The sequence below is a fragment of the Ctenopharyngodon idella genome, chromosome 18 (assembly GCF_019924925.1).
Source record: "Ctenopharyngodon idella isolate HZGC_01 chromosome 18, HZGC01, whole genome shotgun sequence".
NCBI classification, from domain to species: domain Eukaryota; kingdom Metazoa; phylum Chordata; class Actinopteri; order Cypriniformes; family Xenocyprididae; genus Ctenopharyngodon; species Ctenopharyngodon idella.
The window spans coordinates 19,542,719-19,686,897 of NC_067237.1; the positions used below are offsets into that span (position 1 = coordinate 19,542,719).

General features: G+C 36.5%; 3 protein-coding genes and 1 long non-coding RNA gene across 4 annotated transcripts in view; 1 reads left to right on the plus strand and 3 right to left on the minus strand.

The window, feature by feature from the left end:
• The window catches only part of fkbp16 (FKBP prolyl isomerase 16), a 55,861-nt gene extending 15,021 nt beyond the window's left edge, over nt 1–40,840 (minus strand). The window contains exons 1-3 of the mRNA XM_051871336.1: nt 39,857–40,840; nt 37,786–37,955; nt 37,311–37,399 (exon numbers count right to left, since the gene is read on the minus strand). Coding sequence (XP_051727296.1) covers nt 37,311–37,399; nt 37,786–37,955; nt 39,857–40,436 — 839 coding nt within the window. The 5' untranslated portion in view covers nt 40,437–40,840. The remainder of the gene's footprint in view (nt 1–37,310; nt 37,400–37,785; nt 37,956–39,856) is intronic.
• A 4,679-nt stretch (nt 40,841–45,519) lies between these two features.
• LOC127499334 (RNA polymerase II elongation factor ELL2) lies at nt 45,520–95,478 on the plus strand. Its single transcript, XM_051869521.1, has 12 exons — nt 45,520–45,717; nt 50,475–50,522; nt 72,530–72,654; nt 74,221–74,384; nt 81,042–81,283; nt 83,647–83,771; nt 88,268–88,388; nt 88,749–89,190; nt 91,077–91,140; nt 91,465–91,636; nt 92,306–92,350; nt 93,706–95,478. The coding sequence occupies exons 1-12, from the start codon at nt 45,535–45,537 to the stop codon at nt 93,814–93,816; spliced, it is 1,842 nt and encodes a 613-aa protein (XP_051725481.1). The 5' UTR covers nt 45,520–45,534; the 3' UTR covers nt 93,817–95,478.
• LOC127499340 (uncharacterized) lies at nt 63,101–121,325 on the minus strand. The gene is made up of 3 exons (XR_007926100.1): nt 121,219–121,325; nt 111,184–111,302; nt 63,101–64,619 (listed from the first exon to the last, which is right to left on the minus strand). It is a non-coding gene; the product is annotated as an uncharacterized LOC127499340 (long non-coding RNA).
• Nucleotides 96,986–102,440, minus strand: pex11a (peroxisomal biogenesis factor 11 alpha). Its single transcript, XM_051869526.1, has 3 exons — nt 102,018–102,440; nt 101,787–101,902; nt 96,986–98,283 (listed from the first exon to the last, which is right to left on the minus strand). The coding sequence occupies exons 1-3, from the start codon at nt 102,071–102,073 to the stop codon at nt 97,715–97,717; spliced, it is 741 nt and encodes a 246-aa protein (XP_051725486.1). The 5' UTR covers nt 102,074–102,440; the 3' UTR covers nt 96,986–97,714.
• Nucleotides 121,326–144,179: the final 22,854 nt, after the last annotated feature.

The following is a 144,179-nucleotide window of genomic DNA, read 5'->3' on the forward strand; positions in this document are numbered from 1 at the left end:
AAAACACTTTAAGATATGTAGGTCAGGCGAGTTAAACATTTCAAGACAGAGGACAGTAAAACTATTCTAGAGAGCCACAAATGACCTCAAGAAAGATCATGAGACAGTGTGAAAGTCTTTTAAGGTCTTTTTTTTTTTTTTAACTCAACAGGTCAAAAGGCTTCAAAAGTGATTCTACAACTGAAAATCACGGATCTGTCCTCAAATCATAATCTCAAATCTGTAAAAAGCCCCACGGTGCTAAATGAGATATTGCATAATTCCCCTGGTCCGTTGCACATATCTGTTTTCCAGCCAGCATTAATGGGAAATGCGAGTATTTGATGAAGCCCTGAGGACTTGAAACTGGAGAAATTTAGGTGGCAGGAAAGGGAGGTAGTTGTAAAGGGCCTGTGTATAAACCCTCAGGGCTGATTGGTCCTCAGGGGCTGATTTGAGCACAGAGGAGCCTAAAATGAGAAAGAGGTCCTGAAACTCTCCTCACCCATTCACAACAAAAGCCTACAAATAAAACTGTAGCCTGTCGTCAGAAACTTACAATGGTCTGTACTTTTAGCAAAGTGTGGGACCCACAAACAAGTCCTGATTGTTCAGCTCCTTTCAAAAGATCTAAATATTTGTTATAAAAAAATATAAAATAGCCTATTGTTTATTTGCAGCTTGCTGCCTTTATTTAATTAGATTGCTAATACAGCACTGTTATCAGTATTTTGCATGAAATCCATTTAAATGAGTAAAACTGAAGTTTACATAATCAATTTGCATTGGGGCTACATGAATAATATTCTTTGGCGTTAACATAAAATTGCTGAAACTGGGCAGGGGATTTCTAGTCCCCAACATGCTTTGAATGTGACAGGATAGGGAGAGCAAATGTTGAAATAGCATATTTTATGTTTTTTTTTTTTAGCAAGATGAGAAAAGAAGAGACTTGTTATTGTTTAATGGTCTGTTATGTTGGGATTTATAGGAGTTTTTTTTTTTGTTATGTTGGAGTTTTAAAGGGTTAGTTCACCCAAAAATGAAAATCTGTCATTAATTACTCACCCTCATGTCGTTCCAAACCAGTAAGACATTTGTTATTTTTCGGAACACAAATTAAGATATTTTTAATGAAATCTGAGAGCTTTCTGTCCCTCCACACAGCTACCTAACTACCGTTTTCATGCCCCAGAAAGGTAGTGAAGACATCATTAAAGGGGACCTATAATGCCCCTTTTACAAGATGTAATATAAGTCTCTGGTGTCCCCAGAATATGTCTGTGAAGTTTCAGCTCAAAATACCCCACAGATCATTTCTTACAGCTTGTCGAATTTGCCCCTATTTGGGTGTGAGCAAAAACACGCCGTTTTTGTGTCCCTTTAAATGCAAATGAGCTGCTGCTCCCGGCCACTTTCCAGAAGAGGGTGGAGCTTTAACAGCTCGTGCTTCGGTTGCTCAACAACAACAAAGCAGGAGAATTTCACGCAGCCAAAATGAGGATTGTCAGTAACGGTGTTCAGCCTTACATTGTTCAAACCGGAGTTGGACACTGATGGAGAGACTCAGGAAGTTTTAGGGTTAGTGATGTCACTAGCAACATGAGGGTAGATTAATTAATGCGATTAATCGTTTGCAAAATAAAACACACACATATGTTACATAAACACAGGCTTTTATTTTGCAAATGATTAATCGCAATTAATTGTTGTGCAGCCCTACATGAGGGTGAGTAATTAATGACATAATTTTTGGGTGAACTAACCCTTTAAAGGGTTTTGGTAAAAAGTGAAACACTCTATTTATCCTTGAACTTCCTGCCAACACCAAATGTTGCATATGGTAAAAGACATTACATTTAGCAGGCTAATGTGGATTATTCCTAGCTATACTGTTCTTTAAAAGTAATACTTTTATTCAGCATGGGTGCATTAATTGATCAAAAGTGGCAGTAAAGACATTAATAATGTTACAAAGATTTCTATTTTAAATAAATACTGTTCTTTTGAACTTTCCATTCATCAAAGAATCCCAAAAAAATCAGCTTTTACTAAAAATAAGCAGCACAACTCTTTTCAACATTGATAATAATAAGAAATGTCTCTTGAGCACTAAATCAGCATATTAGAATGAGGATCATGTGACTGAATTTTTATTATTTTATATTGTAAAAATATTTTACAATTTTACTAGAATAATACTTTCAATAATAATATTATTAATACATTTCATTATGTTTGCACAAAAGAGTCATGTGGACTACACTATGCTCTTTTAGGTCCGTATCCTCATTGTATGGAAAAGAGCAGCATGAACATTCTACAAAATTTGTCCTTTTATGTTCCACTGCAGACAGAAAGTCTCACAGGTTTGGATCGACATGGGGGTGAGTAAATTATGACACTGCTCCTTTAAGTTCAGCCAAAGAATAATTGTTGTTCACAAGTGAGCTTAAATGACTGTTTTGGGTTATGCTGGAGCCACAACGTATCACCGCTCATCAGGAGGACGGAGACTCCAGTATGGCGGCATTCCTGCTCTGATTCCAGTCAAGGCATTTACTGGACCTTATTTTGGATGTGTCTAGGCCAGTCTGGGTAAAAACAGCCATTGTGGTTTTGTGATGGCAGCACATTGGATGGCGTGGAGTTTTCAGAGAAGGGTTTGGTTAGACACTCTGATAGTTACTCAAACAAGGAGGGGTCAGAGCTTTGGCAGTTGCTATAGAGACGAGACAGAGAGCAGCGTGGGAGACTGTATACTGTGGGAGAACAGATGAGCGTTTCAGGTGACGCTCACTAACATCAGGAGGGCTATTAAAGGTGGCAGGATTCAGGTCATATTCGTACATTCAAGCTACGTGTGACACACAAAGTCAGGTTAAGTCAGGAATGAATCTAGACAGTCTCTAATAGAAAATGTTATAGCTGCTGCTCAAGTAAAGTCGAAATGATGTATACATACAGTACTGCTCAAAAGTTTGGAATAATATATATATATATATATATTTATAAAACGGTTAGTTCCTGTCCTTGATTGTGATTGGTCAATAGCTGTGTTTTATTCACGATGATCCAACAGTTCTGTGCATCACTGCACAACACCCTTAGCAACCACTCTTATCAACATAAACTGTATGTTCTCAATTGATATTGTTCATTGAAGCTTACTGTATTATGTAGAAGAGTATTGAGAGAAAGAGATCGAGCATTTCAGATTTAGCATTTTCCTTCAGGTCAGTCCTATGTTCATAATAAAAAATCTGTTTAAATGTTCAATGTATTATCTCGTCCTTTTAACAGTTAAGGGGTTTTCCCGTGACTGACAGCGCTAGTCAAAGCATTTGTCAGTTGCCTCTTGTTCCGTGTTCACAACAATTCAGTCTTTTTTTTTTAATGTAAAAGTCTTCGTTACTGACTGACACACTCATAAAGACAGTCTTTGCCGCCATCTAATGGTGTAATAATGTAACTTCTGTTGCTGTTCACGGTCAGGGACTATTTTTTCCGGCGGAAGGAAGGCTTTTAGTAAGAGTTTACTTCATGAAAGTTGCATTGTTACATATTCTTGCCTTTAATATTCGTATTGTGTGGTAAACGTTATATAAAAGCAATAAGGTACTCGAGGCTAGTGCTGTATCGTGAATAAGTCACGGCTGAAGGGGTTGCAGGAACTCCGTGTCGCGTCATGCCTAACAACGCCCTTCAGCCGTGACTTATTCATGATACAGCACAGCCTCTTACACCTTATTGCTTATATATATATATAGCTCAAAAGTTTGGACACATTACTATTTTTAATGTTTTTGAAAGAAGTAAATATAATTATAAATTTAAAATATAATTTATTTCTGTGATGCAAAGCTGAATTTGCAGCATCATTACTCCAGTCTTCAGTGTCACATGATCCTTCAGAAATCATTCTAATATGCTGATTTATTTATTTAACTTTTTTATAATCTGTGATACTTTTTTTCAGGACTCTTTGATGAATAAAAAGTAACATTAAATTATCTATTTATTTAAAATAGAAATCTTTTGTAACAATATACATTACCGTTCAAAAGTTTGGGTAATTAGTAATTTTTTTTCCTTCTTTTTTTTGAAAGAAATTAATATTTTTATTAAGCAAGGATGTGTTAAATTGATCAAAAGTGATAGTAAAGACTTATATTGTTAGAAAAGATTCCTATTTTGAATAAATGCTGTTCATTTGAACTTTTTATTCATTAATGAATCCTGAAAAAAGTATAACAGATTCCAAAAAAATACTAAGCAGCGCAGCTGTTTCCAACATTGATAATAAGTATCAAATCAGCATATTAGAATGATTTCTGAAGGATCATGTGACACTGAAGTCTGGAGTAATGATGCTGAAAAATTCAGCTTTACATCCCAGGAATAAATTATATTTTAAAGTATATTAAAATAGAAAACCATTATTTTAAAAAGTAATAAAATTTCACAATATTGCTGTTTTTTCTGTATTTTTGATCAAATAAATGCAGGCTTAAGAGACTTCTTTCAAAACATATATATATATATATATATATATTTATACAGACAGATGCAAAATTATTTCGAAGTATGCATTCTGACATCAGACTTGTTTATTAAATGGAACTTAATTAAATGGAACTGCGAGTCCCCAGATGCCACAATTATTTCTTAGACTTTTCTTTTACATAATTGATTCCAAAAATAGTTATGTGCTCACTCGGGGTACAAATCAATGTTTTAGCGTCATCTCTTTGGGACAAATCCGATGCGCTCGCCGGTTGGGGCAGCAAACACTCGCTGACTCATTGTGCAATCTGTCAGCAAGTCACCTTGTCAGTCTAAATGAGCAGAGTAAAAACTAATAGAGGAAGGAGGAGGAGGAAGGAAGAAAAAAAAAAGATAAACAGTCGGGCCTCTGACGTCAGATGCTTTTTTCATGTGAGTCTGTAAATGATGGAAATGCCCTGCAAGTGTCTCTGAGTGGTTTCCATGGCAATAACCTATCGCTGTACATGCTGGCAATAAAAATGCTTTGTAGTATGACATATGTTTGCTATAGTACCAATAGGGTTTTCTTTGTGGAGCTTTATGAATCAAATGTCACTGTTTTTTCTTCTACCGTCGAGACATGAGTGGGTACGCCGCACAGTCCAGACAGGACTTTATTCCTCAATTTAGTGGCGTGTCACAGATGTTTTTCCGTTTTATTGTTCTTCTATTATACATTGACAACAAAAGACACAGCCTATTATCTAAGAATGGATCCTATTATCTATTTTACACCACACTATATCTGAATGGAAATTTTGCTTGCCAAATGCTTACAGTATTGTTTGTTTTTATTTCCTCCTCCTGTCCGGGCAGTGAGGATGTAAACAGCAGGGATCAAGGCGGCAAAGTGTGCAGTGCCTCGGGAGATCTCTTCTGAAGTGCTCATAATGCGGAGCAGGCTTCTTTAGCCCTTTAAAACGAACCCAATCTCAGCCCTGCGGCCACCGGCGCCAGCTCCACTGCCTGTTTTATAGGCCTTTACTGCTGTATTTGTGCGTGCGTGTGTGTATGCCGCCACTCATAAAGGTTCTTTGAGGGCTGATTACATAGTAATCATAGATGCGGGACATGGATGTATGATGGAGGCTTTAAATATATAGCTGTCAGATTTCATGGTGAAGTGTGACCAAATGGAGTTTAAACCACAACAGAAGAACGACAACAAACCAGCCTTTAACTGGTCTGTTGTACATTGCTACAAAGCTGCTTTTCACAGCTGAGCTTCTGCAATGTGATTTTCTTCCATACAGAAAAATATGCAGAGAGACATCTTTAAGAAAGCTATTCAAAGGTTGAAAGTGTAAACACTGTGGCTCTGTGGTGCTATCAAAACATTGCTCTGTTTGTTTGACCAGACTGACACAGCAACAGCTTAACCAATGAGGTGTGTTTGGGCGGGGCTGTCTGTTTAACTGACCAATGGCAGAATGGGGGAGTGTTCAGAGAAACCTGTTTGAAAACAGTCTTATTCTATGCAGCAGGATTGTCAAAAGTACCGACTTTGGTACCAAGTCGGTACTGAAATTTAAAAAATGTGACGATACCAGCATTTCCCCCTAGTGTTTTGAGCGCTGTTGAGTGAATTCTTAAACACCTCTGATTGGCCATTGTGTTCATGTGCTCAACAGATATGTTTGTAATTGGCTACAATGATCAATGCTTAAAAAAAACATGTTGTGTCGGAGCCGATAGCCTAGTGGGCAGCGCGTCGACACATAGCGCGGTTGCGCTTCGGTATCTGGTATCGCCACATTTTTAATATTTCAGTACCGACTTGGTACCAAAGTTGGTACTTTTGACAACACTACTATGTTATTTTAGTATTATTCAGTATTTATCAATATTTTTATCAAATTTTATTTTAATATTTTCGGTTTTCATTTTAATTTTAGCTTTAGTTTTAGTTATTTTAGTCATATTTATTACAATTTTTTTATTTTTTATTTTTTATTTTTTTTTAAATATTTCTATTTAGCATTATTTTCTTTTTATTTAGTTTCAGTTAGCTGCCAAGGCAACATTTCTTATTTTTATTTATGTTTTTTAAGTTTAAGTTTTTTATCTGATATTTATATTTTATTTTTTTCAACTTTGTTTTAGTTAACAAAAAATGATTTTTAATTGTTTCAGTTTTAGTTAACAATAACAACACTGATTCTGCATCTGAATATGCCTACTTCCTAATAAATGGTATGTGAAAAGCAGTGTGCTAAATGAGTAGTATGCCCAAATATGCAGTATTCATAAAATGCCAAAAAAAAAAAAAACCTCAGACTACTTCTGCTAAGATTCTAAAGTGTGCATCCAACAGGCACCTTACTATCCCATAAGGCCATGGGAGAGAAGTTGCCGTATTCATAAATGGCAAGGAATGGTTGTCTTCAGGGTTGCCAGATTATCACAACAAAACCCACCCAATTGCTCCTCAAAACTAACCCAAAACTAGGCCCAATCACGTTTCGGGGGGGGTCCCACGGTAAAAATCACATCCCGGGGGGTAAAATCCGCGTTTTTGGCGGGGTTCCCCTGGTAAAATTAGCATTCCAGGGGCTAAATATGACGCTATTTGGGGTCGCTTCAACCCGCAGACATGGAAAACAACCCGTGGCAACAGTGTAAAAGTAGCCAACACTGGTTGTCTTATGACATTGTGGGTTACATGACAACATGGCAGACGCAGTATGTAGTAAATCCGTATTGTATGTATACTTCAAGAGCTCTTGATCAATCTTGACTGTATGGGATTTTGGACACAGCTATTACATTTGGTTTCACTAATGGCACAGAAATGACCCACTTCACCTTTACAGACATTATCTGAAACTATCATAATCTAAGATTCACACTGTAAGCAGTGTTCTGTGAGATTTGATTACAGGTCATTACTGTATATACCCTTCAATTATGTTACACAGTAAACGTGGAATGTGTTTGGTAATGTGAATATGGTAATTGGTCCTAAGAGTTTATGTATACATAAAGTAATTTTTTGTAACTCATAATGCTTTGCTTAGTTAAATAATGATGCCTTAATGACAGACTTAATATAGTATGCATGCTAGAAGCAATAGTGATTGTTTTAGTCAGCATTAACCCTGGAGAGTTTCTTAGCAGCAGTATAAATATTAACTTTTATATTTGGCTTGCCTGGAATACAATTCTACACAAAGGTTGTATTGTGTTCGATCGCTCATAGGAATGTTTAATATTTAAACGAATGTGCATTTTTGACTCATTATGATTATTAAGATTCAGAACAATGTGACGTTCAATCAGATCTGATAGATTTCCACTTTGTTCCCAGATTGTTTCCAGACTTCTTCAGAAAATGAACATTTGAGAAGGGGACATTCTGTGCAATGATGTTCAAATTGGGGGAAAAAATGTTAAAAAATCAGACAGATGAGTATTACGGCTCTAAATGAAATGAATCATCCTTTCTTCAGACATAGTCTGTCTCACAGTAACACTACAACCTGTCCCTCGTCTTCTGTCAACTGTTTCTTTGTCTGTCTCTGTTCCTCTCGCTCAGTGTCTGGGGAAAAAGACTTTTCGGTTATTTCTCATTCCGACAAAAGAGGATTGAAAATCCTTGTGACAGTAAAGCGCAGCTTGCTTCCACAAGATCTGCCTTTAATGTATGATACTCTGACAAGAAAATGCATGTCATCGAAACCGATATTCATCAAAAATTAATTTCCTTTCTTTTAAAAAGCCAAACCACTTGCTTCGTTGCTGCGACTTATGAAATCTAATGAAAAGATAAGAAACATATCAGAAAAATGACGATCAAAGAACTATCACCCATATCATTATGAAAAATAATTAAACCAGTGGGAATAGTACATCTTGCTCCTGAACCATCCCCTGTAAAAAAACATCTAAAGTTTTCTACCTATCTTTAGACTTAATAAAAACGAAGAAGAAAGGTCATTTTGGTCAAATGTGTTGTCAGACTTATGGAATTTCTAACACATTTAACGTTACAAAAACTGTCGTGCACCCAACCATTGGATAGCTCATAAATAGCTCTTATTTGAGGTTGAGTGTGTTCTCCCTCTCACCCATGTGGCCCGGTCCGTCTGTGGTCTGCATGCCCAGATCTGCACACTTTTGCTGCTAATGAGGGGGATGTGTCAGGGGTTGTCAAGGAGGAACTCTCCACATCTGGGAGGCTAATTATAGCAGCCTTATTAGCTTGACCCTCACATTCTTCCTCCTCTGATCGCTGTAGGAAGGATGAGACCAGCGGGGCCCGATTTTTAAGAGCTCATGGTTTCCAATAGCCAGGATCTGACTGAACTTGACAGCTGGTCACTCACAAGTTGGCAGCATGCGTTTATTGCCAAGGTCTCCAGAGAGCACTTTCACTAGCAAGCAAGCACGCGAGGCTTTTGAGATTGTGAAAGATCCTGTTGACCAGGATACTATGTTGTGATTTTGTCGGGGGTAACGCATTACAAGTAACTTGGGTTATGTAATCAGATTACTTTTTCAAGTAACTAGTAAAGTAATGAATTACTTTTTCAATTTATAGCAAAATATCTAAGTTACTTTTTCAAAAAAGTTACTATTTCACATTAATTGACTGACAGCTCTCCTGTCCCCATGTTGAGAGAAATAAAGTGCAGAGGTGTTGTGTGTGCTGCATGTGTGAACATGATGATTATTGTAGTTCTTAACTAAATGTGAGCATACATTAACTCATCTCGCTTGCACAAAAACATTCAGTATTCCTCAAAATGAATAAAAACAGTGAAATGCAAACTTAGAATGTTACGCAAACCTGTAATAATTAACTATATTAAATTACACAAATACTTTATGTATTTAATCTCACTTTATTAACCAATGTCTTTCCTGCTGACCTTCAATGATCTAATTCAACCATACGAATAAGCAAAAATTACTTTAGATTAGATTTAGAAATAAAAGTGTTGAACTTTCTTCTCCTGTATCCTGTTCTTCTTTAATCCAGAATGGCAGCACAGCTGAAAGGTTTGTTTGAGCTGCGCCCTCTACTGTACAGGGGTAATTATGCATTTCCTTCAGCCTGAGGCTTATTCATTTCTCTTTTGGTGTCAAAGGGCCTTTACATTTGCCAAAAATACAACTTTTTTGTTGTTATTAGAAACACACGCAAGCCCAGCCCAGGAGAGAAAAAGTAACGCAAAAGTAATGTAACGCATTACTTTTCATAAAAAGTAATTATGTAACGCAATTAGTTACTTTTTTAGGGAGTAACGCAATTTTGTAATGTATTACTTTTAAAAGTAACTTTCCCCAACACTGATGCTTCTAAACTAGTATAACTTGCACATACAAATATACAAATTATAAATGTCTTTAGTGTCACTTTTGATTAGTTTAATGCGACCTTACTCACTAAGGGGCTGTTTACATTACACCGTTTTCAACTAAAACTTTTTATGCGTTTTGGCCGTTCATTTACACGACAACTTGAGAACGGGTTTCAAAGTGCAAGTTTTTGAAAACGATACAGTTATCATCGCCGTGTAAACTGCAAAAATGTGAATCTGTGAAAACAGTTACGGCATGCACATGCGTATTATGTGTTTAGTCTATCCACCTTATTTTTCAATGCAGAATAAGGCGTTTTTTTGTGAATGTGCGAGACTTCCGATTTATTAGTCAGTATAGGAAAATAACAAGAAGAATATCAAAGTGCAGTAAACTGTAAAAATAAGATGGAAAGGCATGCGCAAAGCGAGTGCTCTGTAAAAGAATGCGTATATGCGCAGGCGCTAGAGCTGCACGATTAATCGTAAAAAGATCGCGATCTCGATTCAAGCACCCACGTGATCCTACTTTATTAATGACAACGATTCTCCCGCGTCTATTAAACCAAAAATCATACCGGAACGTTCAAATCTGTGTTCGTGCTGCCAAAGCCAGAGAGAGCCGTTTTGACATTAGTTATTTCTGTGTTACAAATATTAACATTATCACAGAAGTACTGAGATATAAGTTTTAAGTTAGTATTTAAACACCGATGTCTACGATAGCGATCAAAATAGAGCAAACTACCTTTTGAAACGAATTTGGCACGTCAAATAACGGTTAATATCAATTACATCTAATTCCACTAGGTGGCGACAACTGACTGTTAAAAAATGTATTTGATATTGAATCGTTCATTCAAAAGATTCGTTCAAAAACACTGATTCATCCAGCAATGAAACAAGCATTTATTAATGAGTCATTGAATTCATTCAAAACCATTTTTTAAATAATTCATTCAAACATTTTCCAACAATTAGAGTCAGCAATTTATATTTTGTCAGAACCTCTAGTAAATTACATGTTATTTTGTTTGGTTGTATATTCAGAATCGTGGGAGAATCGTGATCTCTATTTGAAACCAAAAAATCGTGATTCTCATTTTATCCAGAATCGTGCAGGCGCGTAGTCTCTCTTTACAAAGTGACATCGCCAACTACTTGTCTGGCATGCATAATAGAGCATTTTGCACGGATCCGTGTGAACGGGGATAGTTTTGATAACTTAGTTATCTGTACAAAGAAAAACTTTTCCGTTTTTAGTACAGCGTTATCATGTAAACGTACCCTAAGTGTATGATTTAAAAAAAATCTGACCCCCAAACTTTTGGAAGTGTATATAAGCTGTTCTTTTGAACTTTTTATTTGTTAAAGAATTCTGGAAAAAAAAAAATGCATAAATGAACATAGAAAACAGTTATTTTAAATTGTAATAAAATTTTACAATTTTATCATTTTACTATATTTTTGATCAAATAAATGCAGACTTGGTGAGAAGGACTTCTTTTAAAAACAATAAAAAATGTACATGTGTGCTTGCATGTATGCAATTAATATGACTAATTAATCAGTGTGTCATGTAATTAATTTTACATTTAATTTGTAAAAGACTTGGTGAAAGACTTGTTCGAAATGTTGCCTGGCCAATGAACAGAAATAAAATAAGTTTAAAGGCACACTATGTAAACTTTCGCTGCTAGAGGTCGCTCATTCAAAACAAAGGCGTAGCTTGATGACGCCTTGATTTCGTGGAATCGAGAGCAGCAGAACTTTTATTATGCAGCAGACGAGTGCTTATGCTTCTTCCGGTCATGCGTATGTGGGGTAAAGCAGCGCTGTATATCATATTAGTAACATTTGTGTGTTGAAAGTTGTTATCGCGCTACTCTGCGTTCGCTCAGCGGCTGCTATGAGACACTTGTTGCACACTGCAGTAAGCTAGATTGATATTAGTCATGGTAAAACACGGTACTCGCGGTAAATCAAGAAAACAAGATTTAAACCAAGACTTGCCGTGTTGAGCTATATAACATGATTAGTTTTCTGTCGATGAATGTATCCAAACAGTTGCGCACCTGTCTAATAAAACACATAATATATTAAAGCGTCTTTGGTGTTTCCATGGTTTCTACAAAATAAAACCGGAAACTGAGGGTAACGCGGGTATGACGTCATCGCACATCATGTGACACACAGACATGGTCCGTGTCCTGGTTAAAATGGCTTATTTCTCTGGATTTAAACATTCTTGGAAACGTTTGGGATAATGTAAGTACACAAATCAACAAAATATATAACATTGTTAAGTGGTTTTTGGATATTTTAATCCAAAAATCTTACATATTGTGCCTTTAAGTACTAAACTTACTAAAACTAAGAAATGATATAGAAATAAATGGAAGTTAATTAGAAGAAAAACTAATAAAAATGACAAAAGCACTTATAAAAATTAATAAAACAAACTAAAATTACAATGAAATCTCAAAATCTAAATATAAAAGTTAATTAAAATTTTAGAAGTGTTTAATTGGTCAGTAGTGAGCATTTAATAAAATCTAACTTAACAGAAAATGAATATGCAGAACTTTAGGATTCCAGTGGTGTGTGTGTGTGTGTGTGTATTAATCAGAGATTTTCTTGTGATGGATGTGTGCTGATGCTGAAGGCCAGTGACGGTGATCTGACGTCTCAGTCTGACTCACTGCCGTCGAGTGTGTCTGTGCATGTGAGCGTGAAAGAGGGGGGATGCGCCGCGTGGCATTATGCATTCTGCCCTGAGTCCGCTCTCTCATCCCAGTGCCTTCAGACGATCCACCAGACTGCTGTGCTCTCAGAGGAAGACAGCTGTGTGACGCACTCGCCAGACTGGCCGTCACACACATTCACACAAGGGAGCGGGGACAAGCTACGGCTTCTCTCGTGGCCGTTTCTGTGTGCTCTCAGAGATCGATAAGTGCACTTGCGTGTGCATGTTTGAATATCAGTGTCACTAATAGGATCTGGTCAAACAGGTTGCTTATTTCCTGCTTTTGTTTTGGAGCTGCATATAATTATGCATAAGAAATAGTGAGCTGGGTGGCCTTGAGACGGTGAGCCTTAGTCAAACAAAGCTTGCACATGTGAAACACAAGAAAGTATTGAGACCAGCTATGAAAACACACGCCAGGACAACTTTCTCTTTCTGTCCTGGAGCACACACTTTTGCTCGATTTGAAGCCTGAGAAAAATGTTCTCACTAAAAATGTTGGCCACTAATTTCACTAGGTGGTCCATGTTTCTTTGAATATGCATGAAGAAAAAATAATGCAATGAGTTTGGCCATGTTTATCATGCAGACGTGCATTTGGAGAACCAGGGCACTATTATGTTGTGTGCTAGAAACTGAACAATTGGTTATTTAACAAGACATCCTCAAATGCATCACGACCAAAGACATCCATCTACACACGTGTACATACAGATGTTCCTATTCTGATCTATTTAGATTATGATTCACAAGCTACTGATTCGATTTGATTCAAATCTGACGGAATATTTCCATTAATGTACATCCTAAAGAAATTCTTTATTTGCTAATGCTGTAAATTATAGAGGGCAGAGTTTTAGACCAATTCAAACCAGTAACTCGCCTTTTTGAAGATTAATTTGTGTTGGGAATGAGTCTTCCCTTTCTGATTGACTAAAAATAACCGGCTCATAAGTGTCATTTATTTGTGAATCAGAGTACACTGGCTGAGCTGACTGTTTTTGATTTACTAAAAATAACCTGTTCATAAGCAGTGTTATTTTAGTATTACTTAGTTATTAATTTTAAGTTTTAGTAATTTTATGTGCATTTTTATTATTTTTTTAATATTTCTATTTAGTTTTAATTTATTTTTATTTCAGTTTTAGATTTAGTAATTTTAGTACTTCAACTTAAATTTATTTCATTTAGTTTTTTTATTTTATTTTATTTTAGCTTCATTTAAATTACCAAAAATGATTTTTTATAGTTTTAATTAACACTTCTCATAAGAGTCATTTGCCGGTGAATTGCTCGCAATAATTTATTTTTATTTCCGTTTTACATTTAGTAATTGTATTACTTCAACTTAAATTTATTTCATTTAGTTGTAAAGGCAACACTTCTAATTTTTGTTTAAGCTTTTTTTCAGTTAGTTTTTTTTTTTAACTAATTATTATTATTTTTTTGTTTTATTTTATTTTACTACTTTATTTTATTTTATTCTATTTATTTTAGCTTTTTTCAGTTAGTTTATCTAATTATTTTATATCTAATTATTTTACTTTTTATTTTTCATTTTTTATTTTATTTTGTTTTATTTTATTTTAGCTTCATTTCAATTACAGAAAATGATTTTTATAGTTTTAATTAACATTTCTAATAAGAGTTATTTTGCTTGTGAATTGCTCTCAATAATTTATTTTTATTTTAGTTTTAGATTTTGTAATTTTAGTACTTCAACTTAAATTTATTTCATTTAGTTGCAAAGGCAAAATTTCTAATTTTCATTTAAGCTTTTTTTCAGTTAGTTTTTTTTTTTATCTAATTATTTTGTTTTATTTTATTTTACTATTTTATTTTATTTTACTATTTATTTTATTTTATTCTATTTATTTTAGCTTTTTTTCAGTTAGTTTTTTTATCTAATTATTTTATATCTAATTATTTTACTTTTTATTTTGTTTTATTTTATTTTTAAGCTTCATTTCAATTACCAAAAATTCTTTTTTATAGTTTTAATTAACATTTCTCATAAGAGTCATTTTGCTTGTGAATTGCTCTCAATAATGTATTTTTATTTTAGTTTTAGATTTAGTAATTTTAGTACTTCAACTTAAATTTATTTCATTTAGTTGCAAAGGCAACATTTCTAATTTTCATTTAAGCTTTTTTCATTTAGTTTTTTATCTAATTATTTTATTTTGTTTTGAAGCTTCATTTCAATTACCGAAAATTATTTTTTATAGTTTTATTTAATACTTCTCATAAGAGTCATTTGCTCGTGAATTGCTCTCTTTCTTTACACTAGGTACATATTCAAAAAATTTTTCATAATGAACATTTTTACTCAATATCAGAATCATTCAAATAAAAATGGCGATTCATGACAATAAAAAAAGAAGAAGATTGCAGCCAGCATGCAGAAACGCCTTGTGTGTGCATGGCCCTTAAGAACTATATTTCCTTTCAGTAAAGTGTTGTTTGCATGTGTCTGTATGCATATACAGTATATGCACAGAACAGCCATTTATTAGCTATAGACCTGCTTAAACCTGTAATCTCTGTAAGTCGTTTAGCCCTGAGAGAGAGAGAGAGCAGAGAGAGTTCTGCTGGGCAGAGATGATTCTCTCTGTTGCCTTGACAGAGTTGAATCCAGGCCCAGCACACGCGCCTCATCAGTCCTCGCCTTTCTGTTTTTCTGCTCTATTCTCTTTATCTTTTGTAAGCAGGGCCAGGAAGTGGTGAGGGGTCAGGGGCTCTGACGTTTACTCTGACGTGTATTGTTCTTACGCATATCATGCCATGCTGAAGATGTTATCTCACATCTCACTTCACAAAGACCATTCTCTCCTGAGCCTTCTGATAGCATACTTTACATCCGCTTAACCAAGGCTAATTTCACCAACACCTAGTCTTACATAGCCAGGCTTTTGACTGGGTCCAGTCGACTTTGTAGTGTATTTTGGCCAGTTAGGCAGGAATAAAGCATTTGACTGATATGGAAAGCAACTGAGTGCATTTTTCATTGTTATGTGACATTTACAGTATCTGAAATAATTGGTTTATAATTAAAAAAAAAAAAACATCTTGAAATTTTAAAAACACAGGAAAGTTTGCATATATAACACAAATAAAAATATCTATATATACTAAAATACTTTAAATAAATAATCTTATTTTATATTATATTTTATTTTATTTATTTTTTATTTTATTTTATTGGTCAGGTGTTTTTTTGTTTGTTTGTTTGTTTGTTTTAGAAACATATATAAATATTAAAAATATTTATATATACTAAAATACTTTTCTAAATAATTTTATTTTATTTTTTATTTTATTTATTTTTTTATTTTATTTTATTGGTCAGGTGTTTTTTTTTTTTTGCAGAAACATATAAAACACAAATATTAAAAATATTTATATATATACAAAAATACTATACTAAATTATTTCATTTTATTTTATTTTTTGGCCAGGTTTTTTTTTTTTTTTCAGAAACATATATAACACAAATATTAAAAAATATTTATATATACCAAAATAATACTAAATTATTTTATTTTATTTTTTTGGCCAGGTGTTATTATTATTATTATTGTTATTATTATTTATTATTTATTTTTTTTTTTTTTTTTTGGAGTTTGAGTTTGCCTTTTTAGCCTCCAGATGGCCTAAATAAAATACAGAGGAAAATCATGAAAGAAGACCTGAATTGGTCATGAATATTTAAATATTTAAAGCTAAAGCAATTTTTTTTTTCTCCAGATAATATCACAGAATATTATATATTTCATATAGCTTTGTGTGTCTACATGGTTCTATGTATACAGGTTGGCATTACTTACATGAATAACATTTTAGCTTTTAAAGACTTACTGTAGGTCCCTGAAACAGTGATTATGAACATGATAAATGAATTTAAATGAATGCTGTCTTACTGAGCATCAGTCTCTCAGTCTATCTTCTTCCTGCCATCACACACTGCATGCAAATACTGTTACAGTAAGTACTCTGCAAATACTGTGACTTAGATTAGAGATAGCCATTATTCAGTCAACAGACCATTTAAATACACTTATCACTCCTCTAAATGCTTAATCCCATTCTGTACATGCAAAGTTTAGTTAAAGTGCCTCTATTATGCTATTTTAAAGGTTCCTGTTTTTTTATGGCGGTCTCTAGATTTACATGCAGCAAATGTAAAAAAAAAAAAAAAAAAACACTTTAATTTTTTCATAATATACATTGCACATCACCTTATTTCTCAAATTTGTTACATTGTTACTTATATAACAGGAAGTAAGGCTTGAGGAAGACTCTTGGAATTGTTGCCGACTAGTTTTGTCAGTTCAAAATCAGTTATTTCGTTTAGGAGGCAACTTTATTTGACGTACACTTTGCTTTGCTTTTACAAACAGCTATATTACACACTGCATGAAAGGTAATATTCAAAAAAGCATAATAGAGGCACAAAAGCGCTTTTAAACTAAACCACATTTAAACTAAATTCACTCACAAAAAATTTGGGTTAATGACAACCGTATTTTCTTTACTCACTCATGGTCGTCACTCCCAAAGGTTTAAAGTGTGTACATGACCAATTTTGAACCACAGAAATAATAAATCATTAAATAAGGTTAGGCTTATGGAATAGGTTTGTTGGTTCTCCATCAGTGTCAAAGGGTTAATACCCTTGCATAACTATTAGAAGATACAGAACAACAAAAAAAAACAAAAAAAAAAAGAAGAGTTTAAGCTGTGTCATGTTACTGTGAATGTCTAGTTGATGTGGATGATAACGCTGAGGTTTCCAGGAACAAGTCAAGCACAAGCAAATAACAGACAAAAGGGCTGCACATGCACAGGTCAAACAGAAGGCAAACTGCTCAAGATTATTCTAACCAAATGTTTAGTCTCGCATGGAGTGAAAAAGAATGTTATGCAGAACATTCACAGTCAAACTGCAGCCAATCATCAGCTGGTCCCGAGTCTGTTTTTGAAATGAGGTTTTACACAATGTGAAGGGTTAAACAGGTCTCTGTTATCAGCAGTGAGATTGTATCTGCGTGTGGGTGTCTGTCTCTGTGCGTGTGCATGCAGTCCGGTTCACGTGTGCACCATTTTTTTTTTTTTTTTTTTTTTGGGAACGCAGGTGGAGATTTGGGTGGGGAGTGAGTTGTCATGATCTCACAAGTCATCAAAGTGATGTTGAACTTTTAACGATTGCCAGTCAAAGGGGTAATAGTTCAGAGCAATTTTCTGAAATTAACATGAATCATTAATAAAGTTGTGTTTATTTTCACTTGTTATTGTTGAAGTTGTTGTCAAGTTGTTTTGTGATTGAGTTCATTTTCTACTCAAAACAATTTGTTTGTACCACGTTATTGTGGTGTAGGCACCATTTGTTACGGTCTGATAAGTGCGGCTGTGTTTTGTGTGTGTATATATATATATATATATATATATATACACACACATACATATAGTTAATTTAAATGTTACTAGATTATGTCTACAAAGTGTCTTTGTATCAGATTTTGAAGGTTTTAAGTTAGATTTAATCTCTCAGTTTGACATCAAGTAGATTTTATTTCAAAATTTACTCAAAAGATTCAATGCATAAACTAATCTGAAAAAGATATAAAAAATAAAATTAATAACATAATACTGACTTGCGGAAGTGTATGTGCAGAATTTTATGTTCTGCTTTGTTTTTGAGTTACTCTACGTTTTTTTTTATATATCTGAAAGGATGCATTAAATTGATCAATATTGACAGTAAAGACGAATAAATAAAACATTTCTATTTCAAATAAATGCTGTTCTTTTGAACTTTCTATTTCTCAAAGTATTCTGAAAAAAAATTATCACGATTTCCACAAAAATATTAAGCAGAACGACTGTTTTCAACATTGATAATAATAAAAATCAACATATTAGAATGATTAGAATGATTTCTGAAGGATCATGTGACACTGAAGACTGGAGTAATGATGCTGAAAATTCACAGGAATAAATTACATTTTAAAATATATTTAAATACAAAACAATTATTTTAAATTGTGCTATTTTACTGTATTTTTGATCAAATAAATGCAGCATAAAAAGCTTTTGAATGGTGGTGTAAGTAAAATAATCTGTACATATTACATTAGAGTGGACAGAAATTTTGATTACAAAGTATATACTAATTTCTGCTAATTTTCCCTGTGTTTTCTATGCAGTGTGTCACATACAGATGTTGCTGTGCGAGTGTTTGAGTATAATCAACCCTGGCATGTTAAAACTAAACTAACTGTGAGTGTTCACTTTTCATGTCAACAAGCTTTCCCAGTCTAGATGGGCAATTATAGACCAGAATAAGCTGCAAGCTAGAACAAAATTTATGCTGATAGTCAAAATGCATGCATGACTCTGCTCCTAGTCACAAACTAGTCAGTTCACACCGGAACGCATATTAATGTGCTGCTCTACGATTGCACCATTATTGAAGAATTACATTTTTTTTTTTTTTTGCAAAAATATTAGTTTTAGTTGGAAAGATTGTTCTAATTAAAATACTTTTTAATTTTAAGGTGTTTTACTTTTAATTTTAAATGTAATGACCTTAGTAGTGACTCAATGACCATCTGAGTTCCAAGGAAACCGATGTCATTGTTTGTGGGTGTGTTTTCAGACATGCATGAACATTTCTACCTGAATTTTGGCTTGTGTGTGTCTGATCTAACTGCAGCATGACTGCTGGGAGTGGCTCTGATTCACAGGAGTTCCAGCTAGTCTTAATCTCTGAAATCACATGACTGCTACAGCCCTCATCATGAATCTGCTGTGGGAATGTTTCCAAAACTACACATGACACTGAGTGACAATGTTTCCTCCGATATTTGCACACATTTTAACCATACCATATACAGTATGTAGTAGTCTCTCTGTGACATATAGGGCCCTATTTTAACGATCTAAGTGCATGGTCTGAAGTGTACGGCGCAGGTGCACTTAGGGCGTGTCCAAATCCACTTTTGCTAGTTTAATGATGGAAAAAATGGTCGGCGTGCCAGGCGCATGGTCACAAAGGGTTGTATCTAGTCTCTTAATGAGTAATGGGTGTGTTTTGGGTGTAACGTGCAGTAAATCAATCAGAGTCTCATCTCACATTCCCTTTAAAAGCCAGTTGCGCTTGCACCATGGCGGATTCGCTATTTACATGGCGGAATTTGCAAGCGGAAAGACTGAATGCTTCTCCAGAGAGGAATCCTTTTATTTTTAATATTTGGCATGTTTTTGTGCTCCTGCACGTCTCTGTGTGTGTAACAAGCAGAGTGTACACGCGTTGTGCCATTGCCTATAGGCGCATATTACTAACACAAAAAAAAATACTGCACCATTGACTTTAGACCAGGTTGGTCAATGGCACACTCATTTTCAGTTGCCTCAAAATAGCAACACGCCAACAACGCACCTGAACACACCTCGTTTTCAGACCAGCACGCCCGTGGCTGAACAGATGGGCGTGAGTGCATTTGCTATTTAAACAGCGTGGCACAGGATGTGAAAATGATAACTGCGTCTGACTGAAACTAGCAAAAAACGCTTGCGTCGCACCTGTTGTCGCATTGCGCCAGGTGTATGAAGCCTTGTTTATACTTTCTCCTGGCTCCGCAGCGCAAGCCTCTGCTGACTGTGCGCACTCCACCCCAAACAGATGAGGTGTTTATACTCGACACACTCGCCATTGTACTATTCTTTGAACCAAAAGGGGACGACTCAGAGTAATTGTTCTCTAAACCATCAGGAAGCAGTGGTGAGAAGGGGCCTCATTTATAAAATGTTGCGCAGAAACCGTCCTAAATTTGATCTTACGATCATTTCTCAGATGTGCGTATGTGTGATTCATAGAATGAACATACACACAGAAAACGAGTGTACGCCTCTCTTTCAGTGTGAAATCTGTAAATCGCAAATGATCTTAAACTTGCACCCAGCTGAATGGTTTCAGTTCTCCGCATTGTAAACGACACCTAATTAATGTCATTTACATATAAAAGATCACCAGTCATCGTCCAAATTGTTTAATTTAGTATGGTGAGCTGCAAGAATAACTTAGATTTCCAAAAACCTGCAGTAATATGACAGGGTCTGATCAGACCTTGACGTGGCGCTAAGCACTTTTCCACGTCAAAGACCATTTTTATAAATATGAGCATTGCCGTGGATTTAAGCGTACACACTCTAAGATCAAATCTGTGCGTACGCACAGTTTATAAATGAGGCCCCAGAAGTAAGGTACACATGTGACGATGTTTGTTTTTTACGATACACTTCAACAAACTCGCACTACAAAATAATCAAAGAATTGTGTAAAATCCAGTAAACCTTAAGATTATTACTTGTGACAATAGAGCGATATATATGGATATGAGAACATATGTATAAAACTAAATTAAACAACAATCTCTTTTAAAATAAAAAATTTTCATTTAATTTCATGACATTTTTATTAAACATGGACCTTTATTTTAATTAAGAAGGTTTATTTCTGCTATTGCAGGCTCATTTTGTAAATGTAAGCAATTAATTTGGACAAGCGCAAACTGGACAAGCGCAAAATGACGTGCACACATCCAGGCGAAATGGGCCCTGTCCCAAATGGCACCCTAAACCCTCACGGTCCGCACTTTCATGACGTAATGCCGCTTTGACTGCCGGGTAAAGTCCTCTGCGTAGCTCACAGTCTTGCGGGCTCAGCAGAAGTGCGCATCGAGGGCACATAGCAGCCGCAAAGGAGGCGCTCACGAGCACCCTTCTTTAAGCTTAAATGACAAATGGGACACTCTACGGTCTTGTGGACTTAACGGACACGCGCATGCAGCGGCCATTGTAAGTCCACAAGACCGAAAGTGCACATGAAGTGTGCCATTTGGGACAGGGCCATGAGGTCTGCTACCGAAAACTGTCTTCGGAGGACACAGTTCAAGGCATCAAGGCACATCTGAATCCAATCTTAGCTTCACTTCCTGTCTCCTGAGATATCTACATCTGATCGATTTTTGAAGGCAGCACAGATGTATCCTTTGCTGCCTTTGATATTCCACAATCCTGTGCGTCCATTCTGTGACAGTTGAGCTAGAAAAAAAAAGATGGCGTCCGAAAGTTGCGTTTGCTGGTCAGTTTGTGTGTAAATATAAGTTTTTGACCAACATTTTCCACTTTTAATGTCATTTCTAGCGAGAAATTACTACTGTAGTAATTAAATATTTGTTTAGTTCTTACCAAAGCTTGCGCTATTTTGCTGTAGATCATTAAACTGTTACACTGCCTCAGAAGTCTGTCCGAAATCAGTTTCGTGAGTTGTCTTCATGCACAAACGCTGCCGTACAAGCCATTGCCTGACAAGGCAGCGAGGCAACAAGTCAGCTGCCTAGGTTTTCGGATGCAGCCGAGGTCTCACGCACTCAACGCGCACGACTGCGCACACCGCGATGACGTCATTTTCACCGCGCGCCCCTTCGCGCTCGTGCGGACGTGGCGAGTATAAACCAAGCTTGATGGGGCCCATTCTGTGGCGTGCAGGAAAATATTGACCAGCTAAAGTATCGCATGCAAACCATAAAAGCTAAACCACACACATGCACTTTCATGTTTTATCAAGTACAGGTCTCTGCAGGACATTAATGATTGATGGGCAAGGCCATAAGCAGAGGGGCGTTTTTGAGAGCGTTACCGGGTTTGCCCACGTCAGAATGTGGGTAGGGTTTAGGGGTTGGGGGTTCATTTTCATTGCATGATATATAAACACGGTAACACTTTAGTATAGGGAACATGTATTCACTATTAACTACGACTTTTCCCTCAATAAACTCCTAATTTACTGCTTATTAATAGTTAGCAAGTTAGTTGTTAAGTTTAGGTATTGGGTAGGATTAAAAATGTAGAATAAGGTCATGCAGAATAAGGCATTAATATGTTCTTATTAATTACTAATAAGCAGCTAATATTCTAGTAATATGCATGCTAATAAGCAACTAGTTAAAATACCCTAAAATAAAGTGTTACCATAAACACCCACCAGTTTGGAAACACCCACAAATACAGAAACGCCCACTTTTGTTCCGCAGAGACCTCATACTCTGTTTTATGGGGACTTTCCATAGACATAATGACTTTTATACTTTATCACCAAAACCTAACCATCACAGAAAACTTAACATTTTCAAAAAAAAAAAAACATCACTTAGAATGATTTATATGCTGCTTTCCTCGTGGGGACCAAAAAATGTCCCCACAAAGACAAGGATTTGGATATTGCCATTGTTTATGGGGACATTTTCTCCCCATGTTGCTTGCAAACCATAAAAGCTAAAACACACACACACAAAGAGACATTTGCATGTCAAAGTTGAGCCAATAGGCTTCCTGACAGTATTCTCCTGTTAAAAAGCTCTTCATAATAACAATACAGTGTAGCTCCCGGGTTGCACGTCAGCAGTGATTGGTCACTCACCGTGAGTCATGCCATTTCTCAAGTTCTCTCTCTGAGACACACACACACACACACATAAACTCATACACTGATGCATGAGTGAAATAGTGTCACATTTCCACAGCCCACTTATGAACAACTTAAACACACATCTATACGGTCACCGTGATTTTGCCATGTTCCTGTGTCAACATATTTTGTTGATCTTGGAACAACATTCCTGTCCATAAATGTAGTCCTAACCCCTAAACCTAACCCTACCCATAACTTGTTCCTAAAATCAGAGGGAAATGATAACACTGATATAGAAGCACCTAACCCTGGTTGTAAGCCTAAACTTGACATAGACTGTAAACTTGTCCTTCAAATCTGATTGGTTGATTGGAATGTTGTTCCAGGAGGAGGGAGGGGGAATTCTCTATTATGAATTATGTATGCCTGAAAAAAAGTATAGGCAAACTTTCTCATTATGCCAATGTATTATTGTATATATATATTGTCTTTCTGTGTGGAGCACAAGATTGGTTTTTGCTAAAACAGATGTTTGATACTTGCAGATTTTTGTCCATTTGAATTGCTGAGTCATTTTTCTGAGTGAGCTACTGCCAGTTCTTTTCTTCTGCTCTTTCTCAAGGCTTGGCCCACAAACAGTCACCAGAACCTAGAACTGTGAGTGGTGATTTAAAAGCCATGCTGTGAACAGACTCATCACTTGGCTGCGCGAGTATGAGTGCGTGCGATTGCGAGCATGTGCATGTGTGCGAGAATGTGTCATATGTCAGTGCAGCCGGAAGATTTTTATCAATGGCACATACAGTACACTCACAAAATCCTCATCACACAATTTGACATTCAGATGAGAGGAGAGACGTCTCTTCATTTCACACACCTACACAGATCACACCATGTTTGCTTAAAGGCTCAATCTGTTCGCACCTCTTCTTTCATTCTGAGAGTGTATGAATTTGAGTAAACAAAGACAAGTTTAGTTTTACAAAGACATTAGAAAGAACTTGATTAATGATGATATTACAGCTTTGTCAGAGATTGACAGAGCTGAATACAATCCAAATCGTTAGCATACGCTAACAGCTAAATTAAAAAAATCAAGGAGGGTCAATGCTTTGATTTCATCATTATTAATCAGATTTGTTCAGGTCAAAGTCAATAAACTTCTGTCAGTAAGGCAATAAACTGAAAACAATAAAAATAAATATTTATAATTAAAGTAAAATTTCAGGTTCAGTACAAGTTAAGCTCAATCGACAGCATCATTTGTGGTAGGCTATGTTGATTACCACAAAAACATATTTTTGACTCACCCCGCCTTTTCTTTAAAAAATATCAAGGTGATGGTGAGGCACTTGCACTGAAAAATAAATGAGGCACTTTTTTTAGGATTTAAAAGCAGAAATGTGAAGCTTATTATTTTATAAAAGCACTTACATTATTTCTTCTGTGAAAAAAAGTGTATATTTGAGCTGTACAAATGGTCATTTTAGCATTTAGGCATTACGTTTTCATGGAAACACAATACAAATTGATATACAGTAACTAGAAAAGAAAAGGTTATTAAAGGGTTAGTTCACCCAAAAATAAAAAAAATCTGTCATTAATTACTCACCTTTATGTCGTTCCAAACCCGTAAGACTTTCATTCATCTTCAGAACACAAATGAAGATCTTTTTGATAAAATCTGAGAGATTTCTGTCCCTTCATAGACAACTATTCAACTACTACTTTGACACTTCAAAAAGTTCATAAATAGATTGTAAAACTAATCCATATGAATTGAGCGGTTTAGCAGTGGTGTAATGTAACGAAGTAATAATACTTCGTTACAGTACTTGAGTATTTTTTTGGGAGAATCTGTGCTTTACTTGAGTTTTTATATTTCTGTCAACTTTTACTTTTACTCCACTACATTTCCTAAATAAAATGTATACTTTTACTCCGATATATTTTCTCAAAGCATTTTCGTTACTTACTACAAAATAGAGTCGGAAGAACACAAACTGCAAGCAAGTATGTCCAAACAAGTACTCGCACAACCGCAATTGATTTCATTTTCCGGGTTGCGTCCGTTGCTGGAGCGGCTGAGAAGAGCGCGCTGTACAGCACGAGAGCGGCCTCTAGAGGCGACATAAAAACCATCACTGATGCCTCGCAGAGTTTGTTTTGACACGTGACGTGAGACTGAGCGGGACACTTCAAAAACGGATTTAAAACATAGACAATAAAACGGTATGTTATACAGTGTACACTACAGTACATGTTTTCATATCACTATAAAGTAATTAGTTTGTTGACTAGATGCTGCATTAGTGGAGAACCGTAGTAAGTTTGCCGTCGAACATTAGTAGGCCTACCTCAAGCGGTTAAAACAATGTGACAAAAACGCCGTTTAATGCCACGATTGTTACCATTCATTTGCATTAGTTTATATCCATTTGTTCGCTGTTATGCATTTGTTATTCAGCGAAGTTGCATATTTAAACTGTATTCTCAGCATGCAGCGACAGAAACATAACAAATCTGAAATGTATTCGATTTCAGTTCTTTCTTTCTTTTTTTTTTATCGGCACTGTAACACATTTTGATTAGAAAATCATCAAGTTTTCTAAAATAGAGGCAAAAAATGTATGAAAGTATACATTTAATAGACCTATGCTATGCCTTTGTGTGTAAAGATGGCAAGTTTTAAGCATGACTGTTTGGATTTATATGAAATGGTAACACTTTGATAAGAGTCCATTTGTAACATTAAATAAGGTTAATAAAAGTATTGTTCACTGTTAATTTCAACATTTACATTTTAACATTTTAAAGTTGTCTTTTACATTAGTTATAATGCACTATGAATTACCATGAATGATCAATGTATAATTAATATATAATTAATATATTAGTATGTTTTATATTTAAAACTTACAATAAACATTTAGCCTTTTTTTAATTAAAAGAAAACAAAATGTAAGAAAGAACAATTTTTCATATTTTTTTGCTCCTTTTGTATTTTACATTTACTTGTAAGCCTACTTTTACTCTCAATACTTAAGTACATTTCATATAAAAATATACTTTTCATACTTAAGTACAAAAAATATCACATACTTTAAAACTTTTACTCAAGTAATATTCTAAACAGTGACTTTAACTTCTACCAAAGTCATTTTCTGGTAAGATATCTATACTTTTACTCAAGTATGACTTTCAAGTACTTTATACACCACTACGGTTTAGTCTAAATTTTCTAAAGAGACTTGATTGCTTTATATAGCTGTGTTTCCAGCGAAATTACCCGGAACAATTTGTCCCAAGAACTTTTTTCCCAGGAACTTTTTTTCTGCCCAGACCTATTGCTGGCTGCGTTTCCATAGCGGTCTAAAGTACTGTGAAGATAGCAGAGATTGTATATTATAGGGAGATGAGAGGGTCTGTATCTCTTACCATTGGAGAAAGCGTAACGGCTAACTTAATCACGTGCGGCTCCTCTCAGCCTATCGTGTAATGGCAGTGACATCAGTCACAACATTCCCTAGTCTGCCTTCTCTTAAAAAAAAATAAATTTTTATCAAGCTAAAATCTACATATAGTTCCCAACGAAAGTATTCTTTAGTGTAAAACTTGCTGAAGATTAGCAAACAGGCTGTCGATTAATTAAATGATTAGCTATTTCCCCACAAAAGCTGTTTAATCAGCATAGCGAAGCCTCTCATCCATTGACATCCATTCAAAAAACAGCCTCTGGTCTCCTTCCCTGCGTACCGCCAGAGGCGGAGCGTTAACATTAGCCGTTGCGCTTTTTTGGCTAAAGGTTGCAGGCCTGCCTTCCAGTGGCTTTGAAGATAGTCCGGTAACGTAGGACTGCGCGCAACTTTTTAGTTCCCGCTGGATTTCATCCTCTGCATATAAGCTTAATAAAGCCTGAACCTCATTGTCAGTCCATCGGTCGTATTTTTTAAACTCCATTGTTGATTCGAATAGCAAACAACTCTTACTGCACAAACCGCAACAAACTTAAAAAAAAACATGGTTGAAATAAAATGCTGCGTGGAGTCAACCAAACAAAATGTTGCGTGAACTCAACCAATCAGCATGTTCAGCGCCCAAGTCCCACCCCCGAAAGTTCCGGAGCTTTGAAAAAGTACTACCTAGTGAACAGGTACTTTCAGAGGGGAAATTTTTTACCCCGAACTTCATTTAGACCCTGGTTCCTGTGGTCGAAACACACCCGAGTACCACCCCAAAGTTCCTAGTTCCTGGGTAAAGTTCCTGCGGTGGAAACACGGCTTATGATGAAGAGATTGAATTTATGCTTTTATTCACATATTTTAGTCAGTATTTTAACATTTACAGATTCACATTCACTTCCATTGTAAGTGCCTCACTGCAATCCAGATTTTTGCTTTTTAAAGTTGGAACATAATGGAAATAGAGACAGATCATTTCCTCCATATTGTGACGCACATCCAAATGAAACAGATTATCGAAAAAGAAAATAGTAGGGTGGGGACTTGGCTCTATATTGGTTGTTGATTGGATGGAGGCAGATTTTAATGTGAACTTGCAGTTGATTGTAAGAAAGGGGTTTATGTGGATGAAATGATTGAAGAAGTCCGGAATACGTCACCATCTTCAAAGAGCTCTACACGATCCAAGCCAAGGAATAAGGGTCTTGTCTAGTGAAATCATTGGTCATTTTTTAAAAACTTAAATAAATGTATATACCTTTTAACCACAAATACTCGTCTTGCACTGCTCTGCGATGCGCCACACATTATGTAATCGCGTTGGAAAGGTCACGCGTGACGTAGGCGGAAGAACCGATCCAGTGTAAAAAAAACGTGCAAAGACTTAGTCAAACAAGAAAAGATAAAACAACGATGTCGAATGATTTTGAAGAGGGAGGAGAAAATGAGATGAAGTTTTTCACCTTTAACTATAACCTTTCCAATGTGATTACGTAATGCGTGACGCATCGCAGAGCAGTGCAAGACGAGCATTTGTGGTTAAAAAGTATATAAATTTATTTATTTTTTTTTAGAAAATGACCGATCGTCTGACCCTTATTCCTCGTCTGGGATCGGGTAGAGCCCTTTGAAGCTGCACTGAAACTGCAATTTGGACCTTCAACCAGTTGTACCCCAGTGAAGTCCACTATATGGAGAAAAATCCTGAAATGTTTTCCTCAAAAACCTTAATTTCTTTTCGAGACATAAACATCTAAAAAATTTTAATTCTGAAGTGAACTAATCCTTTAACTGGTTTTGAACCTAGAATATTCCTTTAATTCTAGATGAGCCACACTTTAAAGTTATCTTTAATGCCAAGCTAACTTGCAATTTACCACCCCATGACATATGGTAAGGATTTGTTTGTAGCTTTATCGTAGTTAACTACAGCTTTTCCCTGAAAAGCCTTAATGAAACAGCTAAGGTGTCCAGTGACCTTTGGTTCTCCCTATGTTCAATCCCAGTCATCCACTATGCCTGTATATTTGCTTTGCTCACTGGATCTCACACTAGTGAGCATTGAACATGTTAGGGTCATTTAGGGACTAGGTTTTGCTTTAAACATGAACACAACCAGTTTTTTATGAGACAATTTCAGCGTGATATTCTTGTTAGAGATCCACTCCAGTTCATCCCAAGCCATCTGGGGTTTGTTCATTAAATTTTACGACATGTCTCGATGTCCGAGTAAATACACACTTTCCTCTCTAGCACGGCTCATTGAGTCCCTCCGCCAAGACCAACATGAAGGTGGTCCTCTTCTCCGCACATCCTGGAAAAGACAGCATTGTGTTTCTGCCATAACACACATAACACACACGGCTCTGTTTGGCTTGAGAACTTTTGTACCAGCCTCACACGCTAATTTATTATTTGCTCATGTCCAGCATGTTTATCTGTCGGGGGTGTTGGATTCCGGCAAGTATACAGATAAAAGCTTGAGAGAGAGAGAAGAGGAGCGCGGGGTTCACAGTGAGGGTGTGTTTGTCTATCTATGTGTGTTTTTAGTGTGTGTCAGTGAGAAAGCAACAATGTGTGTTTGTGTGATGGAGGGTGAGTGGGTGAGCGGTGATCTGTTATCGTGTTTTCCAGCAAAATGGGTGACTCATTTACATTAGAAGCATTTTTAAAAATGGTCTGGGATTTCTGTATCATCACTGTCTTTGGCAATTCTATGCAAATGCCAAACATAAATTAAATGGTGGTGGTGAGTCAAAGCAAATTGAATGTGATTGGTGGGCTTTTCGACAAACACTAGCAGCACTTTTTCTTAGCTGTAAGGAGTAAACATATCATCTTCTCTGCCATCTGCTCTAGAATGACATCATAATTCATTTGTATAAAACAATAAACATGAATTTAAAGGCTACTATGGCATTACTAATAGTGATTGGCCTATATTGAAGCTGTATCATCATACAGACAATCACATCAGGGTTAAACAATAAGGATGGTCTGTGAGAGAGTTTTTGGCCAGCTGACAATGCTGCAAAAATGACTTGTGATAGTCTTGAAAGCATCAGTTAGAAGGTGTTGAAAACCATCAGTGGTGTTCTGCATATGCTATTGTTTTCTATAACAGTGTGTTTATGAATTTATGGAGTTACATTATAGCTGTATTTCTAGCATGCTGTATATTTGAAAAAAAAAAAATAATAATAATTTTAATGATGAAAACATTTTGTAAAGAAATCTGTTTTTTTTTTTTAATCTAATATTTATATTTTATTCAATTTCAGCTTTATTTCAATTACTGAAAACAATTTTTAATAGTTTTAGTTAACAATAACAACACTGTCTCTAACATTAATGTATGTATGTTTTTTTTGTTTTGTTTGTTTTTTGTGCATAATATTGTTGATCTTGGTATTGATATGTATGGAAGCTTGTTTCCGCTACTGAATAAAAAATAAAAAAAGCGCTGTCTTAAAATTGTGAGATATAAAGTCAGAATTGAGATATAAAATCAGAATTATGAGATATAAGGTCAAAGTTGAGATATAAAGTCAGAATTGTCTGATATAAAGTCAGAATTGTGAGATATAAAGTCAGAATTGTGAGATATAAAGTCAGAATTGTGAGATATAAAGTTAAAATTGTGATATAAAGTCAGAATTGTGAGATATAAAGTCAGAATTGTGAGATATAAAGTTAAAATTGTGATATAAAGTCAGAATTGTCTGATATAAAGTCAGAATTGTGAGATATAAAGTCAAAATTGTGAGACATAAAGTCAGAATTGTGAGATATAAAGTCAGAATTGTGAGATATAAAGTCAGAATTGTGAGATATAAAGTCAGAATTGTGAGATATAAAGTTAAAATTGTGATATAAAGTCAGAATTGTCTGATATAAAGTCAGAATTGTGAGATATAAAGTCAAAATTGTGAGACATAAAGTCAGAATTGTGAGATATAAAGTCAGAATTGTGAGATATAAAGTCAGAATTGTGAGATATAAAGTCAAAATTGTGTGATATAAAGTCAGAATTGTGTGATATAAAGTCAGAATTGTGAGATATAAAGTCAAAATTGTGAGACATAAAGTCAGAATTGTGAGATATAAAGTCAGAATTGTGAGATATAAAGTCAGAATTGTGAGATATAAAGTCAGAATTGTGATATAAAGTCAGAATTGTCTGATATAAAGTCAGAATTGTGAGATATAAAGTCAAAATTGTGAGACATAAAGTCAGAATTGTGAGATATAAAGTCAGAATTGTGAGATATAAAGTCAGAATTGTGAGATATAAAGTCAAAATTGTGTGATATAAAGTCAGAATTGTGTGATATAAAATCAGAATTGTGAGATATAAAGTCAAAATTGTGAGATATAAAGTCAGAATTGTGAATTGTACGATTTTAAAGTAAGAATCGCGAGTGATAAACAATTTTTTTTCTCAGAATTTGACTTTATAACTCGCAATTGTGAGAAAAAAAGTCGGAACTGTGAGTTAAAAAGTTGCAGTTATCTTTTAAATGGTTTTATTCCGTTATGGAAACAATCTTCCATAGACATGATATATATTTTTTATTTGTATGCCTACAGGTCAGCGACTGAAGGGGTCCAGTTGATGTCTTCACACATTTGGAAATTATCTGCAATATTTTGATCTTGGCCAAAGCAACAGTGAGATATGATCAGAGTTACTTGGTTGCTCTTATGTGCTTTTCTGGGAGATCAACATGGGTGTGCTTTAACCTTGAAACATCTCCATTAATGAAAAAATAGTCACCTGCTGTTCCATAACTAATAAGCCACTGATGCATGCATTAGAGACGAAAAAACACACACTCTTCAACACAACGCTGCGACTCCAATCACAGTCAGTTGAATCAGTCTGTCTCCAGTCGGCTCCAACAAAAAGCTGTGAAGTGCTCTTGGTGGAGACAGCGCTGTCTGTAACAGGCTACCGACAGGGCTCAGTCAATACGTGCCACAGCCACTGGAGAGAAACTAAATGAGATTTTTTCTCATGCTCCTTTTAACTCTTCCTTTTTTTTTCTTCCTTCCTTCAGGAGCTTCCTCTCAGCCACTTTCCGCTCCCTCCATCTGCTGTACTGCCACTTTGACAAGCCGTCACAGTTGTCAAATAAGGAAAACATGTTGGAGGTGATGTTTTTTTTTTTTTGAGTTCCTTGTCAAAGGAGCCTTTATCATGCTCAGTTCTCGAATATCTAACAGGCCTGTTTATATTATCCTGTTCACTTTTTAAGATAGTAGAAGTATATTGTGCAGTTCAAACATATGTATACACTCTTATAAATAAAGGTTCTTTACTGAAGAATGGAAACCGTTTTCCATGAAGAACCTTTAACATCCATGGAACCTTTCCCCAAAAGGCTCTTTATAGTGGAAAACAGTTTTTTAGATTATTAAAGAGGCCCTTTTTCAGTGTCTTCATTTTGAGGTTTACTAGAATAGGTTTTCATGCTTAAATGTTTAAAAAACACATTATTTTTCACATATTTTACATTGTAGCAGCACCTCTCTTCCTAGTCTGTCAGTTGTCCTGCGTAGCCAGACCTTCAGACTGATAGCAGAAGGTCTGGTCTCTATCGCAGCTTTCATTGGCAAAGGAGACGTGCATCTCATAAATTATTAATTCAAGAACATTGTGCAAGTTTACTGCAACAATGGAGCCGCGAACTTCACATACTTTTGAAAATCCGGCATTTATTTGATCCTGGTAAGCGCTCTTTGTCACAGTTGTAAACATGACGGTGTTCTTCTTCTACTAGGGGGTTTGGTGTAAAGGCATTTGTTTCCAGATGGACTGTTAAAGAACGCAACACACACGTCTCCCGGACATCCTGTAGAATTCATCCAACCAGATGATGACTTCGAAACTCCTGAAGTGTTTCCAGATAAGTGTGCCATATGCATTAGATGTTCAGCCAACGGTCCATGGCCATGACGTCTGAGGCTGAGACTAGTCTGTCAGTAACGCTCTGAGGTGCGTTTCCCGCATCATTAGCCAACTATGGTCGCAGATTCCATCGTTATCAGCGTAGATCAATGAGTTGATGTATCCCGAAACCATAGTTCTGACAAACATTCGCAAACAGCATCGCAGCTCGACAGCTCTCGATCTGTGGTTAGAAGCATAGTTTCTTGTTTGCGTGATGTGGATATATTAATCTTTTTAATCTTTTAACTTTATTTATCTTATATTAAAGGTGCAATGTGTAATATTTTCTGTCCGCTAGAGGTCTCTAGAGGCCTATTCAAAACAAAGGCGTTGCTTGATAACTGCAAGTTTGAGCGCGGAATCTTGGGGACATGTGGTCTTCACCTCAACGGCCGGTGGAAAAGAATTGGGATAGGACTCGGGAAGAAATCATGTTCATGAAATCATGAAATCATAGATGCGATTATTAACGTTACTGTAGTATGAAGCAGAGCAGGACCGAGTGTTGTGGGAGCTGAACGAGGCCGCTGGAGCGATTGCGCAACACATGCCGCGAGCAGCGGAACTTTTATTATGCCATAGTCGCTGGTGCCGCTTCCGCTTTTCCGGTCATGAGTATGAGGTAACGCAGCTCTGTTTATCATATTAGATACATTTGAGTGTGTTGAAAATTATGTTATGACGTTACTCAAAATTCTTACATATTACACCTTTAAGCTGACATTCAGTATAATCTGTATGTTTTATATATCTAATATATACAAATGTCATTTACAACTTTTAGTTTGTCAAGAGATTAAAAGCACAGTTTTTGAAGAGTACACATGTGCGTACGTGTTCTAGTACTTAAGAACGAGCCTATGATTGAATCTAGGAAATAAAGCAAAATATCTGAGAAAAATGAGAATTAGTCCTCAGATGTCATGTCCGTAATTTATAGCCAAAAATCTGGCATTAATACAATCTCAAACAGATTCATTACTCCACTATCTGCATGACATCATTAACCACTGTGGTTGAACAACAAATTTGCAACAATACGGTTTCGGGAAACTAGCTGTCGTGATTAGCTAGTTGATTTCTTCAATGATTTCGTTTCGTTTCTTTAACGAAGCGATGGGTACGAAAAATATTCATATTCAAAACTTTATTAACTATAATAAATAGCTTCCGGCAAACGGCCGTACACATAGTTTTGCGGCGGAAGAGTAACCTCTGACCCGACGCGTGACGTAATGACGAACGCGGAAGCGCAGAGGATAGAGCAAAACAAAACACCGGTCACGAATTAGAAGTCTGAAAACGAGAAATTTTAAAGAGAAATGCCGGAAGATTTTGATATAAGAAAAGAGGAGCTTGAGCCCTATTTTTTTTTAAAACTGCTAGAGGTGTCTAAGCTTATGCTACTCATACATCCTGTGTCATACACGTGTCAGGGGTTACTCATTTGGTGACTGTCATGGAAGAGCCAGGATATTTAAATATATCTCCGATTATGTTCGTCTGAAAGAAGATAGTCATATACACCTAAGATAGCTTGAGGGTGAGTAAATCATGGGATAATTTTCATTTTTGGGTGAACTATCCTTTTAAGTCATTGTACGGGAAACGCACCCCTGTTCCAGTTCCTGTCTCTATGAAGCCCCTCGTTCTGAAAATTGCAATGTGCTCTGATTGGTCGGCTGGACCAGTGTGTTGTGATTGGTCGACTGCTTTGAGTGTGTTTGGGAAATGTCACGTCACTTACCATAACAATGAGTTTCAACACACTACTAACGCAACTCAACCAGGCCTCGACCCTTTTTTAGCGTATACCTAGGGCTAAAATGATTTAAATGGGGAATATTGTGACACATTTGTTCCTGGAAGAAAACTCAAGACTACAGTGGAGGCGTTTGAGGGAGTTCAGAAACAGTGTGCACTCTTTTTGGAGTGACTTTGTGCTTTGTAACTTAGCAGAACTTTTTCATGCTCAAACAGCAACATTACACACTAAAGAAAGTTGAAAATGTAAAAAGCATAACAGGTCCTCTTTAAAATGTTTTTCACACTAAGAAAAAAATAGTTCTTTTAAGAACTGTTGATTCTTCTATTGCATTGTTGTGAAAATCCCCTTTTGGAACCTTTATTTTGAAGAGGTTTGATTTTAGCACCTCTGCTAAAAGCAGCTGCTTTTTAGGGAAGCATTGTCGGTGTGTAGGTGTGTGCGTATGCATATGTGTGTGTGCGTTGTACCTATTCAGTGCCATGGGAGGAGATGTTGTCACAGTGGCTTTGCTGTCATCCTTTTAAGTGCTGGCAAGAAGCCTGTGAGGTCTACCTTTGGGCCAGGGCTAAATTTAAGTTTGCCGCTCACAGTTCTAATCAGTAGCATCAAAACAACCATTAACTGCGGATCAGTCTGCCTCTCACGACTGCCAGCTCCCAGCGGACGCCACTCATAACAGGGCCAAAGAGAGAGAATCACACAGGAGCATGTCCCTTCAGCCCTTGTGTCTGCACTGCTACAAGCCAAAGCTAACGATCACTCCTGAGCCCTTTCACACGCTGCACTCCACACAAACATATGTGTGCTTGTGTAGTTAGCATACAAACAGACCAAAGCTCAAGATCACAATCATGATATGAGAACAACATGACCCCAACTCGTGGTCCCCCAGGATCTCTGAGTAATCTCTGGTCATTTTGTGCTTAGGAGTAAATCTGTAATAAGTAAATTCATGCCTAAAATACCCTCTAAATCACAGGCAGGGATATGCATCTCAGTAAATGCAGCTGCATATCATCTGAAGGCATTACAAATCTGATGATGGGTACGCCAATGTCATATTGCAATGAACTAAAGACACAGCACATGGTTACCCGTGCAATTGATTTGAAGTCGACTCATGATGGAAAATCTCTAATTCTGGAATGTCTTCTCAAAAACACATGACCGTTCACTGCTTATCTACATGCATGGATTTACTTTGTGAACATGTGAATACAAAGTAAACACATGGAAAATGAAACAGCTATTTATAACAGAACTAGCTTATTTAATTTACAAAATTTCTAAAGCATTCAAAAATTACATATATATGGGCCATTCTAAAGAATTGGTTCAAAGTTGGAGTTGGAGTCAGAGTTGTTGTTTTTTTATTACAAATTTTGTAATATTCAAGGTACACATTTCTGGTAATTATGCCATTAATTCTCATACTGTATTTTCAGAAAGTTTTGGAATATTTTTCTTCTCCCCAAATTTGTCTCTACTGAAACACAATAATAAATAATTTAATAAGAAGGGTTACATTGAACTACATTGTCACTACCAAAACAATGATGTCACTATCGAAGATTTAGATACTTTTGAGCCTATAGCTCAAAGATGCTAATCAGCACATGGTTAGCTAGCACAGTTCTGAACAGATGTACACACACAAAAACTAAATTTTATCGCATAACCCCCAAAAAACAATGATGTCACAACCGAAACTTCACCACATGTTCCGGTTGTGACTGTTTCGGTAGTGACAATTTTAGATACTTTCGAGCGTAGCTCAAAGATGCTAATCAGTACATGGTTAGCTAGCATGGTTCTGAACAGATGTACACACACAAAATCTAAATTTTATCGCATAACCCCCAAAAAACAATGATGTCACAACCGAAACTTCACCACATGTTCCGGTTGTGACTGTTTCGGTAGTGACAATTTTAGATACTTTCGAGCGTAGCTCAAAGATGCTAATCAGTACATGGTTAGCTAGCATGGTTCTGAACAGATGTACACACACAAAATCTAAATTTTATCGCATAACCCCCAAAAAACAATGATGTCACAACCGAAACTTCACCACATGTTTCGGTTGTGACTGTTTCGGTAGTGACAATTTTAGATACTTTCGAGCGTAGCTCAAAGATGCTAATCAGTACATGGTTAGCTAGCATGGTTCACCGAAAAAAGTTTGCTTAATTGCAGAAAAAAAGGTGTTTGGTAGTGGCATTCCTTAAAGTTACACACAGCATTTTCAGACTTTTGAGCACATTAACCTCAAAATAATGGTACATGAAAATGCGGGGCATGTTTTTTTTACATAAAGTTTCATGATTTAAAAGTTAAATATAAAATAAATATTTTTTTAATTTCACTTCAAAAAAAAAAAACTTTTCTATTTGAATATATTTTAAAATATATTAAAATAGAAAAGTTATTTTTAAATTGTAATAATCTTTCACTATATTACTTTTACTGTGTGTGTGTGTGTGTGTGTATATATATTTATATTTTTATATATATATATTGCCAACATCTGATGTATATCACAAATTCCTGAGAATGTGCTGATTCTGACATTACTGTTTTTCCCTTTTTACTTCTGAAGAGATACACATCAGCAACGTAAGTAAAACTAACCTCACATTTTTATGAGTTTTCACCCTCACGATGTAAATTAGTGAGTGAAGCAAGTGGTTAATCAAAATTATTGCCTATAGTTAAAGAATTGAGAGGATAGGGGAGGGGTTCCTGAACGTCTTCAATGGTGTTTTGGGAAAGCCATCTGCTGCTGTTCATGGTTCATTAAACAAGCTACTGGGGACAGGCCGTTTGCCCTGAGAGCAACAGGTATAAAAGGACTCTGTCCCACCCTGTGAGGATAGAAGCCACTTGACTTTTTCAAACTGTTGTCACAAGAGACCCATTGAGCAGTGCTCTCCACCCTCCCATACTTCCTTTTTGAATTTCTAAATTAGAATGTGAAAACCTAAATTCACCTAAAAAAAACCTGCTTGTATTTTAGCCCAAAACCCAGTCAGTGTGTACGTTATTGGGGAAATATCACAGGTATATTTTCTCTCTTACCTTCCCAGGAGTCCATAGGTGTATTGTGAATCTGCAAGCAGTAAAGCAATCTCCCCTTGCTTCATTGACATGGTGCCCTCCTCCAGCGCCTATACATGCAAAACGGGCACATTTTAAACTTCAGATAACACATACTGTATAGATTTGAATGTATGTATATAGATTTAGTCATAACAAGATAACTTAAGCAAACAATGCTTATTCACAGTCTTTAAGGCTTTGATACAGTTTGAAGTAATGGCAAACAAGATTGACCTTACTAACTTTCAACTAAAAAGTGAATCAGCAAGGAGGTGGCTTTTTCCCAGCCTTGGGTAAACACATACAGAACTCAACATGTGAAAACACAGGTTAATCCCTATGGAAAACTCTGCAGGCAGCAGGTGCGAGGTGATAGACAAGATGCTGGCAGGTGTTCCAGAGTTTGTGTGAGTGTGTGTGTGTTGCCCTTCCTTTGCCTGTCTATGTGTCTCACCTGGTTGACATCTCCCTCTCCGATAACGAAGACCAGCTTGCAGTCTTTCTCCACCACAGTCCTATCCTCTAGCACACCCTGCATTTTCAGTGTGACCTCTTGACCCCAAGCCGGGGTCAGGGCATTCTCGGGACTGGCCTGTAACACCTTCTTCCTTACCAGGCGGTCATCTACAGGCGGTTGGGGTAGTGGAGGGAAAACGGGGGAGGGGAAAGAGATCAACAAGACCTTAAAGCAATAGTGTCAAACTGTGTGGTGGATGTTCTTAGTGTGGTGTTAGTAAAGCCGGTTGACCAATGAGGTCTTTCTGGTTAAACTAGTTAAAAGGATAGTTCTCCCAAAAATGAAAATTCTGTCATTAATTACTTATGTCATTTCAAACCTGTACAACTTTCTTTTGTTGTGGAACAAAAATGAAGATATTCTATAGAATGTTTCAACTGTTCTTGTCCATATAATGACTGTTAATGGGGTCCAAAACAACACTGAACTCTGTTGACTTTTATTGTTTGAACAAAAAACACTGAGACGGTTTTCTTAATTTGGAATGACATGGGTGAACTAACCCTTTAAGAAGATTTTTGGGGGCATCAGCACATCAGCATCACCAACATCCAAAACATAATATGCTAGTAAGCAGAAATACTGGTATATCGTACACTCTTAAAAGGGTTAGTTCACACAAAAATGAAAATTCTGTCATTAATTACTCACCCTCATATCGCTCCACACCTGTAAGACCTTCGTTCATCTTCGGAACACAAATTAAGATATTTTTGATGAAATCCAAGATCTCTCTGACTGCTCAATTAAACAGCAATTTAACCACCATTTTCAAGTTCCAGAAAGGTACTAAATAGTTGACGTGACTGCAGTATTTTATGAAGCGTCGAGAATACTTTTTGTGCCTAAAAACGGAACAAAAATAACGACTTCTTCTAACGATATCTTCTCTTCTGTGTCATTCTTCTATGCTGTTTACGTTCAGCGCTTCCAGGTTCTACGTCAGAGCGCCGGCTCAGTATTGGCAGATGCTGTTCACGTGAGTAGGAGCCGGCCAATAATGACTCAGTTTTCTGACGTAGAACCTGGAAGCGCTGGATGTAAACAGTGTAGAAGATTGACACTGAAGAGAAGATATTGTTGAATAAAGTCATTATTTTTGTTTAGTTTTCGTGCATTAAAACATAACAATCAATGCTTCATAAAATTAAGGTTGAACCACTGCAGTCGTGTCGACGGTTTTAATGATGTCTTTAGTACCTTTCTGGACCTTGAAAGTGTTGATTATATTGCTGTCTATGGATGAGTCATATACCTCTCGGATTTCATCAAAAATATCTTAATTTGTGTTCTAAAGATGAATGAAGGTCTTATGGGTGTGAAACGACATGAGGGTGAGTAATTAATGACAGAATTTTCATTTTTGGGTGAACTAACCCTTTAAAAATAATGGCTCTTTATTGGCATCTATGGTTCACTGAAGAACCTTTAACATCCATGGAACTTTCCATTGAACAAAATATTATTTATAGTGGAACAATATTCTTCAGATCATTAAAGTGTCCTTCACAGTAAAGGTGTGGTCACATTAGCGAAATTTTGATGAAATTTCATGGACAAAAAAGGTCCATTGTTTATTGTCAACAGTGTCTTGCTGTATGAAGCACGTTCAGCTCCCATAGAAGTCACTTACTCTCAAACCAAGCAGCTTTCTGTTGGTCAACAAGACCAACAAATCTGCATGACCAACTTAAACCTATGGAAAAATCTGCATAGGGAAATTAACCCTCTCACGAAATTCCTGATGCCTGGATTTCACTCGTGCAAATTTGCTAAACAATTTTAAATGTGACCACACCTTAAGACAAGGTTCTTTTAAGAACTTTTCACTGAAAGGTTCTTTCAGGAACTCAAAATGGTTCTTATAAAATAATGGCATCTCTGTGAAAACGGCCTTTTAGACGTTAGGTGTTGAGAAGAGTATTTTCAACGATTTCTTGATAACAAATTGGATGGCTTGAGTGTATTAATTGATTCAGACTAAACAAATATGTCAACATGGATATACCTGTAACATCCTTCCAGTCGTCTGCCAGAAACAGCTCCTCAAAGCTGGTGCTGCTCCACTCTTCATTGTCAAAGTCTGGAAAAAGAGTGTCATCTGAGCTGTCCCTTTCTTCCACTGCTTCAATTTCCTTAAACCGAACTGTTTTCCCAAAGCTGGGAGTCTTTGTCAGTTTTCTGCTGTCCTCTGGGTCTGATTGATTGGTCACAGGTGGGCTGATGTGAGTATTTGAGGGAATGGACTCATTGGTTGGGTCGCTGCTGGAGGCATTAGCATCTGAGGACATGTTGCTCAAGTTTTCAGCACACTTCATCTCTTCTGCCTCTTCATTCTCCATTTCGTCTTTCTTCTCACTTCCTTCTTCATCCTCTTTGTTGTCCACTGATTTCTTCTCGTCCTCCTTACCTGTAATATTCATTCTCTGCAGCTCCATGATTGGTTCTTGGAGCACCTGCCAGGGCTGGTTACCTTCTTCACTCTTCACCTCCTCTTTCTCCCTAACAAACATTTCAGACTCCAATGTTGTCTCCTCTGGTTCTCCGGCTTCTGGTTCCATGTCCCCACACGGTGCTAAGGATACCATTTATCTCTTCCTAAAAGTGCTGAACGTCTTTCCAGTGCACAACACACGCCAGGTTTGTAGAAATTGATGTCGCTGCTGCTCAACTGCCAAGCCGATGAGCACCTGCATCCATTAGTGACGGCGTGTAGTATTTTCTAAAGCGCCTCGTCCACATGGGCTCTAATAGAATTATCAGGGAAATTCATATGTCAATGCATGACATAAATCCCATCTGTGGCCAGTCCATTTCCTGCAGATCTTGTAAAATGGTCCTTGTTGTTATATTTTGCAGTGAATGTGTTGATTCTGTATCGAAGGATGCAAGAAATGATCAATGCATGAGAATTGTGTTGAAACGTAAAGCCCTACTGGTCAGTAGAGTTGTGTGCAGTGATAATCTGTTGGATTAGAAGAGCAAAATCTAATCTGCCCCAACGTCTGTAAGCTTCTTAATGACTTCATCACGTCGTCCCATAATACTGTTTCCATGAATGCGTCCACCAATAAGAGGACTTCAGGGACTGTTTACTATTCTGGTTGTTTTTACTTAGAATATAATGCAGAAATATACATATATTAAATAGCCTACAGAGAAAAATTCTTCCAGTATAAATATACACTACCTTTTGAAAGATTGGGTTTGGTAAGTTTTTTTTTAATGTTTTTAAAAGAAGCCTATTATGCTCACTAGTCTGAATTTGAATTTATTCTATCAAAAATACAGCAAAATATTGTTATATATTATTGCAGTTTAAAATAATTGTTGTCTATTTTAATACATTTTAAAATTTTTCCTGTGATGGCAAAGCTGAATTTTCAGCATCATTACTCCAGTTTTCATTGTCACATGATCCTTCAGAAATCATTCTAATTTGCTGATTTGCTGCTTGAACGTCCAGTGTGTAATATTTAGGTGGATCTATTGACAGAAATGCAATATAATATACATGTTTTCATTGGTATATACAGACCTTTCATAATGAACCTAGAATTAGCCATTTCTGTCTACATACACCACAGGCAAAGACTATAGAATAACACAAGATTCTATATTATTATTCTATATTCTATATTACAATACGTCACTCGTATTGTTTTGAATGGGAGAAAGTGCAACGCGCAAAATGGCAGAATAAGTCCCGCCTTCTAAATAAGAGCTAATCGCCAATTGGTAAAGTCATCGCGTCACTACAGCGGCCGTTGGAAGCTCCGGTTCCTATAGAAACAGTTAGATGCTCCTCCGAAATGAGACGAGACGCGCATGTGCATTAGCTTGATCCAGCCTGAATAATACCATTTTTGGTCATGATTCGAGCGTTTAGAAACAAAATTTATGAGACAGTTGTTGTCAGATTTCATTGGTGATTTCAAATATGAAATTTAATCGAAAGCTTGGCAAACAGCTTTGGAGAATTTGATGTTTTCCCATTCAAAGAGATAGGAGCTGCACTTGAATGCCCAAGAGGCATTTAAAAGATGGCCGCCGAGTGAAATGACTTGTCTTAAAGGGACTTTGCCGCGGGTCCCCTTACATGGAAGTCGCCATTTTGCGCCAGCATGTTTCTACAGTAGTCCTAAACGGACAAACTGCTCTACAGAACGCGTTTCGTCACTATGTTGTTGTTGTTGTTCTTTGTTGTTTTTTTAGAAGCAGCTTGCATCGTCACTATGTTGAATACGCACGAAGAAGAAGAAGAAGTAGTAGTAGTAGTAGTAGTCATCTGGTTTATTAGAAGAAGAGACCGTTCTTTGTTAGAAGTAAAAAGAAACCTCGTTGCTTGACTGCTACTCTCTGCTGTCTCAGACGACGACATTTTTGTCCTGTGTCAGCCACTGTAGCTTCTCTATGTGCTTCGAATGGGAGGGGTGAGCGGTGGACTGAGCCGTTGGTTGCAACCTCATCGCTAGATGCTGCTAAAATTTACACTCTGCACCTTTAAGAAAAAAATCTTATAACTGTCTATGTTGAAAACAGTTGTGCTGCTTAATATTTTTGTGAAAATTATGATACATTTTTTGTTCAGTTTTTGGTGTTATAGTAAGTTCAGAAGAACAGCATTTATTTGAAATTGATTTGTTTTATCACTTTTTATCAATTAAATGCAACTTTGCTGTATAAAAGTAATTTATTTAAAAAAAAAAAAATTCTTACTGACCCCAAACTTTTGAAGGATAGTGTAGATATCCTTCTAATGCAATTTTAAATATATTGGCAGAACCAAATTCAAACTGATATTTGTTTAGATACTGAGCAAAGGTACAGAGAAAACCCTCTGCCATATTCTCGAGGAGAACGGGCATTGACCGCAGATAACACACTGTGAACACATAAACAGGTTTTTCCAGGTTTGCAACATGCCAAGTGTAAAGGAGACATCAATGAGCCATGCATAATTTCAAGACAAGACAAGCACTTTCAATGTCCTTATTCATGATTGTTTTACACTTATTAATCACGCTCAAATACATCTTTAAACAACAATCAATCATTTCACTGGCAACAATAATATTTAGAATGCTTGTCCTTGAATTTAAACTTCAGATTATGGTAGTTTCTTGAGTGAGACGCAATAAACATAAAATTATTGCATTGTTTAGCAGTGTGGCATTAGTGCATCAAATGTAAATATTCAGTATAAGTACACGGATGTGACTTTATATGCAGCTTTCAGAATGTTGATCTTGGATTTGTCTCTAAAGATGAAACACACTAGAGATTTTTATTTGCTTTCTGCATTCTCTAGAGGCTGTTGGCACTGTTTATGGCAAGGGTAAGATTAGCCAAAGGCCACAGGACTGACTTTTTGTTTAACCTGGATCTTAAAATGGCACTTGAACAGCTGTGGTGGAGTTCTGAATAGTCACTAAGCTGATGACCAAGCGACTTACTGTTTGAAAAGAATGACACTTTGAATAAAATTGATGTTTTATGTAAGAAAGACTAATGTTTGTTTATCAATTTGGTGAGCTGAAATCTTTCAAGATTGCCACATACTGTGGAAACCTTGCCAACTCTGTAAGAGTCTCTGCCAAATATAAAATCCCCAAACAATTTTTTAAAAAGTAGGTGGAAAGGAAGGGAGTTTCAGAGAAGAAACTCATTACAACTCAAGGCTTGATGAATAAATTGATCCTGGATATACAATGTTTCTGTCCCATTTGAAGTGCAGCAGTGAATCTCATGTACTTTAATCTCTACTTAGATCCATTCCTAAGACCCTTGACACTTCATTACGGCTCTGTTTGCCTAAAAATATTTGAACTCATCTGTATATTTATGTACACATAACATGGGGTCTCATGGAATAATATTCCTAAGCAATAGAGTCAGTGGCATGTTTTATTATAAACCACAATCCAAGGTAACATATATTGTTTGTCCAGTCGGCTTCAGATGTCCCTGTATCTCAGACAGCCATATGGCAAGTAGAGTTTCCATTAGAGACTATGAGAGAGCTCCTTAATCCAAAGGCCCAAGCACCTTGTCTGTTGGGGATTATGTCTTCCAATTAACCTAAATTCTCTATTTTCCCCCCTCACTGTCCATTTCACCTCATCTGTTTGCAAGCTTAAAAGGTGCAGATGATTGCCTGGCTAGATTAAGTGAGTCATTTTTCTGTATGCACATTTTAATCTAGTTCAAAATGACAGTCTGAGCTTTTCTCATCATTTTGTTCACAGGACATTTCTTTAATACCATGCAATCTCCAAGACTTACAATTGCTACTACAATGAATTTCCATCAGGAATACTCATATTTGTTTGCTTTATCTCAGACTGATAACTGTTGTTTTTCAACTGACTGGTTTCAAGAGAATATTTTATATGATATGCTGATGGAAAAGCTGATTTAACATGCAGAGTTTTATTCATACATGAAATTATATATATATATATATATATATATATATATATATATATATACACACACACTCTAAAATATGCTGGGTTAAAAACAACCCAAGTTGGGTTGAAAATGGATAAACCCAGCGGTTTGCCCAACCTGCTGGGCAGTTTTATTTAAAGCTGCAGTCTGTAAGTTTTACCTCTTTGTCGCCATCTCTGTTTGAACCCTGAAATTGCAGTTATTTGCGGAATTATCATCTTTACGTGGGTTGTGCATCGGTATGGCTCCTCAGCGTGGATGAATCAAATGTATGTGTGGGTTGTCTATCAATGCACCAGTTTTCAGTGATGATTGCTGGATTGCAAACTGCCATCAAAATGATAAATTGAATTATTCCAGCTGCTGTAAGAAGAAGCTACACACAATCCGCCACCTGCTGCATCGATATAGCATGCTAGCCGGAACTCCTGCATAAAGATGTTACATAATAACGCAAAGACGAACGGCGTAAGCTCGTATGTCCCGCGAAATCCTACCAGTGCCACTGAAATTATAAAACATTATTACAAGCTTACCGTTGTGAATTGGGCTAAGGTAAGGAGATCATTTTGAACACTGGCTGGTTATGTACTTGCTCAACTTATTTATTACTCAATTATTTTTTTTAAAATTACTATATGGCTGGCTTAAAATGAACCCAAAATAGGTTGGAAATTAAAAATCAGACACATAATTACTAGAGGCAACAATAATAATCAAAAGGTGAACATTTATTAATAGGCAATTTAATAAATGTTTATTGTTTAATTATTATTCATTGAACTTATTAATAAATGTTCATTTATTAAACATATTAATAAATGTTCATTTCCAACATATTCTGGGTTCATTTTAAGTGAGCAATACAGTCATTTTTAAACAATAGTTGAAATAAATAAAACTACCCAGCAGGTTGAGCAAACATTTAACTACCTATCTATCTATCTATCTGTCTGTCTGTCTATCCACCCATCCATCCATCCATCCGGATACGGCCTATCTTATGTAGTAGTTTAAAATGAATTTCTGTGAAAAACAGAACTGGCTGAACCAAAGAGGCTACCATTAAATCGAACTCTATTATATCACCCTCGAATTACAAAGTTTAGTTAGGGTAGTAGGTTTAATGCTGAAATACATATGCATATTGTGTGTGTGTGTGTGTGTGTGTGTGTGTGTTTGTCTGTCTATGACGTCGCCAAAACGCTGTCTCGTAACCCCGCCCATCTGAGAATGACGTTTGGACGAGAATGTCGCCAGTTCACCTCAGTTCCAGACATGGCAGCGTTGAGACAGGAGCATCGGTATGGACTCTCCTGTGGAAAGATTAATAAAAGCATTCCCAACAAAACCATCTTTCACGTCAAGCTAACCGACACTGCCATCCGGACGCTGGAAGCCTATCAGAATCTCAAGGTAACGCATTTGGTTCGATTTCGTCAGTGTTTATTTGCTCCACTGATCTCAATGGGACAGAAAGAAAAGTTCCGAACTCACAACTTCAAAACAGTTCCCCCCGTTAGCAGTTTGTAAAGTGTTGATTTATTTAGGCAGAGTACGTCACTTAAAGTGCCATATGCTGTTTGTACAGGGACAAGTAGTACCTAGCCTAACAGGAGGAAATCGGACACATCCAGTTCCAGTTGTTACTATGTTGCGTTAAAGTTCGTTTCTATTTATTGTTACTTATTGGTATTTTTATACTGTAACAAAATTAAACAAATGTCAATCGTATTATTTTTTTGGTTAAGCCGGTTAAAATTGGCTTTACAAAATCTCTTCCACTTTAGATTCAACATAAAGGCGTCGCTTAATTCTTTCTGACAAATGATACGAAATGCAACATGACACTGTCTTAATGCTGGACATTGCATTACTTATTATAATTATGATCATTTAAAACCGAAGATGGGATATATTTCTTTTACCCAGAGCACTCACGGGGATCTTACGGTCTGAGAGGGGCTCAAGGCTCAAACTCGAAATGATCAAGTAGCATTTAACAATTCAAATAGTCATTAAGATTGATTGTTTTTTTATTTCGCTATCAAATATTTCATTGACACATATTTGAGAGTAACATTTCAATTCGCTGCAAAGGTTTAATGAACTATCACCAGTATTAAAGCTTATTTAACGCGCATTTAACCTCGTATTGTCTCTTTAGGTAGGCTATTTAAGTTTACAATAAGTTCTTGAATTGATTAATTTAAATGTGGCAATTGCATGGCAACACAGTCACTTCCATTTAAAATGAAAATTTTATTTATAAGTTGTTACAAACCTCTATGACTTCCACAGAACACAAAACGGAAGATGTTCTGCAGAATGACAGCCTCAGTCCCTATTCACTTTCATTGTATGAAAAAAACCCCCCAAAAAAACATGCAATGTAAGTGATTAAGGACTTGAGATTGTTAGTCACTAACATCTCCTTTTGTGTTCCGAGGAAAAAGAAAGTCAGACTGGTTTTAAGCAGCATGCGGGCGCGTAAATGAATTTTATTTTGGGTGAACTATCCCTTTAAGTGCAATGTTCGCCTCACGTAAAGGAAACCCGCATTTTACCAGTTATCCTCCGTTCAGTAATCAATACACTTCTCATTGTCACCGTCGGCTCTACAGCAAAGATTCCGGTAATATCAATACTTCAGTGTACGCCAGCTGGACGGGGCACTTGTCCAGTCAGCTTCATCTCAACCCCAGCGCTTCTTGCCGATGATTGGACGATAAAGGTGTATTTTTGTTGGCATGCTCTGTCGTATTGTTGTTAGACCTTTAAACGCTTGGACGCCGTCCCGATGTCATCGCTCATTGGTCAGTCAGGCGGTGTAGAATGTCGTTTGACCCAATCAGAGCACGAGAAGACTTCCTCGAGCTTGCAACAGGAGCTCGATAATGAATGTTCTATTGTCAATCATATGTGACCTAGTAGAAAGAGTGCAAAGTAGAGATAAACACGCTGGTTTAAGTAATATTTTGGGTTTTGGTGTGGATTCCTTATTAATCTGTTTTTTTTTTTTTTGTCAGTAAATATACAAGTTATATATATAATTAAATTAAAATGGACTTATTGTGTACATTGTACTTATATTTGAAAAATACTTGCATGTAATTACAGCTGTAATTAATTTATGTATTTACATTTATAATTACACTGTTCACCCTTCTCTTACATCTTAACGCACCCTTAAATCTAACCATGCCACGAAACCTGTCCTTAAACTTAACCGTATCCGTATCCCACCTCAATAGCAGCAAATGTGTTAAATATACAAGTTTATATATATATATATATATATATATATATATATATATATATATGTATGTATGTATGTATGTATGTATATGTGTGTGTGTGTGTATATATATATACATATACATACACATACATACACACACACACATACATACATACATACACACACACACACACACATACATACATACATACACACACACACATATACATACATACATATATATATATATATGTATGTGTGTATGTATATAATATATGTATGTACGTATATATAATGTATGTATGTATATGTAGGTATGTGTGTGTGTGTGTGTGTGTATATATATATATACACACACACACACACACACATTGTACTTATTTTACATTGTGCTTGTATTTGAAAAATACTTTCATGTAATTATTGTGTACCGTTACACCCCTAATAAATATATATTTGTATATATATAGTAGATAAAGACACCTAATATAAAGTGTGACCATTTAATTTTATGGGTAAGAGGTAATAAATGATTACAATGTATGGTTGGAGCTGTGGCTCTGTTCAGTCTGACATATGATGCTCATGGGAGACCTTGGGTACCCGTTTATCAACTACAAATTAGGTCAGAAGTGAAAATTAAAACAATTAATTCATTGTAATATAACCAAGGACATGGTCAAGTCAGGTCATTAGATACCTCACTGTCCTCCTCTGACCTGTGCTCATTATGTGCTTATAAGCTTTCACTGTACCAGAACTAAAAAAACAAAGTTCAAGTTAGCTACAGCACCACCACCCCCTACTACAGTAATGTTTAGCCACTAATCCGACCAGGACAACAAACGCAGAACGAATAAGCCTGTATTTTTTAATAAGCAACTTGAGCTGTGCTGTATGTCTGGAGTGTGACATGACGGCCTCTCCCTGTAACATCCATAATAGATAAACATGCTTGTTGACCAAAGCTCCAGCTGTACCTTGAAGATAATAAGTGCTATCTTTTGACCTTGCTTAATGGTTTCAAGCTATGCTGGGGGAAGCCTAATGTTTTTCTCCCTTCTTTCTCAGTAATTTACGTTAGTGATGTGAATGAGACTGTTTCATATATATATGGCGTTAATGCTCCTGGACGTTGGACTGAGCTGAGTGTTAAAAGCTCCACACAGCTCGCAAGAGATGGTTATATAAAAGGCCTAATTTGTACACACTTTATGTGGTGGACAAACACCACAGGGTAGATAATGTCCAGGCCTGCTTGATGCACCTTTAGAAAAAAGACCAAATTGCTTTTTGTAACTTACCTTTAGTCCTAATTAGTGCTCAACATTTGTTGGCTAAAAGCTTTTCCCATGATGTTTGCCTTGTCCCACCCCCACTTTTTCTACATGTCCACACACACTCAACATCCTCACACTCATCCGTGCCTCACACAATAACATTTGATTGACTCATGTAAGGTCTTTCAAGTTGAGATTTATTAATCGGACGCATTCCAGTGCAGATTAGCAAAGCCCGGCCTTGATCTTTAGGCTCGCACAAGCAGAACCATGACACTGCTGAGAGGCCAGTGACAGCCAGCCTTTCATTCTCTCAAAAACAACCCCCCTCACTCGCAGTCTGCATGAATTAATACAGGAGAGAACTGTGCCTCTGTCGATGGGGGCAAGCAAGTAATGGGAGACTGTAATTACTGTGAAGGGAGGCTAATAGGTAGGCATGATATTTCACTGAACTTAGTACCTAAACACAGCTTGTGGAAATGCTGGCATTGTGGGTAAACACTTAATAATATGAAAACCCTCATGCCGTTCTAAACCTGTATGACTTTCTTTCTTAATGGGGTCCAGTTGTGTTGTTTTGGAATTTTGTATGGACAAAAAAAAACTTTTGTGTTTTGAAGTAGAAAGTCAGTCACATGTTTGAAACGACGTGATGGTGAGTAAATGATGACAGAATTTTGGTACAAAAACATTTGCATTGTTTTTCATAAAGGGATAGTTCACACAAAAATGAAAAATCTGTCATTAATTACTCGCCCTCATATCGTTCCAAACCCATAAGACTTTTGTTCATCTTTGGAACACAAATTAAGATATTTTTAATGAAATCTGAGAGCTTTCTGTCCCTCCATAGACAGCTATGCAACTGACACTTTGACACTTCAAAAAAGTTCATAAAGAGATCGTAAAACTAATCCATATGAATTTTCTGAAGAGACTCAATTGCTTTATATGATGAACAGATTTAATTTAGGCTTTTTTTCACATATAAACATTCATTAGCGAACATAAGCATAAACTGAACCTGCTTGATGCGCAAGAACAAACCTCTTGCGGTGCTGCGTAACACAAGAATGAACCTCATTGGTTCTTGCGGAAGCTCAAACATGATGCGTAACACGAGAATGAACCTCATTGGTTCTCGCACATCAAGCAAACTTGCTTGAGCTTCTGTTTACCACAACTAATGTGTAAGACGATGAATGTTTATATGTGAATAAAAGCCTAAATTTAATATGTTCATCATATAAAACGATTGAGTCTCTTCAGAAAATTTGGACTAAACTGCTCAATTCATATGAATTAGTTTTACAATCTCTTAATCAACTTTTTGAAGCATCAAAGTGTCAGTTGCGTAGCTGTCAATGGAGGGACAAAAAGCTCTCAGATTTCATCAAAAATATCTTCATTTGTGTTCTGAAGATGAACGGAAATCTTATGGGTTTGGATCGACTTGAGGGTGAGTGATTAATGACAGAATTTTCATTTTTGGGTGAACTAACCCTTTAAAGCATCTTGGAATCTGTTCCAGCCTAGAAATTCAGGTGGAGATAATGCATTTCCAGGATTTCTTTGTTTCTTTCTAATCCTTTGTATAATAATAGTAGATGCTAACCAACCTCTTCTACCTTTTTTTCTTCTGTCCCCAGGGGTCCTTACCAAATCAACCGGCAATTTGCTTCAAGGGGAACCAGGGGGTAAGATGAATGTGTTTTTCCTCACCCCTCCTGATGCCTAAAAATTGCAATCCTTTAATTAGACCTGATTGTTGAGTCGTGCAGCAAAAAACTCACGGCACCCTTCAGCTGCCTGCATACTCTCTCAATATTTCATGAGCTCCTGAACCATCGCCTGAAATGGAGAGGGAACTGTAGCTTGCAGTGACGCAACTCTTAGGGCCTGCCCGACTAGATTGGGAACATTTATATAATTATAGCAGCATGCATGTTCATAAGCACAACTATGCACCATAAATTAGGAGACTGTCATCCTTTGGATGCGATTCTTGGGTTTCATATCATTTGCGTGTCAGTGGTTTGGTTTATATGCGAGTATTGTTATTTACAGCTAGTGAAATTGGCAGTGTGGTCACACTGTACGGCCTAGGTGGATTTTTGGTAGGGGGTGCATTCCAGTGAAACGCCTGTAAAGAAAGATGCCTGTGTCTAACCGGATTAGCACATTCAGCCGTAGCACACCTCCCCATCAGCGCCTGCTAGCCACAATCAGGCCCGTCGAAAGCATACTCATCTGATCCAGAAGCGGGACAGGAAATGGACTCAAAAAACGGCGGGCTGTGTGACTCGATTGCGGTCGGAAGCCCGGGAGAGGCTACTCAACACCCCCGAGCTGCTCGCCAGGTTACTGGGTCAGACTGGTGACTGGAAAGGCTTTGTCAAGAGCTCTAGGAAGAGGTGGGGGTGTTGGTAAACCCAAGGGAGCCTCTTGTGTCTCTATGCCTGTTGTCTCAGTGCAGACATGAAAGACCTGCGACAAGGAGGGGGATAACCGTGGCCGCCGTGTCTCCTAAAGCATCGTTCGACCCCCACTAATTCCACAATTATAGTATGCAAAATACTGTCACATGTAGTCAAGCAATATCTGATCTAATGAAGTTTCTTCCGCTTTAAAATTGGAGTAGCGTAGTTGTGTCAAGTGTGTAAAACTGGAATCTGTTCTAATTGTCGAATTAGATTTAGTGATTATATCTTTAGCCCATTACATATTCAAATTGGCTGCACTGAATTTGAGCGTTCATCCCCTCCTCCTCAGATAATGGGCTGCTGGGCATTAATGAGGTATTTGAGCCGTGTGTGTGTGTGTGTGTGTGTGTTTGTATGTGTGTCAGGGTGACAAATTAAGCTATTACAGCTGGGGGTAGGGAGTGATGTTAAGTCCATAGTACTGAAACCAAGTTATCAGTCATTCTATTAGCCGTAACCTCAGGATGCTTTCACTGCAGTCAGGCTTGATATAACATTGAGTATCATAGTTTTACAATGGATTGATATCTTTGAACAACACTCGGGACATAGACGCTCCTAGTTCTGGTCTTTCTTAGGCTATGTCTACAATAATCCGGAGTCACTTGAAAATTGTTTTCTCTATGCTTAGCCTTCCGTCCACACTGAGATACCATTTTTGTACTGCGAAAACTGAGCTGTTCCTTGTTGTGGACTGTGAAAACGATGCCACGTTTAGTCATGTGATGCATATTATACCCATATATTTCTATAGTTATAATGGCATCGTTGTGCCTGCTACTCATGTCTATGAAATAAATGTTACTTTGTACAGTCTTCATATTACATTCCTGCAAAGATGACAAAAAATTCATGCAGAGATGACAGAAAATTGCTGTCCTGTGGCAAAACTAGGGCTGTGGGCAATGGACGAAAAAATGCTATCACGTTTTTTGATCAATATAGCGATTTCGATCATGGTTTTGAAACAATATTTCCTTACTTGTCTGTATCATTTTTTTTTTTGGAAGCTGGCTTTATTGACCATTTTTGCAGGCACCATATCTTTGCATAAATTATACGTGACAGCGTCGGTTATTTCTGTATGCCTTTTAATCTCTTTTCATATGTTGTGCAGCTCCAAATGCCCGTATTATCAATTTTTATTCACCTGGCTCGGAATGCGTCATTGTTTTTCTACATAAACGCGCTAGACGGATGTCTTTGGCTGTTGCGCTCACGTCTTTTGTAGCGCGTGAAATGGTGTTTCTACACAGCACTCAAGGTAAAAGAAGTAGGGCTGCCCCCTAATTTACTACGACCCTGCGACCAAAATTTTATTAGTCGCTTAGTCGCAGAAAAAAAATAAACGGGAAGTGGCGAAGTCACGCAGTCTGTGATGGACAGATCTTTAACAGCTGGTCTATGTGGTAGTTACAGTACATCGGGCGGGACGTCCTCAAATAAGGCTTATCACCTGGAAAAAGTAAGTAGTAGCAACTTTACATGGCCGCTCGCTTTAACATTAACCTAGAAAAATTTGGGCTATTTAAGTGTTTGTGCGGAGTGTGAAAGCTGAATAGTAGCGCGCTTACTGCGTGACAGCTAACATGGAGGAGCCGGTGCAATCACTTGCACCTAAAATACTCATTTTTGGTCATATAGATAAGCGTAATACATCTTTTGAATCTGTTATGGGTGAACTTTTATTTGTGTGCACTCACAATAACAACAAAATGTTGTGCTTTTGTATAATAATGAAAGCAAACAGGGTGTAGGTGTGTCCACTACTGCGGAGATCAGCATCGTCAACTTTTTGCTGTTTTTCTCCGGCGCATTCATAATCATTACTTCTGTCGGTGCACTGTGGCAAGCTTTATGTGTGCGCTTGAATACTGATTAAGCTATTTAGGCATTAAGCTCATTATTATGATTTATATGGTTTATTAATAAATGTGTGATTAGTCGACTGATAGCTTAAATGTACGACTACAAGTCGACCAGAAAAATCTTTAGTTGAGGGCAGCCCTAAAAAGACTTGTCTTGTGTTTTCAACCACAAAAACGCATTCTGAGTGAATGTTTTGCCGCAGTTTGACAGTTATTGCAAATTATCTGGCATTATGATACATCATCTCTTCTGTATCCAAAATATTCCCAAGCCACGAATGTTGATTTTGAAGTTCTTATCCTGCCCTGAATTCATCTTCCCTGTTTCAGTGCTTTCTTCTAAACCTGCTCTGTTCTCGCACTTGATTTCGTGCACTTCATTCACATTACACACTGAGGGGGCTGGCGGAAAAATTGTGCTTTCTACGGCTTAGAAATCGTGCATGGTCACATCGCAAATTTATTACGATATTGATTAATCGCACAGCCCTTTGCAAAACGTGTGGGCAATTGTGTTTTAGATGCTGGTTGGGTGCGACCCGGATACGTCAGTAAGTGGTGAGATATTTTGCTAATATTAAAATGATTATGGCAGAAGAATAATGTGAGAACTTTAATATGTCTGGTCTCTCGCTGTCATCTTAGTGATGGCTTTTGGAAACTTTTGGAAAACACTTGAAATGTTAGTGTAAGACAAAGAGCTTTTTGAAACGAAAATGCCATTTTCAAATGTATTCAGATTAATGTAAATGCAGCCTTAGCAGGTAATTTTCTTCCACCTGAAGTAGGGCTCCCACAGACCAGGGAATTCCCATAAACCTTGTCCTGGCTTGTCTCCAGACCTTTGACGGGCAGCGTGGAAAAGTCAGGAAGTGCCCTGCTGAGAATTGTCAGCTGCCATTTTCCACTAACTTGACAATGCTTTGATAATGCGCGTTCATGTGGCAGTTAAGAAATGATTTAGCCATCATTGGGTTTTAACAGATGGGGGAGCTTTAATTTGCTCCGTTCTCTCCATCTGTGGAGGAGGATGATGATGCAACTGATGAGAAATAACACAAGAAAAGATGTTTAGAGTAGTAAAATTCCTTTCATATTACAGGGAGTGATCCCCAATCCTGGAGGATTTATAGACTCTGAATGCCTTTGATGGCTTCACTTGGGATGTTCGGTTTCAGTTCGGATTCTCAAAGACTGGGATTTCACATCATGCAGCCCCATTTTCTTTTGATAATTGGATTTTTGCTGCACAAAATTAATTATCCAGAGGCTACAAATATATATGTCTGTCTCAATAAACAGAAACAGTTCTCACGGAGTAAAATGTGAAAGGGTAACGGCAGTGTCCTGCAGTTTGACAGGCTATATCTTGACATTTTTATACGACTTTTATTCCTCCAATTCTTGTATTATACATGCATTTTTATGATCTCGTATTAATTGAGAGACTAAGACATGGCCATAAGTGAGACAACATATTAAATTAGAGAGCATATTATTATGTAGAATCATGTAGAAGTTGCATTGCGCAATTTTTATAATTCTTTTATGGGCCAGGAACAAATTAGGATGTCTGAGAATGATGGATGTCTGTGATGAAAAAGAGAAAGCTTTTAAAAATATAGTTTAAAACGCATTTGCCAGCAAGTTTTTGCTTTGCTTTCATGTTGGCATCATACATTTTTGGAAAACTTTTATGCCATTTTCAAAATGCAATGAAACTTTTACATGATTATGCATAATAATGTGCTCTTTAATATGCTCTCTCACTTATAGCTGTGTATTTGTCTCTCGACTGCATGTATAATTTGTGATATATTTAATCTAAAAATGTCAAGTGGTGTAACCCTCAAATTAAAAGTAATACGATTTTCTTGCATGTTGAACGGACAATAGTCAGGGTAGACATCATATTTAATTTGATGCAAATAAGAATGAGGCTGCTTTCTCAAAGGTCGTCCCATTTGACATTTTAAAGCCTGAACTAACCAATAAAAATAAATAAATAAAATAAAAATCGAAACAAAAAAAAGTCCTCTAGTTGATATGATATTTGTCATGTTTTATTGGGTATACCACAATGATTTTTGATTTAGTGGACTTTTATCAAGACTTTTTTCTTACAATCTACAGCCAGTTACACCACTTAGACATTTCTGACTTAATGCTACACAAAGAATTAATATCAAAATGTATTTCATTTTGAAATTGAAAACCTCTTCATCATATTGCATTGCATTTTTAATGTATTTTTGAATAACATAAGAGATCCAGACAAAAAAAAAAGTGTCAAGTCAGTGACCTTTCTTTACTAAAAACACCTGTTTATGACTTTGAGTGGACGATCCAGCAGCAGCATGAATTTATACCTTCCTTAAAGGTTTTCTGAGTTTGTGTGTGTTTGTGAGTGTGTTCTGTGGCATTAGTTGTGTTGGAAGGTGGGGGGTAAAGCATTTCTCTCTGAGATGTTCTCATGGTAAATGTGTGTGAAGGTTTAGCTTCCCCCACCCATCTGTCTTCTCGTCATCGCTGTGATTGTCTCAACCTCTTTTCTCTCACTGGGATGCACCAGTTCTCCATCTCACACCTCCGATGAGTGTGTGTACGTGAGATTTTGATGGAGAGTGTGTATTAGTGTACATTAGTCTAAATACGTGTCTGTATAATATGCATTGTTGGGGTCCTCTGTAGCTTGCTAATTTGATCAGAGGATGAGGGAGTGTATTTATTTTACTAAAACTTGTCTTGGGATCTGTGAATTTTGTATGTATGGTCAGTTCTGTTTGTGACTGTGCTTGTCCGAGCAAGGGGCTTCTGTGTGTGTGTGTGTGTGTGTGTGTGTACGAGCCTGGCTTTTTTCCTTCTTGAAAGCTAATTAGAATGACAATAAGAGGAATGAGCGTAGAACGCAGAGAGTCTCTGGCAGCAGAGGCTGTGTGGGGGGAGCTGTCCCACGTGTGAATGAAAGGGCACACGCCGATTCTTTCATCCAGATGTGACGTGCCTGGCGACGTGCACTGGGACCCGAGTGCCCGTCTTGTCTGGGGCCCAGTGTTTTGACTGGCAGAGCTGTTTGCTGCATGGTCTTGCCAGGCCATATTTGACAAGGTCCTTGGAAGAACAGGGATGATCTTCTTTTTTTAATGTCAGAAGAACTTTTAAATAATAGTATGAGCTTATAGTGCATTCAAGTGCACATCAATGTCACCAAACTGAGTTGGGTGAATGTTAGTGGGAAAACATGTCGGACACAATGGATGCAGCATCTGTATTAATAGTAAATTTGTTAAAATTAATTAAATTATTTAAGTTGCATGTACAAAATACCTTACTACTGTGCAATTATGATAGAATATATTACGATTCAATTCACAGAGTAAAAACATAAAGCAAAAACGTATCCGATGCGCATTCTTTATTCGTAATTTTGTAAAAAATCTTGTTGGATTTTATGTAGAAAAGGTACATCGGCATTTTACTCTGACCAAAGTGGTTTAAATGCACTTAATAATTTGACTTTCCAACTCATAAATATGAACTTCCCAGGAGGAATTGAAAGCACCATTAGCCAAGGCCCAAAACTGGTAAAAAGTGACTTTGGTGAGTGCATAAAAGGAGTTGCTTGCCATTTGGCCTGTTACTTCATAAAGAAATGCAATGTAAAAAGATTTGCATTTAAAAGTTTACCTAGTGATGCACCAAGAAAAAAATAAAGCTTTCATTTAGCCAAAGTAACTCTTCATTCTGTTCAGGGTGTTGTGTTCTCATGTGATAAATTAAAAGCCGCAGAAGAAATTTTACATATTGCTAAATAGCATCACTGTTGGTCATGGTGAAGCGTGTCCAAACTATACTGACATGTTTACCTGTTGTAGCTTATCCATGTTGTGTGCACAAAATAGACATTGACTCAGTCAAAACGTGTTATCAAAGAAGTGCTAATTAAATTTCACTGTTTCGGTCAATGATTTCATCAGAAACCAAAAATGTGGGGGTTTTTTTAGGTTTTTTGGCAGAAAATTTTTGGTTGCTAAAGTCTAGTCAGAATGATTTTTTTTTCCCCCTACAAAACTCCATGTACACTGTAAACCCAAATAAGTTGGGCTAAATCAAAAAATTTGAGGTAATCAGTTACATCAATTTTTTTAGTTATGATGTTCCCAATTTTAAGTAAGCAGAACTATCAAGTTTTGAGTTTGTAGTACTTATGAGTGCATGTTAATTGCTCCTAACTTGAAGTACTGAGTTTGCTAACTCATACATTTTGATAGCAATTAACATAAAAGATTTAGTTTATTAACTTTTTTTATTTTGAGTTCTTGCAAATCAAATGAGTTACTTACTTCACCTAATAAGTTGTCAGAACTCAAAAAAGTTGAATGAGAATTTTTTTAAACTAAGAAACTAAGATTTTTTTTGTACTCATACATTTTTATTGTTCTAAACTTAAAATATTGGAGTACACTAATTTACTGTATACATTTAACTTTTAACATTTAAATTATCAGATTATCTCAACGTAAATATTTTGCTAGCTATAACAAACTAATTCTGAAAATGCCAACTTGCTAATTTGCTAAAATGTTAACAATAGCATTGTATAACACTTACAGAATGAGTACAGCAACTTAAACTTACCTACCTCATACCAAGCTGCATGCACCACTTGTCACCATGATGATAAGTCTCCAAAAACCCACATTAACAGAAACTCTTCTAAATTAGCATAACAAAACTTTAATCACTACTAAATCTCCCTTACCATTAATCTTGCACAAAAAACATTATATAACACTTAATTTTAGCATTTACTCTCCCTTTTGAGTGCCATGGGCAAAGCAATAATGCTAAATAGAAATCCCAGCCCAGTTCCCGTTAAACTTAACGTAGTCTAAATTAAAAGAAGTGAGTTCATACAACTCAAAACATAGCACGTGAAATATGTCAGTTTTGTGAACTCAAAAGAAAAAGAAAGTTCTAAATACTCATAACAGTTAATTTAACTGAACTAATTTGTTTAATTTAAGTTTGTTCTACTCAAACCAGTTAAGTGTTTTGAGCGTTGGAACATTCATTATGTTAAGCTGCCCAGATGAAATTGAGGAACAAAATCATAAATGGACTTAATGCTTTTGTGACAGGTGCAAGTTGATCGAGAGACTGGTGCAATGACCCTTTTCAGAAATATGCAAATATTGACAGCTAAATCATTCAGTTGTGACAGGGTCAAAAATAGTTTCAATAAAGGCATGAAATATGTATGGTAAATTTGGTAAAAAAATGGTAAAAATGTGGCATGGTTGAATTTGGCAAAACATTTAGTGCTCATTATTTATTTTTATGCATACCAAGATCCTCAAGTAAAGCATTTTTGGTTTCAAAAGTGTCTTCCTGTGAAGATAAATGTGATTAATGTGGAAAACATGTGGTGGTGTGTATGTGAAACTCTTCCAAAAATGTTGTACTGTACATCTCACAGCTTTTAAATGACTGAGCGGAGCCAAGAATTGCATGGGGAAGATCACAGACACTTCAGGCCTTTCATGCATGGACACACACAGGGCAAGCTCACAGTTCTGACGTGTCTGGACCGACTTCTGAAAGAGTGCGGCTCGGAGTAAATTGCCCATTAATGGGCCGCACCTCTCAAATGTTGTCTGTGTAGCATCTTTCTTTTAATCCATAACTCGCTCTTTATTTGATGCTTAAAACCTCATATTATTGTCTCCTTGGGTTTAAATGTTCTTTTTTTCTTTAAGCATGCCTGCGTCCTGTTGCCGTTGACGTGGATGGGATGTGTCAGTTTTCAGTCACATGAGTGGATCCATTGATTCCGTGCCTGCAGCAGGGGGCTTTGGCTCGGCCCAGCAGGATGCATTGCTTCTAATAGTTTATAGTAGTTTTTCGTCACATGGGTTGTTTAAATCTTATTTGAGAAGCATTCATGGCCACGTCTAGCCATCACGTGAATGCAGTTAGAAACGGAAACCTCTTTCAGGTTTGTTTTTGTTCGTGTAGCTTGTCTGTCATGGTCATCCGGCAGTCTAGAGTGTGACTGCTCGGGAAATGAGCAATGGTCTTGTAAATAAACATTGGCTTAAAAATATTCTGCATTTCAGGGACAAGTTGTTTTGACCAGTTTCTGTCCTGAAGCTTTGAATGGAGACCTTTATATGACAAACTTGAAAGAGAAGTATGGAAATAGAATAGGTACAATAAATAAAAAAAGAAGGTAATTGTGACTTAATGTTTTAGAATTTAGAAACATTATTTCTTACAATTATGGCTTTTCCTCCCAAAAAACTCTCTCTCTCTCTCTCTCTCTCTCTCTCTCTCTCTCTCTCTCTCTCTCTCTCTCTCTCTCTCTCATAATTGCAATGATTTATCTCTCAATTTCATCTAGTCTCACAATTGCATGTAATTGCACCTTAAATCTCACAATATCTAACAATGGCGACTCCATATCTCATGATTGAATCTTTTTTCTTGTAATTGTGCCTTTAAATCTTTTAAATTGTGATCTCAAATTTCACAAATGCAACTTTAAATCTCACAATTGCAACTTTTTTCACAATTGTGACATTTAGTTCTTGTATATAAGGGTCAATGACGGATAAGGATTTTCGACAGGCCAATTTTAAAATACAAAAAATGATTATATCTATTGCAATTGTTCAAACATTAAGAATGTTGTGTACACATAAATTCATTTTAAAACTTCCTGCATTTTCCCAGCTATCCTCTAGCAATATAAATACTACACATGCTGAGCAAAGACTGCCTTGAGCCTTTCAAAGCTGGCGTTGTGTATGAATTTTCAAAATGTGTGACATTAACCAATCAAAACGTAGAGAACTGTTCCACTATTGTAATCTCAGAGGCCAGTGAGGCTGTGGACGCCCCCATAGACCTGCCTCTACTTAATTTGCGCAGACTCGTCACTATAGTAACTGATAGGCGAGTGGAGGATGGCTTCTGGCTGCTCTGTGAATGGGGTGCATATGAAAGCGGCATGCGGGGTGCTTTCCTCCCCCATTACCGACACACACACACACACACGCACACACACAGAGGGATGGTTATGGAGTCAGGTCGCCCAGTGCTTACTGAGCTTGACAGATTAGCCCTCAGGTGCTAGAGAGGAGAGAGAGACAGATTTTGCTTGGCATCCGAGGCAGTTCCTCAGGGGATGAGGCAGCCACCACAACCCCCTCCACCACCCCTCTTTCAGCTCCACAACTTCTCATCGCCAACCCCCATTTATCCTTAAACCAACCCCCATGCATCAACAGACATCCCCCCCCCCCCCCTCTGGTTCCTCCCCATTTAAATGTAACGGACTTCAGCCCGGTACCGCGACAGAGTGATTTAATGTGAAAGACAGAGGCGAGCTCATGCACTGCATTCATAATACGTGACTCATACTAGTTGATCATATCATAAATGGTGTGATTGAGAACCCATGTTTTTTGAGAAAAATGACAGGGTTTCCCAAAAGGTAGAATACATTATTGTTCTCCCCTCATAAATGCCACTTGTGAGCACTATTTTTATTAAATCTCAGGAGCCAAGACTGAAAGTTGTCGATCTTTCATGTTTTAAATCTTTTAAGTCTTTGGTGTCCCCAGAATGTGTCTGTGAAGTTTCATCTCAAAATACCCCACAGATCATTTATTATAGCTTGTCAAATTTGCCCCTATTTGTGTGTGAGCAAAAACATGCCGTTTTTGTGTGTGTCCCTTTAAATGTAAATGAGCTGCTGATCCCGTCCCGCTTTCCAGAAGAGGGCGGAGCTTTAACAGCTCGTGCTTCGGTTGCTCAACAACAACAAAGCTGGAGAATCTCACGCAGCCAAAATGAGGATTGTCAGTAACAGTGTTCAGCCTTACATTGTTCAAACTGGAGTCGACACTGATGGAGAGACTCAGGAAGAAGTTACAACTTTTAGAACGCAACTGGATATTTCTGAATGGTTAGTGGATAAATTTATGTAGTTGCTGTGGAGTTGATTCAACTTATCGAATAGCATGTGCCGTCATGTTAATCTGTTGTGCAAATCCAGCGTTGAATTGACCCTCGTTTGTGAAGTAGTCCGGCGTAAAATGACGGCATGGCAACAACACTCTACTACAACAACTCTTCCTCTTCTGTAAAGCAGCCCAACATGGCCTCACCCCCTTTGTTGTGTGTTCTCAGGGGCAGGGTTTATGCAAATTTTAGGGTTAGTGATGTCACCAACCCAGGAAGAAGCTCGTTGTAGTTCCTACCAGCCATTTGTTGTAGTCTTTAAAAAGTGATTTCTGTAAAAGAAAATATCTCCCTTTGCATTGAACTTTGAGCGTCGTAACTTTGCAGATGATGTTTATGCTCTAACGACAACATTACACACTAACTAAATTTAAATAAGTGAAATCATAATCAAGGACCCCTTTAATGGTTTGAAATCTGGCCGACTGATTGTCAGGTGTACATACTGTCCCGACCAGTGAGAGTGGCAAGGAGGAACAAAAGTGAAAGAGGAGGGCAAGAAAACCAGAGTCGCCATGTTGTATTACTGATTACTGTATTACTAAATATTCTTGACTCTAAACTTTTGAATGGTAGTGTATTTCGGCTCTTGCTCTTCTTTTTTTTTTTTAACTCTTTTGTGCAAATCGTCTGTTTACATTGGGGCTACGAATCTTTGGGTTGACACTCACTGGGTTAGAACATTTAAATTCAAGTTTGATTTGTTTACTGATTCAATTCAGTTATTTTTGGATTTGTTAAATTCTTCCCCTAATGTATCTTGCATAAGAAAAAGAACAGTAACCTGAGCTTCAGTCTCAAAGTATACACTTGCACTTAACATACAGTCAGATGTTGTGACGGTGGCTCTGAGAGTAACATTTGCTCAGTTCATAATTCACAGTTCCCATAATTCCTCCATCTCGCCCCTTATGTAGTGGATTATCATTAGCACTGTAATCTCAAGCTCTGTATTATCCACTGTCTCTCTCTCTCCTCTCTTGTCACTCACTCTCTTTTTTTTCTTTCATCCCTCTCCCTCACCCCTCTTTTTCTCTCTCTCTCTCTCTCTCTCTCTCTCGGATGAGTGGCTCTGTCCGTTTCGGATCGGGGGTCATGTAGTTCCGTTTGTCGGTCCTGGGCAGGGATGCCCCAAACCTCACCCTTCCCCCACCCCCTTCCAACAGGCCACACGTTCCTGCTGCTTATGAATAATATAGGCCAAACTCCGTGCCATCGAATGCGGCGGGAACAAAAGACGAGCGCCTCGCAGGAGCCGTAGACGAGCGCGCTGCGTGAAGAGAACAATAGTGATGATCGCGATGAAGACTGACTGTAGAGTAGACGGAACCAGCGGAACTAATTTAACCAGGCCAAAGACAACTGAGCTCTAAAGTAGAAGGTGCTCATTACGTGACTGGTCAAAGTCAAAGAATCATAGCCAGCACTATAATTGCAGTAGCAGAGATAAAAGCATGATTTTGGACTTCTAGAAACTTTCCATGTGTTCTGACACGTAGAGATGGTTAAAGACACCATAAAAACAAAATGGACAGATTTTATTTTTTTATGGAATACTGCAGTATTTATTATAAATGATTTGTCAGTGCACATTTTTTAAAAATTCATGTGCCCTCATAATCTTAAATCAAAATAACTTCCTCTCCCTTAGTGTTGTCAAAAGTACCGACTTCGGTACCATGTCGGTACTGAAATTTTAAAAATGTGACGCTTTGAGCGCTGTTGAGCTGATTTGTAAACACCTCTGATTGGCCTTTGTGTTCACGTGCTCAAAATATATGTCTGTGATTGGCTACAAAGATCAACGCTTCAAAAACATGTTGTAAATAGACTCTTCACCGAGCACTTGGACAGATACCCGCTTTCAAAACGCTTTCAAATTCAAACGTTCCCGTGCGTTGATCATTGTAGCCAATCACAGACATATATGTTAAGCGTGTGAACACAACGGCCAATCAGAGGTGTTTACGAATCCGCTCAACAGCGCTCAAAGCGTCACATTTTTCAAATGTCAGTACCGACTTGGTATCGACAACACTACTCTCCTTATTGCAGAGACATCTCTTCTTTTCTCTGATGACATGTTAACTGGCGTGAGGGCGGGGGCAACCTGTCGCTCACATGAGATCACAGCAATAGCAAACCACAACCATCCAATCAATTCCTGATGCAGTAAATCAAGTCCCTCCCTACATTTTTTCTTGTTTGAGAAGCAGTTTCATATGTCACAATAGGGAAGAAAAGACTCCGGTGTGTATCTGTGTAAGCTCTGTGAAGAGCATCATTGATGTCTATTTACAACATGTTTTTAAAGCGTTGATCATTGTAGCCAATCACAGACATATATGTTGAGTGCGTGAACACAATAGCCAATCAGAGGTGTTTACGAAGCGCTTAAAGCATCACTTTTAAAAATTTCATTACCAACTTGGTATCAAAGTTGGTACTTTTGACAACACTGCTCTCCCTATTGCAGAGACTTCTCTTCTCTTCTCTTCTCTTCTCTTCTCTTCTCTTCTCTTCTCTTCTCTTCTCTTCTCTTCTCTTCGATGACGTGTTTACTGGCGTGAGGGCGGGGGCAACCTGTCACTCACATGAGATCACAGCAATAGCAAACCACAACCATCCAATCAATTCTCAATGCACAAAATCAATGCACAAAATCTCCCTAAATTTTTTTTTTTTCTTGTTCAAGAACCTGTTTCATTCAGATATGTCACAATAGGGAAGAAAAGACTATCGCAACTTCCGTTTCATGCCGACTTTAAGTAGAAGTGTTACTTCTGTACAGTATTTTTGGGGTCTAGGTCTGGTGGAAGCTGTTTCATGCTGACTTTAAACAATAAGTCAACTGGCTGCAGTAATTGTTTACTAGGTGGCTGTCAGTTTCAAGCCCTGGCCTGAATGAATAATGCCAAGTGTGAGGACGAGATGTTCTGTTTCGTCTCTTACATACACTGACCCAATACGGCTTAAGAAAGAGAAAAGAAAACAGCACCTGAAACAACACGCCAGCTTCTCTTCTTTCCAAACAGATGTGTGCTTTGTAGGAACAAAACACAAGCATTTAAAGTCATAAAATCTCATAAGCATAGAAAGTTTTGAGTACTTTAAATCTGGGGGGCAGTGCATCTCACCACCTCATAAAAACATTATAAGGTTCTTAGAAAGAGGCAGAGTTGTTTTTTTCCATGGTTGCTACAAAGCACAGTCTTTGTCTCGTCCTCATTGGCCATGGCCCCCGCTAAGTCGTTCTGTTCCAGCCCAGTTCACACCTTACAGCAGACTGAAAGTATTTGACATCTCCAAACACACATGGCACCGTGTGGCAGATGTGGCAGAAGATGGGCCGCAGTGGACGGCTTTATGTTGTGTTCTGCTCCCTTGTGGCTGTTATGATGTGGATGAAGCCCACCTGTGTAATGTGTATGGGTTAATGTTATTGACTGTGGAAGATGTTTAACTTACAGGACTGTTGCTTGGCATATAGACTGAATTGGTCACTATAAGAACACTGGGTCTCATTCATTAATAATTGTTTACTTGCGTGATCAAAAAAAAAAAAAGTTCTGGTTGATATTAGAGATTTTATGGTCTTACTAGATTTTGGTTATACTAAAAGTTTTAGATCAGAATGATTTTTAAAATAGAAATTATTACTTTTCTTTAGAAAGGATGCATTAAATTGATCAAAATGACAATAAAGACATTTATGTTACAAAAGATTTATGTTCAAATAAATGCTGTTCTTCCTGTTCATCAAGGAATCCTGAAAAAATGTATCACGTTTTCACAAAATATTAACCAGCACAGCTGTTTTCAACATTGATAATAATAAGAAATGTTTCTCGAGCATCGATCAAATCAGCATATTAGAATGATTTATGAAGGAGTAATAATGCTGAAAATTCAGCTTTGCCATCACAAGAATAAATTACATTTTGAAACAGAATGGAAACAGTTATTTTAAATTGCAATCATGTTTAACAATATTACTTTTTTTTTTTTTTACTGTAGTTTTGATCAAATAAACACAGCCTTTGGTGATCATAAAATCTAAAACATTTCAAAATCTTCCAGACCTCCAACTTTTACATAATGTATATCCATTATTGGAGGTTGAATTTTACAAGCTCATTTCGCCTACACATTGAGATTACCTTTGCTGTCATTTAACATTCACTTAAGGTTAATCTTTGAAAACACTGTTAAATGTAATATTTCACAAATCTCAAAATGAAAATCAATTTTTAATACTGTATATTATAATAACACTTGTAGCATAGTTAAATATTAAATTAAATTGATTTCTGCATTATTACATTAGCAAACAGGTTTTATGCACATATGTGTATGGTTAGTAAATGAGACTCATGAGAAAACAAGGTGAATGACACAAAGGGCTTGAATCTCAATCATCACAAACGCGCAGAGCTCGGTGAGAGAGATAACGTTTCAGTAACAACCCTTGAAGCAGTCTGTATTTGCATTGTAACCTTTTTGATGTACTACCCAATGTACCGATCTAAAAGCTGATAAAATCTCACCTGCCGAGCTGGGCGTTGGCTCTCGCTGGAGGAATAAACACAAAAAGAAGTGAAAGGCAAATGCTTTAACAGTCAACTTGAACTGCAGATAATGAACTTTGCTCAAAGCCTTGACGTTTTTAAATCTTGGATTGAGATGTGGATAATAACAAGTTGTGGAAGCTCTACTTTTATAGGTATCTCTTACTTTATAGCCCTTAAATCTCTCTTAAGGCCCGTTCACGCCAAGGACGATAACTATAAAGTTTTAAGATAATAAACATCTTGGATGACATCCTGTAAATTATCAGGAAATTTTAATTCTTAAGTGAGCTAATCCTTTAAAAGAACTGTTCCCAAACATATAACATGCTAGAAATTAATCACTGCAATAATGATCCAATTAAGCATTTGCCTATTTAAATTCAAACAACAACTTCTTTTTTTTGGCCGCCCTGGCAATGTAGTTATAGTTATTGTTATTTGTGTGAAGGGGCCTTTACTCAGATCTAAGTGGCTTGGTGTGATCCTGCCGCCATAAAAAACAACACTCTCCCTGGAGACAGAAGCTGGGAACCAAGGGATAAATGACATATGGTTATGAAGATCGAGGAGGAAATTGGGAATGGAAAAAGAGGGTAGTCCCCAAAATGGACTGACCTGCATGACATTGATTAGAATCAGAATATGAAGTGTGCATGGTGGTTGGGCCAGGGGTCGACGTGTGAATGTACCACGTGGAGGAGACGGGGACCAGGGGTTGGGGGGGAGCACTTGTCTCCTGGAGGGTAGTGGATGGGGGATGTGATGCTTTGGGAAAAGGGGGCTTTAAGGGAGGGTAAAGACTGTAAATCCATGGCTGTGCTGATGCCTCAGAGGTGACTAGCCTTTGTTCATCGGTGTGGCCATTTGAAACACAAATGATTATTCATTCCTGTGCACCATTGACCTACTTCAGGGACCTCCTTGAAATGACTTGTTGAATTTGGGCGAAGACGGCTACTGCTTTTGGCAGTGGCTTCCAGCAGCTGTAGTCCCAAAACTTAGCTGTTGGCTGACCGTGATGCTTTTTTTGGTTTGTTGCAGGAAAATATGCATTAGTCCGATCATGCCGTACTGCCTTGTTTTTTGAAGCTGAGGACATAACTGGGTCATTCCCCGACTCAACCCCCATGAGTGTCCATCGTCGTAGCAGGCTACTGTTTGCTACTGTGTTGTGACTGCTTGTGAGTGCTTGTTTTGTCGCACGGAAAACTAACAGATAATGATGGGGGCAGGGTTCGTTCTGTGGGGGTAGTGGAGCTGAATGTGTGTTTGTGAGACTGGAAGATTTTTATTGGCTCCATGTGGCCGACAGTGCTTATGGTTGTACTGCGTGACCGGGCATTTGTGACAGCCAAAACCCTTTTCTGCGGTGCCCGTACATGCTGTTTTTAGATGCGTAGGATGGTAAATTGCTTGCTAGAGTATTTATGCACTTCATTAAACACAGCTGAAATGAGTCCAGTATGTTTCTAAAAATGAAGAGGTCAATGTTTGTGTTTTCTTGAATGTTTATGAAGCAAGCACTTGTAAGAAAGTTGGAATAATGAACCTGTACGATTATAAAAAGATAGCATTTTATTGAGCAGGGGTTTTTAAACTTTTTTGATGCTAGAGATCTGCAAATATGATGATCCCTTTGTAAACATTTCTTACAATTATATAGGCAACTGTATATTTTCATACATTAAAGGATTAGTTCACTTTAAAATGAAAATTACCCCATGATTTACTCACCGTCAAGCCATCCTAGGTGTATATGACTTTCTTCTTTCAGATGAACACAATCAGAGTTATATTAACAATCTCCCTGATGCTCTGTCGCGTCAGTTACGCTTTTGTCGTAAGTTGAATACGGAAGGCGTAGGACGTAGCGTAAGCGTTTTGAACTGCAAGAGGTGTTACACTTTCTTCCTATATTTAACTTTATAACTTGTTAAATATGCATATTTTTCTTACACTAATGTATCGCTTCGCTTCAGAAGGCCTTTATTATTTTGAGTTTCAAACAGGTGGTTTCTGTTCACTGCCATTTTAAAGCTTAGGAGCATCAGGGTGATTATTAATATAACTCCGATTGTCTGAAAAAAGAAAGTCATATACATCTAGGATGGCCTGAGGGTGAGTAAATCATGGGGTAATTTTTACATTTTAAAGTGAACTAATCCTTTAAGACCCATATTATAATTATGTTTTACTTCTGTATAGTCATTGGGCCTCATTCATGAAACATTCGGAGTAATTTGCGCGTAAAACAGACCTTCCTGGATTCACAAATGCTTTGTAATCATAAAATTTGATAGTTAAACCTGTGTATGTTTATGAATTCCAATTATTTGTAAATAAAGTGCGCGTGCACGCTTATTCACAATTAGCATAATCCCTGCCTATGAATTACAACTACGCAAATTACGTGTCCAGGAACGATGTGGAAACTCCCTTCTCAGGTTTGGCTCCAGTATATTGCATAAATGCAAATGAGACTAATAGGCCATATGCTTAACAATAAATATTCAATCAACGTGTGTCCACCGAAGCATTGTAGCCAGCTGAAAAATGCCTGGTGCTCTTCTTAAAACGGCCAATTGGGGGCGCAGCATTTTTCCATCTGAGACACTTTGGTAGCCTCCATGGCAGTAATGTGTTACTAGTATCTCATTTTGAAGAATAGCCTACTACTGAATATAAAAATGAAGTAACCAGCAAACTTCTCCATTGTTGTTCAGTCGTTGTACAATTAGGATGATTGGTCGGTGTAGTATTTGTCCTGCCCCTCGTCCATTGTGATTGGACGGCTGTGAAGAAAGTGACAATGACGAGTGCTGCATTTTACCCAAAGTTGAACAAAAAGACGGGGCAAACAAACACGTGAAATATTATTATGGTACATACTATATAAAAATGCAGTGTCATCAGTTTGCCTAAACGAACACAGAACATTTGAATGTTTTACGCACCATTTACGTGTGGCAGGGAGCAAGTGTAAATTTGTTTCGTACCACCAACTAACATTTTGTAAATACAAACATTTCCATGAATCCGAAAATTTACGTCAGAATGGCTTTACAAAAAAAAAATGTGTTCTGCTCATGTTTCATGATTTTGTTTCATTTTATTTTTTATTCATATTATTTGTTTTATTTTGTTTGTGGTTGTTTTATACTTCCTGCTGTAAAGGAGCATTATGATTTTTGAGTTTCTTTAGTCGCTGATGGGAAAATTGTTCAATCTCTCTGGTTGCACTATGCTTTTTGAGAGCTTTCATGCCTTAGGACATAGATGCATTCTTTAAACCAGTCTTTAACCAAACTTGCTCGTACAGCATAACCCTGCATGTTTGAAAATACCCTGTGGCTCCATTTGACAGTGGGAATTAAAGGTGCCTTGTTATTCCCTGCCATTTTATTTATGGAAAGTCACACACCTGAAAACTGTCTTAAATGATTTAGGTGACTTTTTGTGTTCATAGTCATTGCCATTTTCCACCTCACTTTTGGACACGTTCGAGCACAAATGATAGACTGCTGCCTTCCGAACAAAAATATTTAAATTATCCGGACACTACCCATCCATTTCCCTCAAATCTAGGACGCTGCCTCAACTAAAACATCCATCATTTTCTGCTGGAGGCTGTTTGAAAGGAAAAGCTGTTTTTAATGACACCGCAATACCTGTTGCTTAATGAGTTTGTATTTTGAATTGCCTTTCTGTATTAGTGAAAGTAGGTTTCTAGGCCTCCCTGAAGAATATGGCTTGTCTTTTAAAATCAGAAATAGCCTGCCTAAAGTCTTAAGTTATATTTTATACGATCCGCCGGATGAAGGAGAGTTGAGAGTGCCGCGAGGTTGATTGTACGTACGGCTTTCGCTCAGACTCACAGTGTGGCGCTCAGAGCGCTCCCTCACCGTGTATTTGGCAGTCTTGAAGCACTGCTTCTTTGGCTTTGTGCATGTAGAGTTGGCCAGAATCTTATTGATTCCTTTTCACAGGGCTTTGAACAGGTAGTGAGGTCACGCTGTCGATGTTACTTGTTCAGGGCTGCATTTGTTTTGATCGCCCTCAGATGACTGCGAGTATTACGTAACTGACTCAGTAACTGAGTCGTGACCCTTCCGTTGCCTCAGAACACAAACTCGGAGCTGCAGTCGATCTGGCATGATTAAGTCAGAACCTATCAAAGCACAGTTTTGCTGAAAAGTTTTATAGCACTGAAGTGGTTGTACCGTACTCTTGACAGTGAATGTGATTTCACCAAGTACAGCATGTTCCTGGATCGACGTCGTTGTTGATCCTGGAACAACATTCAAAGCAACCCTCAGATTTGAGAGAGAAGTTTACAGTTTGTTTAGGCTTACAATCAGGGTTAGGTGCTTCTACATCGGTGTTATTCACCTATCTTTTCCCTCTGATTTTAGGGATAAGTTATGGGTAGGGTTAGGTTTAGGGGTAGGGATAGGGTTAGGACTACATTTTTGGATAGGAATGTTGTTCCAGGATCAACAAAATATGTTGTCTGTCTTGGCAAAAATCACGGTGCCCTACTGTTGACAACTAAAAAGGAAAATACCTTTCTCCAATTATAACTAGTAATGCTGCATAGATAAATAGACAATAGTTTAAGTAGGTTGCCTTTCTTGAAGTTTATTTAGTGCTCCGTTGCTTTCGCTGTTTGCATTCTACACATTATTAAAGCTGAGCATATAGCACAAAAAAAAAAAAAAAACGGGATCACAAATATTACAAAACAAGAACATATGGGAAAAAAAGGTGCTCTATGTCATTTTTGACTGTACTAAAGCATAAAAATACCCTAATATGTTTGCAGAGATGTAGGAAACATGTTAAATAATTCTTTCTCAGAAAAACAATGCTACAGCCAGTTATTCTACTTTGAAATGTGCGTTTCCATGTCAGAATGTCTGTTTTTGTTTTGGTCTGTGTGATCCCGCCCACTGCCGATTTACCCAATTGTATTTTGATGCCCCGGGTTGCCAGTTGGCGGAGAAAACAGCGGTTGTAGCCAGCAAACGCACTGTGTCAGTGATCGCAAATTCTACCTGACCTAAAAAGCCTCTGCAATAAAAACATTGCAAATGTATACATTAGTTGATAAACTTGTGCTGTAAGGCTTGTTGCTTTCTTTTATCAGTTATGCTTGTTTCTGTTGCGTGTCATCAATCTGGCAACCCACGTGAGCGTCGAGTCTGAGGAGGAGGGGGCGGGGGAATATAATCTCTCCAATATTTTAAATTTGAAATATATTACATAGTGTACCTTTTTAAAAAATTTTTTTTTTTTTTTTTTTTTTTAACACTTTAATTATGCGTATATCGTTTTAATACAATAAGGATTTTTAATGTTTATATTTGCTGTGACATTTTTGCTAGCCCAAAAAAGATAAATTTTATTTTTAGCTACATATTGTCAGAAATGGCTAAATATATTTCTATTTTTCCATATACTCTTTACAGTGGGGGATTTTTTAAATTTTATTTTATTTATTTATTTTTTAATTTCAAATAAACAGCCGGAAATTCTACAGTTATGTAACTCCATGATGGCTATAAATTCATTAACCTTTTTGCTGGAAAATGTTGGCATATGGTGCAAAATATTTTTATAATGTTATTTTCAAACCCCTTCAAATGGATGCTTTCAAGACTATTACAAGACATTCCAGTAATTTTGACAATCTCATCTATCCTCATCTGAATAAATAAGCTTTCCAATGATGTATGGTAGGTAAGGATAGGACAATATTTGGTCGAGATACAACTATTTGAAAATCTGGAATCTGCGGGTGCAAAAAAATCAAACTATTGAGAAAATCGTCCTTAGCAAAGCATATCCACTCTCAAAAATAATTTTTTTATATATTTACGGTAGGAGATCTACAAAACATCTTCATGGAACATGATCTTTACTTAATTATCCTAATGATTTTTGGCATAAAAGAAAAATCGATAATTTTGACCCGTACAATGTATTGTTGGCTATTGCTACAAATATACCTGTGCGAATTATGACTGGTTTTGTGGTCCAGGGTCACAAATGTTTATGGTTGCAAGGCATAAAAACATGTATATGTTCAACAAATGTAGAAGTTTTTACTACAAGAGGCCTGAAACTTTATATGCCTATGTTTAGCGACTGTGTGTTGTGCAGTAGGACGCTTGTTACAAACCCACATTAAGCTCATATAATTAGCAAATATGAGTCTTTTATTTCAGAAATAGGCAAGGACAAATCATCCCGCCATGAAATGTGTTTTGGTACAGCAAGTGCCTTTTCTATGAAAGTAATAACTTAATTGCTTAATGAGGACATGCAACGCTTTACATACAAGCTGAATACTGTTTTGGTGAGTCGTAGGAGGAGCTCATTTGAAAGATGTTTTTCCAAAAAGCTTTGTTTAAGTAAATGCAGTAAGCTGGAGCTTTTCTTGATAAACAAAAGTCTGTGTGTTAGGCAAGGAATTTTTTTTGTATGTATGATATAATGAATGTTAAATCATCTTGGCATTATCTGTATGTTATGTTTGTGTGTTACACAAGAGTATTTCCATTGCTTAAAATAGCCATTCTGAAGCGTGAGGGTATAAACAAACATCCATTTCCTCATAATTACACTGTTTGTACACCTGTATTTATAGTGGGCGTGATTTTATGTATATATGTTAATAAATGTATATTTAGAATTGAATTAAACTTTATTGACACAGGTCTGAAATGTCTTTGTTTTTCTTTTCATCTAACAGTATATCAAGATTCCTGCTTCCTCGGATTCTCCTGATGCTTTCCGTGTCTTCTCCTTCTATCTGTCCAGTGACAGTAAAGACAAACCTCAGGCCAGCTTTGACTGTATTCACCAGTATGTTTCTGGGTAAGACACTGATGCAAAAATGAATCAAATAAGGGGAAAAACTGAACCTCAAGGAACATATTAAAAGAAATGACAAAAATCCATGTCATGACACCTTTAAAACAGCTAAAAATAGCATGCTGTTATTTTCTCAGTGGAGCACACAGAGTTCATACTGACCAGGAACTGTCAAGCTCCAAAACGAGAACCAAAAAAACACCATAAATAATGAATATATTACAAATACAATAGGACTTATGGGGAATAAATAAAATTTGAGTCATTATTCACTGATAATTATTAATGCTTTTGCAACTTAAAACTCTTCTTAATTACTTAATGCAATAATAAAAGTAGTATTGTTTACTCCTGTTACTGCCATTAGTTATTGTGTGTCTTGAATAAATCTGTGCGTTGAGTGTGGGTTGTTGTTTGTTAGGATCAACATTTACTTGGACCTTTGAACCCAAGTTCCATTACAGTATTTGGCGTCACGGTCAGTTGTGAAGTTGCTGCCTCTTGATCGGGGTGGCACTGATCTGTTCGGTCTGCAGCTCAAAGGAGACTTGTAGTCTCACAATACTCCACTTGTCTCGCTGAAGAATAGCATTACATAGGTTTGTGGGAAAGAGGATGCAAAGCAATTCCACAAAAACCGGTTAAGGCCATTAGTCATAAATTAGTCACTGACTTTCCGGCTGCTTTGTGGACAAAGGGAGCAGCTGTAACACTTAGAAGTGCGAAGAGAAGAATTAAACATGTCAGTCTTTACATCGCAGGGTTGATGCTTAGAGCTTTCAAGAAAATTCCTGTGAAATTTCCACACTGATTTTGATTTAGCCTTATTCACAATGCTGTTATTCTTTTCACACAAACTTCCCAAATCAGAGGTTAACCTGCAAGCCATTTGCAAGTATTTCTCAAAATTTACTTTTAAAAAAAAAAAAAACATTGATTTAATGCAGATTTTCAGTACCCCTCCTATAAACGTTATAAACGTATATGTTTTTAATACCTATTTTAGCAATATATATAAATGCTGTTCTTTCTACTTTCTATTCATTAAAGAATATAATATATATAATATAAAAAATATATAGATAACATATAATATAAAAAATGTTATCATGTTTCCCACAAAAAATATTAAGCAGCTCAACTGTTTTCAACATTGATAATTTCTTGAGCACTAAATCGGCATATTAGAATGATTTCTGAAGATCATGTGATGGCATATATATAATATATAATGTCAAATATTTTAATATATATTATGTATAAAACAATGTTTATTTATTTAGAAATAAGAATTTTAATATAACTTAGTTTTAATATAAATAAATTAAATACATTTAATATTTATAGAATTTATTTCTCAAACAAGCTCTATAACCACATCTCCATGACAGATATAAATTCATAAACACTCTTAAAAAAAGATGCCATATGGTGCGAAACATCACTTAATTGTTAATTTCTAATTCAATTCTAACTGATCATTCAAAAACTGTAATTAAAATCCCTGGAATTTCAACAGATGTATGTTTTCCAGCTTGATATTTTAACTCACTGTGTATTTCCTTTTAGAGATGGCAGGGAGCATCTGGAAGGTCAGGGCAGTATTCAGGACAAAATCACGGTGTGTGCCACCGACGATTCCTACCAGATGACCCGCGAGCGCATGTCTCAAGTGGAAAAGGACATCTGGAGTCGCTCAGCCATTGAGATCAAACCTGGATCCACACGTCCAAGTAAGAATCCAGCTCACACGCACACAAAGGACCACTCCATATGCAGACATAATCATATCTCATTAAAGTGTCTCATATATAAAAAAAAAACAAACATTTATTTTGTCCAAAAGCAAGTAATCCTACACTAGTAGTATAGTTAATTATGTTAATATGGTTGATAAACCAGAGCGTTTTTGATCAAGGGATGATTGTGTATCAGACGAGCCGTGTAAGATGCGTTTCCCTCCCCCAATACCTCCTTCTCAAGCATTTATCTGCAGATGACACAGGCATGAAGCCACAGACCTGTTCCATTAATCTGATTGAGACTGCCAGAAGTATGCACTAACAAGTCTCATGCTGGGTGGATGAAGTTTAGCCCAGGATTTTAATTACCATGGCTGGGGATCAATTAGGTTTTCATCTGCAGAAATACTGAATTATACATGGGGTCTCTCTCTGAAGCGAAGTCTGCAATTCCCCAAGCGACGACTAGAGAGAAGGACACGCGTCGTTCTGGCCTCTCGTGACTTAAAAAGGTGGATGTGTGCTGGAGTGAAAGAAAGCACTTGAGTGGTTGGAGAAAATAAAGTCTGTTTGATTCAAGGCAATTAAAAGCACTGAATCGCTTTCACTGTGGAAAGCAAATAGTGCCCTTCCAGATAAAGCCCTGCAAAATCCTTTTTTGTCAGTATGTGTTTCAATTTGCCTTGTAATGTAAACACATTTGGGCTGCACTGCTTGCTAAGGGGTATAATTTAGGGACGGACATTATAGGAGGACCAAAGTGGGATGATTTGATGTTGCACCATTTAGATTTATAATAGGTGTGTTGGGTCACATTTATATTGCGACTGAGTTTATAGTATTTGCTTTGGCTTTCTATTCCATCATGGGCAAAAAGTAATACCGTCGCCATGCATATTTTTAACCAGCTCCAAATGCATATGGCGGTAGAAATGGAGCCATGTCCTTGCACAATTTAGTGCCTGGCAGATACATTTGTTTGGCTGAAACAAAAATAAATCGGCCTTCAACTTTTTCCCATCTCTGTAGTCGAGCAGAGAAGCCTCTTGCGGTGGCAAGCTGTATTTCTGTGGTAAAGTAATAGTACGCTTACTGTATCTTGTAGACGCTTCTAAATACTGCTTTGCCATCATAGTTTTCATAGTTGGCAGAGGCTATCAAATGTATGGCAGGTATTTCAGTGGACGTTTAATTATAAAGAGCAGATGTATTACGGTTGCTCTAATTTTGCATGCTGATATGAGGCGTGCAGAAGAGCATCATCATTAAACATTTAGTGTGTACTTACTCTTTGATGTTAGTGGTTCTCATTCATTTAGTGATCAGGACGAGTATAGTTGTCATTAGTGGTAAACCGATATGGATTTTTTGTAGGCCAAGGCCGATGCCGATATCTTAGAGAACAGGTTTTCAAATGGTTCTCAGCGCTGCCAAAATAAAAGTCGACCAAACAGGAAAAGCTTGTCAGCTGATGCCAATATTTAAAAAATGCCAAATATATGAACAATATCACATGGGTAGCCGTGCGATATTGCTGTATATCAGCACAGCTGTGATTCGGCTTCGAGTGTGATACTGCGTTTACCAGTCCGATGGCACGAGTGTGTAAATAACTGAGAAATGACAATGGGAGTGTCTTTAAAACACTCTTATGTGCAGCACTACTTTCTTCCACCACGGATTCAATTCTCAAGTTGACATTTTGACCAAAACTCAGTTACTAATTCTAAAACGTCACTTTAGAACTAGTAACGAAGGAATGTTGAGTCCCTCCATTGAAACTCATTGTATTTTGTACAGTATTATTGAGAGATAGAGATCGCCTGAGCGAGCATTACCTGTGTCTGATATAACATTCATTCTTCAGGTCGATGTCCATAATATTATATCCATTATAAAAATCTGTTTGAATGTCCGCTGAGGAAAGCGATCTTTGTATTTGTCCTTTTTACAGTTAAGGAAATTTTCCATAATGGTGTCCTTTGTTTACAAAAGTCCCTTTCAATTTAAAAGTCTCTTGCAACTGACTCGTTCACTCGTAAAATTTGCCGCCATCTAATGGCGTATTAATGTAACTTTCACTCAATACCTTTCTCAATACCAAATACAACATATTATTTATATAAAATAATATTTATTGAACAACAATAGCCATTAAAAATGACAATAGGAAATAAACACAATTGTACAATTCAGTCAAACGTACAAAAGCAGTGCTCTACAGGAAGTTAAATATAGCCTTAATATTAAATTATTAAATTTAACATAACCCAATTCGATTTGCTCAGGAACAAGTAATAGATTAATAAGATCAAAGATTGCCTGTTTTATGTACCCAAAATGAATTATATCTCATGTTTAACCACTATAAGACACAACAGCAAATCCCCGAAGCACTTGCCGAGATGAAGCTGTTCTCGGCGGGTACACAAGCACTGAACGGCCGCTGACAGCCTGGAGCTCGCATCTCCGAAAACGTCTAAACAAATTGTAAATTTGGTGCTATTATTAAATATGAGTCACATATTTCAGGTCTAAACAACTACATTCTCGCCTAAAATACTCTTAAAACTACAGTTCGTGGTACAATAAGTATAGTATTTGTAAAAAATACGGTGGTTTTGCTCGGCCGCCATGAGTCGCTTCAAGCGGAGTGATACAAACGGTGAAAAGGTAGGAGTGCTGTTATCACTAGAATATTGCACGGCTATCAGCCAATCAGATTCGAGAACCAGAAAGAACTGTTGTATAACGGCCGATAATATCTGCCTTGCCGATATATCGGGTGATCACTGGTCGTCAGGTGTTTGTGAATACACAAACATCTTAATAACCTAGCTATACACTTTAGCATTTAATATAAGCACTGCTATCTATGTTTCACTATTGTGTCATATTCGAGCATGCAGACATGATTAAACAAGTGATTACTGGGCTTTGCGAGGTAAAACAATTTGATTTTGGAATGTGATTTGATGAGATTGCCTGTAGGGCTAGATTTGATTAAATGCTTGATGTTGGAGTTTTGGGACATCTGTCAACAGTTCATACAGTATTATCCCCCCAAAACACGGTAAAGTGTTTCGATTGCTTTTGCAGAAGGAGAGTGTTTCTTTCAGTACTTTTTGCAAAGCGCAACATGTTTAGGCGTCAAGAGGAATTCAGTACTTTGTGTTTTTTCTCACTCTTGTTAGTCAGCATGTTGGACTCTGTAACAGTCAAACATTCCTCATAAATAGGGTCATTGTTCTCACAGCTCTGTGGTTATTGCAGTATATCATGTAGTTATAAAGACAGTATATGAAATATGAAGATGGCTCCTTTAAGTATAATGAAATGTAACAAAAAATTGGTTACACTTTATTTTAAGATGTCCTTGTTACAGTGTAATTATACATTTAGGTACTGAGTAATATTAATGTGCTTAATATAGGGTTAGGATTAGGGTTTGGTGTTGGGTCGCAATTATGCATAATAGTTTCAAACAGTTAGTTAATACACCCATATCCCCATTATAGTTATTACTATAGTAACTACATGTAACGTGTGACACTGTAAAATCAAGTATTACCTGAAACTTTTGTATAAGAGGGAGAAAAGAAAACTTTTTATGGCTGTTGACTGACTAGCCCTTGTTGTTGAGGCAAACTACATCTGTTTCTACAAATTTATGTTGTCACATTTTCTCTTAAGACTTATGTTTTCACCCAAATAATCTTCTTCGTTTACTCTTATGTCATTCCAAACCTACATGACTTGTTGTTTTTCTGTGGAGCTTATAAATAATGTACCAGTCACTTTTTCCCCCATAGTGTTACAATAAAAGATGACAAAAAAAGTATTTTATAGTGCTTTTGTGGCTCATTTGCTATATTTAGAGTCTTATATAATAGCTTTGTATGAGAAAACGAAAATTATTACATTTTAGTTTATTTCAAGAATGATTATTCAGTGATATATCAAGATGATATTATCAGTAAATTAATTGATCTGGTTCACAAAACCAGTCTGAATGATTTATTTTTATTTTTTTCCCCCACAAATTGCAGCAGTAGTTTTTGAGTTCAGTGCTCACTGGAGGAAGATTTTCAGCAAACAGCAATTTAGACAGACAAGTCGTATAGACTTCTTGCAAGATGCTTTTATGATGCTTCGGGACAAAATACTGTCCCAAATGCGACAGGGAGGTTAAGCTTGAAGGTTTAAAGAGATATTTGACCCCAGAAATAAAATTCTGTCATTATTTTCTCACCCTCGTGTCGTTCCAAACCTGTATGACTTTGTCTTCTGCAGAACACAAAAGAAGAAAATTAGAGAAATGTCAATGGACGTCAAAGGTCACCAAAACTGTTTAGTTACCAACATTCTTGAAAACATTTACTTTTGTGTTCCACAGAAGAAAGAATGTCATACATGTTTGGAACAATATGAGGGTGAGTAAATGATGGCAGAATTTTCATTTTGGGAGAAAATAAGAGACAGCAGTACATTTATTTAAAAAAAAATTTTGTGATTGTCATGTGAGTCTTGTGTCATGTGATTGGAACAACATGAGGCTGAATAAATGACTGTACATTTTTAAAGGATTATTTCACTTCAGAATTAAAATTTCCTGATAATTTACTCACCCCCACGTCATCCAAGATGTTCATGTCTTTCTTTTTTCAGTTGAAAAGAAATTAAGGTTTCTGAGTAAAAACATTCCAGGATTTTTCTTCATATAGTGGACTTCACCAGTTACCAATGGGTTGAAGATCCAAATTGTAGTTTCAATGCAGCCTCAAAGCACTCTACACGATCCCAGACGAGGAATAAGGGTCTTATCTAGCGAAACGATCTGTCATTTTCTAAAAAAAAAAAAAAAACACTTTTTAACCACAAATGCTTGTCTTGCACTGCTCTGCGATGCGCCACGCATTACGTAATCACGTTGGAAAGGTCACGCGTGACGTAGGCAGAAGTACCGCGGTAGGGCGAAAAACTCCATCTCATTTTCTCCTAGTCTTTGCACGTTCGCTTTGTAGACACTGGATCGGTGCTTCCGCCTACGTCACGTGTGACCTTTCCAACAAGATTACATAATGCGTGGCACATTGCAGAGCTAGTGCAAGATGAGCATTTGTGTTTAAAAAGTATATAATTTTTTTATTTTTTTTATTTTTTAGAAAATAACCAATCGTTTTACTAGATAAGACCCTTATTCCTCGGCTGGGATCATTTAGAGCTCTTTGAAGCTGCACTGAAACTGTAATTTGGACCTTCAACCTGTTGGTAGCCAGTGAAGTCCACTATATGGAGAAAAATCCTAGAATGTTTTCCACAAAAACCTTAATTTCTTTTCGACTGAAGAAAGAAAGACATCTTGGATGACATGGGGGTGAGTAAATTATCAGGAAATTTTCATTCTGAAGTGAACTAATCCTTTAAGAAAACCTTCCCTTTAAGTTAATGTGAAGATTGCTTAAAATTAATAAGATTTAACCCAGTCCATTCGAATTTAACTCGCAAGACAACAGCATAGTGTGCAGCAATAATAAAGCCCTGAAGCAGTATAAACAGACACATGAACGTAATGTAAAACTGGATGCGCACAGGAGCATAGTATGAACAGCTTATTCTTCACTTTGTCCTATTGCAACCTTCAAAGTACAGCTTAAACTTCTAATAAGATTAGGCATGCCTGATATCTATTAGCACTCCTGTGTCCTGCTGGCTCCAGGTGAATTAGCACACTGGTGGGAAGATGGAAAGCAGAAAAAAACGGCTCTATTTTAGGTACTTCCCTTTCCACAGCTTAGATATTTGCACAGGAGAGAGCAACGTTTACCGTCAGCTCTCTTTTACACTCTACGGCCCACCCGGTGCACGCCAAATTCAGAGTGCACATCCGGAGAATGGGTCATACGAGCGCTACGGGGGCCGTGATGTTTACTTAAATCTGTATGTCCTAAAGTGGTTCAGCGCTTGCTGTTTACACTACTGTATGTGTGACAGTCATTTGTCACGGCCCCAGCGCTCACCCCTTCTCCGTTATGTGTGTGTCTAATTTCACCTCAGGGCGGCTCGGTTTTGTTTTGCGTAACAAGAGCTTGGGGATTTGAGTGGCCCCAGAAGTTCTGTGCTATTTGCAGAGCTCTTGGTTTATTTTCAGTGCTGAGGAGGCAGTCAGGTTAAGCAATAATCTCTCAACCCGTTTTATGTCAATTTTTTTATTATTTAAGTGTTATCAGATTCTGAGCTTGTTTTTGAAGACGTCAAAATGCATTAAGGAACAGTGTTGGGGAAAGCTACTTTTAAAAGTAATGCCTTACAGTATTGCGTTACTCCCTAAAAAAGTAACTAATTGCATTACTTAGTTACTTTTTATGAAAAGTAATGCATTAAAAAGTTGCATTACTTTTTCTCACCTGGGCTGGGCTTGCTTGTTTGTTCGTTTTAATAACAACAAAAAAGTTTTATTTTTGGCAAACGTTAAGGCCTTTTCACACCAAAAGTGAAATGAATAAGCCTAAGAAAATTCAATTTTTTTAAAAATACAGATTATAATCAGTTATTACCCAGCACTGAATATAAGGTACATGTTTTTGTTTTACAGACCAAGTAATAATATTAAAAACATTAGTGACCCTCTTTTTTTTCTTCTCTCAGGTAAATGTGTGAAGATTAAGAAGAAACAAGGCCTGCCTACAAGCTCTGACAACATTAATAGACATTCACCCAGCAACAAGAGGAACGGTGCACCTAGCTTGGTGGCCCATAGGCCCTTGAAGGAGCGTGTCATTCACGTTCTGGCCTTAAAGCCCTACAGCAAGCCAGAACTACTGCTCTGGCTGGAGAGGGAGAAAGCCAGCCCCAAAGACAAGACCGACTTGAGCGCTGTGCTGGATGAGGTAAAACGCAAGTGCATGGCATGCTTCAGTGCAAATGCTCAACAAACAACATATTTATAATTTGCATAAATGGAAAAATGTGTCCAAACCTTAGCTGGAATCTTATGAATGTATTACTGGCCTTTTAGGAAAAATGACTTTCAATTTGATGCGGTTGTGAAAATGATTGTACTGGTGGCAAATATAAATATCACTCTGTTTTAAAAGAATATTTCTGCTTAAATTACATGTCATTAATTTACATTACATTACTGTTCAACAGTTTGGGGTCAGTAAGATTTTTTTTTTAATGTTTTTGAAAAGTCTCTTATGCTCACCAAGATTCATTTACTCGATCAAAACTACAGTAAAAAACAGTAATATTGTGAAATAGTATTACAATTTAAAATAACTGTTTTCTATTTGAATATATTTGTAATTTATTCCTGTGATGCAAAGCTGAATTTTCAGCATCATTACTCCAGTCTTCAGTGCCTTCAGAAATCATTCTAATATGCTGATTTGGTGCTTAAGTAACATTTTTTTAATTACTATCAATGTTGAAAACAGTTGTGCTGCTGCTATTATATAATATAATATAATATAATATATTTATTATATTATATTAACCTTAAGTACACATCACAGTTCACTGAATTTGATTCAAACCACTAATTCATAAGCCTGTTCAAGATTGTTTAATGAATCATTTTGACTGACTCAATAAAAAGAACTAGTTCAAAGAGTCATTTGTACACTAATCGAAAAAGCACTGTTCTGTGGAAGCTTGTTTCCGCCACTAAATAAAAAAATAAAAAACGTATTGCGACTTTTTATCTCACAATTCTGACTTTTCTTCTCGCAATTGTGAGATTTAAACTCGCAATTGCGTGTTATAAAGTCAGAATCACATAATATAAAGTCAGAATTGTGAGTTATAAAGTAAGAATTGCGCGATTATAGTCGCAATTCTGACTTTTTTCTCACAATTGCGAGTTTTTGTCATGCAATTCTGACTTATCTCACAATTCTGACTTTTTTTCCCCCCTCAGAATTGCATGATATAAACTCACAATTGCGAGTTATAAAGTCCGAATTGTGATATAAACTTGCAATTCTGACTTTTTTTCTCAGAATTTCAAGTTTATATCTCCCAATTCTGACTTTTTCTCAGAATTGTGTTCATATCTCGCACTTCTGACTTTATAACATGCAATAGTGAGTTATAAAGTCAGAATTGGGAGATATACACTTGAAATTCTGAGAAAAAAACAGTCTTTTTTCCCTCACAATTGGACATTATATATCACTCAATTCTGACTTTATATCACGCAATTCTGACTTTATATCACGCAATTTTTAATTTATTACTCGCAATTGTGAGTTTATGTCTCTAATTCTGAGAAATAAAAGTCAGAATTGTGAGATACAAAGTCGTAATTACCTTTTTTATTTTTTATTTCATGGCAGAAACAAGCTTCAATACTGTTCGTTAGTGCATGCAGGAAACACTTTCTGAATGTAATTATCTAAGGCCACCCCACAAGATGATATCTGACCATCTGAATGCACAAAAAGTTTTCCTGACTTCCGCTCACGAAGGCTAGAATTTAAATCAGCGCATGTTTTTATTTTTGTCACTTTTAATGACAATTTTAGCTATAGTCTGGAGTCTGTATAATATGTTGCTGATTAAAACTCTTGTTGATGAAAACTCTCTGTCAGTGCTCCATTCTGCACCAGTGCCAAGTTTTTTTTGTTTTGTTTTTGTTTGTTTTTTATCTCGCCCATCAACCCTCCTTCAGAAAAACACAGTTCAGTACTCAGCCTGTACAGATAATATAGTTTATGTCCAGAGCTGCTTCTCTATTACATTTGGGCAGGCGAGATGGCCGAGGCTGATTTTGTCAGTAGGTTTATTTGCTGAATGTTTCCTGCCACGGTTATATTCAGGAGTTCCTGCACAGTCAACAAGGGGAGGTTGCGGTGCTAGCGGTAGCAATTAGCCTGCTGCCTTAATGATATTTAGAGAATGGATCATGTTTTGACAGAGGCAGGGTTGAGCTGGGTTCATATCCCATTTGTAGAAGTGCTCTACAGAACGGCCTGTGCTGCAATACATTTATGATTTCTGTTTTACATTTACAAGGTCTGAATTGAATTATTGTCCTCTTGGATGTATTTAAGAATGTCTTTAAAAGGCCTATCATAGTTTTTCTTGCTCGTAAAAAATTCTGAAGTGTCATATTTCTTCCAAAAGATGCTGACTGAAGGAAAGCTTGATGATTCAAGTCACTCTTAAAATATTGTTTACTTAAGTGCATTTTGGGAATAGAGGGCAGTTTCTCATTAGGAGAATAATTCTATTGTATATTTCCTTTCAGGTGGCTAAACTCAATCCCAAAGACCACAGCTTTACTCTAAAGGATGATTTCTACAGACATGTGCGGAGGGACTGGCCCGGCTATGTGGAGGAAGAGCGCCAACTCATTCAAAGGGTTTTGGCAAGGTACATTTTCTCAATTCTCACAACATCATTTTTATCTTTTTATAAATATTTAATGCCATTTTAGTGAGTCAGACCCTAATCTACCATACTTTAACTTACTATATTTTTGCTCTGCTTTACTCTACTTCCAACCTTTTTTTGTCTTGCATACTCCCAACATCCCAATTGCAGTTTTTTAAAACAGAAAAATTTCTCAATACTTTTTCAAAACTTTTCACACAGTTATTCTAACCAACTTTCATCTTGGCACAGCAGTTGATTTCACATTCAGAATGCTCTAAAACTACCAAAATACTTCATTCATGTCTCAAATCACAGTAGCAAAGGTTTTACCCAACAAACACACTTTGTCACTCATAAACCAATGACCTAAAAACACTAACAACACGTTTTCTTTTGTAAATTGTTTTTAAAAAACAAGAATGACAATCTCAATTTTTGAGGGCCTAAACATGCTTGAAAACTTATGAAACTTTGCACACACATCAGAAGTGGTGAAAATTTACGCCTGATATGGGTTTCAGAATTAGGTGTGGCAAAAAGGCTCGATAGCGCCACCTACAAAATTTCAATTAATGCTACGTTTCACATACAGGTATGAAATTCGGTAGACATGTGTAACAGCCCAATACCTACAAAAAAGTCTTCTGGTGCAAAATCTGAAAACTCAACAGGAAGTGAGATATTTTGAATTTTCTCTGCAAAATCTTTGCAGTTTTTTCCATTTCCAGATGTTGTACTTTAACAAACTCCTCCTAGAGCTTTAACCAGATCAACATCATATATGGTCCGTCTAATCTAAAGGCCTTTGTGACATTAACTTGCGAAGATCTTGAGTTTTCGTTGAAGGGCGTGTCTGTGGCGGCCTGACAAAATTCGATGTTTCGCCATGAAACAGGAAGTTGTTGTAATTTGGGCATACAATGTCGGATCTGCCCCAAACTTCACATGTTTGATAAGAGTCCTGGCCTGAACACATCTACATGGGTATATTCGGTGACAGTCATAACGCCACCTGTGGGTAACAGGAAATAGCATGCTTTACACTGTAATTCATTCCCAGAAACACATTTCAATATGCCACGAAGTACCAAACATACTAGAAACACGTTAAATCATGCAACACTTGGTTAAGTCTTAATGTATGCGATTAACGCCACGAAACAGGAAGTTCTTGTAAGCAATGTCCGATCTGCTCCAAACCTCACGTTTGATGATAATCCTGGCCTGAAGACATCAACATGGCAATATTCAGTTACAGTCAAAGCGCCACCTGTTGGCAGAAGGAAGTTTGGCACTTTGAAATGACTTTGCCATAATTCTTCTGTAATTACTCGCTTACATGCATGTCGCCCACTGTTCACTGTTCTCCTAAGGCCAACGGGTGGCGGTGAGCCCGGGTGCGAGGGCCCTCTCATCGCTGCTTGCAGCTTTAATTCTGATAGTATTTCATTTTTTAGATTCAGAATATATTTCAATATGGTGTTACTGTAGAAATGTTGGTGTCTTATTCATTTTTGAACTTAAGTTTAACAGTCTTGAAAAGTGTATGTAAATGTGCAGATTGGTCTGTTGGTATATAGATATTAACATAATGTGCAGTGATTACTACGCTGACAACATTTACAGTAGTATTTTATTCTGTGGAGTGATGAAGAGACAACATTAACATGTTTTTCTTGAGTTTAACCCTCAGGTATTCCTTACTTGGGTCACACTTATACTCCTTGGTGGTCAAAAGTGACCAAACATCTTAAGTGTAACTTTTTATCAGTTATATAAATGTATTTTAGTTATTTTTTTAGCTATATTTTAGTTCCATAATGTTTCAAATTAGAAATATAGTTATAGTGTTTTAACAAAACAAGGCAACCAATTGCATTCAACAAAACTCTTTATTATATAATATATCCAGTGAGGCACTAGATTCCTTGAATGGGCAGTCTTCATAGAAACTCATGCACTATGTACTAATGCGTTAAAATGTCACAAAAAAAGCATTAATTTCATCTACTTGCCAGAGAGTGTGCTTGAGAAACCCTTAAATGAATTGGGTTCGATGCTGGAACTATTGGTTGCTCCACGACACGCGTTACTTCTGCATTCCTCAATTCCTATGGAAGTCTATGGGAGTGTCGCAACTGTTTTTCAAAGGCTCTGACCCTACTTAACCTTATTCTGCTCTACTTGTTGATATTGCATAGTGTTATTTTAGTATTATTTACATACTATTATAGTTTTTATTAATATTTTAGAACTATTTCAGTTAACAAAAATGTTTTAATAGTTTTAGTTTTAGGTAATGATAATAACCCTGCTTGGATATATGTTAAACTTTCAGAACAGTGTTATTTCCCAACTTCCTTTTGACTAAGAATGGCTGATGACGTTTAGTATAGTATTGTCATCCATGCCGTGCCCCCGCAGTCTGCCGAGATGATGTGTTTTGGAGGCCCTATTAAGTACGTGTTTTAGCACAGATGATGTGGTTAATAGGCCTGTCTGAGCAGGAAGCCATGCGATTCACTGTGCTGTTGAGTGGAATTATGCTGAAAGCTTCTGTGCAGCCGCATTCAGTCCCGGAACAATAGGGGAATAAATGGCAGCCATCCTGCCAAATACGAGCTTGGCAGCCGTGTTTTTGGGAGGTTTTCCACACTCCGCCTAACTGACTGTGTACTTCAGTTTCTTTCCTGCCTTCACCTCTGCTTCTCGATTTTTATGTGCACTGCCAGTCAAAGGGTCGTAATGGGACAGCTCGAGATGCTCTTGCAATAATCCCCAGAATGGGACTTGCACAACAGAGCATGTTTGCTGAAATGTTCACGCACTGCTACTGCTACCCTTCAAAAGTTTGGGGTCGGAAAGATTTTTAATGTTTTTGAAAGAAGTCTCTTATGTCCACCAAGGCTGCATTTATTTGATTAAAAAATACAGTAAAACTATGGAAGCTTGTTTCCACCATGAAATAAAAAATAAAAAAGGTAATTGCGAGTTTACTTCTCAAAATTCTCACTTTATAAGACTTTATAAGACTTCAGATAAACTCAGATATATAAACTCACAATTCTGAGAAAAAAGTCAGGATTGCGAGTTTATATCTCGCAATTCTGACTTTATATCTTGCAATTTTGACTTTATAACTCGCAATTGAGACTTTTTATCTCACAATTCCTACTTTTATCGCAATTGCGAGATTTAAACTCACAATTCAAAGATATAAAGTCAGAATTGAGTGATTAAAAACTCGCAAGGAAAAAATTTATATCTCGAAATTCTGACTTTATAACTTGCAATTCTGATTTTATATCTCACAATTGAGTTTAAATCTCGCAATTGCGAGAAGAAAAGTCGGAATTGTGAGATAAAAAGTTGTGATTGCGAGTTATAAAGTCAGAATTGCGAGAGATATAGTCGCAATTCAGACTTTTTATCACTTTATTTTATTTTTTTTTTATTTTTTTTGTGGCGGAAACAAGCTTCCATAAAAAAACAGCAGTACTGTGAAATATTATTACAATTTAAAACAGTTTTCTAATTTAATAAATGTAATTTATTTTTTGTGATCAAAGCAGAATTTTCAGCATCATTACTCCAGTCTTCAGTGTCACATGATTCTTCAGAAATCATTCTAATATGCTGATTCTGTGCATAAGAAACATTTCTTAATATTCAATGTTGAAAAGTTGTTCTGCTCAATATTTTTGTTAAAATCTTTTTTTTTTTTTCTAAAGATGTTTTGATATAATTTCAAAAGAACAGCATTTATTTGAAATAAAACTTTTGTAACAATGTAAAAGTCTTTTGACCAATTTAATTGGTTAAATAAAAGTGTTGTTCACTGACCTCAAACTTTTGAACTAGTGGCCTTTTTACTATCTTTTTATGGTTTTTAATTTATATTTATTCTATATTATTTTACATTAATTTTACTATGTAGTCCACAGTAGTTTAGTACAGCAGAGCATCAAAGCAGGACGCTTATGAGGAACGATCATCCGTGTGATGAAAAAGCAGCTCTGTAAGAGGAAGGAGCTGTAGGAAGCAGATTGCCAGAGGAAAGTTCCAACAGAGTAGGAATGTCTCTGGCACCATTGTTCTCCTCACTGGACATTATCGAGGCTTTTGCCAGTCTCACTGCAGATGTTATCAGTTACCCGGAAATGCTAAGCTAGACTAACAAGCCCCGGCGCTCTGACCATCCGAATGCTGTGCAGCAGTATTAGTGTTTTTACACTCCGTTCGGGAACGGCCCAACCTGATTAACACCCGTACAAATCTTAGACCTTGATCGTGAGCTTTAAATTTCTTCCTGTTTAGCTCCTTTAGTTCCTGTAAGCATAAATGCATCTTTTTATAGCTTTCTGGAACTAGGAAGTTTATCTCAACTTGGGACAGCTCACGGATTTGTTTCAGAATTTAATTAGCAAAGGTTTCCTGATGGCAAGCATGCACGGAATGACATTTTGACAGCGTCTCACTCTCTGATATTCCAGAAAACTCCAGCCTCTCAGCAGCAGCAGTAGCCAGTTGAAAAGCTTCCAGTCCAGCCATTCATTCCACAAAACCTCAGGGGATTCTCCATCCCAGCTCAGCCCTGTCAAGAATCTCTCCATGGTAAATATGCACCTATAAAAAGAAGTGCTACTTTTTCCCCTGTCGGTCTCATTTTGCATGTTGTATAATCTCTGAAATGAACTACCAGGTTCTTATTTGCACAGGTTTGTCATTGAATATGTGATTGATTTACCTGAAATGAGAGTGAGAAGAGCCTCCTTTCCTTTTCTTTTTTTTGTTTTCTTGTGAAGATCATGCTTGGCGCCGTCTGCTCTTTATTTATGGAGATGCTGGAGGCGCTTCAGTCACTGCTGTTTGCAGGAGCCAATTAAGCTGCTGGTCCACACTATTGCTAGTCGTCATGCTGTTTTCCATCTGCAAACTTTGTAAAAATCCCTTTCTTTCTTTCTTTACTCCCAGAAACGCCCAGTGCCTTCCGACCATCTAGAAAGTCAGACGCCGAAAAAGCAACGTTTATTAGACCAGAACATGCCCTTGCAATCTCCTTCCAATGGACATCTCAGCTCCTCCATGGGCCGTAACTCTTCCACTCATGGAAACACAAGTTTGCAAAGGGGTACCAATTCAGTTCAGCAGAGCCCAGATGGTCTTTACCAGCGGCACAAGCTCAGCGAGTCCAACAGCGTGCCCAAACCAGAACAGCCAGAACCAGCACAGCAGCCACCCACCAGCCCCAAACACACCAGAACTGAACCAGAAATCCGCACTGACCAGCAGCTAGCGAACGGCCAGCACAAAAAGAAGAAGTCCAAGAAACATAAAGAAAAAGAGAGGGAGCGCTTAAAACCTGAGTGGGCCGAGACCAGTCCGGACCTCAAACAGAACCAAGAAAATATTAATGGTGGGTTAAGAGGTTTAAAAATAAATATACTGGAGGATGATATACTATTTGCAGAGAATGTAATATATACACTACACTAAAAGATTGGGGTCTGCAAGTTTTTTTTTTTTTTTAATAAATTCATACTTTTATTCAGTAAGGATGCATTAAAATGATCAAAAGTGACAGAAGACATTTATTTAAAATGTTAAAAAGTTTTCTATTTCAAATAAATGCTGTTCTTTTGAACTTTTTTTTTTTCATCAAATAATATTCAGTATGGATAATAATAAGTGTTTTTTGAGCATAAATCAGCATATTAGAATGATATCTGAAGGATCATGTGACACTGAAGACTGAAGTAATGATGCTTTGCATCACAGGAATAAATAACATTTTAAAATATATACAAATATAGAAAAGTGTTATTTTAAATCACACTAATATATCAGATTTGTATTTTTAATTAAATAAATGCAGTCTTGGTGAGCATAAGCAATTTTTTTCAAAAACATTAAAAAACTTTTACCAACTCCAAACTATGTTATTAGGAATAACTGGGAAAGTTAAATGATTATCAATACCAATAGTGTAATTACAACATATAATTAAATTTAATTGATAATTTGTTACGGTATATTTGCTTGCGCCATTCACACAGGACGTGTTTTCACATTCTTCACAACTTTTTTTTTTTTTAAAAAGCTTTGATTTTTATTAACATTTATTCTTTAAAATAAATATTATTTTAATTTAAAAAATTGAATTAATAATTTACAACAAATAAATTTAATATATCTTATTAAAGGTGCAGTGTGTACATTTTAGCGGCATCTAGCGGTGAGGTTGCGAACTGCAACTAACGGCGCACAAAAAGCTGCCTCTAAAAACACGAACGATTTAGTTTTAGAAGAACAACATAGTGACGAAACGCGTTCTGTAGAGTGTTTGTCCGTTTAGGGCTACTGTAGAAACATGCTGGTGCACAACAGCGACTTGACATGGAGGGTGGACCCGTGGTGTTTGAGATAGAAATGGCTCATTCTAAGGTAATAAAAACATGACGGTTCATTATGTAAAGTCTTTATGTACCACTGAAAACATAGCTATGTATATTATATTGCATTTCTGTCAATAGATCCTCCCAAATGTTACACATTGCACCTTTAAACATATAAAGTGATTATTTAACAGCTTTTTAAGCTGTTCTGTTATCAGCCAAGAGATATTGAGAAAATATTGTACAACATGATACCTCAATCACTTATTATTATCCATCTAAGTTTATGATAATGCTTGTTACATGGCACAATGTCAGGCAGTGATATTAGCAGGGATTGTGGTGATCATGATCAATATTTACTTGCACTGCCATAAGGGCAATGGAGTCATTGTTTCTCAGAGGGCATTTCTATACTAAATATTTTTGATGCTGCATAACTCCTATTGCGTAAAAGAAAAATAAATAGCATGTCTCGGTTCTGCCACTGCAGTTCCTCTCAGAAGTGGCTCACTGCAAGATGCTTTCATTTCAAGTCAAATGGTGGCAGAACAGGTTCAGACATGCCAAGCAATTCAGGAAATGTTCCTGATTGTTTGTGTGCGAGCGCACAGATGTGTGCGTGTGAGGTGACTGCTTGTCTGCGCCCTTCCCTAGTACTAGAGTGGATGATTAACTCGCTAACAGCTGGGCGACCCACTGTAAAGTGCGCAGAGCCCGCTTTGACAGCCGGCTCAAGCTTGACGTCTCGTCAGGCAGCCTTTGCCAGCGTCGACCGCCCTCCACGTCCCTTATCGCAACATTTGATAAATGACTCCATCAGCCCGGGCAGCATGATATGGCGCTTTGATATGTTTGTGTAGTGAGATTACATAAACCATTTTATCATTCTTGTGTTAATGTGTAGACCACGAACGGCCCAACACACCTGTCACCCGTGCCTCGCCAGATGAGCTGCCTGACTATTTATTGTAAGTAAGACCTGTATTTGGCTGCTTTGTGCTTCTGTGTTTACAGGTGGAGAGGGTCTGTTGATGCACTGGATGCATGAATGAAGGAATAGAAAATGAACAGTGCTGCACATTTACCAGAATTTTAAAACTGAAATTATAGAAAACACAAAATCCTGTAACCTTCACAAACAGCACTGATCATTTCAGACAAAAGCCTCAAGAATAAGAATACTAATTTATTTTGACATGCAGTGCCACCTACTGGTTTCTCCCTGGACTGGTTGACTTGAATTATTGTCACTGTTAAAATTGTTTAGTTCACTCAAGAACTTTTCTTTTCAGAAAATACAACACTATTACAGACTCTGAGCAGCGACAGAGGTACAAAGAGGATTTCTGTGCAGAATACGACGAGTACAGAGACCTTCATGAGCGCATAGGGAGAGTCACAGAGATCTTTGTACAGCTGGGCTCCAAGATAAAAACACTGTCTCCTGGGACACAGGAGTATAAGGTATAGAAAAAGACACCATATACACTACTGTTCAAATGTTTGAAGTCAGGAGTACTGTTCAAATTTTTTTTTTTTTTTTTTTTTGGAAAGAAATTAGTAATTTATGTCAACAAGGATGCATCGAATTGATCAAAAGTAACAGTAAAGACAATATTATAAAAACAAAATCAATTTTCTATTCATCAGACAGTCCTGAAAAAAAAAAGTATCATTTCCACAAAAATATCAACATTGATGATAACAAGAATATTTCTTGAGCATCAAACTAGCATATTAGAATGATTTCTGAAGGATCATGTGACACTGAAGACTGGAGTAATGATGCTGAAAAAATCAGCTTTGATCACAGGAATAAATTACTTTTTAAAATATATTAACATAGAAAACAGTTATGTGATATTTCACTATATTACTGTATTTTAGAACAAATAAATGCAGCTTTGGTGAGGAGACTTGTTTCAAAAGTATAAAAAGTTTTAACAACCCCAAATTTTTGAACAGTACTGTACATTTTTATTGCAACTTTAATGCCCCGTTTTAAAAGTTACTTGTGGAAGCATGTGTCTGTGTTTTACAAGAAAATTCCTTAGCAAACCTTATATAACTGTTACATAATGCATGATGTCAGAGGTTATTTTAGATTAATATGTTTGATTTTGATTATCCTAGGTAATGGAAGATCAAATAATGGAGAAGTATAGGAAGTATAAGAAGGTAAGAGAATTGCATTGTGTGTGTAAAGCACATGTTGAACTCACTGAACTGCATATTTAATATGTTACGGCTGTCCAAACTAGAGCTGGGTTCAAATATAATAACTTAACTATGAGCCTTATTTGAATAATCTAATATAAATTCTTGAAATCCTATTAACTTTTCAGTGTTATTTTAGTATTATTTAAATGCTATTATAGTATTTATTAATATTTTGAATTAGCTATTTTTTTTATATCTTCATTTCAATTTAGTTTTAGTAATTTAGTAATTTTTACTTTTTAATACTAAGCAGCCTTGAGCATTGTTTTTAATACTAAGTATTTTCATACTTTTTTTAGTTTTTAAAAAATAATTCTATTTCAGTTTCAGTTTTAGTAATTTAAGTACTTCAACTTAAACTTATTTTATTTCAGTTAGCTTCCAAGGCAACATTTGTAATGTTCATTTAGTTTTTTTAAGTTTTTCATTTAATATTTATATTTTATTTGATCTTTTTTAAATTAATGAAAACTATTTCAATAGTTTTTAATATTTTCAGTTAATAACATCACTGGACCAATTATGCCTTGTATTCTGGGTCTATATGAAAACATTATATGTAGTACACTGTATGTCCTGCAGATGTTTGAACATGATGGTTATTGTAGACTAGTTGTACACTAGATGTGAGCATACATTTACTCATTTACTTCTCCTGCGTCCTATTCTTCTGCAATCCAGAACGGCAACACAGCTGAAAGGCTTGTTTGTTTAAACTGCACCCTCTACTGTACAGGCATGAATTTGCATTTCCTTCAGCCTGAGGCTTATTCATTTCACTTTTATTGTGAAAGAGCCTTTATATTTGCCAAAAATAGAACTTTTTTGTTGTTATAAATTCAAACAAACAGCCCAGCCCAGATGAGAAAAAGTAACGTAACATTACTTTCCATTAAAAAGTAACTAACACAATTAGTTACTTTTTTAGGCAGTAACGAAATATTGTAATGCATTACTTTTAAAAGTGACTTTCCCCAACAATGTTCTCAGCCCTCCTTTTTACTCTCTCAATCACATAACTTATATGTTGACATTCACAAAACCCATGACACACAACAAAAACACAGCTCCGATCACGGTGTCCTTCATCCTCCAGTTGTTGAATGCCACGCTTAAGTCACTTATGTCACTTCAGAGTTCCTACTGGCGGTGCGAATGCAACCAAGAAAATTGCCCTAGGGGAAAATTTAGTTCTTGAGGGACCGCCCTGGTGGCTAGTTCCTATAACTACCCTGTGCGAAAGCCCCTAAAGTATCAATATTGATTTACTTGTTTGATTTACAATGTGTTTATGATCTTCTCTGTCCCTGTAGAAGTTTCCAGGCTACCGGGAAGAAAAGAAACGCTGCGAGTATCTCCATCAGAAACTATCGCACATCAAAGGCCTGATTCTGGACTATGACCGCACACAAGCGCCCTCCTAGTGCCAGCCATTCCACTCTCCTCCTCCTCCTCCTTCCAAGTCTGCTCATACGGACCAAAAGACTCCTCAGTGGAAATAATCCAGGACCAAGTGTCTCTCCTTGAGAACGACAAGGCATTTCCACGTCTTTCCTCCGCACAAACTGTGGGTAACTGTGTGGAGGCAGAGGATCTAAGTCCAAACTATCAAACAAAGGCCAAGACCTCTGACTAGTGACTTAAGCCCTTTAAAGTTTTGATTTTTTTTGTTTGTCCGTGTAAAAAGTGTTGAGGAATTTGGTTAGACGTGAGACACCAACCTAAGCCAAAATAGTTTTCTCCCCCCACCCAAATGCAGCATACGTGTAACTGTTGCCCTTGATCTTCTAACTTCAGCTCTGAGCTCTGACCTTCAAGGCTGCAGGCTGCTTTTATGGTACAATCATAAAGCCTGGATGATGAGAGATGATTATCTTAACCGTGTTCGCTGTCTGTTATCGAAGCACAGTTTCTATTTTGATATTTTACTGAATGTATATTTGTACACTTGTAAGATCTTGACATCTATAATAGAGCGTTTAATCACTGGATAGAAGAAGGGAAACCTGGAATTTTCTCAGCTCTGGGGTGATCCTAACAAACTCTGTAGAGTACGAGGGTGCACTCTTTCATATGAACGTCTGCGTGAAAAGCACCTCCATCAGACTCTCGATTAGACCAGACCTTTCTTGTTTGTGTGTAGCCACAACGATGAGCTCTGGGATCCAAATTTAATCTCGAATTCCTGTAGCCAATTGTGTAACGAGAGGAAAGGTGCTTAACCTGGACGTATCAAAATGAAAAAAAAAAACAAAAAAAAAAACAGCAGTGATAATATTCTCATGATTTTTGTGTCCAGTGCTCAAACCACTACAGCACACTGTGTCCTTAAAATAATGTTGATAACATTATTATTATTATTTTTATTATTATTTGGACACTAAACAGCAGAACAATCATGTTTTAAAGCACATTTAATTTCTTTTATCCTTTTTTAACAAAAATGTATTGATTAATTCATGACCTTATCTGTTGGATATGTCACAGGAACTTCAATGTATTTTTTATTGACATGTCGTTATTGTTTCATTTCTTGAAGTTTGAAATAGTTCTGCGTTCTTTCCCTTTAAAGCATGAAGGTGACTGTGTCAGGCTTTCTCTGAATCCTGATTTGCGTTTGGGTCATGTTTTATGTGAATGAAAGTATACAGTATGTCTGTTTTCCCAGAATGTAGGACTTAATGAACACAGATGGAGGATCTCGCTGGTCTTCTACTTTACTTAACGATCTGACTCAAACACCAAACGTTATAGAAGTCTTTCCAAAGTCTTTCCAAAGTCCCTCTACGTCCATGTCATTCCTGTCCATGCCCATAGCCTCATGTACATTATGGAAGTATTTTTTGTGTCACTTTTGCGCTTTGACATTTCTCTTGTGGAGACTGCTGATCTGTTATTTATGTCACTACAGTGTTAGTTCCTCTAATTCTTGATCCTGATTTGTTATCTGGCTGGAAAACTGATAGATAAATAAATGCCAAAATAGCATTGCTCTTTATATTGTTAACAGTTTGTTTCATCCTTTCATGGGGCAACTTCATGTATTGATGTAGATGCCTTAAATAAACTGGACAACATTAACTTAATACTATGGACATGTCTTCTGAATTTCACAGCTTTGTGTGTTTAGTAGTGTTGAAGGTAACACATGCGTATTATGGAACGTGTTCAGTCTATAGGCGCATAGTTTCTTTACAAAGTGACATCGCCAACTAGTGGCCTGGCAGCAGAATACAGCATTTTTATTCATTTTCACAGATCATTTTGACAACGTTGTCGTTTGTACATGAAAAATGCAAAGGAAAACCTTTTCCGTTTTTGTACATTTGTTGTCATGTAAACAAACCCTCAAATTTAGCCAATCTTCCTCCATCCAATCAACAACTGATGGAAAGGGAGATTTCTGCTACTTCTGTTACATTGTGACTTTAAATCTAGTGAAGATTTCAACAAAGTTTAAAACTAAAGGGCTGTTTACACAACACCATCTTCAACTAAAAACTGAAAACTTGTTTTCGTTTTGGCTGTTCATTTACGTATAATGGTGTTTTGGGGGCCTGAAAATGCAAACTTTTGAAAACGGCTTTCAAAGTGCAAGTTTTAAAAAAAACGATTCCATAATCGTCTCCGTGCCAACTACAAAAACGCAAATTTGTGAAAACGCTGACGTCATGCACATGCATATTACATGTTCAGCCTATAGGTTTCTTTACAAATTTCTTTACAAAGTTACATCGGCAACTACTGGCCTGGCAGCATAATACAGCTTTTTTTTTTTTTTTTTTGTCATTTTCACGGATCCATGTGAACGGGGATCGTTTTGACAAAGTTGTCGTCTGTACACATAAAATGCAAAGGAAAACCTTTTTTTTTTTTTTTTTTTTTTTTCAACCCGTTTTTGTACATTTGTTATGTAAACAAACCCTTTAGCCATTCTTCCTCCATCCAATGAACAACTGATGGATAGAACCAAGTCCCTGCCCTACATTTTTTCTTTTCGATAGTTTGTCTCACACGGATGTATGTCAAAATATGAAGAAAAGCTCTGATGCTACTTCTGTTACATTGTGACTTTAAATCTAGCGATCTGTTTACACAACACCATCTTCAACTAAACTTTTTAGGCGTTTTGGTCATTCATGTATAATGCCGTTTTGGGGGCCTGAAAATTAAAACTTTTAAAAATGGCTTTCAAAGTTTTTGAAAACAATACCGTTATTGTCTCTGTGTAAACTACAAAAAAGCAAATTTGTGAAAATGGTGACGTCATGCACATGCGTATTATGTGTTCAGTCTATAGGCGCGTAGTGTTTATTTACAAAGTGACATCGCTGTATTATTCTGCCAGGCCAGTAGTTGCCGTTTTTAACCATTTTCACGGATCCGTGTGAATAGGAATCATTTTTACAATGTTGTCTAAACGGGGAAAAACACAAAGAAAAACCTTTTCCATTTTTAGTACATTGTTGTTGTGTAAACAAACCCTCAAATTTAGCCAATCTTCCTCCATCCAATCAATAACTGATGGAAAGAACCAAGTAAAACTACTGAGATATTCTTTTGGCAGACATGAGGGAAAAAATAAACCAAACCTTTTTAACAGTGCATAAAAATTGCTTTATTAAAGTTCACAGTTTTTAAAGCAGTTTGTGCTGACAACCAATTATCTAGAATCAGAACGTAATAAAAGTTGTCTTGTCATGATAAACCAAAACTGAAAATAACAACCAACAAAACCCTGTCTGACACCTAAAATAAAATACACATCTGTAAACAACTCTAGGATCTGCCAGGATGAGGTAGAATATATCTAATTTCACAATGGTTCTCCACATAGAAGAGACTAAATGTCAAGCACATATTTCAAAAAGCTGTGCATCTGCCACCATAAAGAGCATCTTTTGCCAGGAAAATAAATGTCACAAGTTTGTTAATGTACCCTCATCATCTCAATATCGGTACCAAAGTGATATAATCTCTATTAAAAGTACTAAACGGTGCTTATACAGGTGTATTATTTCACTTGGGCTTCCATGGTAATACAACAACAGATATGGCAAGGCACTCTATTTAATGAAAGTGTACACAGCATGTGGTCAAACACACACTGCGAAATCTCATCTAAATGATGCTAATTTTTAGTATTATTTTTTGCAGGTGCACTGCTGCATTAGGGGTATGTTCTATTCTCTTACACAACAATTAAGTTGATCCCTTCACAAAAGTAAGCTTAATGGAAGTCTAATTTCACATTAAAAGCATTTGTTAGGAAAGCATCCTAATTCAAGATGTTACTCTAAAGCATTTTCCTCATTCACTAAATCATGGCTTGATTCTGAGGTTGGGCCTCAAGACTGACAGTATGCCTAAGAAAGAGGAAACGAGCCCGCAGAAGCCCACCACCCCTGCATTTGTCTGGTAAATGCCCAGTTTGTCAAGTGGAATGAAAAGATCGCAAACATTTTTAAGTGTATCGAGAGCCACAGACGGCTGACTTCTGAGGCTCTCGAGGAGAAGGAAGAGGAACACATCAAGCTGAGGCACTATGACACAAGCCACATCCGGGCTTTCATTAAGGTGCTGGTCGACTTTTTGCTGGTAGTGTCTGTCCCGAGACTTCTGCACCATGAGTTGGACAATTGCATAGACGTCTCTGGTTAGATTCATGACCAATGACAGGAAATAGAAGCGAGTGGAGTTTAAGCTCCAACGCTCCTTGTTGATATCTTGTATTAGCCCGATACTTCTGGCCCAGAGTATGTTGTCACAGATGAAGTACAAGGCACGGCTGAAGTTGGCAAAAGTAAGGCAAAAGCGCAGCACGGGGTCAGAAATATCAAGAGTGCTCTTGGCTGCACTGACAGAGTTCACCGTGTTCCCAAGCCTGAATACTGAAAAAGAGCAAAACAGATCCATTATGGATGATATTCTTCTCATTTCTGTGAAAACAGAGGCAAGCTAGATGCTGAGTTAATTCCATAAAACTGTATTAACGTTTTATTTTACTAGTGCTTTTAATAATAAAGTACTATTACTAGTAGGGCTTGGACGATACACCTATCACAATACTGATGCCGATACAATATGTATTGTGATTTTTAAGAATTGCGATTCTACAAGTATTGCGATTCGATATTGCTACGATTTTTGTTTCCACTAGTAAGAAATACGACGTCGTGTTAATACTGACCAAATCAACACATATCGCCAAAAATAATAATCAAGTGTAAAGAAGCACTGCATAGTCTTCACTGTATAAATTAAATATAGATTCTGTCAAGAGCAGTGTGATTTTTTTTTTCTTTGTCCTTTGTTGTTTGATTAACATTAAAATAAAGACAGCAGCAGGTTTATTAGGCTGCTGTCACTTTAAGAGCTGCACGGATCCAATATACTGATACATATGCATTTTATTTCTCCACTGTTTATAGGTTCACTTAAAATGTAACAGACTGGCCTGGTTTCACAGACAGGGCTTATGTAAAGGAGGCCAGCTAGTAGTCGCTGTGCGAGTAAACCTCATTCCTCTGATCTCAAGAATTGCTCTAGTGACTGACGTTAGAGGTTGCAGCCCACCTCCTTGTTAGAGTGTCCGACTCCCACGCCGGAGACCCAGGTTCAAGGCCCATGCAGAGCGGGGTGAGTAGGACCTGGGTGAGGGGTTACACTTAAGCCCCGGGTATACTTCACTTTCCGCGCCCGGACAGTTGTGTCCGCGCATCTTTCAAAGTATACTCAACCGCGGATGCGCGCGGATGACTGAGTTCGACACAAGCGCAGTACAACTTTTTACTATACTCTACCAGACATCGGAGGGCAGCACTGAGTCATCAACGGAACATTCGCTGGGCATGATCGGAGAAGAAACATAGTGCATCCACCATTGCAACATAGTTTGGAAGATACACTGAACAAGAATCTAAAACGATGGCGAAGGATATGCTTCTAAGTTTACTCGTCTTGAAAGAAGTTTCTCTTTGTTTCAAGCATGTTGTTTTTAAATCGCTCTTTCCACACTCTTCTTCGTTGACTGCACACTGTGTTCAGTACTGTGCGTATTGCCACCTAGTGGACTCTTCTTTCTTGCTTGCACATGCCCTGTTGCACGCGTCCACGCGGTCTCGAAATTTGGGCTGCACGTGGATGGGGTGTGCGGCCAGGCGCGAGCCTTCTGCGTGACGAAAATTACGTTATGCGGACGGTGCACAAATGCGGATGGCCGAAGTATACCCGGGGCTTCAGTTTAAGCCAGGATTAGGCCTTAGTTTAATTAGGATTTTAAAGTAGCTTTTATAAATGTGCACTAGGAGAAAACAATGGTTTGCATCTCAAGACAAAACAATGGCAGTGACATATTTTAAGATCTTTCAGTGTTGCTTGCAGTTAAAACAGCTTAAACATGCATTTTAGTCTAGGACTAGCTTAAGCCTTGTCTGTGAAACCGGAGGTATGTTTAGTAAGATACTCGGCGAGACCGTAATTTTTTGACATAATTTTGTGTGAATATGTCTGTTTAAGCACAAGAAGATCTGAAAGAGAGCTCAATTCAGCATTCGCACGCTGTCTTGAGAAGGCGGCTTTCTGAGCATGCGCTTCAGATGTGTGCGCACAAAACTTATCAACTTAAAAACACATGCTCCTCCTCGTCTATAAGCAAGGACTAAAATAAAGCAATTTAATATGAATTAATATCAATTCGGGAATAAATAAAAAAATCGAATTAGGTGAATCGATTTTCCCCCCAGCCCTAATTACTACTATTTTTATGCTACTTGTACTTATTCCAACAGAGACTAGTATCTATTTAATTAGTCACTAGTACTTATTCATCATTACATACTAGCCATTATCCCAATTGTTGTCGGTACTTATTCTACTTTTAGTTAATAGCATTTATTTCGGTTTCCAAGTGCAAATTGAATAGACACTAGTAAACATGTTATACTCCAGTTTGTATTTCAATTGTTATTAGTAACAGGTTTAATCTTACTAGTAAGAGTTTAACAGTGCTATAAAGTAGCCATTCTGAGAACTTTAGCTCACTAATCAGGGCTGGGTTTCCCAAAAGCATCATCAGCCCAAGTACTACATATATACAACTTTAAATGTAATGCTGGGTGATAATGTAGATTAAATTATGCAACAACATAAACAATCAAGCAGTTGAGATTTGCTACATACTATATAACATTTTATGTGAGTGTACTGAATGTATGCAGGTAAAGTCAGATATATTTCCTGTTTATAGTAGTTGTAGATTGAAGTCATTAATTTGTTACATGGTGAAACTGAGGATTATTAAAACTACAAGGTTTTGTTCAATTTATAATCATTTGTTGTAGTGACAAGCCTATTTGGTGATGTGTATCACTGCCATGGGTGTATGATGCATATAAATGACAGGGTTAAAATTTTATCCTATCGCTCATCACTAGCAGTTCGACAGAGTTATTTTAAAGTCTGTGGCAAAACAGCTGTGAAAAACTTCTTCCTTATTGTGGCATATATCTGAGTGAAACGGTTTCTCGAACAAGAAAATATGTAGGGTGGGACATGATTTTGTCCATGGGGAATTGATTGGATGGTTGTGGTTTGCAATTGGTGGATCTCATTCGCATCTGCTTAAAGAGTTTGATCTTGACTCAAAAAAAAAAAAAAAATAAATAAAAAAATAAAAATTAATGAATGTTGTGATGTTATTTCCATCAAGAGGTGCATCAAGTTTTGGTCAAGATCTTGTATTGACAATGCGAGAGTCAAGCACTCTGTAAAGTCTACTCCAGCACATCCCAAAGACTTTCAATCAAATTAAGTCTGGTGCCAATTCATATGTGAAAATGATTCTTTATGCTTCCTCCCAGCCATTCTTTCACAATTTGAGCCTGATTTTGACATTATCATCCTAGAATATTGCCATGATGTGTCTTTCTACGTGTTTTTTAAGAAATGAAAAGCTACACACTCCATCAATTAGGGGTAAAAGAACTGTTGCCAAACATATAACATGCTAGAAACATAATAATCACTGCAATGATGATCCAGTCATAGACACTTAAGCATTTGCCTATTTAAATCCAAACAGATTTATTTATTTATTTATTTTTGGGCTGGACAGTCAGTGTATAAATTATTTAATAAATACTGCAATATTACATAAAAATATAAGAATTATCCACTTTGATTTCATTGTGACATGTTATTGAACTGTAAAGGTAGATTACTAGAGAGATAAGAAATATAACTGTCATAAATAGTAGGCCACTAGTAGTATCTCAAAACAAAGTACTAGTAAAGCTAAAATACATACTAGCAACTACTGAGAAAGAAATGAAAGATCTTTTGTTTTGTATGTGATTGTTTTGTGTATTATGTAACAGTAAATGTTCATTCTTACGCTTCCGCCCCGAACTCATATTAGACTCCAGAAAATGCAGCTTTTTCACCAGCTCTTTTCTCTTCGCTTCATTTCTCAGAAGATATTTCGCCAAAGCGCATGCATATTGGGTTGCTCTAAAGCAAACAAACAAATAAAATGTTCAGACATAGTCTAGCTCGTCTTTCATTGGAAATAATTTCAATTCAGTGTTGTTTTGACGGATGACACGCTTTGATAAGAGGCACTGACCTGAATATGCGATCCCTTCCTTGACTTTGGTTAGTGAAGCTAATGAAAGTTTCCATGTGTGCAACAGCTAGTGTGCAACCAAACTCTTTCAGGAATAAAAGACTAAAAAGTCGAAAAGCAGTGCATACTCAGAGTTAAAAGATCCGTGTTAGTTTAGTCACTGTATGTCCTGGCAAATCCACAAGATCCTGCGTGGCTATGGGAACTGAGGTGAAAGTTCATGCAACATACAAAACACACGCTGGACCAAAGAACAAACTTCAATCCATTTAGTAAATCATTATTGTGTCGCGCTTGTAAAAATTAATAAAGCTTTGGCCTAACTAATTATAGGCGATTTAAAATGTATAATTTATGACGGACAAAGTTGTTGTTTAGCGATAGGAAGTCTGATTCACTTTCCGGAATCGGTTCTTTCAAACAATTCGTTTGAAACCTTTACAGTTTTACGTCATGACGTATTTGCGTCATCACACGGTCCCTGGCGTCCCAGATTTGAATCAAAATTGTCTAATAAGCCATATTTAGACAGTGTGTTATTAATAAGCGTATTTATTGTAATTTAATGCATCACAGTTTTGTTTGTTGCAATTATGATTCAGTCGTAAACACATTTACTTTTTTATTTGTAACATTTCTTCTATTCGGCCAATAACTTACTTTTCACACCCGAAAGTAAATTCTTCCTCCGTAATCTGTCGTGAATGAATCTTTTAGACTGCCTTTGCGAACCAGTTCACCTGTTTCATTTAAAGATCCGACTCAAAAGAGCGATTCATTTACGTTCACTGTAGTATTTAGTCTATATTCGCTAACACGCTACATTTTAACATGACTGTTTGAGGTTGTGTTATAATTGTAACTGCATCATTAATGCAATGTTGTTTTTTGTCATTTTAGAAAGTGTTTATGTGTTAATTGTTGTAAAGCTCGAGTTTTAAATCGGATGTTTTTGGATGAAGGACAAGTGCGTACTTCCTGATTTAACTGACCAATGACTGGTTCAGGATTGGAGGACGGAAATACCTGTTCCTTATGACGCTAATGTTACATTTAAATCCAGTATTTCTTGACGTGTTTGTAATTATTTTGTTGCTTAAAAACTAGCAAGATGTGATAATAGGCCTATAAATATGTCTTATAATAATACGACAATAATTTATGTATTTTGCATATGATCTATTTGTATTTTCATATGATGATGTTTATTGATGTTGCTGTTATAGGCAAGTCAATTGAATTCTTATTAATTTCAGAGCAGGACTCAGGCATATCAATCAAGTTGTGTGTGCATTTTAAAGGAGTTGTTTGAATTCTGAAAGTGTGTTTACATTGGATTCAGATTGGATTTATAGTGGTAATAGATATTGGCCTTAAGTTTTAAGCATAAAATTCAAAATCATCAGGTGCTCAACAGGGCGGGACTGTAAAATCTTTTTAGCAACTGTTTATTAAATGGTTGTCATAAAATACAATAGGAAATTCTTTACATAAAACACATTGTAAAAGCAGGGCCTTGACAGTCCAACTGAGTGACTTGAATGAGATTGACATAACATATTTCTATTTTTATACATGATTCTGCTTGACGATTTGAACTGCTCCCATGTGTAGTAGTTTCAATGTCTTTTGGAAGAATATATCCAAACAATTATTTGTGCTTGGCTTAATCTGTCATATTAATACCAGATTCAATAATAGATTTCATGAAAACAGCATGTTTTGCTAGGCTATATAGAAAATCAAAGGTCAAGAGATGAGATGCCCTTGAAATCAGACAGTGAAAGCTAATTTTAGCATGACGAACGCTTCTCATTTTTTACATAAAGATGATATAGACTGTGAAATTTAAAATGAATCATCTGTGATATGTTTCCCCAGTCTTGATTATTCCTTCTGATGTGAACTATTACATGTTTTACATCTACAATGAGGTTTTTTTTATTATTATTTCTGATATGAAGCCTGAAAGAGAATATTTGAAATTGGGCACGTTACCTCTTTTATTAAGGCAGCCATGTTTGATTGATGACCTTAAGTCCAAAATGATAAGATTAAAGCCAGAGTTCATTAATGCTGTCAATCATTGCTTCATGAAGCTTGCATAACATTCAAAATCACTATCTCTACATAGAATTAATTAGCCTATATTAGGCTTATATGTGTTTATACTGTCTGCTGGTATATATATATATATATATACGCATAAACACACACACACACACATATATATATATATGTGCTATTATATGTGAACGTTAGATCAGATCACACCTGCAGGGGGCAGTGTTTAATTAAGAAAGAAACTCTGTGTCAGTCTCACACAATTTAGTGAATCCTCAAAAAATGTCTTTGCACACACCGGCCAAAAACACCTTAATCAAAAATTCAACCACCTCAGGGCTGCAGTATGACATTTCGAAAGTAAGTTCAGGTAAAAGGCCGCCCAAATTAAATATGCAGCGACATTTTTATCACTTTTATGATATCACATCGTATACTACCTTATTATGGATGTGCTGTATTGCCATTCTCAGTTGTTTCAGGCTATATTGATGTTAAGAAATGCTTTTGGAAGTATGATTTGGCAACACATTTGCATGCATGAGATTGCTTTAGGTATTAGGTATTCCTGGAACAGCTGAAGCTTATTTGGGAAAGCACAGATGTTTCACCCAAGAATACAGTGTTCCTGAAGAAGCATATTAATATGGTTTATGGACAAACAATACATTTCAGCTGTCTTTGTGTAGATATAATAACACTAATTCTTGGTTATACTAGGAGACTGTCATGTTGTGAGGAGTGTTGATGTGTTTTAAACTGTCACAGATGTTTAATGCCACACATTTTGAAATGAGTTATCATAAAGAACAAGATGTTTACACCGAGTATTTACAGAGACGCACTTTTAAAAGCTATTTAATATAAAAAAGATACACTAATATATATATTTTTTTAATGCACAAGATATTTATAAGAAAGAAATGCAGATATGAACTCCAGGAAAACATAACAAAACAAAGAACAACTTTGCAATTGGATTTATTGATTGAAGCATGGGTTATTTTAAATATGCCTGGAGGCAAGTAAAACATACGTATTTTTCTGCTTCCTCCATCCAACAGTAGGTTATTTTCAGATATCTAATATTCAAAACGTTTACCATCTATCATGCCTGTGTGGAGTGAATCTTTTCTTAGACTATAGATAATGCAGCATGCGTTGTGATTGTGAATGTCTTCAAATCCTATAAGGTTTTAGCATAAGAGGCTGTTTTTTAAAGCTGTGTTGTGCTATTCAGAATTATTAAGGTCAACAATTTACAAAAATGCCTCAAATGATAGAGACCTCTGGCTTTTTTGTTGGATTGTACTTTCTTTTAGCACTGGCATAATGGTAACTGCTGCAGGTTACGGTATTTTGCCAGTAGCTGCATTTAAACCTAATTTTAACTCTTAGTTCTGCTTTTGTGAATGAAAAAAGTGTATTTGTTTGTTCCTCTGCCTCTTACTGGTTATAAAAATTTACTTAAAAATCAGCTATGTTATAAAAGCCTGAAGAAAATGTTTAAAGTAGTTTGAAATAAAAATCCATGCATTCATAGCATAACTGACAAATTATGCTCAAGTACATTTTTATCTTCACCGTTGTTACAGATATTTTATCGTTTTTTTATTGCTGTTTTGTTGGTATTTGCTTGGTTTGTTCTTTATTTAGTATATGGACTCATGGGACACAATTATAATATGCATTTCACACTTTCATCCTACAAATTACACATTTTCATCCTACATAATCTCTTATAGGCATTTTATTTTACTTTATTTTTGGTGTATGTGTTTTTTCAGCACTCTCAGATTCATATCACATGTACAGTCATTATTCCAACCTCAAAAGATATATCATTTAGAAAGCGAGCCTTTCATGTTTGTATTTTGAGGCTGCCCAAAGCCGTCTAAAGAAACAACTGTTGAACAAGTTGCATCAAACAGAGATGCATTCAAACTGTGTGTTCAAATGAAAGAGGCAAAGCCATTTCGTGCAGCTTTGTTTTGGTCAAAAGATAATAATTTTACAAAATTTCTTGTTTTCTTTTCCTTCAGCTAAAATGGCTTTCAGGGTTTGAATGTATTACCGTTGTTGTTTTATGTGACTACAAATGACACCATCAAACAAAATTTGTATTTCTATATTTCATGAAATCTGTTTACTAAATAATGGATTTAAAGATCTTAGTGCACGGATGTGATATCGAGGCTAATTATTAACACAATTTGAGGCTGAGAGTGACTTGTCTAAAGGTGAAATGCATCATTCAGAAAATGAAATCCAGTTCTGTTTTTGAAGTTCACAATGATGAATAATGTATTTTGCCCCTCTGTCCAAGGAGACTACATTAGAATGAATTGCAAGACTGCTGAGATGCTAGCAAAGACTGGCAAAAACTGTCTATCACTGTGCTGTGTAAATATCAATCACACTAACAACCTTTGACCCTGTTTCTCGCTATATATACAGTAAGAATTTAAGACACAATTATAATATAGGCTGATCATATTATGAAGATATCAAGTGATATTTAGCCCTATACTTTTCCAGGATTGGCAGCATGTATTAAAGGTCTGGGATATGCAATTCTCATAAATCAAAGCTTTGAAAGTTCTTTGATCAGTATACCTTATATCCTAATTCAACCAGAGCCAGAGAATGTTTACTGTAAAGAGATCATTAACCGTGCATGAGGGGTGAAAACACCTATGCTGGATGCATAGAATATAAAACAGACTTTTATTTTGTAATGTCCACTTGCCAGTTTGAAGAGCCAGACACATGATTCCCTCCTAATACCAGAGATTAGTAGCCAATAAGGACCTTTAGCCCCTGCCAAACTGCAGCATCAATACAAAAACACTTAATTAAAACATGCTCGTGGATACAGAATTATGGTAATATAGGACAATATAGGAAATATATGCTTGTCAGATAGATATATTGATGAACTGTTTTATATTCTATGCATCCAGGGTTTTTAGAATAGGCTAGAATACTAGAATAGGCTCCACATACGATAAGCGGGTTGAAAATTGGATGGAATGATGGATGTTTTACATTCACACACTCATTCAATCTTTTTTTTTTTTTTTTTTTTTTTTTTTTCATTGACAGAGTCTCTCGGGCTGTTTAACCATTGTTGGATCTCATCACAATAAAACAAACTCTCTCTCTCTCTTTCTCTCTTTATATATATATATATATATATATATATATACACACATATATATATATATATATATATATATATATATATATATATATATATACACGCACACACACAGGAAAGTTACTTTTAAAAGTAATGCGTTATAATATTGCTTTACTCCATAAAAATGTAACTAATTGCGTTACTTAGATACTTTTTATGGAAATGAATGCGTTACGTTACTTATACCTTACTTTTTCTCATCTGGGCTGGCCTGTTTGTTTGTTTTTTTGTTTGTTTATAACAAACAACTAACAAGCAAATCTATTTTTAGCAAATGTTAAGGCCCGTTAAAACCAGTGTTGGGGGTATCACAGGTTATATAATCAGATTACTCTTTTCAAGTAACTAGTAAAGTAGCACACTCAAAAAAATAAATTGTTGAATGAACATGATTTAATCACAGCACCCATTATGCATCTAATCAAATCAAGTAAACTTGGATTGCTTTGAATATTTTATATGAACACAATATACATTTGTAGTTTAAACATGATTTTAATATGTCAATGTAACTTCTTTGCAACTAGTTGAATTAAAATGTTTGTATTGTGTTACTGTGATAATGCACTTTAACTCAACAGAATTCTGCCTCGTTATACCTTCTAGTTAATATTTTGTACATGTATGGTTACAGAAAACTAATGAATACCTATCTTATTGCTTCAACATTACTGCAGCGGCCGTTAGAAGCACCGGTTTCTATAGAAACAATCAGACACGCGCCTCCGAAACGAGGCACAAGAGATGCGCATTTAGGTCTGCACATGCGCATTAGCTTGATCCAGCCTAAAAAATAGTTTTTTTTTGTCATGATTCGAGCGTTTGGAAAAAAAAAATTTATGAGACAGTTGTTGTCAGATTTCATTGGTGATTTCAAATATGAAATTTAATCAAAAGCTTGGCAAACAGCTTTGCAGAATTTGATGTTTCCCCATTCAAAGAGATAGGAGTTGCACTTGCATGCCCGAGAGGCGTTTCAAAGATGACCGCTGAGTGAAATGACTTGTTTTAAAGGAACTTTGGTTATACCAACTAGTTAATAATCTTGTTGTTTCAATATACTTGAATTTATATTGATTTATACAAATGATGATATTCTAAATTGATCATACAACCATAGCCACTAATGCATATAGGAACAAATTAGGCTTGTGATGCTTCTGGGAAATATTATCTAAAGCACTACTGTAGTGATTACTTCTTTATTAAAGTGAAATGAATTCTTGTTAACTGGTCCTCAACCCAAGCACAAGCGCAACACTTCTCCACAATGGTAACCCCAAAACCATTAACATAACATAAACTTTTAAATACCAACATAATAAACAGTAACCATTAAAAAGACACTCCATTTTTAAAATGCTTAAAATAACAACATTATTCCAACATTTACTCTCTCAGTTCAGCTCCTTTGCAAAGCATGATGGGAAGTAAAAGTCCTGTTTGATTAACTCCTGGTTGGGTTACTTGATTGAAACATGTTATTTCAATATGAAAACATCAAGTTAAGTCAAAGAGTAATCGTTTCAAGTCAATTTAACATGAATTAATCACATTTAAACCAGAAACCTGATACAATGGTGTTGAATCAAAATAAATTGTTTAAATAAAGTGAACAGTATCAAAAACCATTTTTTTGAGTGCACATTACTTTTAAATTTACAAAAAAAAATATCTCAGTTACATTTTCAAATAAGTAACGCAAGTTACTTTCATTTGCCATATATATTTATTAACCAATGTTTTTGCTTTTGAACTTTGGTGATCCAATTCCACCACACTAATAAGCAAAAAAATTAAAATTTTTTGTCTAAAGTAAGATTGTTGAACTTTCTTCGCCTATTCTTCTGTATTTCAGAACGGCAGCACAGCTGAAAGGTTTGTTTGAGCTGCGCCCTCTACTGTACAGGCCTGAATTTGCATTTCCTTCAGCCTGAGGCTTATTCATTTCACTTTTTTTGTTTTTCAATTTTTTTTTTTTTTTTTTTTTTGTTATTAATAAACATAAAACAAGCAAGAAAGCCCATGTGAGAAAAAGTAACGCAAAAGTAATGTAACCCATTACTTTCCATAAAAGTAACTAAGTAATGCAGTTAGTTACTGTTTTAGAAAATAACGCAATATTGTAACGCATTACTTTTAAATGTAACTTTCCCCTTAACACTGGTTAAACACAGACACATGAATAGAAAGGTATTCTTTTAAAGCTATTGAGTTTTAACAGCCTCATTCTTTAGTGCCAGTCAAGATTACTCATGCATGAAATTGGTGTTTTACATCCTGTTGCTTCAAAAAAAGACCTCCATAAATAACATCAGTTATTTGTTTTTTTACTTTGCATTTCATTCCCTCGGTTTTGACAGGTGGAAAGTATTGACCTATTCTGACTGCATTTGACTGTTCACTTCAACCACAGTGTCAAATGATGGCCACTGATTTCCGGTCATCTCATATATGTGTTGTTTGAGCTGTCAGACACAAAGCTCTGAATTCATAAGGAGCACAACGAAGAGTGGCATGAGGAACATGTAATATTTCATTGGAAGACATTAATATCGGATTTTGTTTAATATTTGATAAAATATCTAATTTCACTGATGTTGAGGAGGTTATTAAAACAGTACATTCCTTTTAGTTCAGCTAAATAATACTCAAATGCATTGAATGATGAATAATACAGCCATACAAAAACCCCTCAATATGATTCAACTTGGAAATTATGACTCACTGCATTGCATTTAAGGAAAACACCCTGAACTATAATCATTTTAATAGGAATCACTTATTGACCCTTAAGGAAAGCTCATGCGCAGCACACTTTTATTAGTTTAGACTTGGCTAGATTGCCTGTAATAAATTCGTCAATTCTATCTAAAGGGGGATAGATCTAGGCAAAATGACTTTGTCCATTATGCCAACTAAATAATTGTGATTTGCATTTCAGGGACACATCGTGACAGAGGTGAACAGGAGTGCTTGTGCTGATAATAGACTTTGTGCGTCTCTCTCAATGAGGTGGTTCCAGTTGTCCATGTTTATAATAGCGTCTGAAATGTGTTTACAGTCCCTAGGAAGGATCAGCCACACTGGGAGATGATGATGATGATGATGATAAGAAAATCAAATACTGTTTTATTGCCAATAAAGACGGATATGGAAGACTGTATATGATGAGTCTGATACCATTCAAGGCCGATATCATTAATAGTGATAATAATGCTGATACAGTTGGAGAAAACACCAAAGAAAAAGGCAACAAAACAATTCAAAAGGAAATGAACTTGAAAGTTGCTGTGGAGACAACACTCACTAAGGAGCTCAACATAGAGGCTCAAAGATACACAAAACAAAAACCAAAGAAGAGGAGATCAAAGGAAGAAAAAAATTAGTATCATACCACAGAGATGAAAAACAGATAGCAAGACAAGAATTAAAAGCAGGATGATCATTTCAAAGACATCTAGAAACTGCTGTGTACTGCGTCTTAGTCAGCTCTTATTCTCTTCTGTTGTACCACAAGAGATTTTAAAAGTGGCATGAAATTAAAAATAAAAAGTGACTATATATTGTTCTGTTTTCCTTTAAAGAAATTAATACTTTTATTCAGCAAGGAAGCATTAAATTGTTTAAAAGTGATAGTAAAGACTTTTTCATTGCTGCAAAAAAAAAAAAAAAAAACTATTTCAATTAAATGCTGTTTTCTTAAACTTTCTATTCATCAAAGAATCCTTGAAAAATGTATCACCATTTCCATAAAAATATTAAAGTGCCCCTGAAATCAAAATTTAAGTTTTTTAGATTTTAGTATGAATATGTTAGCCTTAAGGTTATGAATAAGCTGGTGTGTTCTAAAACAATGACAAAATTCGCATTTAGGAGATATGAGCATTTAAAACTTACAGTCTCTCACTTCCGCTAAAACAGATCACGGATTTTCAAGACATCACTGCAGACTTCAGCTTCTCATCAAATCTTCTGTCCAATTAAATACTCTCTAGAATCTGCAGTCCCGCCCCCTCCTACACGATAAACAGAAACTGAAGCTGAAATCGGTTACTTGTTCACACATTTACTAGTTTTTATATGGTGACTGGCACATAGTGCACTATATAGAGAATAGGGAATGACTCAGACAGTGTAAATATGCTTTCCATTGATACGAATGAAGTCCGCTTTCGCGTCGGTGTCACGTGAGACCGCCGCAGCGCGAGCACAGTCTGCTCTGGTCCAGAGACACGAGAGCATCGTATCCGCGGACTGCGAGTCGGCGCAGAGCACAAAAGGTATCGGACCCATTTGAGTTCTGCACAGAAGACTGTATTTTAAAGCGATATGGAGGAGATCAGGAGGAGAAACAGTTAGAGATTAGAAGGAAACTGAGGATTTACCGAGTTTAACGGCTCTGGCCGAGCTGTGGTATAAACGAAACGCTATTGGCTATTTTATAAAAGGGGTGGAGCTGTTCGATATGTAGCACCAAATCGGAATATTACAATGATTTCTGAAGAATTATGTGAAACTGAAGATGCTGAAAATTAAGCTTTGACATCACAGGAATAAATTACATTTTAAAATAGATTAAAATAGAAAACAGTTATTTGAAAAAAATAAAAAAAAATACTGTATTTTTAATCAAATAAATCTCTGGTGAGCAAGAGACTTCTTTCAAAACATTAAAAAATCTCAACATTTTGAACAGTAGTGTGTGTTTGTGTGTGTGTATAGATACATTCGAATCGAATGTAGCTATATAAAGATCGATCTGCATATCCCAAACAGCATCCCATAAGAAAAATAATGCATATTGCTGAAATGATTGGTCATTTGTACGTTGAGAACAATATAATAAACAGCAGGTTTTTGTTTTGTCTTCATCAAGTGAATGAGTGTGTCCTATACTTTATTGTAACCTTTATTGTAAAATGCACATATAGAGAAATGTTGAAACACTCTCAAACACAGACTCCTCCATCATTATCCCTCTTCTAAAAGGTGCTCATCATCGACTATTATTAACACTATTGCAAGCAGAAAGCTTTCTTCCAGTAATCTAAGTGGTGTTCCAAATCCATTAGTGCAAATGTGCCCACATCTATTTGCGACTTCCAATTAAGTCACTCAACGCTATTCATGTTTTCTCAAGCATGAGTTGTGTTTGAACTGTGTGTTCCAACAGGAAAATATGTAAGAATATTTACCTTACCTTGTGCACCGAAGCGCAGCGGATGGGGGGGGACACAATAACCGCCCCTCCCCCCCCAGAGAACATGATTTCAAACTGGGGGACAAAAGCAATTTCTACCAAGGGGGACACAGAACACACGATTTCTACCGAGTGAGATCCCCACCCCATAATGTGATTTCTTAAAGGGTTAGTTCACCCAGAAATGATAATTCTGTCATTAATAACTCAACCTCATGTCGTTCCACACCCGTAAGACCTTCGTTCGATTTCAAAACACTACTTTATGAAGCTTCAAAGCTTTACGAATCTTTTGTTTTGAATCAGTGGTTTGGAGCGTGTATCAAACTGCCAAAGTCACGTGATTTGAGTAAAAGAGGCTTCGTTATGTCATAAGTGTTTTAAAATTTCAATGGTTCACCACTAGGGGGCGTGCCAAACCACTGATTCAAAACTATCCTGCTGTTAATGGAGGCCTCACTGAGCCATCGGATTTTATCAAAAATTTCATAATTTGTGTTCTAAAGATGAATGAAGGTGTTACGGGTGTGGAACGACATGAGATTGAGTAATTAATAACAGAATTTTCATTTTTGGGTGAACTAACCCTTTAAGGGGTCCCATGTTGTGTAAAAATTTATGGTTGGTCCCCTTAGAAAATATTTATTTTTTTCAGTTTTTAGAAACATCATTAGATCACTAAGCCACAATGACAATTTAGGTGGATTGAGTGATTTCCACTAGGAGAATTCTCATTTTAGCTATTAAGGATGCAAAAGCCAAGGCAATTTCTTTATCTTTAGCTATTTGAACCTCCGACTTTAGCTATCTTCACCTCCAACACCAAACACAGAATGTGATTTCTACCAAGGAGAATTTCTACACTCTTAGAATGTGATTTCTAACTGCTGAAAGCGTTAGGGCAGCTGCAGTTACCAGAAAATCACTTAAAAACAATTTTTGAGGCATTACAAAATGGGGCCTGTATATTCAATATTACATAATATGTAATATGAAACACCCAAATGTGCATAACTGATAACTTTAATAGAATAAAATGTAATCCACCTGGGGTCTGTTTGATGATTGATGTCATCGCAGTGAGAATATTTGTGTTTAGTGATTGCCTGTCAGTGCGATTATCAATTCCACAGACATATGAATATATAAAATAAATCTTTTACTGGAATATATAAGCCACAGCTGCAGTCAAAGAGACTTAATCTGATTATCAAGTCTGCAAGCCTATTAATAGAGCAGTACTTTGTCATTGAATAATAATGAAGCTAATACATTGGTGTCTCCCTGCAGCAAACTCCCCTATGAGCTTGCTTCCTGGGCTGGTGTGACTCGCTAAACTCCTGTATACCATCCTGTGAAGCTCTTGTGAAGTGAACACAGCAGGGGTTAAGAGGTGCCATCTTGCTTCTATCTCAGATCTAAATCCAACAACAGCCACAGGAGTAAGTTGCATGGTATGACTGATATAAATAAATGACACTTTGCTACAATGTAAAGTAGTGAATATACAGCTTGTATAACAGTGTAAATTTGCTGTCCCCTCAAAATAACTCAACACACAGCCATTTATGTCTAAACCGCTGGCCACGAAAGTGAGTACACCCCTAAGTGAAAAAAATTGGGCCCAATTAGCCCAATTTGGTATTATCTCTCTCACTCTCTCATACTGGTCACTGGAAGTTCAACATGGCACCTCATGGCAAAGAACTCTCTGAGGATCTGAAAAAAGGAATTGTTGCTCTACATAAAGATGGCGTAGGCTATAAGAAGATTGCCAAGACCCTGAAACTGAGCTGCAGCACGGTGGCCAAGACCATACAGCGGTATTACAGGACAGGTTCCACTCAGAACAGGCCTTGCCATGGTCGACCAAAGAAGTTGAGTGCACGTGCTCCGCGTCATATCCAGAGGTTGTGTTTGGGAAACAGACGTATGAGTGCTGCCAGCATTGTTGTCAGCCTGTCAGTGCTCAGACCATACGCTGCACACTGCATCAAATTGATCTGCATGGCTGTCGTCCCAGAAAGAAGCCTCTTTTAAAGATGATGGACAAGAAAGCCCGCAAACAGTTTGCTGAAGACAAGCAGACTAAGGACATGGATTACTGGAACTATGTCCTGTAGTCTGATGAGACCAAGATAAACTTATTTGGTTCAGATGGTGTCAAGTGTGTGTGGTGGCAACCAGGTGAGGAGTACAAAGACAAGTGTCTCACTTCTGTGAGATACTATATATATATATATTTATTTAATTTTTTTTTCATAAAATAGGCTAGTAGTACTGACAAAATGTGTACCATGACTTGCATGACATCATATGAACACCCAGTCAGTAACTACACAGATTTAAATCTCACAAGCCTTAAAGGGATAGTTCACCCAAAAAATTAAAATTATCACATGATTTACTTTTTTGGGCTTTAAAATCTTAAACACCATTCATTACCATTATAAAGCTTGGAAAAGCCAGGATATTTTGTAATATTATCCACCTTTACCCAGCAGGCACAGGATGTAAACTCCAGCATTGATCAGACATTGGATTTTGGTTGAAAATGAAAATTGGGTTGACGTCTTAACCCAATGTTTGTTTTATGTCAAGGTCCAACGTTAGGCAGATGTTAAATTTGGATTGGAATAAATACCAAAAAAAAAAAAAAAAGGAAAAAAATGTGAAATCCATGGCAGTACAGGGTGCCAAACGTTTACCATTAATGGAACTAACGATTGAAGATGTTACAACTGACTTTAGCCACAGCCTTGAAATCAACTGAAGATAAAAGAAGACGTTAATTACTAACCAGATTGACTTTATTTCTGTTAGATATCTATAGAAGTTCTTATTGAGAATTAACAGAGGTTTAGATGATGATGTTCTGCTGAAAATGTTTAGTTTGATGTCACCATCATTGCGATCAGTGTTTGTGATCAGTTTGACTCTTGATTAAGGGGCTGTTTACATGACAACTCATAACAAAACAAAACTGATAATCATTGAGATCTCGTAAAGAAAAAAAAACAGCTATCATTGAGATCTCGTAACAGAATAAAACTTGTAATAGAACAAAACTGACCATTTGATTTGTTTCAAATTCAACCGTGATTGAATTTTCATAACGGAACAAAACCAACCATCATTGAGATCTCGTAATCAAACAAAACTTACTGAGATCCTGTAACCATGCAAATCAGGTTCAAAATTGGGCTTAAAGTCTTTGGGCCTCATTTATAAAGCGTGCGTACGCACAGATTTGATCTTAGAGTGTGCGTACGCTTAAATCCACGCCAACGCTTATATTTATAAAAACGGTCTTTGACGTGGAAAAGTGCTTAGCGTCACGTCAGGGTCTGAGCAGACGAACACACTTTTCCTGGTCAGATTACTGCAGGTTTTTGGAAATCTAAGCTATTCTTGCTGCTCACCAAGGATTTGGACGATGACTGTTGATCTTTTATATGTAAATGACATTAATTAGGTGTCGTGTAAAACGCGGAGAACTGAAACCATTCAGCTGCGCGCAAGTTCAAGATTATTTGCGATTTATAGATTTCACATCTAAAAGAGAGGCGTAGGCTCGTTTTCTGTGTGTATGTTTATTCTATGAATCACACGTACGCACATCTGAGAAATGATCGTAAGATCAAATTTAGGACGGTTTCTGCGCAACATTTTATAAATGAGGTCCCAGGACACTAAAAACCGACCGTCATTGAGATCTTGTAACCGAACAAACCTGACCATCATTGAAAATCTCGTAAAAGAATCCAACTGTCATTACATTTTCATAGAAACAAAGCCGACCATCATTAAAATGTTCGTTTGTTTCGTTAAGAAACAAAACCAAGTGGCACTGAAATCTCGTAATGGGAAAAAAAACAGCCATTATTTAAATCTCATGAAGCATGTCACCATTGTTGAGGTTTGTATTTCTATGTAAGAGGGTCTATGGTTGGAAAGTTGTTTAAGATGCCTTGCAGCGATCAACTTGAAGCTTTCACCTGCACACCCACTGAAGCTAAACAGAGTTGAGCCCAGTTTCTATTTGGATGGGAGACCTCCTTGAAGCTTGGGTAGCTGCAGGAAGAGGTATTAGAGAGGCCAGCGGTCTGATCAACCTGTGGCCTGAGTGGGTCCTAATGCCCCAGTGCAGTCGCAATAAGCTGTACTGTATAAAGGGTGTAAAATAATCCATACAGCACATCACATTCTGCCCAACGCCCCAGTACAGTCGCCATAAACTGTACTGAATAAAGGGTTAAAATAAACCCCAGAAAATAAGGGGTGTAACCCTGGGGCAAAAATAATTCCTACATTACATCACACACCATGCAGTTAGTTAGTTAGTTTCAGATCACAAATGATACAGTACTTTATTTCTTACAACTTACATGAAAGCACTCAATTGTTTTTTCATTAGTATTTTTAATGTTTTTGAAAGAAGGCTCATATGCCTTTCAAAATCGACTCATTGAAATCTCATAAAGGAACAGTCATTGAAATCTTGTAACTGATCAAAGCTGATTATCATTAAAATCTTGTAAGGAAACAAAACCGACCATCGTTGAAATCTCGTAACCGAACAAAACCGACCGTTACTGAAATCTCGTTAAGGAACATAACCAACTATCTTTGAAATCTCTTAAATGAACCAAGGAAAAAAAACGACTGATAAAATCAACCGACATGGAGATCTCGTAACCAAAAAAAACTGACCATCATTGTAATTAGTAATTAAACAAAACCAACAGTTTGAACTGTTTGAAATTCAACTGTCTTGAGATCTCGTAACTGAACAAAACCTACTGAGATCCTGTGACCGAACAAAAAAGACCATCATTGAAATCTCATAAAGGAACAAAACTGACTGCCGTTGAGATCTCATAACGAACGATTTTTTTGGACAAAAAATTGTTTGCGATAAGCCTTAAATTGGGCCACATCCCCCGATTGTTCGGAGATGCAAATCAGGCTCAAAAACTGGCTTAAAATCTTCAAGTGTGTGACCAGCCTAACAGAACAAAACTGATACTGAAAACAGGCCATCATTGAGATCTCGTAACCCAGCAAAAACTGACCGTCTTTGAAATCTGACCGTCATTGAGACCTCGTAAAAGAACAAAACTGACTGTTATTGACATCTTCTAAAGGAACAAAACTGGAAATCTTGTAGCAAAAAGAAAACAATTAAGACTTAACAACTAAACATCACTGAAATCTTATAATAGAACAAAACCAATCAGAATATTTAAAAAAAAAAAAAAAAAAAAAAAGGTAGCTGTAGGATGACACACAACTACATCAAGAATCAGCACATGAATCTCAACAATGGTGACAATCAAAAGTGTCATGCTGCAATGCATGCTGGGAACAATAGCACAAAACTCCCAGCATGCATCACAGCATAAATAAATTATGCAGCTGATTTGTCCTATTATTTTCTTTAAGTCTAAGTATTTGCTTTCATTTTTTGCTGTGGTTTTTTATTTGTCTTTTTGTAGCTTTTTGTGATGTACAGGATTGATCTGATTGTCTGAATATTTTGTTGTCACCATTGTTGAGATTCATACGCCGATTGCTCATATCTGTGTTTGTCATTACATTTTACAGTTTTCTGCTCATGTTTTTTTTTTTTTTTTTTAAATCTTCAATTTTCTAACTGGTTTCTGCAATACAGTGTGATCTTATGTAGCAGTAAAATGGGGTTTTTGATTCAAATGTGTTAAAGGCACAACATAACTATTAAATTCACATGACATGACATTTCTCAATGACAATAAAACCATCAATAGCTAAAAATCACCATCTGATCTCATTGTAGCTTTCTTTGTTACTGCAAAAGTGTTTGACAAACACACTGTCATAGCAATTAGATAAGTCAAACATATAAGAGCACAACTAATGGAAACACCAATCACCATTATGGATGAATCACCATTAAATGAAACAAACATGAGCTTTAAACTTCTGTTAATTATCAATAAGAACTTCTGTAGTTGAACAACAGAAATAAAGTCAATCTGGTTAGTAATATGTGAAGCTGTAATGCTGTTTGTGGAGTTAATCCTCCTCTGCTGAGATCTGGATTTATTGTCTTCTTTTATTTTCAGTTGATTTCATCTAAGGCTCTTGGCTGACATGTGGCATTGCTATAGCCTGCTTGTGGCTCAGATCTGGCAAACAGGAGCGGTCCGCCCAAGTGCCATCATTCCACGTCGCATAGCACAAAGTTGCTATCTGGTCATATACACCTAGGATGGCTTGAGCGTGAGTAAATCATGGGATAATTTTCATTTTTGGTTATAGTAAAAGTATGTTAAAACATACAGTGGTGGCTCGTCAGGGAAGGCAAGGGAAAATTTTGAGGTTAGAACGGAAGGAAGGAATTTAATACCAATAAAATTTCCAGTTATTCATTTTATATGTCAGAATGTGCATTTTCTTGTTTGTAATTTCCCCACTGTGACACCATAAAATTTCACTGAAGTCAGAACCACCGTGATACATGTATGTTCAGCTTGGTTTCGTTTTCACTGTGTTCTATCCCTGTTTTGCCTGCCTGTGTTTCCTAATTCGCTTCTCTTCCCTGAATGTGCCGATTCTGCCAATCGTTCAAAAAACTGTACTGAGTCTAGAGAAGGGTAGAGATAGAGAAGAGGGAGGCAAAATCCATAGCAGAAGACTTTTGCCTCTGTTGGTAAAAAAAAAAAAAAAAAAAAAAAATTGTCAATCACCATCAAGTATTTCACTTTCAGCAGTTTCACCAACTACCTTAATTATGGAGAGTAGAGACATTGAATATTTGATTCCCAATAAATTTACCAGCTACCATTCGAACAGCAGCTACAAATTAAAGTTGGATATAGGCTAAAGCAATCAGCTTCACTAAACGGGCAAACATGCTCTTTTAACACAGGCGTTTAAAAGGACAGAAGGATGGATTCTTGCCTCAAGTGATAGGCTAGGTGAGTAAAAAAAATATTTATATTGTATTGCTGTATGTCTTTTTCTTTACATTTTCTGTCTAAAAGTGACCAAAAAAGCCATTTTAATGCGTTTAAAATAAAAAATAACTTGGGAGGGGATCTCCAGACCACTACAATTTAGTTTGCCTCTATTTTAAAACCCACCAGCCACCTACATAGTCAGTTCACATCAGCAGAAGAATGCACGCTCAAGAGAATGGTTAACAGAAACAAATAACAAAAAATGTTTTTTTAATGCAACCAGTTCTGAAGCCTATGTTTCTCTGTTCTCAACCCTTATTATGAGAGATCATACCACATGACTGCAAAGTACCACAGAAGCCACATATAGACCTCCAAATGGTGCATCTACACAGATTTTTCAATGTGCAAAATCTGTCCTCCATCCAGATACTCCATCTACAGTATATGGGTCACTGTATTAAAAAAAAAAAAAAAAAAAAAATTTCTACAGATTTCAGAGCATCATTAAGAATGAACCACACAATAAAAAGGTGAAAGGAGAAGGTGAAATTGTCCATATGGTATTGGCAAATAATGACGTCTTCCCAGAAATAACACGTATAACAAGCAGAACAGCACATGTATCAGTCAGCAGGGGATCCGTCATCGCCATATCACAAGAAGCCCATATGACACTTCTCTCCTTCTGAAATTCTTCAGTACATTGCATGACCTTTTATTCCTACCACTAGAGACACAACACAGGACTCCAGACCACACTCCCTATGGGATAATATCTGCCCTCACCATGTAGTTATCATCTATGTGAGGTTCACCTCACACGAATTACCTTCCTGCCATGAATTTCCCTCTCCCTCAATCTAGCTGTAGAATATTTTTTTTAGTTGATGCTTGAGAGCTTAAGATCTGTGCTCTTATCAGCAAGTCTTGAAGTGTGCAGGCTGTTGGCATGCAGGGAATATCCCTCCGGAGCATCAAAAATAAGTCTGTCATTTTGGGTGCTACATATAAGCTCGGATACGAATGAAAAAATTTGGCCCAAATCCAACATGACTGACAAGATTTTCATAAAACTACTACATTTTTTTTTCATTCTTTAATTCAGGATACTTGGGACATTTATTTTCCAGTCACCTTAATGGCAACAAGTGTCCCTATACATACACACACACAAACGCTACAGTGCTGGATAGATTACTTACAAATTGTAGTCCGTTACTGATTCCAATTTACAAGACAAAAATTGTAGTTAATAAAGTAATCCATTACATTATACATTTTAGGTAATATAATTGGACTACTTTTTGATTACTTTTAGATTACTTTTGACCTAACTTGTTTATCACATTGATTTGAACAGGATAATCTTGAATCATATTGACATATACAAATACAAAGAGACAGAAAATATATTCCATTGTTTATCATCAACAACATGAAGCGCCTTTTTAAATGTCAGGGTTTCCCAGACTGGGGTTTGTGATGGAACTGCAGTGGGTTTGTGAGTTTAATGAAAATCAATTAATTAAATTAAATAATATATTTTTGACATAAGACATAGCAATACATGGTTAAATGACTCACTGAGTGATATTTCAATTAATAATGAGTTATTGATTTGCAATAAGGAGTTGATTCGATTTGCAATGTTGAGAAAACACTCCTTAAAGGTGCAATGTGTAAATTTTAGGAGGATCTATTGACTGAAATGCAATATAATATACATAACTATGTTTTCAGTGGTGTGTAAAGACGTTACATAGTGAACCGTTATGTTTTTATTACCTTAGAATGAGCCATTTCTATCTACATACACCACGGGTCCCCTTACATGGAAGTCGCCATTTTGCGCCAGCATGTTTCTACAGTAGCCCTAAACGGACAAACTGCTCTACAGAGCGCATTTCCTTGACTGGCTTCTCTCTCAGACAACAACATTTTTGTCCTGTGTTGGCCACCGTAGCTTTTCTATATTGCAGTTCGCAACCTTATCGCTAGATGCCGCTAAAATGTACACACTGCACCTTTAAAAGTGAAATGATTTCTATAAATCCAGTGATCAAATGCTTTACGGCCTCTCAATTTTCTATGTAATTATAACCACCTGACTAGTGGCTGGTCTGTGTGTGCAATTTCACAAAACTAGAAGACTTCCTGAATGTTTATAAGCGATATGCTTTTTTAGAAAGGAAAATGTAAATCATGAAAAAGAAGAATTAGGGAGAATCAATTATGAATGATTTACTGCCTTGTGTGAATAATGTGTAATCATGTAATCAATAAAAAAGTAACTGTAATCTGATTACAAGTATTTTAAAATGTAATATAATCGAAGTACTTACTTTTTGTAAACTGATTATGTAATCCAGATTGCATGTAATCAGTTACTAACCAGCATTTCTAATTACTTTCTTTCCGTGTGGCTGACTGATCTCTGAAAATTACATTATTCCAGGCTAATTTGTTTTAAATATTTAGAATTGCTATGTGCATATTTTACTTTATTCACAGTGTGCTGCTGTTTTTAAAATGAATTTATGTAAAGTTCTATAACATTGTTTACATTATTCTGCTTATATAGCACACATTTCCACCCACTGTTTGTGTATATTCACTCACATATGCAAATTAGACTGATATGACAAATAACATATGCATTATTTTGAGTCATCTTAATTTTCATACAATTTGTATACATTTCCAACAATACATTTTCTTTTAATAATTTTAACAGTTTAAATGTGATTGTTTCACTTTGTGAATGTAATTAGCTTTTCAGTGCTGCTAATTTAATGTGAAAATAAACCCTTACAGGCTTGTTTCTCTGTGCTCATAATTTGATTCTCATTTATTATTTATTTGGCTTCCTAACACTAAGTGATGCATTGTATATATACACCGATCAGGCATAACATTATGACCACCTTCCTAATATTGTGTTGGTCCCCCTTTTGCTGCCAAAACAGCCCTGACCCGTTGAGGCATGGACTCCACTAGGCTCCTGAAGGTGTGCTGTGGTATCTGGCACCAAGATGTTAGCAGCAGATCCTTTAAGTCCTGTAAGTTGCGAGGTGGGTCTCCATGGATCGGACTTGTTTGTTCAGCACATCCCACAGATGCTCAATTGGATTGAGATCTGGGGAATTTGGAGGCCACAACAACACCTCAAACTCGTTGTTGTGCTCCTCAAACCATTCCTGAACCATTTTTGCTTTGTGGCAGGGTGCATTATCCTGCTGAAGGAGGCCACAGCCACCAGGGAATACCGTTTCCATGAAAGGGTGTACATGGTCTGCAACAATGCTTAGGTAGGTGGTACATGCCAAAGTAACATCCACATGGATGGCAGGACCCAAGGTTTCCCAGCAGAACATTGCCCAAAGCATCACACTGCCTCCACCGGCTTGCCTTCTTCCCATAGTGCATCCTGGTGCCACGTGTTCCCCAAGTAAGCGACGCACACGCACCCGGCCATCCACGAGGTGTAAAAGAAAACGTGATTCATCAGACCAGGCCACCTTCTTCCATTGCTCCGTGGTCCAGTTCTGATGCTCACGTGCCCACTGTTGGTGCTTTCGGCGGTGGACAGGGGTCAGCATGGGCACCCTGACTGGTCTGCAGCTATGTAGCCCCATACGCAACAAACTGTGATGCACTGTGTATTCTGACACCTTTCTATCAGAACCAGCATTAACTTCTTGAGCAATTTGAGCTACAGTAGCTCGTCTGTTGGATCAGACCACATCAATGAGTCTTGGCCACCCATGACCCTGTTCACCACTGTTCCTTCCTTGGACTACTTTTGATAGATGCTGACTACTGCAGACAATTTTTCCTGCTTCTAATACATCAACTTTGAGGACAAAATGTTCACTTGCTGCCTAATATATCCCACCCACTAACAGGTGCCGTGATGAAGAGATAATCAGTGTTATTCACTTCACCTGTCAGTGCTCATAATGTTATGCCTGATCGGTATATATATATCATATTAATATATATATATATATATTAAAATGATTTCTGAAGGATCATGTGACACTGAAGACTGGAGTAATGATGCTGAAAATTCAGCTTGAAGTATATATACTGAAATATAAAACAGTTGTTTTTTTTTAAAATTGTAATAATATATCAATATTACTGCTATATATGTTTACAAAAAAATGAGTGGGGAAAAGTGCAGCTTTCAAAGCTGGAAATCCAGAAGTAATAGATTTTCAAAATGGTACTTTCACTGCTTATAATGACTATTCAGCAGTTTTATGTATAAATGGCAGGCAGGTGCTGTAAATGGGAGGATGGATTTTGACACAAAGGAGCCACTTTGGCTCTTGCAAATTAACAACCTTGAGTTTTGAGTAGCAGCTGTCAGATGATGTACAATTATTATTCCTTTGAACCAAAAAAAAAAAAAAAAAAATCCTCTGAAAAAGAAAGTGAGTCACCTATAGCTTATATTTCAAGATATGCTGCAAAAGAAACTCTTGCTGCAGGAACAATAAGGCTTTAATGGCAATAAAATGTGTAAATGCTTAAGATGAAAAACACAACTAAGTGACACAAAGAATAATTGCACTGCTGAATGAATTGCATGCATGATTCCTCATATTGCATCATTGCTTTATGTTACCATTCGCATTTGCAGCACAACACTGACATAATGAACACACTTCATTATGTCACAACTCATATTTGCCGCAGGTTGCAGCCCTCTCCTTGGTAATATTGACAAAAAAAATGGTACAGGAATTTTTTCGTTTGTAGTTCACCTCATAGTCAGAGGAACTAATCAGAAATGCTAGGCATTTTTTCTCATCGTTAAAGCTATTTCTGCACAAACCTCTATGCGTCACACATGACTAAATGCAGTTGAACTGAGGTGAATATGAATACATCGCCCACCTCCACACACTAAACCTAATAAATGCTTATGTGACATTCGTATGTTTCCTAGAAATTAAGGAAAGTTCACCAGAGAATACTGAACACCTTCTTAGAGGGTGTACTGTAGTGAAGCTCTGAGTGCTTCAAATTAAGAAAGAACCTACACTGAGAAAGAGAGAGAGAAGGACAATGTGAGTGGGTGAGAAAAGGTCTGATGATGGAAATTATAGGTGGACATAAAGAGGGCACTGTATTCCCTGGTAATATCTTCTTATAAAAACCCATTTCCCCAGAGATTACAATACCCAGGTAAGAGGTTCTACTCAATCTCTATTCCAAACATCTCATGACCTCTGCCTCCATGTTTGTTTTGTACAAATTGACGTCTGTCTGTCTGTCTATCTATCTATCTATACATACACACACACGCAAAGCCCTATTTTGCTGTTACTGTCACAGCTGGTCGAAGCAGAGATGAAAATAAAGGCTGGATCTAGTCTTAACAGTTGAGATGAAGACAAACACAAAAACAGAATTTTAAAAATACAAAAACTTGGCAAATAGATCAACCACTTAACTTTGACGAGATCAGACTAAGAACACTACAAACACAGGGATATATAAACTATATAAACATAGACCAATGAAAAGAAACGAGAAACAGGTGCAGTGCATTATTCAAACAATGTATAACCATGAAAACAAATACTAACACAGGAAACAAAGCAGGAAATAGTGCAAAACCAACCAAGAATACCACTCAAGCTTAGGGGTTGTTTATGACATTACGTTGCAGAAAATGCCAACTTGCGAATTTGCTAACATGTTAACAATAGCATGGTATAGCACTTACTGAATGAGTACAGCAACTTAAAACATGTAACTTACACGCTCTCAAACCAAGCAGCATGCACCACTTGTAGGGTGACCAGACGTCCCGTTTTTCCCAGGACAGTCCCGTATTTCAGCTCTATTTTTAGTGTCCCGACTTATTAAGAAAAAATCATTTCATCTTTTCTAAAAAATCTTGTTATAACTGGGTGATCATAGAACAAGTAGGCTCTTCAAAAACCCACATTAACAGAAACTCTTCTAAATTAGCAAAACAAAACATTAATCACTGCTAAATCTCCCTTACCATTAATCTTGCACAAAAAAAAACCATTATTTAATTTTAACACACTTAATTTTAGCATATTCTCCCTTTTGAGTGCCATGGGCAAAGCATGCTGGGAAATAAAAAATCTCAGCCCAGTTTCAGTTAAACTTAAGTTAGTCTAAATTAAAAGAAATGAGTTCATACAACTCAAAACAATAAAACAGTTCAGTTTACTTGAAATATGTCAGTGATGTGAACTCTCTTTCTAAATACTCATAACAGTTAATTTAACTGAACTAATTTGTTTAAGTTTGTCCTACTCAAACCAATTAAGTACTTTGAGCATTAGGGTTTACAGTGCGTTTTGGCTGTTCATTTACACAACAACGGTGGTTTGAGGGCCTGAAAATGCAAACTTTTGAAAACGACACTGTTATCATCTCCATATAAACTACAAAAACGCACATTTGTGAAAACAGTGACGTCATGCGTGTTATGTTTTCAGTCTATAGGTGCGTAGTGTTTCTTTACAAAGTGACATCGCCTACTACTGGCCTGGCAGCAGAATACAGTGTTTTTAGTCATTTTTGCAAATTTATGTGAACAAGGATTGTTTTGACAGCGGTGACGTCTGTACGTGTAAAACACAAAGGAAAAACTTTTCCGTTTGTAGTACATCGTTGTTGTGTAAATGTGCCCTCAAACGTGACAGTTACTCCAGTCCACCATGAAAAGACTCCGTCATCACATCTTTTAGAAATCACTGTAATGTGCTAGAAACACCATATTGCCTTAGTGGTTCACTTCTACTTAATTAAGTGTGGAAATAACAAATGTATTGTTTTATTATTTGAATTACGTTTATTATTGAGTACGCTTGCATTTCTATTCCAGGCATGGGTATGCGCTTCTGTCTTGAAAGAAGACAGCAAACTGGATCAGACATAAGGACAGAGAAAGAAATGGACGGCCCAGATGTGCAACAAGAAGAGACAACTACATCAGAGTCTCTAGTTTGAAAAATGCCTCAGGTCCTCAGCAGGCAGAATCAGTACACACTAAACAACATAACCATTCACATAACCTGCAATAAAGAGCAAAAGCTTTAAGGAAAATGTAATTTCCCTTGTCAAAAAATGTGCACTTGTAGTCTTCAAATCTTAAAGGTATATTTTTTAAAAACTGTACTTGCAGTTAAAATAATATGAATGAAATAATGTGTACTTGAAAAGAGTACACTTTCATGAATATGTTTCTTAACACATTTGTTATAAATGTAAAAAACATTTTACTTTAAAAGTACATTTTAAATATTAATAATCTGGATGTATGCCATATTAATAATTATTAACCAATTATTAATGATCATATGACATTCATATACTACGTGACAACTACTTTGCTTGATGTAATAAATGCTGTCATGGAAACAATGCTAACTGTCATTCCATGCACCGTAATTATTTCGTATTTTTTAATACTAGAGAATTGTCAAACGTGAAGAAAAAAAAAAAAAAAAATCACACTTTCAGTGTGGATTCAATGTAAAATTGGCGATAGCAGGGGAACTGGTGACATGCCATTGGGAAGTGATAGTGAGAATACTGTACATGCATGAAACTTCATCTTAAAATAATAATAAACTGACTGTTATAATATCTAAAGTCTGCAAAGCTGAGGATTCTTTAATGAAATTCATTCTTCAACAAAAAGTTTGACAAAATAACTTGATAACTCAACTCAACTCAAGGTTATTGTAACTTGCATCGCATGTATTTTTTTTTTCTGAAGCCAGCACATATTTTTTCTCCCCACAATCTGAGTCAAGATCTGTGTCCCGTTTCTTTTTCTCTCCTTGTCTGTCCCTATGTTTTTATCTAACCTTTACCTTGCTTGACTTCCACACTGAGTCTTTGTGATGCATCTCTGATGCCTACTAGAGTCCAAACTCACAGTGTCTGCACTTTTTTTGCTCTTTTGTCCTAAAACCAGCAACATCAGCAGTCCAGGCGAGTCTCTTACACTGAATCTAAACAGCAATATGATGTGTAGGTTAGAAAGCCAGTTCTTCTAACAACTGTTGTTATGTTACTCCTTGTTATCCAAATTTAAATATTGTATATTTTTAAATGCATATGCGTTTCCAAATGTTCTCCTAAATCCTCTCTTCAGTTCTCTACTCTAACATTTATTCATGATCTATTCTGGCATATATCCAGAATACAGTTGCATCAGTTCACAGCTGAAGAAAAACCCCTCTTTTTGGTTTTCCAGCTTTTAACATATTTACTTATGACTGTAACTTGGGTCTGCATTCAATCTAATGGAACAACCTGTACCTCACAGCAATTTAGTGCATCAAAACCACTCATGGTCCAAGGGAAGATGCTCTTAATATGTTTTACTGCTTTCTGAAAAGTCCTTTAACCCCCTCCATTATCCAGAAACACTTATTGCAACTCTGCAATCTTCAATTGAAAGTCTTGCTAGTCTCCACAGTGTTTTGTCATGACTCTAGCTCTGTAATGACAATTTAGCTTAGGTTCAGACTTTTTTGCTAAACCCTGGGCTGTTTGTTTGTCATATATTTTTGCACCCTTTCACCGTGTCTACACTGAATGCAACCACCGCAACAACTTGAGGCTGTCTAAACTGGACCCGACAGCAAAAGTTGCAAATCCATTTATTGGTGTCAGAAGTAATGCGAGTGTAGACAGCATTACTGATTATAATGAGTTATATTTGCATTTGTCGCACTGTTCACATCTGGTGTAGACATAGTGTTACAATTCTCAGTCGACTGTAATACAATGTTAACAGTTCTTTCTTTTCATTTAATTTTTTGCAGTAATGATATAAACAATCATGTAGGAAAAATTTATTTTTTTAATTTAAGAAAATACATAGGTCATTGACGAATAAGGTTTTTAAAAGTGTTAAAAAAAACATAAAGGAGATATAATTAATTTTGAAGTTTTATTAAGTGTTAACAATGTGATTATGTGGTTTTTATAATCAATTAACACTGCTTTTGTCATTTTTTACAAGACTGACAAAATTTGTCACCAAAAAAGTCATTCGGTTTAACCAAAATTTCGGTTTTACCAAAATACACTTTTGGTTATACCGAATGACAATATTTTCAAACAATGCTAACAGGCTGATATCTAGCTAGGACAATTAAACATTTTATATTTAGTACAAGTTTTTAAAATATTACAACATTTTCCATGTTTTATAGCGGTTGTACCGAATGACCGGATGTTTTGGGACATGCACATGATGAGCAAGTGAAAACATGAATTTTTCAAATAGTTAAAAGAGAGTTAGTTACTTTGATTCACGACCATGTGTTCCTTTGCAGGTATCTGAATGATGTCACATCCTGTCACCTGATACTGACCGCATGACTTGATCCAAAATGATCCCTTTATATTGGTTACTCCAAATGACATCAGTGAAATTCATTTTTCTGGACATTCTTATTCATAACAAAAAAATTCATAAACTTCTACACATAATTTTAATACCATTTTGCACTATGTTAATATATGTTATAAAATCATGGCAGAATAAAAAATATATACATTTATATATATATATATATATATATTTTTTTTTTTTTTTTTGATGGAGCTATTCTGGAGTATTGGGAATTATTTGTTCTTCTTCTTTTTTTTTTTTTTTTTTTTTTGCCAGATGTGTGATTATTCCTAGTAATGTCTTTAACTGTGATTTGTTGTTTCAGATGGACTTAAACTGGAGTCTGTGGACTGATGATCTACTTTAATTATGATCATGATCACCTGAGGATTTGTAGTGCATTTTCTATATTATTATTGAGAGTGAGTGAAATCGTTACACTGATGAAGGTGAAGAGCCGGAACGTTTGTCATCTTCTCTCCTGTGTACTATGATTAAAGTGCTTCAGAGTGCAGACCTTTTTCGTATTCTTAAGATATTTTAATCACAAATGAAATGGCTGTATTGGACTTTGGACGGTTAAACCGAATGACCTTTTGACACTTCAAAACCTTTAAAATACCTTTATATGTAGCAAAATATAATTAAAACCTTCTGGATTCAATAAAAGAGATCTTGTTGTACTACCTTACATACTTTGGATCTCATATCTTTGTTTTTATATTATTATTAAGGCCTCTGGACAAAAAAAAAAAAAAAATACTCACATCACTGACCCACATACATGCACCTTTAAAGGCCCACTGAAGTGCTTTGAAACACGCAGTATTATTCAATGTGTTGACGTAATTTTCACTGAAACAGGAAGACAGGGCGTGAAGTATCAAACAGCTCCTCCCCTTTATAAAATAGCCAATAGAGTTTAGTTTATATCACAGAAGCCTCAGTTTCCTCCCAATCTGATTCCATCCAATCAGAAATGAGTACTTAGACAGATTATAATATAATATAATATAATATAATATAATATAATATAATATAATATAATATAATATAATATTATAAAACACATTTTTTGAAGGGAATGTGCTGCTTGGCATAAAAGACCATAAAAGCAAAAATAAATAAATAAAAACACATACGACTGAAAACATAAAGAACCTCATATCCTGTTGTGATGAATCACTTACTGACCAGGAGGTATGTGCAAGCTTATATAATTACATTTTCTATTTGTATATGAAGCAATTTTCTGTTTTTCAACAACATAATTTCAGATCTCTCAAGGAAAAATAACCACAGTAAATTGTAGGTGATGAAAAAAAACAAAAAAACATTTGTATTTTGTTGATGTTGCCGTATAAGATCTGACAGAACCGACCTAGATACATTTACTCAGGGATTGCAATCAACAATTCAAATAAAACTCAGACAGCTTTGTGACAGTCTTGATATAACATCTCATAACTGCCAAAAGCGTCTTTGGAGGACACAGAGAGCCCTTGTGTCATGAAGCGTCCATGATTTCAATACCCTTCATTTACTCATTTTGATCATTTCATTACAAACGACTTTACAACTAGATTAAAGAAAAAAAATTAAAATGCCCCATTTGGCTTTTTCATTTCTTTTTTGATATTTGTTTCTAATCATCCTCTCCATCTGGCAGCAATATTTCTGGATTCTTAAACAGCTGCTGTGTTCAAAATCGCCCCCTATACCCTCATTCACTATTCCCTACATTAGTCCACTAATATAGTCCACTTGAAGGAGTGAATGAAACAAGTGAGTGAATTCGGACACTGAGTGCACCGGAAGGGCTGCCAATTTCGCATAGTTTGTGCTGTTGTTTAATAATCTTTTGAAATGTAGCAAACTGGCAGCTCCAGTAGTAATGAATATTTATGTTGAATTAGCATGTTCAAACCTTTTAAACGATTTAATGATTAATTAAAAAGGAATTTATACCTGTATGATAACGCTGGACCAGCGCGGTTTGGAAAATGAATGGATGATTGATTCAGCTGCGGGCACCATCTCCTGGCGAGACGCGGGAATTCATTCAGCGCATGACTCTCACAGTGCATTATGGGTATTCTCTAGCCGTTGAGCGTGCATCGGTTGTACACTCGTTATTGTGGTGCATTGTGGGATTAAATGAGTGCACTCAACATCGTCCACTATGGTTTCGGACACCACTACAAATGGCTGTCCCCTCAAATAGTGCCCTATTTAAGGGTATAGGGGGCGATTTCGGACACAGCCAGTGTCACTTCTTATTGTCACATTGTATGCAGTATGGATGCAATTACAGTAAGCAGTTCTGCTTCAGGACTTTTACATTGGTCTTCAAGTGTCATCCAACAGTGTAGCTGAATTATTAATTAATCAAATTGAATTCCAAAAAATGAACAGTATTGTTTAGTCATTATTAGAATAATGACATCAAAGAAGGTCTTTGTGTGCGACAAGTGTGTGTGTGTCTGGTCAAGTATACTATGCTCACACTACAGTATTTTTGTAAGGAAGAGTTGAATGAGACATGCAGAGACATCAGATAGCCAGGACAATATTGAAAAAAAAGTCCTGCTTTTGATGAATGGTCTCCCAGGGACAGAGATAAATACAATCATCAGCAGTGATGTTTTGTCATCACAGTGATTACGAGTAAAGCTCCTGCATATTGTTCTGATATTTTCCCATAAGAGGACACCACAAGAGTCTTACAGTAGAGGGGAAACATAAAATAAAAGGTCACACGGTGGCACTGGCTCTTGTTTGAGTTAGAAAAGTCACTTCGGCCACACAGGAGTCGCTCAAGAGTACCTTTCTGCAGCCTAAAATTACAAGGGACACTCCACGGTCTTGCGGAGTTGTATGCCATATGCCATAGTAAGCATATATACACACATACACATATATATATGCGTGTGTGTCTATCTATCTATCTATCTATCTATTAGGGGTGTAACGGTACACAAAAATGATGGTTCAGGTAGGTACCTCGGTTTTGAAGTCACGATTCGGTATGGGTTCGGTACAGCAGGGTGAGAAAACAAAACAATTTTTTTTCTTTTTTTTACTGAACAAAGTTTTACTGAACTAACTGTGTCTCTGTCTTTAAATTTATTCACTTAGAATTAAAATATTTTTAAGGATAAAAAAATCTATCTCTGCTAATGCTGTAAACTTATAGTAGTTAACATTTGAAGTGGATCAAAACCTTTCATCAAAGTTGTCCTAAAACCTTCTTCTTAGGACAAATTATTTCTTAGGACAACTTTGATTTACTTTTTTGATCCACTTCAAATGTTGACTATACTGTATAAGGGAGCCCTTACTTGCACATTACTATAATAAAGGTTACAATTAACAACAGAGCCCAAATGATTAAATTCAGTTGCTATTTATTTTTAGATATAATCATCAACACTTAAATAATAATAAAAGATTGTGGCTGTCATGACTTGTTTTCATGACGGATTTATTTAGGCCTTACATTAACTAATAGGTTAAGTAAAATATAATTAACATATAGGCTAATATAGTGCATATATTTAGCGAAACAGTTCATTTTTCTAGCGAACTAACAAACTGTTGACACTGAATGGCTTTTCTGAGGTAAATGTAATACTGCGTGACATATATTGTTTACAAACTGTTTTACTGTCATCTTTCCGCGGTTGAAACACTGACTGAGTGATTAAATGAGATGTGATACGTTTCAGTAAGTTGTACTGTATCTTTCAACATACCTTCATGTTCATTTTGTAGTAGTGAAGAGGAAGAGATGATCGCGTTCACTCGCGCTGCCATTTGAACCGAGGCGCCTATACAGCGATCTGTAACGCCACATCAAAAAGCGTCAAAACAGCATAGTATAGTTTGAATTTCCTGATAAAATGGACAGAATTTGAAAGATGGCACTTTTTTTTCTTATCAAAAGTAACAAAACACTGAGCTTATTGCGATTATTGGTGGTTAATGCTGGTTAAAATATGTTAGGCTAAAAAACATTACCGTGCGCGCCCCTTTCTGGATTGTAGTGTGGATCGCCTGTGACTGACTGTATTCGTTGTCTAACTGCATGAACCGAACCGTGACGGTTTGGGATGAATACATGTATGGTTACACCCCTACTTACTTACTTACTTATTTACTTACTTACTTACTAACTGACTATCTATCTATCTATCTATCTATCTATCTATCTATCTATCTATCCATCTATCTATCTATCTATCTATCTAAATACATAAACATCTAGTTTGTTAGTTCAACAATTGGTAGGTTGGTAAATATGGAGCAGTTGTGTACTAATGGTTAGAAAGTCAGACTTGTAACCCGAAAGTCGTGGGTTTGGGTCTCAGTACCAGCAGGAAATTTAGTAGGGGGGAGTGAATGAACAGTGCTCTCTTTCACTCTCATTACCCACAATTGAGGTGCCCTTGAGCAAGGCACCTAACCCCCAATTGCTCCCTTGGCACCACAGCAAAAAAATGTCTGAAAAATTGTTTCTGAGTATGGGACACCATACTTGGCTACACATCACTTCATTCACTTAAAAAATAAAAACTTTATAAAACCCCAGAGATTAAAGTTTTCACAGCTTTACAGAACCAGAGTGAGTAGATGTATGCAGATGGTTTAATTTATGTTACATTAGGCCAGTGGTTTCCAAACTGGGGGGCGCAGATTTATTAAAAGGGGGCGCGGCAAGGCTAAGTGTACAGTCAGCAGATTGTTATGTAAAAGAAAACTTTTCAGGGTAATATAAGACCCCACTGCATAATTATCCCGCTTATTATGCGGCTGTTTGCCACATAAGTAAATAATTGAACACAAAATATTAATTTGACATTTTATTACCTCAAGATGACTCGCAGTACATGCTTGAGCGGGCTGGTGATGAGGCATATCTCACCCCTGGATTTACCCATACAACGTTGGGCAGGGCTTGACATTAACCTTTTTGCTCACCAGCCACTGTGGCTAGTGGTTGTCCAAAGTTACCAGCCACTCAGCATTTTCACTGGTCACAATTTTGACATTGATACCATGGGGAAAAACTGCCATATAGATATTTTTCATATTATCTCATAACATGGCAGCAGGTATATTAGGCTGCTGTCACTTTAAGACCTGACATACGGATCCATTACACTGTTACATATGTGTTTTCTTTCTCAACTGTTTACGTTCACTTAAAACATCACTGACTGTGTTTACTGTACGTGAATACTTGTCAAGACCAGCATTTTGACATTATTTTGTGTGTATTTTTGACTATTTAAGCAAAAAAGAACTAAATTTAGTACTGAGACGTGGCATGTGCACGCACTTTGGGTTGCGAGAACAAAATCTGCAGAATGAGTAAAATTTTGTGCAATACGCACAATCCCATGCCAAAATTCAAGCCCTGTAACACCAACAATATTATCCGGAGCAAATGAAACGAGTGAGTGAGGGGAGGCGGGTATCGTGGAAAATGAGTATTGGTAGCCTTTAAGATATTTCACTATCGAAAAATCGATATTTTTGGCATCACTACATTGCACTTAGTTTATTATTTCACATGCCTTTTTAAAAGACCACAACTGAAAAACAATTATATATTATATATCAAATTTAACCCACTAAAGTGGCTAGTAGGAGTGACTGTGTTACACACCACTGCTGAAATCCCCCCGCATTTGGCGGGTTGGTGGGTGTTAATGTCAAGCCCTGATTGTGGGTAATGAAGAGAGACCACAGAGTGTTATGTGCCTCAAAATATTAGCTTCAGACAATATGAAATCGAACAAGACGCCACTTCACAAAATAAAAATAAAAAAATTGAAAATATTTGTCTCTGCAAAAGGTGGGCCCAGAAAAAGTTTGGAAACCACTGCATTAGGCAAACTGTGAGCCTTGTGTGGTTTGCCAAATAAAGATGCTATGAAAGGCTCTGAAGCACTTCTGTTTGGAACGACACAACATGTAACAACATGATCGTTCTCCCTCTGGAATGCACTGTTAATTAATGAAATTATGAAAAAGCTGAAAGATTTTCAACATGCACCTTCCCCACACATTTCTGGCCTCCTAGAGCTGTGCTGGTCAACTGTAAGTGCTGTTATTGAGAAGTGGATATGAGACACAAAGTAATAGGTTGCACAAACTTACTGAGCAGCAGTCCTTGTTGAAAGGCATAAACATCCTCTATCCAAACCACTCCGGAAAGCAATTCTGTGCCAAAAACTCTTCATTAGTTTAGCACTGGGTAAAGGCCCCGACTGTTAGAAAACATCCCGACGCTGTCCACACTGCCGAGAGCGACGTTTAGATGAATATGTAAATATGTGCAGTGCGCTTTCCTCCCAATAACAAAGTAAACGCAACTAAAATGACAGGTAAGAAAGCAGCAGTTAAGAAAGCATAGTGATGTGGATGTTTGAACCAGCTCTGCAATTCAGCACTCCAGTCAAGTAAAGTCACGTCACATTTATTTATATAGCACTTTATACAATAGATTGCTTTAAACCAAACAGCTTTACAATATTAATAATGAAAAACATGTCAGTGTTGCTTTTAAATGAGAAGTACACTTCAGTTTCTACTATTAAGAAAGCTCTCTGGTGTTTTCACTCCATTTTTCACTTGTGGACATCTGAGTTTGACAAACTCAATAGAGGACATCACAAGACGTTTGAAGGAATAAAATATATATATATATATATATATTTTTTTTTATTATTATTTATTTATTTTTTTTTCCATGGATGTACATGTTTTTGTGGAACTGACTTTTGTGGCAGCCCTCATCTGAGAGATGTCTTTTCTTGTTTTAGCATTTCAATGAGAAGTGAGCCCAATTAAATGAACTGGAATGCAGTCTGTGAGCTTGTCTCAGCCAAATCACACAATATTTTAATCAACCCACAGTTTTAATTATATGATTATTTGATTCTAGTTTGATGTCTTTTGCTACTTCTTTCCTAACTAAATCTAGTGTGCAAAAGCTGATGATTAAAACACACACACACTTGTATATGTGGTTTACGGGGACTCTCCATAGGCATAATGGTTTTTATACTGTACACACTATATATACACTGACCCTACCCCTAAACCTACCCATCACAGAAAACCTTGGAATTTAAAAAAACACAGTTAAGTATGTTTTTAAGCCATTAGGTTAATGAGGATACAGGAAGTGTCCTCATAAACCATGTTTATGTTAATAATTTTGATTCCAAAAAGGAATAGTAGCTGAATACTATGAATAAAAATCAACAGGCTACAGAACACTTATACAAGAACTTTTGCCTATATGGATTAAAAATACCATAGCAAGAACAACTAGGCTAACTAATATAAATATTAAGCATTATTAAAGACAAGTAAACACTCAGTAATTAATAAAGAACAAATAAATTAGCAATTGCAAAATTAAATACAACTGAACAAAGATACGATTGAAATAAAGTGTTTTAAGATTTTCAGGTATTCAGGTACAGAAACTGTAATCAAATTTAAAATAACACTGCACTTTATGAATAAAATATAGGCTACATTACAAATATAGTTACAAAAGTTATTCAGTCAAGAACAGTGAGTGAATTTTCTTTGTCTTTTGTTGTTTGATTAACATTATTATAGAGACAGCAGCAGGAATATTAGGCTGCTGTCACTTTAAGAGCTGCACGGATCCAATATACTGTTACACATGCGTTTTCTTTGTCAACTGTTTATGTTCACAACATAAACATAACCGACTGTGTTTACGAGAATATTTTGACATATTTTTGTGTGTATTTGTTCTTTCAAGTGCAAAAAGACGTGGAAGAGAAATCAGTTCAGTATCGCATACTACACAGTATGTTTTCAGCACAGAAAACAGTGCGCGAGTCTTTGCGCTTGAATGGTTTAAAATCACATTAAAATCACTTTTTCTGCGTGCGTGCTTTGGATGTGTGCAGAGCACAGAAAACAGCGTGCGAGTCTTCTTGCGCTTGAATGGTTTAAAATCACATTAAAATGCTCGCATAGGAACCAATAGGCAGAATCGAAAAGCACGTTTCTTATCGAATCACCAGTTCTTGGAAATTTGTAACCAATGGAACCAGTTCTTGATATCCATCCCTACTCATAAACCATATATACAACATATACAATTTTTAATGTTTTTAAAGGTGCAATGTGTAAAATTTGGGAGGATCTAAATAAGAAGAAACCTCATTGCTTCACATAAGCTACTCTCTGCTCTCTCAGACTACGACATGTCGGCCAGACGGCCACCGTAGCTTCTCCGAAAGGGAGTGGTGCAAGGGGTGTGCGCCGTTACTTGCAGTTCGCAACCTCACCGCTAGATGCCGCTAAAATGTACACACTGCACATTTAAAATAAGTCTTTTATGCTTACCAAGGCTGCATTTATGTGATAAAAACATATTTTAAAATGCAATTTATTCTTGTGATGGCGCATATCCTTTTTGTGAGCTCTATAGTATAATGGCAGTAGTAAATAATTTACTTTAGAGCTGCCATTCATGCCATTCACAGTCCCTGCTTCTGATTGTGTTTGTTATGCTGCTTGTTATAGCAGCTCGCAGTACATTTCACATTTTAGTCTTCTCACTGTTTGTTTTTCCTGCTTGTTAGCCCGGTGAGCAGTGCACTTCAACAATTCAGAATGCGTTCCTCTTTGACCCCACCATTACAAGACAAGATGAAAAATACATCTCTCTATGCACAAACTCATTACAAGTTCTCTGTGTAGGTGGACCGTATACCTTCTACATCATCAGCACCTTCTGACATGGCTTGGTACTCATTAATATCCTCTTGTGTCTGTGTACCTGTCACTTGTAATATTATGCAAGTAAAACGTCCATGTGTTAATTTCTGTGATGCATTCACCCCTCATTTATTATTTCCCATTCTGCTGTGGTGGAAGATCAAATTAAAGATTATTTAAATGGGATTTTTTCCCCCCCTTACGCATCTTGATGCACCACACAGAAATCTATAAACCTGAAATGTTCATAACAGATATATACAGTATGAAAAGTCCGTTTCTAAATCACTGTAAAAATAAAAACTGTAATTGTGCGATTTAATTGTGAGCTTAAAATAAGAAATAATTACTATAATTAATTTGCAATTATAAGAAATACAGTTGCAACCACTTGATAAAAAAGTGCCATTGCGACATATAAAGTCACAGTGTGAGATATAAAGTTTTTTTTTTTTGCAAGATATTGTGACTATATTTCTCGTAAATCACAATTACGAGAAATACAGTCGCAGACTTACAAATATCTTTAAAATTGAAAAAAAGCAATGTAATAAAGCCCATTCTAAATTGGAGTAAAAATAACAACGTAACATAATTTAACCAAAACAACAAACACGCAGGAGATATACAACTAACTATAGAGTGACGAGAATGAGCTAAGAAACATCTGAAAATGGGGGCTATAAATACAGACTCAGTGAAGGGAGAAAACAAGGAACAGGTAGGGTTAATCAATTAACAAATGAGTAACCATGGAAACAAATGGAGACATAAACCATGACAACTAATGAACAGGGACAAAGGAAACAAGAACTAACACAGGTAAAACAGAAACCTCATGTAACACACATAAAGTCACATTGTGAGATATAAAGCTGCATTTGTGAGTGTAATGTCAGGTGGTTCAGAAACAACAGAGAGCATGATTCAGTCAGATAACATTAACAAAACATAACAAAAGTAAATCCAATATAAGATGATGGCAACAGAAAATCCAGAAACCAAGGGGAAACAGGGTAAATCCAGACAAAGGCAAGATAAGCAAAACAACACAACAGACAAGGAGCATGAGAAACACTGAGGTATTTATACACAAGATAACAAGGGGCTGACAAAGGACAGGTGTTGGTGATTTGTAGCCATGGTAACAAACGAGGATAGCTATGGAAACAAACAAGTGTAAATATGGGAACTAACAAGGCAGGCAAGACAACAAGGGAAACTGAACACAGAAGCAATAGGAGCACAAAATACTTCAAAATAAGAGTCCAAAACAAGAAAGAAGAACACAGGCCGGGATCATAACAGTGAGATATGAAGTCACAATTACGAGAAATGAAGTATCAATTGACCGGTCGCAAAGACCCGCCTCCTTTAGTTACTGTTGCTATGTCCGACAAGCCATGTCGCTCTCACGCCACACATCATGTTCTCACAGTGAAAAATACATTGCGGAACAAAGAGGACACTGATAACGTATGGACAGACAAGACAGAGCAGGTTACTTTTGATATGAAACAAAGTCTCAAATTTCAAATTTTGTAATTTTTAAAGAGATTTAATAATACTTTTTTGTGGCTCTTTAATGTGTCGTGACAGATCGCTGTAGCGCCTCAGATTAAGTGGCTCATGAACCAATCAACTCTTCCTACTAGTTAATTTATTGCATCAAATAAACATGAATGAACCACATTTCAACCACAGAAAGATGTCAGTACACAACATTTTTCAGGTTCAAGTCCACCAACGTTAATCTACTAACTCCCCTGACTGCTTTGTCGGACAAAATGGCGGATTCGGCGTTATGATTGGTTAGATCGCCTGTCAATCAAACTCCTGGCGAAGGGTCAATTGAAAGATACTATAAGTTGCCTCGTGAGATATAAAGTTGCAGGCTTCCATAGAAAAATCTTTAAAATTGAAAAAACAAAAAGGAATGTTTAAGGCATATTTTAAATCACAGCAGAAAAAGAGATGACTGTGAGATTTAATAGAAAAGAAATAATTTACAATTATGAAAAATATGTGCTAGATAAAAGCTAAATGCTAGATAAAAAGTCACATTGAAATTTAAAGTTGCATTTGTGAGATATGGAGTCATAATTACCAAAAATAAAGAATCATTTGAAAGATACTCGTGTACACATAAAAAAGTGAAGTATACTTTGGGCTTTAGAAATATCTTTAAAATCTAAAAAAATAAAAAAATAAAAAAAATGTACATTTACTTTAATTATTTATTTATTTATTTTCAAAGAGTCTTCTTCAGTTGTACTTGTTTCAAGTAAGCAGATTGTTTTCTTCACTCAGGCTGCCGTCTTAGCTCTGACAAAGGTTTTGCTTTGTTTTGTGCTTATTTTGAGTCACACTTTAGCCAGTTGTCTCAGGCATTACATCCAGCACCTCGCCATGGTGCCAAACCTCTCTCAGTGCATCACAAATGGACTGAATCAACACTTGATTAATGCACTTGGATGCCACATTCACACTATCCTGCTGGTGTTGATCTACTCCACACCTGCCTGCACACTTCTCTGTATATGTACCTCAAAACGTATGGAGGTGCATCTAACTAGAGCCTCTTGACAAACATGTTTCAACCTACTTGACTGCTCTCCACTTCCTCCTGGTCTTCATTTCCATACCACCAACAAGATAATCAGGCTTCATATACACTACTGTGCAAAAGTCTTAGGCATGTCAGTGTGGTTTAAGCCAGTTATTTATATCTTTTGCTGTAGTGTGTCAGTAGGAAATATCAGTTTACATATCCAAACATTCATTTTTGCCATTAATTGTAATAATCCAATGAGATTTTTGAATACACAAGGAGTCTGACAACAGTGGGTGCTCCACACATCTGATCGAATCTGTCTGTGATTACACGAAGAGACAGATGAAACTGAGACAGACTAAATCCAGAAGAACTGTGTCCGTGTCTCCAAGACGCTTGAAGAAACCTTCCTGCAAAGATACAGTACTGTGAAGAGTTTTAGGCACTTTCAAAAATACTGTCATAAATAGATTTTATTTATCAATTAACTTCTATTAACTAAATCAAATCAATAATAATCAATAATCAAAAATCTCACTGGATTATTACAATTAATGGCAAAATGAATGTTTGGAAATGGGAACTGATATTTCCTACTAACACACTACAGCAAAATATATAAATTAACTGGCTTAAACCCCTTTTTTGGGGGTGAAAATACTGACGTGCCTAAGACTTTTGCACAGTACTGTATATTCCAGCATTCCTCATGAATTGGTCATAACTTGTTGTTCAGCTAAAGTGTACATTTTAATAACAACAGCTAGATCTGATTAACAACATTTAACAGTTAGTACTTTGATATTTTGGTTTTCATAACAAAAAGAGGCAATTAATTAATAAGTACACATAGAGCAGAATGAGACAGAATTTTATGTGCATTGGTCTCATAAATAGCAAATATATTGTGTTGAGCAGTCTCACAATCATTCTTTGATTCTCACTGAAACGGAAAAAAAAAAAAAAAACACACTTGAGGATAATTGCTAAAAGCCATGAAAGTACAGCTTTAAAAAAATTGCCTCAGAATTTAACCATCACCTTTGTATCCCAGGCTCTAAAAAAAACACTCTGCACACTGTGAGCTTCACAAACAGCAATTTAAGCAAGGGGATGCCATTCAGGAAGCTATTTGTTTCTACAATCAAATGATGTCACAAAAATCTCAGGATGTGAATGAGTGCTTCTTGTACTTTATAAAAGGATTAGTTCACTTTCAAATGAAAATTAGCCTAAGCTTTACTCACCCTCAAGCCACCCTAGGTGTATATGACTTTCTTCTTTCTGATAAACACTCTCGGAGATATATTAATAAATATCCTGACACATCCGAGCTTTATAATGGCAGTGAACAGGGGTTACGAGTATGAGCTGAAGAAAGTGCTTCCATCCACATCCATCTATCATAAACATACTCCACACAGCTCCAGGGGGTTAATAAAGGCCTTCTGAAGCAAAGCCACGCGTTTGTGTAAAAAAAAAAAAGAAAAAGAAAAAAAAATCCATATTTAACAAGTTATGAAGTAAAATATCTAGATTGTGCCAGACCGCCTTCCGTATTCAACATACGAAGAAAGAAGTGTAAAACTCTTGCACTTCAAAAAGCTTACGCTACATCCTACGCCTTCCCTATTCAACTTACGGAAAAAGTGTAACTGACGCGACACCAGTTTAAAGCTTGGGCTAATTTTCATTTGAAAGTGATCTAATCCTTTAAAGTCCCCCTAAAATCAAAATTTAAGTTTTTTAGCTTTTTGTATGAATATGTTAGCCATAAGGTTTTGAATAAGCTGGTGTGTTTCAAAACAATGACAAAATTCGCATTTAGGAGATATAAGCATTCAAAACTTACAGTCTCTCACTATATTGGATCACGGACTTTCATGACATCACCACGCACTTCAGCTTCTCATCAAATCTTCTGTCCAATCAAATGCTCTCTAGAATCTAAAGCGTCCCGCCCCCTACGTTATAAATAAAAGCTGAAGCTGCGGCTGAAATCGGTCACTTGTTCACACATTTACTATTTTCTACATGGTGAATGGCACATAGTGCACTATATAGGGGATGGGGAATGATTAACACAGTGTAAATATGCTTTCCATTGGGCAAATGAAGTCTGGTTTCACGTTAGTGTCACGCAAACCTCCGCAACGCGTACACAGTCTGCTCCGGTCCACAGACACGATAGCACAGAGCGGATTATATGCGCGAGTCGGTGCAGACCACAAAACGCATCGGACCTATTTGAATTCTGCACAGAATGCTATATTTTAAAGCAATACGGAGGAGATTAGGAGGAGAAATGGTTAGACATTAGAAGGAAACTGAGGTTTTACCAAGCTCAACAGCTCTGGCCGAACTGCGACGTAAACAAAACGCTATTGGCTATTTTAAAAAAGGAGGAGCTGTTCAATATGTCCCTCCCTGTCTTCCTGTTTCAGTTGAAATTACGTCAACACATTGAATAACGCTGCACTTTCCAAGGCACTTCAGTGGGCATTTAAATGCAGTCCTGCCTAGAGGGGTTCTCTTATTTATGCTGTACCATGTGCTTATCAGCCTAATGTTCTGCCTACCCAGTGTACATAAATGCCTGTAAAACTCCTTTGTGATTGTGTGTATATATGTGCTTATATTTGTGAACATTGAATATTTCTGGTTCCTTGGACACAAGAGCTTATGAGAATGTGCATCAGCCATGTATTCACCCAGGAGGTGAGAAAGGCAGTGCATACTGAAAACCAGTATTGTGAAATATGACTTTAAATAGTGTGTAACGTCCAGCAGAGACATACACATAATTTCAGAACCAGCGACTCTTTGGCTTTTCTTTGAGCTCTTCATGTTGAATGAAGTGTTCTTAAAGTGTGGCATGAGGGGGGTAACTGCAAATAGAGGCAGTGCAGATAATATATATTAATTCGCTTTCAGGCATAGAAAATTAGTGTAGTCTCGGTTAAATTAGATGCACCTCTGTGCCAACGACCATACGCTTTCATCCTTTTTGAGGATTTGTTAGCCAAACATTTATATTGAATGTAGTTATTATACAGTATGTTAAAAAAATTAAACATTTACAAAGGCATAAACAGTAAGACTTTGATGTTACTTTTTAAATAAATAGTATGTTAAAATTAATGTAGTTAATGAACATACAAAATATTAGAGCTTTCGTTGGTGTTGGTCTAAGGTAAATGTTGTTCCATATGCATTAATCCATGTAAACATAAAAAAGGAACTGTAACATTGGATTAAAAAAGACACGAACACATAAAAGTCCAACGTGGTACTGTTATATTCTGGAACATATGTGAGGTTATGAAAGACTTGTGCTTTCTTTTTTCATATATGCTGATTATGCAGACAGGTAGCAAGTATTATTTCAGTGCAAGGGACATGCCAGAATATTTGACAGTGAAAATACCTTTACTACAGTAATTGAGCTGGATGAACGTTCAACCTCATTTCAGACAATTCTGTTGTTGAAACATATCATAACAGACTCAGTTGGTCTAACTGTAATGAGGAAATGAGAATGAAATTTGTATGTGCGCAACTAGCGTGTCTATCTTCTGTGTAAAACACTCCCAGATTGTTTGCTTTTACAGGTTAATTGTGTGAATTTGATGCACACAGTATATGGAGGTATAAATAAATTCATATATGAAGCAATAATAGGTGAGTAAGAACGACGTGAGTCGTTTCTGAGAAGTTATTAGTGTGATAAGGACACAGTAGGATTGCGTGACACTGCTTACATCATTCAGTTTAATACAAATTAAGTTAATTTGGAGTAACTTATATTTTAGACACAATGTTGCCAGATACTTTATCTGTTTTTGCTTGAAGATAGTTTCAAACAAAGCCACAGCGGATCCGTTCCAGTACTGGGAGTTTTGTTCCTGAATGAACCGAACAAATTGGTCAAATGAATGATTCAGTGATTCACTCATTAAGACTTGTCTCTTGTCTTCACCTATTGGTGCAACGATGTAGCCGGCT

Coding starts and splice junctions, on each gene's coding strand:
- LOC127499334 (XM_051869521.1), top strand. CDS start 45,535: ATGACGTTTGGACGAGAATGTCGCCAGTTCACCTCAGTTCCAGACATG. Junction 50,523..72,529: donor GCTTCAAGGGGAACCAGGGG/GTAAGATGAATG, acceptor TTCATCTAACAG/TATATCAAGATTCCTGCTTC. Junction 91,637..92,305: donor CTGGGACACAGGAGTATAAG/GTATAGAAAAAG, acceptor TGATTATCCTAG/GTAATGGAAGATCAAATAAT.
- pex11a (XM_051869526.1), bottom strand. CDS start 102,073: ATGGAAACTTTCATTAGCTTCACTAACCAAAGTCAAGGAAGGGATCGC. Junction 101,903..102,017: donor GGAAGGGATCGCATATTCAG/GTCAGTGCCTCT, acceptor TGTTTGCTTTAG/AGCAACCCAATATGCATGCG. Junction 98,284..101,786: donor TATGAGTTCGGGGCGGAAGC/GTAAGAATGAAC, acceptor GCTCTTTTTCAG/TATTCAGGCTTGGGAACACG.